Raw genomic sequence first — 139,694 nt, forward strand, 5'->3', positions numbered from 1 at the left:
ATAACATGACCTCTCCCCCCCCCCCTCGCTGACACCGAGGCAAGGGTTTTAAATTATGTAAGTTGAAATTTTTAGGGGGTGTTGAACTAAACGAGAATACACTATGCGCAGTGTAGTCGTTCTATGCATCAGAATCTGGGGGGGGGCAGGATTTACCTTTTATATAACATAATAGAAATTTATTGTCATATTTTGGAAAACTGGGGGAGGGGGGCAGCTATTCCCCTACACAGGCCTAAAACAGCCACAGCTTGTGCATCCAAGTTGCCATAAAGGCGTACATACAATTTCTCAAGATGGGCTGTAGGTATTAATTTGAAACTCAGAGAAATTTGAGGGGAATATTTAATGAAATCGAAAGACTTCATATGGATCCAAATAGGCATAGTATTTCAGAAATGGTTAAAGGTATCAAGTTTGAACTTCCGGAGGAAAGCTGAGGAGGATTTTAAATTAAATCAAACGACACTGAGTATTCAGGTTGTCAAAAGGTCACATCTGCAATATCTCGGGAACGGTTAAGGTTATTAAGTTGAAACTTTAAGAGAATGTTGACTGTGATGGTGAAGCATATCAAGAGACGTTAAACGTATCCAGGTTGTCAAAAAAGCATATCTGCAAACTACCAGGAACGGCTAAGGGTATTAACTTGAAACGTTCAGGAAATGCTGAGGAGTATGTTAAACTAAATCAACAGATACTATATGTATTTAGGTTGTCAAAATTACGTATTTGCAATATCTCAGGAACACCTAAGTGTATCGAGTTGGAGCTTTCAGAGAATGTTGAGGAGTCTGACAAAATAAAGCAATAGACGATATGTACATCCAAGTAATCAAAATAGTGAATCTGAAATATCTAAGGAATATTTAAGGATATTAAGCATAAACTTAAATGTTGGTGCAAAAGACACTATACGGTGATATCTGCAATATCATTTAAATTATAAATTAAAAGTTTTAGTGTCTTTTTTAAGAGTTTTAAGCTCTTAGAGGGTAACCAGCGTCCCTCCTTTCATATTTTTTCCTACCCACCCCTCACGACCTCAGAGACATCCAAAAATTTGAGAAAGTTATCTTACAAAAATACTGGAAAGTTTAAATAAATGAGTTTTCAGGGGTGGCCTGATCCCCCACAATCAAGGACAAGGGTCACAGATAATGCAAGTTGCTTCATGTTTACACATAGGCTTTATATTGGTGGGGATGGCTGGTATTGGGCGCCTGATTATTTTGAACCATTCCGAGATCTTTCTTTGGGCTGAGAATATTATATCATTTTTTGGGAGTGGGGTGAGGTGTCTTAAAGTGGGGGAAAAACTCTCTGTTCCTAAGTAGTTTTATTTCGAGCGAGCTCTTACGGATACTTTTGCTAGGCCAACATTACAAGAGCCTCCCAAAAGTGTACTCTATAAATGATATGTTTATTTAATCAAATCACATGGACTCAATTTTTCAAATAATTTAAAATATTTTGGGAATAGTATAGTTTCGACTCAATTTTAGGTTGGAGTGTCAGGTGCGGGGAGTTAGGGTAAATTGAAAGACACACACAATGTGTATTTATTTCTTCCAAATTACTATATACAGTACCTTGGGAATAACTTGGGGGACGGAGTTTGTTCGCCACTCACGAAAATATTAATTCTTTTCCACTAATTTTGTGTTATTCATAGCCAGCATTGTTCGCTATCTTTAAATAAAATACATTTCATAATCCTTATATCTATTCAGATAGGAACTATCTGGATGTTTAAGTGGTAGTAGTAGCCTAGACAATATACTGAGGAAAGTTATGAATGCTGTGCCCTGTTTTTGACTATCTCTTGCAAGATTATCGTAGGAATGTGTAAGCTTATCCATTCCATGTGGAGTAGGCAGATTTCAGCTCGAATTCTAGTCTTTTGGGTAAATAAAATCCATATAGTAGGCTAGGGAAAATAATTTGTTGAAAGCACAGTAAAGATGCAGGCTAGTATAGGGCAGAAATCAGATAAGGAAAAGTATGTAGATAGCTAAAGTATGTCCCGGGAAGGTATTTTGAAGTACCTACCTCCACTCCTTCTCCCTCTAGAGGGTCCTGACCTTTGATGACCTTTAAAAATCTGTGTGTTATAAAAGTGAAACCTTGTAATATAAATCTTCAGCTTAAAAGGAAGTTTAACAAAATTGTTTTTAGCTTCACAACTTTGCTCAATCCTGATATATAGATTTTTAAAGATATGCAAATACATTTCCTAAATTTTGAAAATTAAAATTGATATGGCTTAAAATACTACTCAAATAACAGAATTGCATTTTCAGAACTAAAGCCAGAGAAAAAGAATCTTATAACTGAAAATTAAGGTAAAATGTTGTTTAGTCAAAATTTCAGTAGGTATAGACCTGTCATGTAGGCAAATTTCAGGATCCTCTAGAGAGAGAAGGAAAGGAGATAAGTACTTCGTACTTCAAAATACCTTCCCAGGACATATTTTGGTAAAGTTCTATGAAATCATATTATTGGGTTAGGACTAAAGTGAATACATGATTCAATGCCTTTTTTTATGCTGATTATGAATATAATAAGCATTTCTTTCGGAAATGAATTTTAGCCCCCCCCCCTATATAGGCCAATACAGGGTTAGGTTAGGTTATGTTAGGGATAGCCTATATCGGGGGGGGGGGCTGAAATTCATTTCCGACAAAAATGCTTATTATATTTGTAATCAGCTTAAAAAAATGCATTGAATTGTGTATTCACATTAGTCCTAACTCAATAATATGATTTCATAGAACTTTACCCATATTTTAGCCTGTAGACCCATCCCTGAAAGTTTCATTTTCCTAACCTCACCCCTTTCCAAGATAGGTAAAAGTAACTCAAGGAGAATTTTACCAAGAAAAAAAGAAACAACATTTATATTTTTTATTCATTGGTCTCTCCAATCCAAATATAGTAGTTGCTGTTGTCACAATTGTGTCATAGCCTAGTGCCATTTTATTGGTGTGTCATCATGTTTTGTGCTTATTTCTCATCAACAGTTTATAGCCTACACAATGTCAAATAAAGCTAATCTGTGAAAAATGAATTTTTTAATTTCTGTATAGGTTTATTGCCTAAGACTATATCCAGTGGTTTAATTTGTCAAAATCCTAGGGGGGGGGGGCAAAGGTAGAGCCAATTTTCCCAAATCAAGTGAAAACAACAGTGAGGCATATAGTACCATAAAGGTAAAAATATACTAAAGAAAATTGGGTAATTTTTCATTATTCATAGTAGCCTTTTTATACTCTTTCCAAATATAATAATCATTTTGTCAGAAATGAATTTTACCCCCACCCCTATATATACCAATTCAGGGTATACATTTGCACATTAGGGGGATAGGGGTAAATTTTACTTCTTATGTAAATGAGAGATAAGTTTAAACTTTCCCCCCACACCCATGCCCTATTGTGCAAATATATGCCCTGAATTGGTATATATAGGGGTGGGGGGTAAAATTCATTTCTTACAAAAATGTTTATTATATTTGGAAAGAGCATACAAAAAGGCATTGAGTGGTATGTTTACTTTATTCAGCCCACTACTGCCAAAAATTGCAGAGGTTCCCATGGAAGTCATTTTTCCCTTCCCTTAGCACTTATCAATGAAACTAAAGAAAAAATCCTCAAATTTGGAAAATCTTATTTTCTAGGGGGGGGGGGGGGTAAGAACCATGTCATAAAAATATAAAAAGTGACCCCCAACAAAAAAAAAATCCTAACTTATGTTTTGGATGAAGCTAAGAATCTGCATATGAAAATAAAATCCACTAAATCAAATTTAATGACAATAAACTTCTTAATTTTTTGAAATTCACTCATTTTCCTAGACCCTATCCCTTCCAAAATGCTAGTGAAACATGTTAAACTCCTTAGTGTCACAATTTTTAATAATCTTAAATAGGAAATACAGTTCTAGGCATTTACCTCCCCCTCCCCCTGTGGAACCCCCCCCCCACTCCTGTGGACAATCCCCCCCCCCCCAGAAAATACCCCCTTCCCCATGGAAAATAATGCTTTTCAAATTTGAGAATTTTATTGGATTTTTTTTTGTTGTAGGGGGAAGGAACTTTGGTACTTGTGTATTATATGCCACTAACTCAAGTTTATGCTGTGTAAAACTCAAGAACAAACTGGCTTCTTTGTTAGTTTCTTTCAGCTTAGCAGGAGACAAGACAAAGACAAGTTTGTAATGAGGCAATAGTTGAAGATAACAAATCACAATGATTTTCTGGATCTGACTTCAAAATTCTGCCACCTGTTGGGTTGAAAGTTGTACCACAGCTTGACAAATACTATACCGTTTTCTTTAGGGACAAAAAAATCAAGGTGCCATATTTTTTGTTGTGTCAAATTTGTAGGTGAAAATGCTTTAATTTTGGAAAGTTGGAGTTTTATACCTGTCTTAGATAAAACTTCAAACTTATCATCAAACAATTAGATTCCTAGATGTTTTCCCTACATATAGCAACTTTTTTTAAAATCAAAAGTCATTAAATCAGGACTTCCAGAGTAGAAAAACTGGTTGTTTTTTTTACAAAAACTGTCAAATAATTGGTACCTTTACCCAATATATTGGCTACCAATTCAGGGTATATATTTGCACATTAGGGGAGGTGGTGATGGTAAAGTTTGAACTTGCCTCTATAGTCAGAATGGCATCCTGAATCCAAATCTTGCATTCATTTGCATTGAAATGAACTTTACTCCCCTCCCTAATGTGCAAATAAATACCCTGAATTAGAATAGGCCTACACCCTGAATTGGTATATATAAAAGTTAGGATAAAGTTCATTTCTGACAAAAATGCATGTTAAATTTGGATTCAGGATGCAACTCTGACTGTAAAGGTAAGTTTATTTCTTAACTATTTGAATAGTCTGTTAATATAAAGCTTACCCAGCTTATATTAGTTTTGACAGGTTTTTGAAGAACCTGATTTCAGATGGGAGGGGGGGGTATACAAACTATGGTCTGGGGGCGAACCAAATTGCAGGATGTATAGTTGTTCCCCCTTCCCCATATAAAGATTATTATTTCTTATTAATACCAAATGTGGTGTTTTATGCATCTGAAATTTTGAGAGACTATTGAATAGCAAATCTAATGATGTATTTCTTTTTTAGTACTTGTATAGTATACACTGTACCTAATATTCTTTGTCTAAGTAGAACCTGTTTCTCTGATGCTCAATCCTAATGAAATTAAATAAAAAAAAACAAGTTTTTTAAACTGAAAGTAAGGAGCAACATTAAAACTGAAAACGAACAGAAATTATTCCGTATATGAAAGGGGCTGTCCCCTCCTCAACGCCTCACTCTTTATGCTAAAGTTTTTTATTCTTTTAAAAAATAAAGTTTTGAGACAGACTCAAACTTTAGCGTAAAGAGCGGGGTGTTGATGAGGGGACAGCCCCCTTCATATACAGAATAATCTGTTCGGTTTAAGTTTTAATGTTGCTCCTCACTTTCACTTAAAAAAACATGTTTTTTTTTATTTAATTTCTGATCGGTTTTTAGTTAATGCTGCTTTTATATGCATAAAAATTTTACTTTTCTTTTGCTAAATGGATGTCTTTACAAATTAACTTACGTAACTAACTTCTATATTCGTATATTTTTCTTCTGGCAAAAAATACAAAGTTGCAGATTTTTGCATATATGAGCTTGAAACCTATGTAATAGGGTTTTCTGATACGCTGAATCTGACGGTGTGATTTTCATTAAAATTCTTTAACTTGTAGGGGATATTTCCCCCCTCTTTAAAAAGCCGAGTAAATTTTCTCAGGTTCGTAGCTTTTGATGAGTAATACTAAAATTAATAAAATTTATATATTTAGAATCAGCATTATAAACCAATTCTTTTGATACATTTATTGACATCAAATTCCGTTTTTAAAAGTTTCGATTACTATTGAGCCGTATCGCTTGTTTTTTTATTGTTTTTTTTTATTACGTATATGTTATTACGTATATGAGGGGGTTCTCCTCTTAGTCAATACCACGCTCTTTACGTTAAAAGTTAAAAAAAAAGTTTTGATTCACAAACCCCTGAATCACAAAGGCCGTTTAATTAGAATAGATAGCTCTTTTGAAAGCACTAAAAAAAAACTGTAGCGTAAAGAGCGAGGTATTGACTTGGGGGAGAACCCCCTCACTTATGTTATAATTTCTATTCGTTTTAAGTTCTAATATTCCTTCTTACATTTCAGTTGAAAAAACTTGATTTTTTTTATTTAATTTGTGATCGTTTTTTAAATAATGCTTGGAAATCCGGCGCCCCCTTCATAGAAATGTCCCTTACCCCAAAGAAACATCCTCCACGGAAATATTCTTCAGAGTAACCCCCTCCTATAGCCCCCCCCCTCCAGAAAAAATCCTTCCTGAAAATGGTCGTATACTTCCCAATAACCAATAAATAATGCTGGCAAGTCTGGTGCCCCCTTCATGGCAATTTTCCTTCCCCCGTGAAAACTTCCTTCATGAACAGATCCTCCAACATAACCCCCGACCCACCCTTCTCTCCCCCGACCATAAAAAAAAACTCCTGAAAACTTCTGTATACTTCCCAATAACCAATACTATATGTTAACATTGGGTAAAGTTCATAACTTTTAGCACTCCCTTTGAGAACTTCAGGGGCTTAAGTCATCCTAAAAGACATATTTATCATATTTTCGACCATGCTGAACAAAATGGTTATCTCAAAATTTTGATCAGGTGACTTTGCAAAAAAAATAAGCGGGGAAGGAGGCCTAGTTGCCCTACATTTTTTTTGGTCACTTAAAAAGGGCACTAGAACTTTTAATTTCCGTTCCAATGAGCCCTCCCACTATATTCTAGTACCACTGGGTCGATACGATAACCCCTGGTAAAAAAAAACCAAAAAAACAAACAACCAAATAAACACGCATCCGTGATCTTTCTTCTGGCAAAAAATGTAAAATTCCACATTTTTGCAGATAGGATATTGAAACCTCTCCCGTAGGGTTCTCTGATACGTTGAATCTGATGGTTTGATTTTCATGTAGGTTCTATAACTTTTAGAGGGTTTTTCCACCTTTTTTCGAAAATCAGCCAAATTTTCTCAGGCACGTAACTTTTGAGGTGTAGGACTAAACTTGATGAAAATTATATGTTTGAATTCAGCATTAAAATCTGATTCTTTTGATATATCTATTGGTATCAAAAACCCGTTTTCTAGAGTTTCGGTTCCCATTGAGCCGGGTCGCTCCTTACTTACATTTAGATACACGAACTCATTGATATACCCAAGTATGATAAAAATATAATATATTAGAAACAAATTTGGGTTATATTTGGCCTATTTGCACAATCGGGTGGGGGGGGGCGGGGGTAAAGTGTAGCAAGTTTGTTTCTCTGATGCTCTATTGTAATGAAATATAAAAAAATATGATGAAAATTTAATATTTTATTAACAAAATTATAGTAAGTACAGAAGAAACTTAAGTACTTTACCCCTCCCACCCTAATGTGCAAATATATAGCCCAAATTTGTTTCTAAAGTATGATATTTTTATCATACATAGGTATATTTCATTAGGATTGAGCATCAGAGAAACAGGTTCTACTTAGATGAAGAATATTAGGTAGGGTGCATATCACAGAAATACCTCTTTTTTCATATCTGGTTTCTTTCTTGTTCTATAGTGTCGCATTGTTAGGAATATTGATAATATCACCCCAACTCACTTTTTCACTTTTACAGAATACAGTAGTACCCGTCAACACCAACACAAAATTTACCCACCATGTTCACAGAAAAGATTAGGCCAAAACTCTTTGTCTAGTCGAGTGTGGAAGACTTAGAATTCTCTTCCATCAGAAATACTTGCAAGGACCACGGTCCAGTTTTTCAAAAGTAGTTTAGCCTCTATAGATTTCTATACTGGGTCCTATCACAATCCATTTTGAGATTATTTTTACTTTTGTATTAGCTGATTTGTGACAGTTATTTTATAGGCTTACTTTTTGGTAGGTTTCAATTATTAACAGATATATTTCAGTTAAGTTGGTATGCTATTGTATGTTTCAGTAATATTGTTTCCATTGTTTTCAGTTACTGTATGTTTTTGTTATGTCATTGACATTGTTATAGACTTTTTTATAATTGTTTTGTGCGACAAGCTTGTTAAAGCTTACCGTATCTTGGTATTAATAAATGAATAAATTCTAGATGAAGGACTTTTAGCAATAATGGTAAAGAAGAGTAGCATGTTTAAAGAAAAGGCCTATGTTTACAGTTACATCTCCTTAGAATGAAACACTGTAAAAGCTTGAAGGCTACTATAAAAGCACAAAGGCTAAACAACTTTGAAAAGTTCTAAAATAATTGCTTGTATCATTCCTTAACAGGGACAAATCTTCAGCATTTTTGTTGGGGGTCAAGAGGGATCAATATCCAGATAGTCAAGGGGCTTGGGAAACATAATAATTTTTTCCTCCATGCTACTGGAGGGGGGGGGGTGTAACTACCCCCCCCCCCAAACGACATCTCTGTTCCTTAATGCACTTCAGTTTTACCCCTCCCCCCTAATGTGCAAATTATATATTTTCCATGTATTTTGCCATATGCCATTCTTATAGCAAAGATGTCAACAGTAAAAATGCAACATTGAAGAAATCAAGAACTGGAAAATATATAGCTTGGGCTTTATATTTGCACATTAGGGAGAGGTTAAAGTAAACTAAAACACTTTTAGAAATAATATAGGTCTAAGTAAGTATTTTAGAATTTTCTAGAGTGGTTTTCAGAATTTTATAATGTTTCCTTCTGAGGAAGAGTTACTGTGACCTAGGACAAAGGAAGCCCTGAATAAATCTAAAAACTGTTTTGAAACAAATATAAGTATTTACTTACCTCATACCTAAAATGTAAATTTGTAGTTTTTTACATAGTTTAGCTAGGACAAAAGTGAATACATCACTTGATGCTTTTTTTATGCTCTTTCATGATTCAATAATTGCTTTTAGGGGAGAACACATTGTGACCTGTTAAAGGGCTCATATCAGCCAATAGTAACCAAAAGTTTAAAAATGTGTTTTGAAAATGTTTAAAAGTTTAAAATGTCTTTAAAAGTAAAAAAAAAGTTTAAAAATCTGTATCTAAAAAAACTGTTTAGTGAGGAAAAATTGCCATTTATAGCTTATTCAGGAATGGTAATTATGTTTTTCCTCAGTCTTAATTGTAAAATGTTATTATAAAAACAAGTTTCCAGAAATTTAAAAAGAGCCAGAAACCCCTCAAAAATGGTATCAGTTTTGCTGTGATGTCATTTCTATGGGTTGGATATAATAATGAAGTATTTCTAAGAGTATATATATAATGGACCTTGAAAAGATTCTTACTGTTTCTCTTTAATAAACAAAGAGAAAAATACAAGGACACAATGTCCTTGCTTCTGGCCCTATTGCTAAATTACCTTAAATTGTAGCTTGAGGTAATCTAAGGATTTTCCCTTGTTAAGTTCCAGAGTTGATGATGATTGAGTTGTTTCATTGCTATGTAGCTTTAGTCATTGTTGTCTAAAGACTAGATATGTTTAGAAACTGGTTTCATCTACCTCTAATGTTTTTCTGAGCTCTGCTAGTGTCTGACATGATTCTTGATCTATTAATTCTTCCAAATCTCAGTCTTCTATTCGTTTTCCTTTATCAAACAGTTTGTGGTAACAACCTGTAAGTAAGGAGCAACCCGGCTCAATAGTAGCCGAAACTCTAAAAAACGAAATTTTGATGCCAATAGATGCATCAGAAGAATCAGGTTTTTATGCTGATTTCTAATATATAAGTTTCATCAAGTTTAGTCTTACCCATCAAAAGTTAAGTGCCTGAGAAAATTTGCCTTATTTTCGGAAAAAGGGGAAACAACCCCTAAAAGGCATAGAACTCTAATGAAAATCACACCATCAGATTCAGCATATTAGAGAACCCTATTATAGAGTTTCAAGCTCCTATCTGCCAAAATGCGGAATTTTGTATTTTTTGCCCAAAGAAAGATCATGGATGTGTGTTTATTTGTTGTTTTTTTTTTCAGGGGTGATGGTATCAATCCAGTAGTCATAAAATATTGTGAGACGGCTCATTCGAACGGAAAGTAAAAGTTCTAGTGTCCTTTTTAAGTGACCAAAAAGATTGGAGGGCAACTAGGCCCCCTCCCACGTTAATTCTTTTCCCGAAGTCACCCAATCAAACTTTTGAGACAGCCATTTTGTTCAGCATAGTCGAAAATCTAATTAATATGTCTTTGAGGATGACTTAATCCCCCACAGTTCCTGGGGGAAGGGCTGCAAGTTATAACTTTGCCCATTGTTTACATATAGTTTTGGTTATTGGGAAGTATACAGGTGTTTTCAGGAGGAATTTTTCACTGACGGGGGGTCGGGGTCAGAGTAGGAGTTACGGGGGAGGATATCCCTTGGGGGAAGGAACATTTCCATGAAGGGGGCGCCAGATTTTTCAGCATTATTTAAAAAACCCTCAGAAATTAAATAAAAAAACAAGTTTTTTTTCAACTGAAAATAAGGAGCAACATTAAAACTTAAAACGAAGAGAAATGATTACATATATGTGGGGGTTCGCCCTCTAGCCAATACCTTGCTCTTTTTACTAAAGTTTTTTAGTACTTTCAAAAGAGCTATCTATTCTAATTAACAGACATGTGTAATTCAGGGGTTTGTGGTTCGAACAAAATTCGAACTTTAGCGTAAAGAGCGAATTATTGAATTGGGAGCGAACTCCCTAATATACATAATAAAAACATACGAATATAGAAATTCGTTACGTAAGTTAATTCGTAAGTTACGTCAGAACAAAATTCCGAGAAAGCCAATTAGACAAAAAAAGCAAAATTAATATGCGAATTTTGTTTTAATTATTCATGTAGGGTTAGCCAAAATCAAAGCTGCATTAATCCAACAATGTTCAGGAATTATCTAAAAAAACAATAACTTAAAGTAAGGAGCGACATTAAAACTTAAAATAAACAAAAATTATTTCGTGTATGAAAGGGGCTGTCCCCTTCTCCACGCCTCGCTCTTTACGCTAAAGTTTAACTCTTTGTCACATCTCTATTTTTTAAAATAATAAAAAACTTTAGCGTAAAGAGCGAGGCGTTGAGGAGGGGACAGCTCCTTTCATATACGGAATAATCTTTGTTCGTTTAAGTTTTAATGTCGCTCCTGACTTTCAGTTAAAAAAAACTTGTTTTTTTTAGTTATCATTTTGAAAGCCTTATTGTTGAAGCCTTGAAACCAGTATCTGCATTTTTTATCCAATAGAGCGTTATCACTGCAAGTCTCATTCAAGAATTTTGGTGTTTTGGTTGAAGATTTAAAATAAAATAAAATTGTGCAGTAAAAATGCTACAAATACAGTTTATTTAACACAAATTCAGCATCTGAAGAACCAATAAAAAATTCTTGTTTACATTGTAGTGAACAACAATACAAATTATAATAATATGCAAAATTTATTTCTTTCTGTAGTAATTTTGAAAAAAACAAACAAAAGAGATGTTTTTCAACATCTCATTCAATGAGTCTCATTCAAGAATTTTGGTGTTTTGCTTGAAGATTTAAAATATAATAACATTGTGCAAAAAATTCTCACACATACAGTTTATTTAATAAAAATTCAGCATCTGAAGAACCAATAATAAATGCTTTTTTACATTATAGTGAACAACAGTACTAATTATAATAGTATGCATAATCTATTTCTTTCTGTAGCAATTTTGAAAAAAAACATCCTCCAAAAGAGATGTTTTTCAAACAAAATTAAAGAGCCAAATATTAAAACTTGAAATAAGCAGAAATGTAGTTTTATGATTTCCTAATTTATCTTCCTGTTTAAGAGGGTGCGTTAAATTTTATGATGAATATGGTAAAAAATAAAAATACATGGTAACAGCAGACAATACTTGGGAACAAATTAGTGTTTGCTTGCTTTTCAACAAAATTCTTACCATTATAATTTTCAGCAGTACAAGTGTGATGTTCAAGGAAAACTGCTTAATTTTATAAATCTTGACTTTTTTTCAACGGGTGTAGCTGCAAGTCTTTGAGTTGTAATGTGAATTTTCTTGAATGAAAAAAAAAACTTTTTTTATTGTTTGATGAAGCAAATTTGCATGGTGAAGCAATTTGTTCTTCCTATGAACCCCTACACCAAGGCTAAAATTTGTTTGCAGTTTATTTCTTCTTTTTTTTACTGGTAGTGCAGGTTTTTTTTTTTGAAAAACATCTCTTTTGGAAGATGTTTTTTTTCAAAATTGCTACAGAAATAAATAAATTATGCATACTATTTTAATTTGTATTGTTGTTCACTATAATGTAAAAAAAGCATTTTTTTTTTAGGTAACAATGATTCTTTCAATTAGTCTGCCATCAAGAATTTATCAGATAGAAAAAGTACAATGTTCAAGAGAAAGCTCCTTTCTAGTCAGGAAGTTCCTCAGAAATGTAAGTGATTTGTTTTGTTTTTAAAAGTATCGTTGCATTTTTAAATATAAATTTTATTTAACTAATTGCAAGAAAAATCTTTTTAAAACATAAATCAATCAAGAAAAGGAACAGAAAGAAAATATAAGTAGTACCATGAAATCTACCACTAATATTTAGCAAGATAAATAGCACATGAGGTGGCTCTATAATCTGGACTGCTCCATTCACTGTCAATATTTGGGTCTTACATTTAGTCTATATGTGGGAGATACATCCAGAAGTTACTTCTTTAAAATAGTAAATAGTCATAGTATTGATGCAAAATAGATATTGCATATGCTTTTCTTTTGAGATTTGAGCCTTAACCCATAGTTAGCCATGTGAGATGGGGGGGCATTGGAGGGGTCACAGAACCACTGACATGTATTTTCATTGTAAATGAGTGCAAATGCAGAAATGATTACAAGATTTAATCTTTGTACTTGCTGATTCAGATATATCTCCTAATTAAAGAAATTTTAAAAAATCTATGTATCTATGTGTATGTTAAACTTTTTTTATTATTTGCATGTCTTTTGTTTCTTATTTTGATAATTAAAAGGGAAGGGGTATAGATATTGAATTGTGAGATACCTTGTACTTAGATAATTTCGGAGACCACACTGCCTTTCCATGACGATAAAATAAAAGTTCAAAAATGGGGATAAAATCCTTTTTAATAGACAGTGTATAGAAATTCACAAAAAATATCAGATATTTCGGTCACATATACAGTGACCGTCATCAGTAGTAAAACTGAACTTATACTACTGATGTATCAGTTATTGACTGATACATCAGTAGTGACCTGATGTATCAGTAAATCAGAGGTCATCAGACCTCTCATATCATATCATCATATCACAAATCAGAGGTCATCAGTAAAGAGGTACTGATGACCTCTATAAAGAGGTCATCAGTAGTGACCGTCATGATGTAAAACTTTTTAGTTTTACATCAGTAGTAAAACTAAAAAGTTAAGTTTTACTACTGATGATGGTCACTGTATATGTGACTGAAATATCTGGTATTTTTTGTAAATTTCTATACACTGTCTATTAAAAAGGATTTTATCCATATTTTGAACTTTTATTTTACCTTATACTTAAAATTTGTGTAGTTTTGTTTTTCTAAGCAAGGGTCAAGCAAGATTATTTCTTTAAAGAGGTCTTTTTAAGAAATTCTTTAAAAACAATTAATAAATTTAAGAAATTAAAAAATTCGAATTTTAAGAAACTGAAAATTTTTAGAAACTTTACGATTTTTAGGAAAAGAAAATAATTCATTTAAAATTTAAATCAATCAGAAATTAACAGAACAAATGGACATTGCTAGGAAACTTATCAACGAGAAGTACTAAGATGTTAGGAACTACTCTCTACTGCAATGTCTAATGGCAATGTTTTGTGTTTGATACTTATGCAAAACACACGTCCAGAAGTTCCTTTTAACATCAGGGACACAACATATGTAAAATGTTTATTCTTTCTATGACTTCATATTACCAAGAACATCAATATCAAAATATATTTCCCAACTTGACCCATCATAGATGTACTTATAGCTTAAAAACTCCACTTAAAAAAAAAAAAAAAAAAAAAAAAAATTTGGGTGTTTCAAAACTATAAATTTTAGGGGCAGTACCACATTATCTTCTGTGTTACTCCCTTGAGCTATAAAAATTTATATAGAGGATAGACATATAACTAATTTTATGTATAGAATTAATTCTACATGTAGAACTAGGCTACTTCTATGTATAGAAGTCATACTGCTGAATTCACTGCTGGGTGTACTGATAACTTAAAACCTTTTTTGCTGTTTCAAAACTATGTAAGGGCAATACCACATTATCTTCTGTGTTACTCCTTTGAGCCATAAAGATTTATATGGAAAATAGACATATAACTAATTTTATGTATAGAATTAATTCTACATGTAGAACTAATTCTATATATAGAAGCCATATTGCTGAATTCACTGCTGTGTGTACTGATAGCTTAAAACCTCCATTTTTTAGATTTTTTTTTTTTTTTTTTTTTTTTTTTTAATACATATAGAACTAAATCTATATATAGAAGCCATACTGCTGAATTCACTGCTGGGTGTACTGATCGCTTAAAACCTCCATTATATATATATATATATATATATATATATATATATATATATATATATATATATATATATATATATATATATATATATATATATATATATATATATATATATATATATATATATATATATATATATATATTTGGGGGGGGGGGCTGTTTCAAAACTATGAATTTTAAGGGCAGCACCACACTATCTTCTGTTTTACTCCTTTGAGCCATTAAATAAAAAAAACAAGTTTTTTTAACTGAAAGTAAGGAACGACGTTAAAACTTAAAACGAACAGAAATTATTCCGTATATGAAGGGGGTTGTCCCCTCCTCAACGCCTCGCTCTTTACGCTAAAGTTTTTTTATTGTTTAAAAAAAATAGAGTTGTGAGAAAGTCAAACATCAGCGTAAAGAGCGAGGCATTTAGAAGGGGACAGCCCCTTTCCATACATGGAATAATTTCTGTTCGTTTTAAGTTTTAATGTCGTTCCTTACTTTCAGTTAAAAAAACTTGTTTTTTTATTTAATTTTTGAACGTTTTTGAATTAATGCAGGTTTTGATTTTGGCTCATCGTACATGAATAATTAAAAAAAAATTGCATATTATATTTGGTTAAATGGCTTTCTCGAAACTTGTTTAATTTTATTTACGAACGTTTTTATTAGTAATAAATATACGTAACTTAGAATTAACTTACGTAACGAACTTCTATATTCATAAATTTTTAACACGTATATTAGGGGGTTCACTCCCTAGTCAATACCGTGCTCTTTAAACTATAGGTCGAATTTTTTTTCCAGTTCTTTAAAAATGACCTCTTAATCACAATCAGTTGATCAGTTGAAAAACTTGTTTTTTTTTATTTAATTCCTGATCTTTTTCTTTAATAATGCTGGGAAATCCGGTGCCCCCTTCATAGCAATGTCCCTTCCCCCATGAAAACTTCCTTCATGGAAAGATCCTTCCATATAGCCCCCGACCCTCTCCTTCCCCCACCTACCAGAAAAAATCTCCTCTGAAAAAGTCTGTATACTTCCCAATAACCAATACTATATGTTAACATTGAGTAAAGTTCATAACTTTCAGCCCTCCCCTGGGGACTTTGGGGGATCAAGTCATCCTAAAAGACATTTTTATCATATTTTCGACAATGTTGAACAAAATGGCTATCTCAAAATTTTGATCGGGTGACTTTGGGAAAAAAATGAGCGTGGGAGGGGGCCTAGTTGCCCTCCATTTTTTTTGTCACTTAAAAAGGGCACTAGAACTTTTAAGTTCCGTTCCAATGAGCCCTCCCACGATATTCTAGGACCACTGGGTCGATACGATCACCTCTGGGGAAAAAAAAACAAAAAAAACAAATAAACACACATCCGTGATCTTTCTTCTGGCAAAAAATGGAAAATTCCACATTTTTGTAGATAGGAGCTTGAAACCTGTACAGTAGGGTTCTCTGATACGCTTAATATGATGGTGTGAATTTCATTAAGGTTCTATGATTTTTAGGGGGTCTTTCCCTCTTTTTTCGGAATTAAGGCAAATTTTATCAGGCACTTAACTTTTGATGGGTAATACTAAACTTGATGAAACTTATATTTTTGAAATCAGCATAAAAATCTGATTCTATTGATGTATCTGTTGGTACCAAAATCCCATTTTTTAGAGTTTCGGTTACCATTGAGCCGGTTTTTTAGAGTTTCGGTTACCATTGAACTGTTTGATAAAAATTTATTTAGAAGATAAACAAAGAAAAACGAGCAAAAATGGGGTTTTTATAGGCCAAATGAAGATACTGAAAAAACAAAGCGAATATTAAGTTATTCCTCCAATCATTCTCCTGCTGTGAAAAGAGGAGTTGTCACTTCTCTAGTTGATAGAGCATTGAAAGTCTGTTCAACACGTTTCTTGGATTTAGAACTCAACCACCTTAGAGATATTTTATTTGGGAATGGTTATCCAATTAGTTTAATAAATTCTTTAATTACAAAACGCATTAAAAGATTATCAGATAGTTCCACAGAAAACACAAATCAAAGGGAAAATTCAGTTTATCTTGGTCTCCCATACATTAAAGGGATTTCAGATCACATTTCAAAAAATCTAAGGAAAAATAACATTTACACTTATTATAGACCCAGAAAAACTATCAGGTCCCAAATTTATCAAGGTAAAGACCCCATACCGATAGGTGAAAACTCCGGTGTCTACAGAATTCCTTGTTCGTGTGGTCTTTGGTATATCGGAAGAACTAATCAGCGACTAACAGATAGATTAACCCAGCACTCTATTTCAATTAATAATACACTTAAAAAGCGAAAAAACCAGAAAATTTTGACTCGGCCTTTGCAGAGCATATTTTTGAAAAACAAGACCATACCATTTTGTTTAATCAAGCTAGTTTTATTTCGCATGATAAAGGTATTTTCCAGCACTAAAGAGAAGCTGTTGAAATTTATAAATACTAACATTTAGGTCTAGCTTACAACAGAGATTCCGGTGATTTAAGAATAAACGAGTCATATTTCGGTTTTCTCAAAAGAGAAGCCGATACGTTAGTAATCCCTGAAATAAACCTTGAACCACTTTCCCAGTCATCTAATCAAACACGTGAACAACCCCTTAGGTCTCAAAGGGTGTCTGCAAGAAATGCCTTAATTAAAATCCGAACTCAAATGACATAGTTTTCCAACTTATTTAATTGCAGGTTCGTTTTGTTTTTTCGAGTGAATGAATTGATTCCTTTCCTTTGTCAGTTGCTCGCTAGTATCCGTCGATGGCAGTTCATGCTTTTTTGGATTTTGTGCAAATCGCGGATATTGGCGAATAACTCGCTTTTATGGTTGTTAGGTAGTTGGTTTTAATTCTTTTAATTTTTGGCTTTTATTGATACATCGTTTCGTTTCGCGCTGAAGAAGAGAGGCGTTTTTACTCTCGAAATATTCGCTTATTTTTTTAATTATATTAATTTTGACTATAAAAACCCCATTTTTGCTCGTTTTTCTTTCTTTATGTGATGTCAGGCCAATGTGGTTTAAGAAATTATCTTAGAAGATAAACATATAACTAATTTTTTGTATAGAAATAATTCTACATGTAGAACTAATACTATATATAGAAGCCATACTGCTGAATTCACTGCTGAATCAGACAGTGATATTGCTTCTAAAGAATTCGAATATTTTCAAAATCTAGAGTGTGAGCACTTTACAATGGTGTAAAGCTCTTAAATTTTAGTGGATTTTTAAGTTAAAATATATATATTTTGAGTCAGAACCATGTTTTCTGGTGTTGATAGCTGGTATAATACCACCATTTCATAGTTGAACTGCATAAATTTGAAGTACATAAGGAGAAAAATGTAATGAGGCTTAATTGCAAAATTAACATATGTTCCATGTACAAGAAATGACAGGCTAATATACAGTAGCCAGTGAAAAAAAGAGGCAAAAATGACCTTGAACTGTCAGGAGCCTGGTGACATTAACTGTCACCAGGGTCAAAACGATGCTAGTGAAAGTCATAAATGCCATCCTTCCGGGAACAATAAATATCTAAGTTTCGTATTTTGTTCTATGATAGATGAGAAGAAACAATTTTGTTGTTTGAGTATTGTATGGTTTTTAACACAAGTTTCATAATTTGAAACATAGAACAATTGTAGGTGAGGGAAAGAAAAAGCTATAGAAAATTTTCATACCATACAAAACCTTATACAACACTCGCAGCTAAAAAAAAAAAACTCTGCCCATTAGCCTCAATATAAATTCATAAAACCTATTCTACTCTTATTCAATTATTTCCCTTTCAATGATTTCCCAAAAAGGAAAAATTCATAACAAACTAAATGAAAAAAGAATAGCATAATTTATAGAATCACATAGAAGTCCCTCACCGCCTATATTACCGCCTCCAAAAAATACAATTTAACAAAATCATCTGATGTTCAAATGGAAAAAAAAATATAAATTTCATAGTTGCCCCATCACCTCCCTCTTAAATCAAAATATCAAGTTCATTCATTGTAAGCGATATTAATAAGGCCTGAACTTAATAATATTTTTTGTGTAGCTTACCAAGCTCAATAAATAAAAAGAACATCATGATTTTGCCAAAGACCAGCTGTGTCTTGCATTCTAGCCAGTAACTTTTTTTTAGTCTCCCCTGGAGTTGATGTCTCTGGATTGGTTTTGGATGTTTTCTTGAAGATTATTTCCGTCTTTTCAGTTTTATGGCCATTTCAGTTTTTTTTAATTGTTTGGTTTGAAATCATGCGCTACTCCCCTGCCTAGCTTGTGATTTTGAGGTGGGAGATTGGATTTTTTTTTAAAGTGTATTTTTTTTATTGTTGTTTCTCCCCTGTTTCTTCCTGGCCATGGGGGCTGGGATGTTACAGGGGAGATTATGTTGAAGTGTTTTTGTTCTAAAATTATGGTTGAATAGACTCTGAAAATAAAGTGAAATGTCAGTGAACAACAGGGTTTTATTGAAACATGTTTCTTATGTAGCTATCGACAGATGCCAGTTCCAGAATTTGAGTTTGGGCCTAATCGAAAGCTGTATAAAGAGTAGTTTAGAGAAGTAAGTTCAGTTTTGAGATGTAAAACGGTCGCAAAGATACTGCAGCCACAAGTCATCTCACACTCATCGCAAGTTGCCTATTATGCAGTCTTAAGCAGTCGCAGTTGCAAGTAGCAAAAGTCGCAAGTAGCTGCAGTAGCAGTCAAGTTCATTCGCATTCTTAGTCGCAAGTAGCCTAGTCGCAGTCGTAGTTTGTCGAGATCACTAATAATCATAGACGCAAGTATTCGTAGGCTTAAATACTCACATTTGCAAGTAGTCATAGTCGGAATTAATTACGATCGCAATTTATGAGAGTTATCAATAGTCTCAGGCGCAAGCAGTTGGAGTCACAAGTAGTCTTAGTCACAGTCAAAAGAAATCGCATTTGCTAGTAGGCCAATTTGCAGTCACAAGTAGTTACAGTCACAAATAGTCAAAGCTACAAGTAGCCGAATAAGCATATGAAAATAGTAACAGCCGCAGTCATAAGTAAGTGCACCACCGTTATAAGTTGCAGCCACAGTAATAGGGTCCTGAAACTCTAAAGTTATTACCTTTAGCCGGTCCTAGAGATACCATTTTGATAACCCAGATGCACATAGTGGACATAGTACCAGTCTCAAGCAGAGGTAGTCGAAATCGCAATTGGTCACACTTGCAAGTAGTCGCAGTCACAGTTGCAGCCACAGTAGTAGTAGCAATATTAGTCCTGAAAGTGTAAACTTCATACCCTTAGCCACTCGTAAGATACTGCAGATATATCTTTTTGATAGCCTTGATGCACATAGTGTCTTTTGACTTAGTGTAACACCCCCCTCAGTATTCCATAAAGTTTTACCTTAATACCCTTAGCCTTTTCTGGCACACTAAAGATCAAATATTCCATACTTTGTCACTTTTGGATACAATGGTTGCCCTCCGGTCACTTTTGACTCTTACAAAGGGCACTATAACTCTCGATTTCCAATCGAATTAGCCCCCTCCGAAGTTTATACGACCACCTCTTGCATATGAATTGCCTCTAGTAAAAACAGATAATGTTAACAAATTGAAGGCTTATTGCCCTTTGCTATGGGCAGCGCTAGTGCTTTGGCTCTGAAAAAAACGGCTGCATCAATTCTTACACTTATCTTTAGTGTTTTCCACATAGCAAAGCCATAAAGTCCCAACGGATTGCCTGTGGTGGAAAAAAAATATTGGTGCTAATTCAACCACAGTGGAAAAAATAAACGGGTTGGAAAACATCGTCATATGAGAAAAATGGCCTCACAGTCTGTAAAAATCGTTGCTTGGCCTAAAAAATTATCACTTGCAACCACTTTTTCAATTTGGAAAAAAGTTCAGCTGGCAGTATTTCTGCTCTGGTTTTAAATTCCTGTAGAACATTCTTTTACTGTTCATCATCACATTTATGTTGAATGACACTCTGCTTTAACATTTTCCATCACTATGATTAAACAGTACACCATTTTTCGATATATGTTTTTTTTTTTCGACTGAGGTACAATTTTGCCACTGTGTCTAAACTTACCACGAGACATAGGGCATTTTTACTTTCTTATTACAATTAATATTCACTCTAAAGACCAGGTCAAGGCTACACCTTAGAATTGAACATGAGCCAAAAATTATCGTGAAAAAAATAATAAGGCTTGGAAAAAAGATGTCAAGATATTAAATAATAGCGGTAATATTTAATGTATAGGCTTAACGATCCTCTTGGGGGTAATTTTTAATGCTTATATGTTCCCCTCTCTCGGATAGAATCACAAGGAGTAACAGCCATGCGCCTGGCCATAGAAAACAAGTGTTGCTTTCTAGGCCTTTTTTTCAGAAATGGTATCCTATTCTTGAACGGTATGGCGCAAAATTGCCACTCGAATGCCCTTTACATCCACAAAGAGAAATATTCTGGAAGCAAGAAGCTGGAAAAGGCAGACATAGAAGCAATCAATGGACTTGTCTTTTTTGTGGAAAGTCTTTTCAATCTGAGAAGTTTATAGATACGCATATGGAGAGGAAACATGAAGACTGCTTGTATCTGGTATTTGCTTTTTTTTTTGCTTCTACTATAATCCTTTAAAGGCGCCTATAAATGAGGGGGGGGGTGTAAACTTCTGAAAAATTTAGTCCTTTAAAATGTTCCATACAATGTTCTATTTGTTTCGAATAAATTACCCATTTTATTTGGAGTCGCCCTACCCTGAAATATTGCCCCACTCAACTGAAATTAACAGCTCTGTACGTGTATAATCCCTTACTTCACAAGTTTTCATTACTGTAGTTTTCGTCAGTATATGCCTCCCCTAGCAAATGATTGTAACTGTTATTTTTTAGAAGGATATATCATCTATATCGAATTATTTGTCTTTGGTATTGGTTTCTCCTTAGATTCTTCGAACGTTGTGGCTTTAAAACTGTATTTTTCCTAAGTACTTGACTTGACTTAGGTCTCCTGCCGGGCGCTGCTTGGCGTAGAGAGTGACGACTGCTTCCTCCATGCGCTTCGGTCCAGTGCGAGCGTTTGCGCATAGCTCGGTCTAACGTTTGCCATCACCAGGAACTCGGACAGGCTGTCAGCCATAGTTTCTTTGGCCGGCCACGAGGTCGCTTCCAACCGGCTTTTATGGGGTCAAAGTCAAAGATTTTCTTTGCTGGTAACTGTAGGGGTGTCTGAACTAGGAAGTAACCAGGTAGACAATATAAAATTATTAATTGGCTTAGAGCTTAGTAGTATCTATATAGGGAATATCAAACTTACATAAAAACTTACATTGAATTTCATAAAAAAAGTAGTCTAACCTGTGCATTGACTTACCAAGGACAGTGATATTATAAGCACTTTCAAACTTACATGAAAATATACATTGGATTTCACAAAAAAAGTAGTCTAACCGGTACATTAAGTTACCAAGGACAGTCAGCTATTACTATGAACGATACATGAGTTACCAGACGGGTTTCTAAGGCAGCACCCACGTTTTGGAACTAGGAGCGAGATTGTGTGATGTAATCAGACTGGTTTCGTTTCACAGGTTCATTAATAGAACAACTAATGTTTTTGAAAAGGGTAATTACTTCTAAGTTCAATAACCAAATTAAACTTCCGATGGTTAAGAAAGCGTGAAGGGCAATTAAAGAATGAGGTCTGGGATGCTATAGTTAGAGTGGTTTTAAGTTGAAAATTGTGACGTAAAAATAACTCTATTTGCGAATTTTTTGCGAAAAGGTATTTGCGTAAAGGTATGCGTTGGTTAAGAATGCCTCACGGGTAATTAAAGAATGAGGAATGGGATGCTTGCATCAACAATACAAAGAATATGCTCATATACTTAATAGATTTGACGCCTACAAGAGACATTGGTAAAAGGTAGTCAATAGCTTAATTGGTGTTAAATCATTTTGCATTAAAATAGAGTCTAACGAGGGTTTGTTAACTCAGGCAATTTGTTTATAACATTGCGAGTTGACCTAGCTCTACCTCTCCGGATTTTTTATTCCTGGATACGGCCTTGCTATCTAATTTAGTTTTTAAGTATTGTAATGTTTTTAAATGGTGGCTATTTAAAAACACAAATTGGGGGGGGGGGACAGACCCACCTCATGGATACGGCCTTGCTATCTAATTTAGTTTTTAAATATTGTAATGGTTTTAAATGTTGGCTATTTAAAAACAAAAATTTCGGGGGGTTGGGGTCAGACCCCCCTCCTGGATACGGCCTTGCTATCTAATTTAGTTTTTTAATCTTTCACGAACAAAGAAACTCGCTTAGAAAACAATAGGGAAAATTTTCTCAAGACAGTGGTATTCAATTCATTGAATATTTTGGCCCTATGTCCAAGGATCGTCCTTTCACAAAAAAGTAGTCTAACCAGTGCATTGATTTACCAAGGACATTCACACATTAAGTGGACAAGCATGTTTTGAAACTAGTCAAGGCTTTATAAGATAATTAGAGTGGTTTTTGTTATTTATATTAAATGCACAAGAAAGTGGCGTTTGACGTAGACATTGATAATTTCGGAGACCACACTGCCTTTCCATGACGATAAATAAAAGTTCAAATAGGGATAAAATCCTTTTAATAGACAGTGATAGAAATTCACAAAAATACCAGATATTTCATTCGCATAGGCAGTAATTGTCATCAGTTGTAAAATTAAACTAAAAAAATTTAAAACAATAATTTATATACTAAATAAAATAACACTACGTATTGTTTGAATCCCTAATTCTTTTCAAAGCAAAGGCGGAAGCTATTCTCTTTGACCTTCTTGGATTCGGTTCATTAGCGTTCAATGATACAACATTTGGACAAAGGTCAACTACATTGGGTGAATTGAACTTTACTCTCTCAGATTTTAATAAATTATCATAGATAGAGTCCAGCCCATATTCACCTGTATCACGATTCAAAGCAATATTCTTGAATAAGATTTTCTTTATTTCAAGAATTTCACGAAAATTTTGCTTTAAACCCCGATCCCTAGAAATCAAAGAGACATTCTCGAACAAAATAAAATGTTCAGACCATTTTATTTTGTTTGAGAATGTCTCTTTGATTTCTAGGGATCGGGGTTTAAAGCAAAATTTTCGTGAAATTCTTGAAATAAAGAAAATCTTATTCAAGAATATTGCTTTGAATCGTGATACAGGTGAATATGGGCTGGACTCTATCTATGATAATTTATTAAAATCTGAGAGAGTAAAGTTCAATTCACCCAATGTAGTTGACCTTTGTCCAAATGTTGTATCATTGAACGCTAATGAACCGAATCCAAGAAGGTCAAAGAGAATAGCTTCCGCCTTTGCTTTGAAAAGAATTAGGATTTAAACGATATGTAATTTTATTTGATTTTGTATATAAACTTTTGTTTTAAATTGTTTTAGTTTAGTTTTACTACTGATGACGGTCACTGCATATGTGACCGAAATATCTGGTATTTTTGGGTAATTTCTATCACTGTCTATTAAAAGGATTTTATCCCTATTTGAACTTTTATTTATCGACGTAGACATTTTAAAAAGCGATCTTCAGCTATAAAGTGGGCAAGCATGTTTCTCTACACCTTTTCAAAGAGAGTGAGTATATTCACACATGGCCTTCCAATTTTATTCTATGGGACCTCTATACGTGGTTAATTGCCTTAACTCGAGAGTAGTTTGTTATTAAAAAGAATTGGATGTTACAATCAGAATTGTTTGATGGACATTTGCAACAAGCGGTAAGGGATTCGCCAAATGGACTATACGAACGATCATATTTGAATAATGGGGAAAAAGAGCTAGATAACATTTGCGAATTGAAGATGGAGAAAAAAAAGAAAGAAAAAAAAGGGTTAAAGTGATTAGCAGTTAAGGTAACCCTGAAGAGCATGTTAATTCATACCTTATTTATTATAAATTTGGAACAATATCAATCTTTGGAAACAGTTAACGCTGATAAAATGGTCTTATGAGTTGACCTAGCTTCAGCAGAAGCTTAGGATAGTAGCGGTGAAAATTGAGAGATAAGGAGCAATTGCCCCTTATTGTTGAAAAAATACCTTTTTTTGTGGTATTTTACTTTTAAAAAGTTCAGTATTCGAAGCTATCTTCAGCAGGAGCTTAGGACAAAAGCGGCGACAATTGAGAGATAGAGATTACTTGCCATCCTAGTTTTTTTTTGAAAAAGACCTTTTTGTGGCATTTTACTTTTAAAAAGTTCAATATTCCAAGCTAGCTTCAGCAGGAGCTTAGGACAAAAGCGGTTACAATTGAGAGATAGAGATTATTTGCACCCTAGTTTTTGAAAAACACCTCTTTGTGGTATTTTACTTTTAAAAAGTACCATATTTGAAGCTAGCTTCAGCAGGAGCTTAGGATAGTAGCGGTGACAATTGAGATATAAGGAGCAATTGCCCCCCTATTTTTGAAAAAATACCTTTTTGTGGCATTTATACTTTTTAAAAATACAAAGTTCAATATTCGAAGCTATCTTCAGCAGGAGCTTAGGACAAAAGCGGCGACAATTGAGAGATAGAGATTACTTGCCATCCTAGTTTTTTTTTGAAAAAGACCTTTTTGTGATATTTTACTTTTAAAAAGTTCAATATTCCAAGCTAGCTTCAGCAGGAGCTTAGGATGGCAGCGGTAACAATTGAGAGATTGAGATTAATTGCCCCCTAGTTTTTGAAAAACACATTTTTTGTGATATTTTACTTTTAAAAAGTTCAATATTCGAAGCTAGCTTCAGCAGGAGCTTAGGACGGCAGCGGTGAAAATTGAGAGATAGAGATTAATTGCCCCCTAGTTTTTGAAAAATATCTTTTTGTGATATTTTACTTTTAAAAAGTTCAATATTCGAAGCTATCTTCAGCAGGAGCTTAGGACGGCAGCGGTGACAATTGAGAGATAGAGATTAATTGCCCCCTAGTTTTTGAAAAATACCTTTTTGTGATATTTTACTTTTAAAAAGTTCAATATTCGAAGCTAGCTTCAGCAGGAGCTTAGAATAGTAGCGGTGAAAATTGAGATATAAGGAGCAATTGCCCCCTAGTTTTTGAAAAATACCTTTTTGTGATATTTGATGATAGAGTGGATGTCTTAGACTAGTTATAATGCTGTACTCTGGCATGAATTGCTAGCAAAAACCCGGATGAATTACTTGAAAATAAAGTTTTGACAAGAAATGTCTGAAAAGTGTTTCTGGGGAGATAGGGCGATAACAGAAGCGTGTCTTAGAGTAGTTATAGTTCTGTACTGTCGCACGAATTGCTTGTAAAAAACCTAAATGAATGACTAGAAAATAAAGTTTTCACAAGAAATGTCTGAAAAGTGTTTTTTGGGGAGATGGGGCGAGGACAGCAGCGTGTCTTAGAGTAGTTATAGTTCTTTACTGTGGCACGAATTCCTTTTGAAAAACCCAAATGAATGACTTGAAATAAAATTTTTAACGAGAAATGTCTAAAATTGTTTTTGGGGGGATGGGCGATGACAGATTGGATGTCTCAGACTAGTGATAGTGCTGTACTGTGGCACGAATTGCTTGTGAAAAACCCAAATGAATGACCTGAAATAAAATTTTTAACAAGAAATGTCTGAAAAGTATTTTTTGGGAGATGGGGGCGATGACAGAGTGGATTTCTTAGACTAGTTATAGTGCTGTACTCTGGCATGAATTGCCTTTCGAAAACCCGGGCGAATTAGTTGAAAATAAAGTTTTAACAAGAAATGTCTGAAAAGTGTTTTTGGGGAGATGGGGTGATGACAGAAGAGTGTCTGAGACTAGTTATAGTTTAGTATTGTGGCACGAATTGCTTTCGAAAACCCAAATGAATGACTTGAAATTGAATTTTTAACGAGAAATGTCTGAAAATTGTTTTGGGGAGATGGGGCGATGACAGAAGTGTGTCTTAGAGTAGTTATAGTTCTGTACTGTGGCACGAATTGATTGTGAAAAACCTAAATGAATGACTTGAAATAAAATTTATAACAAGAAATGTCTGAAAATTGTTTTTTTTTGGGTGGGGGTTGGGCGAAGAGAGAGTGGATGTCTTAGACTAGTGATAGTGCTGTACTGTGACATGAATTTCTTGCGAAAACCCAAATGAATGACCTGAAATAAAAATTTTAACGAGAAAGGTCTGAAAATTGTTTTTGGGGAGATGGGGCGATGACAGAAGCGTGTCTTAGAGTAGTTATAGTTCTGTACTGTGGCATGAATTCCTTGTGAAAAACCAAAATGAATGACTTGAAATAAAATTTTTAAAGAGAAATGTCTGAAAAGTGTTTTTGGGGAGATGGGGCGATGACAGCAGCGTGTCTTAGAGTAGTTATAGTTCTCTACTGTGGCACGAATTTCTTTTGAAAAACACAAATGAATGACTTGAAATAAAATTTATAACGAGAAATGTCTGAAAATTGTTTTTGGGGGGATGGGGCGATGCCAGATTGGATTTGTCAGACTCGTAATATTGCTGTACTGTAGCACGAATTGCTTGAGAAAAACCCACATGAATGACTTGAAATAAAAATTTTAGCAAGAAATGTCTGAAAAGTATTTTTTGGGAGATGGGGCGATGACAGAGTGGATGTCTTAGACTAGTTATAGTGCTGTACTCAACCATGAATTGCTTTTCGGAAAACCCGGGTGAATTAGTTGAAAATAAAGTATTTCCTTAAAATCTGAGCTAATAAGGGTTTTTGACCGTAAACTCTAGTTTCTTGTAAGAAAATTATGGAAAAATACAATTCTCTAGTTCAAACGTGAAACTTAAGTCCAGTTTTGCATACTCATAATGATGAGGACTGATGGTTCTAATTCAATATTTTTTTCATAAAAACAAACTATTTTTTTAAAACTTCGTAATTATTCAACTTTATTTATTTTTAATTTTTTTTGTACGTATCTTAAAATGACGAAATATGTTTACGGCTCTACCTACTGTACTCTATGATTGGTCAGAGACGCGATAAGGCTTACCCACTGGTATTCTATGTCCGGTTATTGACACTACCTAGTCTATTGCATGTATTAAATCAGTATTTCTTATGCAGTGGAACGATAAACACATAAGTCATATCTTTAAAAAAAAGTGAAGATGGAGCATTTTAATAAAGTGTGTTCACATAACAAGGTTATTGTAGCATTGAATGCCGACAAGGAGAAGTATTTAAACTATGAAACAAGTACAAGTGGTAGCACTATTGGAAATGTATGCATGCATTGTCATGACAGTAAGGAATTAGATTTCTTTGGAATACCGAAAAAATTCAACTCTTATCTTGGTGGTTATGCGAGATAAAACTAGGGTGCAAATAATCTCTATCCCTCAATTGTCACCACTTTTGTCCTAAGCTCCTGCTGAAGATAGCTTCGAATATTGAACTTTTTAAAAGTAAAATACCACAAAAAAGGTATTTTTTCAACAATAGGGGGCAATGGCTCCTTATCTCTCAATTGTCGCCGCTACTGTCCTAAGCTTCTGCTGAAGCTAGGTCAACTCATAAGACCATTTTATCATCGTTAACCGTTTCCAAAGATTGATATTGTTCCAAATTTATAATAAATAAGGTATGAATTTACATGCTCTTCAGGGTTACCTTAACTGCTAATCATTTTAGCCCTTTTTTTCTTTTTTTTTCTCCATCTTCAATTCGCAATTGTTATCTAGCTCTTTTTCCTCATTATTTAAATATGATCGCTCGTATTTGGCGAATCCCTTACCGCTTGTTGCAAATGTCAATCAAACAATTCTGATTGTAACATCCAATTCTTTTTAATAACAAACTACTCTCGAGTTAAGGCAATTAACCACGTGTAGAGGTCCCATAGAATAACATTGGAAGGCCATGTGTGAAGATACTCACTCTTTTTGAAAAGGTGTAGAGAAACATGCTTGCCCACTTTATAGCTAAAGATCGCTTTTTAAAATGTCTACGTCAAACGACACATTCTTGTGCAATTCATATCAATAACAAAAACCACTCTAATTATCTTTTAAAGACTTGACTAGTTTCAAAACATGCTTGTCCACTTAAGGTGTGAGTGTCCTTGGTAAGTCAATGCACTGGTTAGACTACTTTTTTGTGAAAGGACGATCCTTGGACATAGGGCCAAAATATTCACTGAATTGAATACCACTGTCTTGAGAAAATTTTCCCTATTGTTTTCTAAGCGAGTTTCTTTGTTTGTGAAAGATTAAAAACTAAATTAGATAGCAAGGCCGTATCCAGGAGGGGGGTCTGACCCCAACCCCCCGAAATTTTTGTTTTTAAATACCCAACATTTAAAAACATGACAATACTTATAAACTAAATTAGATAGCAAGGCCGTATCCATGAGGTGGGTCTGACCCCCCCCGAAATTTTTGTTTTTAAATAGCCAACATTTAAAAAAATTACAATACTTAAAAACTAAATAAGATAGCAAGCCCGTATCCAGGGATATAAAAACCGGAGAGGTAGAGCTAGGTCGACTCGCAATGTCATTCTATCATCATTAACCTTTTTCATAGGTTTATGTTGCCCCAAATTTATAACAAATTGCCTGAGTTAACAAGCCCTCGTTAGACTCTAGGTTAAGAGGCATTCTTAACCAACGCATACCTTTACGCAAATACCTTTTCGCAAAAAATTCGCAAATAGAGTTATTTTTACGTCACAATTTTCAACTTAAAACCATTCTAACTATAGCATCCCATTCCTCATACTTTAATTACCCGTTACGCTTTCTTAACCATCGGAAGTTTAATTTGGTTATTGAACTTAGAAGTAATTACCCTTTTCAAAAACATTAGTTGTTCTATTAATGAACCCGTGAAACGAAACCAGTCTGATTGCATCACACAATCTCGCTCCTAGTTCCAAAACGTGGGTACTGCCTTAGAAACCCGTCTGGTAACTCATGTATCGTTCATAGTAATAGCTGACTGTCCTTGGTAACTTAATGTACCGGTTAGACTACTTTTTTTGTGAAATCCAATGTATATTTTCATGTAAGTTTGAAAGTGCTTATAATATCACTGTCCTTGGTAAGTCAATGCACAGGTTAGACTACTTTTTTTATGAAATTCAATGTAAGTTTTCATGTAAGTTTGATATTCCTTATATAGATACTACTGAGCTTATCTTAGACCTTAAGTGTTCTTGTGCATCCAGATGTGGTTATGGCATTTGAGAAAAGCCAGTCTTTCCTCAAGTATGCTGCAGCCCTCACGTCTTCCCATTCGGGTTGTAGGGATGCTTGTTGGTTTCGCAGGTCGTTGGTACAGCAGCTGCTTGTCAGGGAATTCTTTGGCCTGGCTATTTGTAGGGAGGATGGAATTGAAGAGTCAATTTTCAGACATTCGAATGGCTTGTCCTAGGTATCTGCATTTGTAGTTTTGTATGAAGTCCTTTGACTTCATAATAGACACCTCGTATCATATTCCAGAATTTGATTTAGAAGCGAAAATTTCTGAAAATGAAATTGTAAAATGTAGTCCTAACGTAAACGTTGTATATGCTATAATTGATGTGTTTTTATAGTTTCGACTAGAAAATATAGTTTAGTTATAAATATTATTTGTATATAATAAATCTTAAGGTTACAATAGTACGCATTGAACTAACAAACATTTGGCTTTTATCTGATATTATTTGAAAAAAACTACTTTTTCTAAAGAGTTAAAGAGGCTGAGTTACAAGGTCGAACCTTAAAACGTACAGGGATTAGGAGGCACAGTTGGGGGGCTGCCGCCCCCAAACCCCCGCTTTCGCAGCCTTTAAATAAAAAAATTCTTTAAACTGAAAGTAAGGAGCGACATTAAATCTTAAAACGAACAGAAATTATTCCGTACATGAAAGGGGCTGTGCCCTCCTCAACGCCTCGCTCTTTACGCTAAAGTTTGACTTTCTCACAACTCTTTTTTTAAACAATAAAAACTTTAGCGTAAAGAGCGAGGCGTTGAGGAGGGCACAGCCCCTTTCATATACGGAATAATTTCTGTTCGTTATAAGATTTAATGTCGCTCCTTACTTTCAGTTTAAAGAATTTTTTTATTTAAAGGCTGCGAAAGCGGGGGTTTGGGGGCGGCAGCCCTCCAACTGTGCCTCCTAATCCCTGTACGTTTTAAGGTTCGACCTTGTAACTCAGCCTCTTTAACTCTTTAGAAAACGTAGTTTTTTCAAACAATTTCTGCACGTTTTTGTACATTTTATTACTTATTATTGCTTGACTAACTGTTAGATGATTGTGTATTATTCTTTTATTTCTCGACAGGTTGTTTTAAAGATTGATATTTTAACTCAGCCTATTTAACTCTATAGAAAACGTAATTTTTTTCAAATAATTTAAAAAAGAAACTGAGTTTCTTTTTTAAACTTCAAATTAAGCATATAAAAAATCTGCTCTAACTGTGAATCGAACCCGAATTTTCCGCCTGACAGTCAGGAGTCTCAACCGCGGCACTAAAGAGACATAATTGTAATTGTTTTTTAGTAAGGGGAATCTTTTTTTGACGCAAGCAAAACTTGATATTCGGTTTTTGGAAAACAGGGAAGGAGTGATCAGATTGAGCTGAAATTTCGAGGATGAGCTCCCAGGCCCCAGGAAAGCTTATCCTCTAAATTTCAGCCCGATCAGACAACTTTAAAGGGGGGTTGTGGGGGGGAAAAATTAACATGGGCTATTATAGGAAAACGAGGTTTTTCGTAAATGTAAATTCGGGGGATAATTTTTTCAGTCTGAAAATATCAAAAGGCCCTAACAGGTCGAATTCTGCTTCGAATGAGTCCTCATTCACCCGGATCCGTTGCCAACTGTGGCCTGTAGGCGTGGCTAAGAAAAAAAAAGAAATGATGAATTTTAAGTGGCTATATTTGGTTTTTTGAAAACAGGGAAGGAGTGATCGGATTGAGCTGAAATTTCGAGAATAAGCTCCCGGGCCCTAGGAAAGATTAACCTATAAATTTATGCCCAATCGGACAACGTTACCGGGGGGCTGTGGTGGGAGGGTCCAAACTTCCGGCCCAGTTTACCCCATGAAGATAAAGTCGGAGGAGAATGAAATTTTGCAAGTTTCTTAGTTTGAGCTTGGGCTACAAAATGCAATTATCGCCGTCTCTCTGCGACCTCTAGGACCTGAAATCGCTTAACATTGTGGTGGGTCGCCTATTTATAGAGGCACAAGTGTGCCTCCTTGACTTCTTAGCTACTATGGCAAAAGTTATAATATTAATTGTTTGTTTAATACGTCGTACCTTCTTACCATTTCCACGTTTGTTGATAATGTTATTTAAAAAATGTGGTAAATGCCAGTTAAGTATGATGTATTTATTAGTTGAAAATAAAAGTCATCTCATCTCAATTTGTTTTTGTTGGACTGAGCTGCAATATAGTTTTTGTTAAAACGAAATAAAAACTTGGCCTTTTATTACAAAAGATGTCGCAAAAAGAATTGTTGGTATTATACAATAGTTGTTAATGGCAACAGCTGCGTGATTCTTTTTTTATTAGTAACTGCAAAGATACAAGAAAAACCAACAATTGTTTATAGCAAATTAGCAAAACATGTGCATCACGATAGTCACATGACAACACCGAATATATTCAAAAAGGAATTTTATGGATTGATGCTTTCATTTTGCGCTACATTCAACATGAATAAGTTTATATAGATAAATGTCACACTGCTGCGGTTAAGGTAGGAAATGAGGTTAGCAGCTGGTTTTATATTAAATCAGGAGTTAAGCAGAGTTGTGTTCTATCCCCCTTTATATGGATTATTTTGAAGGACTTTGTCTTAAGGAGCACCGAAAAGGCAATGGGAGACCACGGAATCAAATGGGGAGGAAAAACTCCTGGGTTTAGATTTTGCTGATGATTTAAGCATCCTAGATGAAAGTGTGAGCAAAATGAATGAACTTTTAGAGGTTTTGCGAGCTCAGGGTGCTAGAATAGGTTTAAAAATTAATGTTAAGAAGACTAAATCACCAAGGCTAGGAATAAGTGAAAATGAAAAGGTGACATTGGGTAACGAAAAGATTGATCAGGTGGGCAGCTTCACTTATCTTGGTAGCTTTAATAGTAAAGAGGATGGGAGCAGTGAAGATGTTAAAAGTAGAATAGCCAAAGCTCAGGGTGTCTTTTCACAGTTAAAAAAAAGTTTGGAAGAATAGGAAGATTAGTCTGCAAACCAAGATTTGAACATTAGAAGCTACAAATGTGACAATGGTCTACAGTGGTCAAATATGGCTCTGAAGCATGGGGGTTCCTAAAAGTGAATAAAGATTTGCTAGATGTTTTCCAGAGAAATTCCCTGCGGATTGTTCTGGGTACCTGGCTGACTAACCGTATCTCAAACAGTAGGTTGTACGAAAAATGTGGTTCAATCCCGCTTTCTAGGGCTATACTGAAAGAAAGGTTGAGACGTATAGGGCACCTTGTGCTGATGTAGGATGACAGAAGCCGAAGATTGTCCTTTTCGGCCAACCGTCTAGGGCCAAACGAAAAGCAGGTCATCCTCCTCTGGGATGGGAAGACGTCATAAAGAAAGATTTAAAGAAAATGGGAACTTTCTGGGAGGGGGTAGAAAGGGAGGCTTTGAATAGATTGGGATGGAGGAGGAGTGTGCGTAGCTGTGTTGGCCTCAGGCGGTATGGTGCTGGGGTGAGTTGTTAGCAGTAGTATTAGTATATAGATAAATGTACTAACGCATATGCATTGCTGCTACTGCTGCTGACAACCCATCGCAGCACCAAGCCACATTAAGCCAAAACGCTCCATCACTCTAATATAATCAAAGCTTCACTTTGTACTTTACCGCCTCCTGTGAAGCTCCTATTCCCTTTAAATCTTTGCAATTGACCTCTTTCCACCTCATTTGAGGATGACCTGCTTTTTTGTCGCCAAGTGGATGAAAATAAAAAAAAACGGTTTTTCACCCCCTGTCATATTCAAGCCGTAAACATGACCTAATCCTCATCGCATTTTTCTTAACAGTCCTAGAGAGGGGGATAGGTTTTCATACAGCTTATTGTTTTATGTATTACCAATCAAACGAGAACCAAAATCTGTACTTAGACAATTTCTCTGGAGAAAATATAATAAATTAACTTTTATTGGGCCGGACGATATCTGGGCATGAATGTTTGGAAGTGCCCACGTTTGCACGTTTGACCACTGCAACCGTGTTCCGATCATAGCGCGAAGACTTATACTCTAATTTTCCAAACTTTTTTCCACTGCAAAAAAAGCCTTGAGCTTTGTCTATTCTGCATCTTACATCCTTACTGCATCCAATAGTCTTACTACGTTGCTATTTTTTCCAAGACCACACTGCCTTTTCTATGACGATACAAATAAGAGTTCCAAATAGAAGAAAAGAAGATTGTACCTCCTTTATTGAAAATTCAACGCAATATTAAAAAAGTCAATATAGTTATTAACCCTCCAAGTCAATGAACCGGCAACTTGCTGTTACCCGGAAGTTATTATTTTTTTCAGTAAAAATAGAGTTTGATTTTATTTTAATGCTTTTGTTACTGTAATGATAATGATGACTGACTGTCATAGAAATATCTTGAGCTTTTGTATTTATTTGTATCACTGTTTAATAAAAGACCTGTCCCTATTGCAACTTTTGTTTGTTTCGTAAGAGTCTTAGCAGTAATGCTATCTAGGTAGTAAGCCTGTTCACTCAGTAGATCTTCTTGCTATCTAACATCACCTTTTCATCCTCATATGTTCTTACTTAAGGCTACTAAGAGTTTTCAACATTAGTTCTTAAACCCATTTTCACATTCTAAACTTCATTCATTTCAAAGTCAGCATTCATTTCAACATTTCAAATCATCTATATTTTTTTCTAATTCTTAAATTCGTGGTACAATTAGATATACAATTACAATTAAATATATAATTACAAATAAAAATACAATTAAATATCTGATCTGCAGCTGGTCTTTTATCGAGGTTTTATATTACTATTGAATCTTCTTTTGAAAGAGTCAACGGAGAAGCTTTTGGGGATAACTTATCTAAGGAAGATCATTCCAAATGGAAATGCAACGTCGGATGAAGGTTTTCTGTAAGTACTCTATTCTCGTCTTGCCAGCCTCAAAATATTTGGATCGAGCTGTGTGCCTTCGGGTCTGTCTTGTTGGTTTGGCAGTTGGAGGCACAATGCGAGAAATAACCTTAATCTTAGTGAGTTTTACATTCCAATTTGATACTATGTTCATTTAGCCTCTGTTGTGTTCCTTTGGACAAAGTCAATCCAACTGATTCATGTAAAAGGAGATAAGACACAACTCTGCTTAACTCCTGATAATCCGTGTAATCACAGCAATTGTTTTTTCTCGTACATAGCACTGGCCACTTTAGTGGACTTATGTGGTATGCGATAGAGGGTTAGCATCTTCACTCAAGCTTTTCTGTCACTTGGATCTGATTCTTAATTTATGAAACTCAGGCCTAAAATGAGAGAGGCTTACAAAGAGGCTTAATCAAAGTTCTTTTTCGTATAAAACTTGGTCTTATAATGCAGCTCTCACTATGCAATTGCTTCAATTAATTTCTAAAATGTCATTTTAAAGTTAATCAGCTTAATCAGCAGAAATGTGTATTCTCAGAGGAGTTTGTTTTGTATGTATTCCTATTTAACAATTTTGTATATTCCTTTTCTTCCTGAACAGCATTTACCAACATTGTAGATAAAAAAATTTTCTCATTTCTCTACTTTTCACCCTTTCTTCTTCTTCTTTTTTCAATTGAAAAAAGGCTTCGTGTCTCTATCCCATGAGAGACTGTTTAATTTGTGTGCATGCCTTTTCAATAAACACTAGCGTTTTTGATTTTAGTTCTGCTGGTTTTTTATTTTCTTCCTATTGTAATTGTTTGATTATTTGTAATTGTTTGATATTGTTATTGCTATATTTTTCTGACTTTACTATTCACATTTTTTCCTTGTAATGCTTTAATACTTTATACTTTTACTTACTTCACTTTTAATACTTTTGTTATACTTTTCTCGCTATATTTGGATTATTTAAGGCCTCGAAATTTCAATTTATTGTTTTTATTTAATTCAATGAGCTATAATTTTTTTGTTATTTGTGCTATAATTTTTATATAATGTGCTATAATTTCTAATTTTACTTTCTATATTTTTACTTTTAATACTTTTATTTACTTTAATTTTAATATATTTTCTTAATTACTTTCTTACTTTTGCAATACTCTTTATTGTTTTTAGTTCATTCAATGTGATATAAAATCTTTATTATTTGTGCTATAATTTTTATATAATGTGCTATAATTTCTAATCTTACCTTTTATATTTTTTACTTTTAATACTTTTATTTACTTTACTTTTAATATATTTTCTTAATTACTTTCTTGCTTTTGCAATACTTTACTCTCTATATTTTGATTATTTAAGGCCTTGCAATTTCACTTTATTGTTTTTTTTTATTCAAGAGTGAAGACGCTGTGTGTCTTGCCGATTTTTGTGACGTATTCCGGTGTGAAGTACTTGAAGCTTTGCAAAAACGTGATCTAAGGAGCCCAACGCCAGAGTTTACAACAGATATTGACATCTGGAAGGACCAAGACATACTGAACAGTGCTTTACAAAAAACAGCATCGAGGGATTTAATCTTGTATCAAAAGCCGAAAAAAGATGATCAAAAAGGACGTAGGTGCTATTTTTTAGTGTTCTAGACCAGTATCAAAAACTCAGCTTGGCCGCGGTAATTCAGGGGGCGTTATGTCTCGGAATATAAATTTGAAAAATGGGAAAAAATATGTGGGGGTTGTTTTTGGCCTTTGATTGGCTATAAAGGAAAGATGGGTGAATATCAACGAATGACTTTCTAGCCGAAGATATTCTGTCATACGTCTGTGCACTAAGTGTGTCCAAACCGAACAACATGCGTATAAACGAGCTTTAGGTCATTTGTACGAGTTTTCACTAACTCATTTATCTTTTATATAGTTCGTCTTATCAAGTGATAATTTGTATTTATTAGAAGTGTGCTTAGTTTCCTTATCTTTGTTTGTTTGGTTATTAGTGTTTTTTTTCTTTATTAGGCTCTTTTATTCTTTTTTTTTATTACTCCGCTTGTGATTTTGTATCTTTAAAGTGGGCAATAAAACGCATTCATTCATTCATTCATTACCAAAAGTATTGTGCAATCAGGGTTAATTCTGTACGTAATCACCTTGATGATTGAGGAATTTGTCAAAGCTAAGAACAAGGGTGAATCCAGGATTTCTGTTCAGGTTGGGGGGGGGGGGGCTATTTTTTCTAGCGGGATTGGTACAAAAGGAACTTTACATAACACATAAAAAATTATATGCATTTTTGTTACTTTTTACGAGTCGTATTTTTATTGGGGGGGGGGGGGGTTCAAACCTTGTAGCCTTCCTCACTGGAGGCGGCCAATTCTGTGAACAAGCTTTATAATACTCTCCTTAATGAATTATCGCCGCGTTTTGTATTGTGTTATGACAGTTTCCTTGAGCTTCTTGTCAGTTTAGAGTCGTATCTTTCTAAACGACTTCTTCAATTCGAGGGGAAAATAAAAGTACGGTATTTGGTCTTGAATATGGGGTGGGTGCTCGACAGTGCCCTAGTTACACGAATATTACGAGGACGATATGTTCATGGATCAAAACAATCCCAGAAGTCAGCATGCATCTTCTTCGGTTTTGAATGGCTCTCTGTAGATGTTGTAAAGTTTCACAACAATAATTTTCTGTATTCTTGTAATTGTTATTTTTTCTGCAATCTGTTATATTTTTGATTTAAAAAAAAGAATTATTAATTTTTGTCTCTGGCTACATAAACTCCTCGAGCAAAACACCTTTTTGTCTGAAAACCGTTGCAACCAACTTCAAATCGTTGGCAGCGAACGTTTACGCAGAGCGTATTACAAGTGCAGATTGGGATGGAGGAGAAGCACGCTTAGCTGTGTTGACCTCAGGTGGCTTGGAACTGAAGTGAATTGTTTGTAGTATTACTAAGCTTGTTCACAGATTTGAAAAATCTGTCAATCATTATGGTATTTGAAATACCATGGGATAACGAAATATAAAATCCAATTTTAAGAATTTTTATTTGAAAATTTAATCAACAATTTTAAGGATAAAGTTAATGAGTATGTTTTAAAAATTAGGAAAAATGAGAACAGTTCTTAAAGAAAAAGTTTTTGCTTCCAGCAGGCGTCAAATTTAAAAAGAAAACGTGAGCGAAAAACCAACAAAAACAGCCAAAAACATTTTGCGCCAAATAGCTTTAGAAGCTGTAACTTCCTTTTGAAACTGTTCTTTTATTTAAAAATTATCAGATTGTCAGTGTTGGAATTCTTACGGACGAAAAGGTGGCAACACTGATGAAAAGTTGATTCTGCCCCGAAAAATTTCATAAAAAAAGTGTAAAAAAGTGTTTTGTTTTGATGTTAACTTTTCAACTTTACTTTTCACTTTCTTTACTACTTTTACTACTTCACCTTCTTTAATTTACTTTTCAACCTTTCTACTTAAAAAAAAATTAGCCATTGTGTATGGTTTAAAGGGGTCTTTTCTCCGTTGTATGTGAAAAGGTTTCTTCTCATATATTTTGCGGTTTTAATATCTCTCTTTTTATATTCTTCCATGGACTGTTTTTCTGTTTTTTTTGGACAGAGATAGGATTAGTGGAGGTCAGAGTCAACATTTTTGCATTTCTCTTTTCTTTCACTGGCTGCGAAGAGTCTCGTTTTTTTTTTAGTTTTCCTAATTTTTAATATTTTGTGTTTCTATTTCCTCCTCGAAAAAAACCTAATGCGTACTTATGCATTTTCCTTCCCTTACAAAACAAACAAATAAATGTTGGAAGCGAAAAACGGGTCAATGGCCAGTATGAAGGAAAAGAAGATAAATAATCAAACGAATGTTTCGCCCTTTTATGACAAAGTGTCTTTAGCATTAGAAAAAAAATTAAAGCGAAAAAAAAAATAGAAACAACTAGAATCGAAAACTAAAAGAATATAAATAAAAATATATATACATATAATTAAAACAGCCAATGCTATTAATACTCACGTATACAATTACCAGCTACGTTTATGAAACCACAAAAGTAAGTGTATTTTATGTTCAAAATTTAAATTGGACATAATCATTTTGTTGCGAAATAATCCTTCGGTTACCATTTAATGCTGTCAATCTCTTTGTTTTTTTATTTATTTTATTTCCTTGGAGATTTTGCAAGACTTTGTTTTTGAATACATGCTCATTTTTCAAAATAATATCGTAAATAGAATCAGTGTTTCAATTACCAGTATCCCTAGCAATTGCTAAATCTGCAAAAATATATTTTTTAATTTTTAATACTTCCATAGCCTATTGTGTGAAACCTTTATCGTTGGAAATAGCCTCTACTTCCTCGAACTTTACTAAATGATCCGGAAGATAAAAAATACGTTCTTCTAAAGCTGAAGCAGAAAGTTATGGATGCTCTATAAATTTGAGGGCATTATTTATTGAATTCCGGCACTCAATAAATTGTTTTGGCGTTCGACCGATGTAAAATTTACCGCAAGAAATTCAAAAATTACTTCGAGCCGAGATTGTGAAACCTTTAAATAAATTTGATAATTAGTAACTTAAGAATAAAAGCTCCAAAAATGACATAAACACACTTACATAGTTAAAACAAGATAAAGAGTTTATCATCACCAAAGCTGATAAAGGCAAACCATTGTTATAATGGACAATAGGGATTATGAACAAAATACTTTATAAAAAAAAAACTTTTAAAAAACCATGTTTTACAAATGGACTAAAAAATGGAAAATAAATTTACCGGAAATTTTCTGAATTTTTTTAATGTTGTGAACTCTTTTACTCAAACTTGTAAAAAATTTAAATAAATTTAAACGAGGTGTGCATTTTCAGTCAACTATCTATTGATATCCAACTATTTAAAATACGTTTAGTTAGTAAATAACGACATATATCTGAATTTTCATTCATGTCACCCAGTTCCGGTAAAAAAAAGGAATAGTTATATCATTGGTGGATAGGGTATACAGAATTTGTTCCCCAGAGTAGATTGATAGTAAATTATTGTATTTGAGAGACATTTTATTTTTCAACGGGTATCCTATTAAATCTATAAATGAAATAATAAAGAAAAAGACAAGTAAGCATGAGAAAAAAACAATAAAACGAAGAGTCCCAACTTCCAGACCCTGCAATTTCAAATAAGATGATTTTGCTGTCTTTTGTCTGTCTGTCACACACAGACACACACAAGCAGACACACAACAGATACAACGACACACACACAGACAGGCACACACACTAAAACAAGAAAAACTAAAAAACTCATGAAAAATTTGTTCATATGTATTTTAGTAACGTTTTTACGGGTCGGGCAAACATTTCAGGGGGGAGGGATTCTGGAATTTTGACACGAGTAGCAGGCTTCACAAAAAAAATCCGTCCATTCAAGTCCAAAAATGGACATGAAATAGACACATGCCTTGATTTCATAAGGTCAAAAAAGTGCCCTTTTACTGGGGAAACTTTTTTATTTGCAAAATTAACTTAAAGACGCTGTTTTGGGAAAACAAAATCATTTTCTTATTCTCTTTGGTTTTAATCCTAACCAAAAAATTGGCATTATACGGTGAATCCTTAAATATGCCAGTTTTTGGTGAGAAACTTAAATGTACTTTATTGAAACAGAATATTGTAACTTGCTTCAAATCAATCAGGTCATTGGGTAACTTTCTAAATTCTGGGAAATATAAAACTGGTAGCATTTGGACAAGTGGAGTGTATAGTATTTCTTGCTCGTTCGGCAAATTTTACATCGGTCGAACGCAACAACAATTTGTGGAACGTTTTGTTGAGAACCAAAATACAATAGACAATGCTCTCAAATTTATAAAAGATCCATAAATTTCTGCTTCAGCTTTAGAAGAACATATTTTTTATCATCCCGATCATTTTGTACAGTTCGAGGAAGTAAAGGCCATCCAACGATAAAGGTTTCACACAATAACCTATGGAAGCATTAAAAATCAAAAACATATTTTTGCAGATTTAGCAATTGATAGTATACTGATAATTTAAACATTGATTCTATTTACGATATTATTTTTTTTAAAAATGAGCCTGTATTCAAAAACAAAGTCTTGCGAAATCTCATAGAGAATAAAACAAATGAAAAACCTAAAAGATTGACAGCATTAAATGGTAATCTTAAAATTATTTCGCAACAAAATAATTAAGTCCAGTTTAAATTTTGAATTTAAAATACAGTTACTTTTGTGGTTTCCTAGACGTAGCTGATAATTGTATTTGTGAATATTGATTGTATATAATAGTTAGTCTGTTTTATTTTTATATATATTTATTTATCTTATTTTAGTTCTAGATTTTAGTTGTTGTTTTTTTCTCTCTCGTTTTTTTACGCTGAAGACGCCTTATTTTGTGGGGGCAAAATATTCGTTTAGTTGTTTCTCTTGTTTTCCTTCATACTGGCCATAGACCAGTTTGTTGTTTCCAGATTTATTTCTTTGTTCTGGTTGTCCAGTTCGGCTTAGATCTTTTATCTCTTTGCAAGTTCGTTTACCACTGAAAGGGTTTCTGAAATTGAGCTATAGCTTACCGCTTAACTCTTTTCTACATAGGAAAAAGTTCGTTTTAAATACCTGGTAAATATTGAAAAAACTAAAATTGATCATATTGAAACTTCGATTATAAAAATTGATCGTATTGAACTATTCATATTGATTGGTTAATTGGTTAAAAATATTGCTCAATGGAAAAAAATTGGGAAAAATTATTGAATTTTCTAATTACGCATGTTGAACTTCAATTACGCTATTGAAGTTTTATTACCAGCAGAAACAATTTTTGTATTCCTTTAGTAAGATTTGGATTGTGGCCTGTTCCCTGTCTGAACTCACAAATCTGTGTGTACTTGGATAAAAGAGAATCCTACTCTGTCAAAGAAAAACAGCTACATATAATACAAATAAATGAATGTATTTATATATTGCATCAGATAACATGTAAGAGCTATAAGAAATAGTAAATATGCATAGCCTAGAAAGCCAGTCCCTCCTGTGTTTCAATACATGGGGCTCGGTTTTTGCAGCAATTGGTCTCGGTGTGATAAAACCAGCAGGCTATTTATATTACCTAAATTCTTTGGCCTCAGAAAACACGAAATCTTGCTCGAGAAGTTCCTGCTCTATCAACTTTCTATCTAAGTTTACCTTTTGCATGACAGTATTTCTTTGTGGCGGTGACGCAGCATCCTGGGATGCCACAACCGTGTGTCAGGGGTGCAAAAACAATTAAGTCAAACAGTTTGTGATAACGGACTGTAAGTAAGGAGCGACTCTGATCAATGGTAACCGAAACAAGAAAACAAAGTTTTGGTAACAATAGATGTATACAATGAATTAGCTTTCTATGCTGATTCCAAATATGGGATCATTGAGTTTAGTGTTATTAATCGAAAGCTACGAGCCTGAGAAAATTTTCCTAGTTTTGAAAAAAGGGGAGAAACGCACCCATAAGGGGAGCAGAGCCTATCAGACAACCCAGCGACAGAGGTTTCAAGCTTGTAATTACAAAAACTTGGAATTTTGTATTTTTTTTGTCAGAGCGAAGATCACAGATGCGGGTTTATTTCTTTCTATTTGTTTGTTTCCCCGAGGGATTGTATTGAATCAAAGGTCTTAGAATATCGGGATAGGAGTCATTTGAACGGAAATTAAAACTTCTAGTGCCTTTTTTTAAGTGGCTAAAAAGATTGGAGGGAAACCAGTCCACCCTCCCACGCCCCTTTTTCCTCAATGTCGGCCGATAAAAATTTGTTTTTTTTAGCATAGTTGAAAGGTCTATTAAATATTAAATATTTAGGGATAGGAGCTTTTCGTGGAGAGATAAGTTCCTGGGGAAGAATTTCGGAGGGTAAATTCTACACTGTAGGAATTTCTTACATATGAAGTTCATTCTATTTGTCCTACTTTCTCTTTTTCGACTCAATTTTACATGAGGAGATGTTCCAAGAGAACTGCCTCGAGGATATTTTCTGTAGGATTGAGATTGTCTGGATGATTTTTTGAGGCGGGGGGATTTTCTGCGGGAAAATTTCCATGGAAGATATTTCCAGGGTTCAATTTCGTGCATTCCAAGGACTTTACAACTTGAATATTTATAATCATAATTTTCTTTTAGCGAAATATCAAAATTTTGTGGTAAACTGAAAGAAGGTAATATTTGCGTTTAGGCATATAGGCTACAAGTAGTTCTATGATCCTGCTTGGTTATCATGGGCAGTTTTATATATTTTTTTAATATCCAAGACAGCTTAGTGGATACAGTCACGCCCGTGAACAATTGGGACCGAAGGCGTATCCAAGATTTTTGTGGGGGTGGGACAAAACGTATCAAAAATTTCTTATACGGATTTTTGTTACTTTTTGCAGGTCGGAGATTTTTTTTTTTTTTTTGGGGGGGGGGGAGGTGGGGAGAGTTCAATCTCAACAACCCCCCTCCCCCTCTCATGCAAGGAATTCTCTTGTATAAATAAACAGGGTTTACTAGTTTTTGCGAGACAGATAGTATGAGGGTAAGAGGAAAATAAGGGAAGTTATGAATTAAGTATTTGTGTTAGAGCTGCAAAGGATCTGGATTGACACATATAATCAAAATTTTAAGATAGCCATTTCGTTCGGAATAGTTGAAGAATCCAGTCACTATGCCTCCGAGCAAGTCCCCCCCCCCCCAACAAACTTCTTAGATTCAAGCAAACATGGACACCACTAGGGCAGTGGTGTTGATCCTATGAGACGCGTGTGAAAAGATATACTAGAGTTCATTTTGGATTCAATCTATTGAGCAATTAAATGAAAAAAATAAACAAGTTTTTTCAACTGAAAGTAAGGAGCAACATTAAAACTCAAATTAAAGTTTTTTAGTACTTTTAAAGAAGTTTCTTATTTTTGTAATTAAATGACCCTTTTGTTTCAGGAGTTGTTCTAAAGGAATTGAAACACAATTTAAACTTTACAAAACGTAGATCCGGAATGTCTATTGCTTCTTCTTTCTCTGTTATTTGGGTCTGAAAAGTGTAGTGTCTGAAAAGGGGTGGGGCTAGTGGGCTACCAGAACATATATATGCACATGTATGTTTTTATAAATGTGCGTAGCTGTTTTGGCCCCAGTCGGCTTAGAGTTTTCAGTAGTAGTAGTAGTATTTAATTCAACATAGTCAGTTTTATGCAACTTGAAAATAGGAATAAACGAAAATTTTCGAAAAATAACAAAATTTATAAAATTATAATTTTAAATCTTGCAAATTTGTTTTGAGACTTAATAATACTATTTGTACTTTTGACATAAATATTTAGTAAAAAAAAAGGATAAAGATCCTCCTGAGCCATTGCTGGCGTATAGGGCGTCGAGTCGACGTTTCAGTTGTTGTGTGTCTTTACAGGGACAAGTAGCAAGCCTTTTGCCCAACCTTGCTGCAGTGGGGATCGAACCCTGGTGCTCCGTATTAGCAAGCAGAGCATCATTCACTGTCTTACATCACTCCTTGTCTCACTCACAGCAATTGACTGTCTTACATCACTGATATACAATATTGCAGAAATGGGACTTGGTGAATTGACAATTAAATTAGCAATTACATTTTATAATGGGTACTATTAAGTAAAAACGTGATCCGGAATGATAAGATAAAGGTAGATAAATGTTAAAATGAGTACATTTTAACACCTTTCTTATGATCTCTTTATCTCTTTCCAATGTTCAAGGAGGACCAGATGTGTTATACCTAACGATAATAATCGAGGATCTATGAAGAAATATTTATTATCCCATCATCGTGGAGGATACAGCCCCACTCTAATAGAAAAAAGGTGTCTAGAACAATTCTATGATTCAAATTTTCGTAAAAATTGTAATTCATTTTTGCCAACTTAGAAAGTTGTTGTGCTGGGTGAATGAAAAATATGAATGAATGTTATCGTTTAACAAATTTGAAATTTGTTTTTTGCTGAAATTCGTCAATTTGAAATTCGTTTTTTGCTGACTTGAAAGTTGTTGGGCTGGGTGAATGAAAAATGTGAATGAATGTGCTAGGTGAATGAAAAATGTGAAAAATGGTGAATGTCATCATTCAACAAATTTGAAATTTGTTTTTTGCTGAAATTCGTCAATGTGAAATTCGTCAATTTGAAATTCGTTTTTTGCTGACTTAGAAAGTTGTTGTGCTGGGTGAATGAAAAATGTGAATGAATGTGCTAGGTGAATGAAAAATGTGAAAAATGGTGAATGTCATCATTCAACAAATTTGAAATTGTTTTTTGCTGAAATTAGTCAATGTGAAATTCGTCAATTTGAAATTCGTTTTTTGCTGACTTAGAAAGTTGTTGTGCTAGGTGAATGAAAAATGTGAAAAATGGTGAATGTCATCATTCAACAAATTTGAAATTTTTTTTTTTGCTGAATTTCGTTTTTCGCGTTTTTTCCAAAAAAAACTGAAATTTGTTTTTTGCTGACTTAGAAAGTTGCTGTGCTACATTAATGTAAACTACTTATTATAGGATACAACAGCTGCAGTAAGATGAAGCAAGATGAGCAAAGTGTCTTCATGGTTACGCGGGAGAAGTACCCAAAAAAGCAGAATTGTTTGCACTCGTCATTATTCGCTGATTGCAATAGCTGCAGTGAACATACTAATCAAAATAGAACAGAATTACCTGTGGAAGATGAAATCTGGATAGCATATAGAAAGCAGAAAGCTCTGTGTAATGAAGAGAAAATGCTGAAAGTTAAACAAAAATGTGAAGTAAAGTATACAGTTTTCTCACTGATTATTCAGTGTTATTATCAGTGTATATAGAGTATAGAGCCAAAGTCTAAATGAACTATTGACACGTCATGCAAAAATTGCCAAACAAGGTCCAATACTTGAATTTTCGGGAATTATACATAAAATTTATTCCAGTCATTTTTTTTACCCAAAATTTATTTACGAGGCCCAAAATAGAAGTTTACACCAAAGCTGAAATAAATGTAAAAGTTTTTGTGTTAGAAAAAAAATATCAACGAATAAAGTAATAGCAGCAAGAAATAACTGTACAGGCGCAAATATGATCAATAACGTATGTGAAAAAAGGGGAGACCAAGAAAATTAGTTATAATTATAATTAATGAATAGTTATTTATATGTGGATTTGGAAGCCTGTACTATCTATATTAATCCATTTTGATTAATATAGTGTTGGATGGAACCGCGTTTATATGTCTCTTTTTAAAAAAAAATAGACTTTAGTTCTGGGATGGGAGATTTTACTTCCCTCGGAAGGGGGAGGGATCTTTCAGGAACATGGTGGGTGGAAAATATATTTTCCTTTCATTGGTTTAACCTCGTCAGACGATGCCAAAATGGAGACTCTAATCCTTTGGCGGGTATATTTAAGAGTAGAATCAATAAAAGATAAAGAAAAATTCTAAAACATGGGAAACTAAGTAGTGGTATTTAGCAAATTGCTTTAGAAGAGGAGAAGATGAATTAGAGAAAAAAATGGAATTCTGTCACCGTAAGGCCTGATAGCGTAAAGACAACTGGCCTACTTAACCTACCAAGATAATCCCAAGCTGACATAGGCCTATTTTACGCAGATTGTATCTTCACTTTAAATGGTTGACAGAAATTGGACGGACTGAATTTTGACTTGAATGGTTGAAATGGTTTATATTATGTTCGAAATGCGAAAATCCTACCTGATGTCATGTGTTTGTGTTCTTCCCTGTATTTCAATTTTTTAGATATAAATTTTATTTTAGATGTTAAGGTGGGAACAAAGCTTTAAAATTCACCTTTATATAATTAGGTTTCCAAGAGTTGGCGAACATTGTTTGCAGAAAAATTTAAAAAACAGTCAGAAGCCGCTCAAAAGGACGTTAGTTTTGCTGTGACGTCATTTTCGATGGGTTTCAGGCCTTTAAAAACCCCTGTAAATTTGTTTTCAGAGTAACATTTAACTATTAAAATAAATCTAAATCATAATTACTATTCCTGAATTAGCTACAAATGTTGATTTTTTCTCACTAGACAGTTGTTTTAGAGACTGGTTTTAAACTCTTGTTTAATATGGACTTTTTTACCTTTTGGACCCCATTGAGGGCTTAAAATGGGAATTTCCCCTAGGTGCAATTGTTGAATTATGAAAGAGCATAAAAAGGCATCAAATGAAGTATTCACTTTCATCCTAGCTAAATTATGTTGTCAACTACAAATTAAACCACTTTCATTTGGTCAATCCTATGAAATCTAGGAATGTGGTTCAGTCCCGCTTATAGGAATGTGGTTCAGTCCCGCTTATAGGGCTATAATAAGAGGATGGATGAGATGGCTAGAACACGTTCTATGGATGAAGGATGATAGATTGCCAAAGACTGTTCCTGTCGGCCAACCGTCTAGGACCAAACGAAAAGAGAGTCGTCCCCGAATGGGGTTAGAGAATGTTCTAAGGAAAGATTTAAGGGAAATGGCAAACTTCTCTGGAGGGTTTAAAGAGGGCTTTGAATAGATCGGAATGGAGGAGGAGCGTGCGTAGCTCTGTTGATCTCAGGTGGCTTAGTGCTGCAGTGAGTTGTTATTAGTAGCTGTTGTAGTAGATAGGATGTTTATATGGTCGTTAGAAGTAGTCCCCTTCCCCCTTAAACAATTAACCTGCAATGCAGAATTTTAACCTTTCTCTTTATTTAGGTTTGGACTGTCCAAAACAATAGCTTAAGGTCATTTCAACCATTAAATGATTGGCAAACAGGTATATCTATCCGCATTACGCTTCTTTTGAGATTATGCGACAAAATATTTTTCTTTTTCGGTTTTGGGAATAATCTAACATTATTCCCAATTGACAAACGAGTCGAAAATTCACGAGACAAAATCCAATCCTCACCTCATCCAATTTTATTCTTATTCTTTTTTTGTCATAGACAGAGAGAAACATTAATGCTGCACATGGAGATTTTGTGTATCTAACAAAGTAGGAGATTTTTTTTACAAAAATACTTGTAATTTTTAGATTTAAATGAATTTTAATAAGATTTTTTCTTTTCTTTGAAAAAAGTATGTGTTTTAAAAGTCTAAATCTTTGTGCTTTTTTCCCAATAGCCAAACTGATATTCTTCGTTAAATAGTACAATGTTTTTCGTTGACATTTCATTTGTACAATGTTTTTTTAGATTTCCACAAATTTAGTAAAGTTTATTTTTGAAGATTTATTGAATTTTTTTCATCCTGATCCATTTAATAGGGAGAAAGGGATCAGGTTTACTCTTGGCCCTGCCACTCTAATATTTTTAATTCTTGCTATTTGATTTTTAGTCATGCCAAGTTTCGTCATCCCCGGGGATTGTACGAGCAAATTTTTATTTTTTTATTTATTTTTATTGATTTTTATTTTTTTAGGGTCAAATGTAACATTTTAATATGGACTAAGACACGCGACTATTCGGAAAACTGCATGAGCTATAGATAATATTTGACCAAAATAATAAAAATGGTTTGAAAGGCCTACAGATTATATACATAGGTAGATTAATGATTGTAGGAGTGGCAAAACAGTAATGTAAAGTGAGCAATTATGTTTAGCGTCGATTCGTCAGGAGAGGAGTTTTATCTATTTTGCTATTTATTTATGTATATTATATATTTATTTGCACTATATACATAATCATTATTGATGCATTAATGGTTAATAGACTGAATACAATGACCATAAGCAAAAGAAAAAAAACTAAATAAAATTTCCCATTTTGGTCAGGGAGCTGCATTTGAGAATACATTTGGATGTCAGGGAGCTGCATTTGGAGCTGCGTTCGAGAATACATTTGAGGTTGTAAATAAATGAAAGAGTTACATAAATGGAATAATATTCGATAATACCGGTCAATGACTAATGGATTTACCCTACTATTCTTCCACCAAAGGTTTCAAGTGATTGCGCTAATTTAAAAGAGGCTCAAGAATTGATTTTTTCCTATATTTCAGGATGTGGTTGGCTTATGTACTGCAAATCTTTTAGCAAGCATGTCAACTAAGGACTTTAAAGATTTGTATGGTAAGTGTAGCGCCTAAGCCTTAGATTCTACAATCATCTTGGTTAGTCTCTCCTCTCAGGAGTGTTAATTAAGGAGGGATATTGCCCCCCCCTAGATTTTGACAAATACCTTTTTTAAGGTTGTTTTCATTGAGCAATTTCTTTTTTGGGGGTATTATCATTGAAAAAATTGAAAAGAAGCAATAATGCCCCTCTGAATTTGAAAAAAAACATTCTGCCTCACTTGTACATTTCCATGACTTGACGCTGCTCTGGTCCCTAGCTCAGGGTCTCGGCCAATCCTCTTATTGAAGAATATGTAGTTGTTGATGTCTCTTAAGAACTATCCCTTGCTCTATTTCAATTTATTGCAGGTTAGCTCTCTGTATTTTTCTCTTTTAAAAAGTATTTATATTTTGTTCGGTATAATACTTGTTCAACCAAACAAGTATTATATTTTGTTCGGGGATCATAAAAAACATTGTGTCTCACATTCATCTATTTATGTTGATGATTGATGTAAAAAGTTCTGCTTCATGATTGCACTCTAGATTTGTCTTGCTAAACTGAACTGTCGCCTGAAGGCCCCTTAACTAGTGTCTGTTTAGTGTTCATAATTTGAAGTGGCCAGAAATATACTATCCACGGTGACAGTTGTAAAAGAAAGGGCCGTTAGTACCGGTGGTTGTCAGTAGAATCAGCGGTGACCGTGTTTTAATAATCTTTATTTATTTTTGTCTTGAGAACCTTTGCTAACTGCATTAAATAAAAGAGAATCACACGTTAAAACAATGAACCAGTGTGAAACGTTTATTATTGAAGCTAGTTCATTTTGAGTTGTTTTATTCAAAAAGTAATCGTTGGCGTAACGTGTGTAAGTTTAACAGCTTCAAAAAGATGAAGGCCAAGATAATGATAGTGTGGTATCCTAGATGAAATACCAATTCTTTTAAGCCCTAATTGAATTATATCGATAACCAGTAACTAGGAAGCAATTCTGCTTTCTATTATATTTATATATAATATAATATATATATATATATATATATATATATATATATATATATATATATATATATATATATATATATATATATATATATATATATATATATATATATATATATATATATTATATATATATATATATATAATAATATATATAATAATAATATATTGCGAAAACAGGCTTGCGCCTCTATCTACAAAAATTTAAATAATCAAATGCTTTATTACTATAATGTTTGTCAATTTTGTTCTTAAATGCATTGACTGAATCTGAGTTAACAGTGTCTGATGGTAGTGCATTCCACTCGGAGACAATACGGTTGCTGAATGCCCATCTCCCAACATCTCGTCTGAAACGTTCTTCAGTTAGCTTAAACTCGTGACCTCTCAGGTTATTATTCATGAATGTTATTATCTCTTCTGGAGGGATGTTGTCGTAGTATCTGTTGCATATTTTGTACACTTCAATAAGATCTCCTCTCAAAAATCGGTCTGAGAGGCTTGGGAGCGACATTTTTTTCAAACGGTCTTGGTATGATAAGTCTCTAAGTGATGGAACAAATTTAGTAGCCCTCCTTAGGATTTTTTCTATTGCATTGCTGTCTTTTTGAAAACATGGTCTGGTTGTTGTATGACCGTATTCGATCATTGGTCTCACTAACGATTTGAAGAGTATAGAAAACAGTGTTGAGTCAGTAAGAGAGAAATTTATTCGAATAATTCCCAAGACTTGTAATGACTTAGACATGATTGGCTCGTAGTGCTTGGTGAAAGTCATATCACTGTCTATTGTCACTCCCAGGTCTCGAACTTCTTCTTGTATAGGTATCTGTTGTCCTTCAAAGCAGTAGTGCCGAGAAATGTGTTTTGGGCCTAGCCAAATATGACTACTTTTTTCTGTATTCACTTCCATGCTCCTTTTTTTTATCCATTCTGCTGTTTTGTTTAAGTGTTGATGTAGTATTTCTGTATCTTCAAAGCTTATTATTGCGCAAAAGATTTTTGTGTCATCTACATAAAGCAGTATCTCTGAATCTATGTTATTTGGGAGATCATTTATGTAAATATTGAAAAGTAAAGGCCCCAGAACACTACCTTGAACCACTCCCCTTGTGACTTTTGTCTCATTGCTGCTAAGATATCCCTCCAGTTTCACTCGCTGAGATCTTCCTTTCAGAAAGTTGAGAACCCACTTTAGAATAGCATCGCCAACACCGATAGACTGTAGTTTTCGAAGAAGTTGACTTTGTGAGACTTTATCAAAGGCTTTTCTGAGATCTAAATATAAAATGTCTATCTGCATCCCACTATCCATATATTTTCTCCAGGTGTTTGTAGCGACAAGTAGCTGGCTTTCTGCTGATCTTTTCTTGAGGAATCCAAACTGTGCGAGTGAAATGAGGCTCCTTTCGAGTAGGTACTGTAATATATTATCGTGAAGTAAAGATTCTAGTATTTTGCATGTGATACAGGTTAAACTGATAGGTCTGTAATTACTTGGATCTGATTTGCTTCCTTTTTTGAAGAGGGGTATCACTGTTGCTTACTTCCATGTATCAGGCAGGTTCCCTGTTTGTAGCGACTTGACAAAAATGTAGTGCAATGGCGCTGCAATTTCTTGTGTCAGCTCTTTGAGCACTCTAGGATGTAGGCCATCTGGACCTTCTGATTTGTAAGGGTTTAGATTTTTTAGTTTTTTGTGGACCATTTGTATTGTCAGTTCTATTTCTTCAAATTTGCCTGCGTCTAGTGGCTGACATTCTACTTGACTTTCATCTTTGTCCCTCTCTGTTGTGAAAACAGTGGAAAACTGCTGATTTAGTAGGTTGGCTTTAGCTATTGGGTCACTGATTGTTAAATTTGATGCTGAGTTTCTAAGATCGGGAATAACCGGCTGTTCTTTTCTTTTTGAGTTCACGAAGTTCCAAAACGCCTTGGGGTTGATCTTTGAGTTTTCGGCTACTTTCTTCTCCTTTTCACTTGATTCTTGTCTAGTGGCTTTCCTCAATTTGTTGGCGATTCTGCGATAATTTCTACAATAACTTTCGGTGTCGGTCTGCTTGAGTGTCTCCCAGGCTTGCCGCTTGGTTTTTATTAGGTCAAGGATGTTTCGTTTTAGAGGCAGTCGTTTAAATATTTTTACTATTTGTACATACTTCTTTTTGAGGTCTATTATTAAGGATACAAACTTTCTGTACATGCCATCTACTAGATATGTGTTATTTAGTATTTCAGTCCAGTTGAAAACTTCTAGCTCCGTTCGCATGGTATTGTAATCACCTTTTGAATACATCCACCTCTCTTTTTTTCTCATAGTTTTGCGACTTATAATCACCTCTAAGTCAATTGTATCCTGGTCCGATTTTCCAACGGGAGGACCTATAGTAAGTTCTTTTATTAGTTCCGTATTACTGCATAGGACTAGGTCCAGTAGCGTTGGCTTGTCGCTTCCTCGGATTCTTGTTGGTTTTTTAATAAGCTGTTCTAGGTAATTATCGTTCACTGTCTTCAGAAATTCGCTCTGTGAGGGTGACCCGCTATGCTCTAGGACGTGTGGCAGGTCCCAATCTATTTTAGGGTAATTGAAATCTCCAATTATGAGAGTTGGTTCTGTTAATCTTTGACATATAACGTGAATATCTTTAAAGAGTACTTTGTCATTCACGGCTGTGCTGTTTGGACTTCTATATATTAAAACCAAATTTAGAGGTACGTTGGTTGTTTTTGATATCTGAAGCAAAATGATTTACTGTCCATTTGTTTTTGATGACACTTTCTGTATTGATGAATTGTATAAGACGTAGCAAATAATTCCCCGACCTTCTTCTTGATCTATGTTCAAGGTGTAGCTTTTGTAGCCATTGATGGCCAACTCTGGTACAGTTGGGAGATATCGACAGTGTTTAGGCTTAGCTTCGACCACTGCTACTATGTCTGGGTTCTTTGCTGCCATTTCTACTTTTAATTCTGATAATTTGTTTGGTAGTGAATCAGCATTTAAATATAATTTCTTTAGTGTTTTTACTTTAGTAGCTTTTTTGTTAAGCTTGAAGGATGGTGGCATTTGTTTGGCTTTGGTTATTCTACTTCATATTTGTCGTTGTTCTTCGTTGGAGTCTTTACCTCGCTTCCAATGGCTCTGCATCTCCATTTGACGATTGCACTTGTTGCGGGTATTCCTCTTCTGTTGTCTCTTCATGGCGAGCATTTGTCTCTGCATGGGCATGAGATCTGGGTTTATATATACCTTGGTACGAGTTTCTTCATTTGATGATTTTCTTAAGATTTGGAGCTGTCCTCAGGATTGGTTGCCTTTTCATCTCAAGCTCTTGTGATTTTTTTAGCTTAACTAACAAAGTGCGTGGACTACCATCTTCTTTTCGTCTTCCAATCCGGGCAGTTTCTAGTATCTCCCCTTCAGTGATATTTGCCCCGAGCTCGTTTTCTTGAGTCGTTTTATATATAATAATAATATATATAATATTCCGTAAAAATGTTGGGTGTATGTCTGGGATGTTGTTTCAGATGGTACCAAATGTTAACGTTATGATGTGGATGTTTGTTCAAATGACCGCCTAAGTAAGACTGGGGTATAGAAACAGAAGAATAGTAGTAGTAGTATTACTTTTTAAAGGTAAGGGAACAGGTTAGGTAAGACTGGTGGAAGGAGACTGATACTAATTGCCTTGAAGCTAAGGGAGAGACTAATTAGAGCTGGTGTTAGAAAAAAGGAGAATTGTAGTTGTGGTAGTTTTTGTTGAAGGTAAGGGGGGAAAATTTTTATTCAAGTTAAGGGTAAGGCTGATGTAAGGAATAGAGATGATTGTAGTGATGATAGTCTATTGAAAATATGGGGACAGACTACGGATGACTGGGGTAAGGACACATAGTTTTTATTGTAGGTAAGAGACTAGGTCAAGAAGACATAACAGTTGTAGTAATAGGGGTACTTTTTAGGTTAAAGTTCTAGAAGGTTAAACTGGGGTATGGAAGCAGAAGGGTTGTAGCAGAGGGAGTTTTTATTGTAACCTTTTTCGAAGGAATAATACGATAGGACATACTTTAAAGCGCCTTAATGATGAGCTACATGCTCCAATAGCAAAAGTGAGACTTTAGAAAATTAAAAGGTAAGATGGTTTATACCAAAAGAGGAGAATTAATGTAAGTAGAATACCTCTAAATAAAGAAAGATAATTGTACATCAGGAAAAGTAAAATGTCACATTCCTCAAGGACACTGTGCCTTTGATCAATTTGCTGGAACTATTACTATTACCTGGAAATTAAAGTTTTACCTAAATTGAAGGGCCCTGATTATAAAGAAGATTGTGTTTTTATTTATTTATTTCACTACGTAAAGGATAGCACCTTATTCTAAATTCCAGACTTATAATATTAAGTATGAGTTCGGTTGAAAAATTCTTTTCGTTTAGATACGTACTTGCTTATTGGGACCACAAACCTTGCGTATATACGATTAAAATCGTGTTTAGAGAGTTCATCCCTATTTACATACCAACGCCATCTAGTGTTATCACAGTGTTAGCGATAAGAACTAAATAGAAACATTACATTATACCGACTTTGGTCTGTTAATAGTGGACCAAAGACACAAGAATTACTTTTGCTAAAAGAGCACAACTGGTATAATTTTCGATATTTCTTTTGAATAGCCCAGGCACTGAACATTCAGCTAGCCACAAAAGAGAAGTTTAGAAGAGAACGAACCTGTCTACGCTTAGGAAGTCTTAGGCTGTATTCAAATTTATCTAGACCGCTAATCGAAATCCAATTAAATGAGTTAAAATTTGGATAAACTCTAGTTCTGCTGTGGAACGCAACACTGTCCAAAGTACTGGTAGTTTTTAGTTTTTAGCCTCAAAGAAAAACGGAGTAGGGACATATATGTGACAAACTTTTGTTTTACCGAAATTTAAATGAGAATATATCTCTTTTTCCTACTAATATGCACATTTCTGATGTCTTCTTGTTTCCCAGGATCACTGCCGCTCTTGCCCGCCTTTTCAGCGCCCATGTGTGTCATCCTTATAACAAAAGTATTATTTTTCTAAAATGTTTTAATGACCATAAAATAGGTATAGCCTACAATAGCTGATTGTAGGCGAGATTGTAGGCTATTTACATTGTTAAAAAAGTTTTTTCTTTGAAATCTCGAGCCTTTTTCTTCTTTGTGAAATTTCTCGAGAGGGAATGGGGGTAGATATTAGACGAGAGTTTTTTTGCAGAAATTTTAATGGGGACATTTTTCCTTTTCCTACTTGTATACTAATTTCTAATGGCTTCTTGTTTCCCAAGGATGATTGCCATCCTTGGCCGCGTTTTCAGCGTCCATGTGTGTCATTCTTATGATAAAAGATTTGTTCGCAGAATCCACCTTGAAAACATCTAACATTCTATTCAAAACTATTTTATTGATCATCAAATAGTTATGGCTAGCTCAATCTGCAGAGTCTAGGCCATTTATATTGGTTATAACATTATTTCGTGAAAATTACGTGCCTTTTTCTTCTTCTTATTTTTCATCTCCCCTGTATCATCATGCACCCCTGCATCACCTGCATCACCTGCTGGTGCACCCCTGCATCAGCCTAAATTGTTAAACCTGAATAAATTGGGCACTGATAAGAAAGGATCCCTCGGTGTTTTGATATGGGTTTAATAGAAGCCAAAAACTACTAGTGCCACTGACAATGCAGCGTTACATGGCAGAACTAGAATTATGCAAGACAAGTATAAATCTAGTTGAAAAATAAATTTTGATTAACTGTTTTTATTAAACCTATATTCAATCTATATTTCAATATTAATAAATACAACAGTGTATGCTCAAGAGAACATAAAAATCTTAGAAGAAGAAAAATTCTCGTGATTTTGACGAAACAATGCTTTTAATAACATTGCTAACAATACTATAGTTAAACCCATAACCATTCATACAATCCCATACCAGTTGAACCCCAATACTATAGTTTATACTGCAGTTAAACCCATATTCAAGCGCCAAAAAATACTGTCTTATCAGTTTGCAATGCACTTATGTCAAATAGTTTCTGCTGAAGAGGGGGCACAAGAAAGAAAGGGGGCGCGTTGTTGACAAACCGATGTTTTTAATAGAATAAATACGTTCTACATAGTCAGCTAGTCCTGATTACCTTATGGTCAGCACTATAGTTAATAAACGATTTATTGAAATCCCAGTTGAAATTAGACTTAAGCTTGTTTTGAACAACTGTGGTTCTGTCGTTTAACACTATCTGTGTTGGTTGTGGTTTAATTTTTAATTAAAACCTACGTTCAAGTGCCAAGAATCCTCTATTACTAGTTTTCGATATATTACACTTTATTAAGCTTTATTAAGATATGAATAAATGTAGTTCATTGGAGATATTTTCAACGCGTACAATTTTTATTTCAACTAGAACTAAAACATAGGAAAAATGGTAATATTCAGAATGGGTGTTCAGAGTGGGTAGTCAGTCGTACCTTAAGTTTTTCCGATATATATTTGGATTCAAGTCTCATCAAGGATTCTACTGAAGTTATATACGGTGATCTTCAAAACATTACTCTCCTGTATCACTCAACTACTTCCAGCTTGTTTTCCGGTTTTCATACGTACCACGGAAGTCGACTCTTCCACGGTTTGGGAGGCTACCCACACGATTTCGAAAAAAGCCCATTTCGAAACCATTTAGTACAGGGAAGTTAGAAATGCAACGGCAAAACATCGCATGGAACACATTATCCAGAAAGATCCTCCCCACCTAGATTCCACCCTTCTCGAGCCGTTTCCCAGCATAACAGCTAAATTAACAGGTAAATTAAATTAAGGTCTAACCACTAAATTAAATGCCTTAAAGTAATTAAGGTCTAACAGCTTATGCTTAAGAGGGGCCATTAAAAGAAGAAGAAAGTGTTAAATTAAGGTAAACTAACCACTAAATTAAATGCCTTAAAGTAATTAAGGTCTAACAGCTTATGCTTAAGAGGGGCCATTAAAAGAAGAAGAAAGTGGTTCGGAACCTTTGACTAAAAACTATTTTTGAATGAAGATTGTTGAAAACTTTATGATTGTAATAATTCGCATGCTACATATTAGACAATAGCTTTCTAGTTCAAAAATGTTCTAGTTCAAAATGTTATAGTAAAAGTTCACAGTTTTGTATAACGGTGAAATATTTTAACTTTGCCACTTTCTTGCATGCTAGCCGAACTACGTCGAAGCCTATGTGATTTCCTTTCATGTTCTCGCTACTGGGAGGATATCATGGGCGGAGACAGGAAATTTTCTTGGATTGCTGCTGGATTACTTGTTATACTCCTTTCTTTTGGAGTCTGTATTGCTTATTATATTGTGTGGGGTATGACTGAGTAAGTAACGGGTATCTGTTAGCATGATGGCTTCCTTATTTGTTTCTTTCCTCGGTTCTATGTTCTGGCACACAAGTCAAACGGCTTCATAGCCTAGAAAAAGGCCTATAGAAATTTTTATGTCTTTCACACTAGGCTGGCGGGAATATTTAAAATCAGAATAGTATCATCTATAGAATTAGGTCCAATTTATATTTCAGAAATTATTTCTAATACCTTTGAATGGCGTATAGTCGTCCCCTTGTATGTCTTATTTTTTTACTTATTCTACTGGGTGATTTTTTTTTTTTTTTTTTTTTTTTTAAGTTGTAAAAACTGGATGGGTTGCCTTTAATTTTTTGTGCTGAAAAAGAAAGAAAGAAACAACAGCCAACAGTCCTGTTTTTCAAGTAATACAACTAAGCTTGCATGATTTTAATCCCCCCCCCCCTCCCGGAAAAATAGAACTCAATTCCAAAACAAAGCAATTCCATAGGTAACAACAGCAAAACTTTCTATAAATAGTTAAAACAAATTCTCCTGATTATCCTAGCAGTAAAATCAAACAGTTCGGGGTAACGAACTGTAGGTAAGGAGCAATGCGGCTAAATAGTAACCGAAATTCTAAGAAAAATAGTCTTGGTAACAACGGAGATACCAAAAGAATTTAGTTTCGATGCTTATTAGAAATATATGAAATTCATCAAGTTTTATGAAATTCATCAAATATTTAATTTCTGTTTGTTTTAAGTTTTAATGTTGCTCCTTACTTTCAATTGAAAAAAACTTAATTTTTTTTTCACAAAAGAGGAATCCAGAACGAACACCCCTAGACATGTTTAAATTGAAGAAAATGTCTAAGTGAAGGTTGTAACAGTACGCGAAAATAGTAGGTTAGATTTTTTTTCTACTTAAAAGAAAGTAAATACTCATGTTTTTTCAACTCATACAGCCGTTTTTATAGGCTGACTAACCGTTTCTCTATTTTGTCTAAATTTTCAATGTAAGCATATTGCGCACGTTCGGCAAAAACAAGGCAAAACAAACGTTTTGGTTTGTACAACGTTTTGGTTTGTACAACGTTCATGTTAAAAAACAAACAGTCATGTTAAACAAACGAGCGTTCATGTTAAAAAAACATGAAAGTGGAGTTGATAATCTATTTATTCATTAGTGGAAAATTGTCGAGCACAATGCTTGTCGCTTAATCGATGTATGCTTTATCAATAAATCACAGTTTAGAAAATATAGCTTAAACAGGGACAGCCTTGCGGTACTGCGTAAGTAAAAAACCATGCGCCTTCCTGCATTTATTTATTGTTTTTTTCTTTCTTCGCTTTTTTCATTTTTTTTCTTTCATTAGAAGGCATCATTATAGCTGTATTTGTTTTTATTGTATTACGGCACTTCTAGTTACTAGCGGCACCATTACTGCGGTGCTTCTATGCTTTCATTGTTAAAACCTATTCCAGCAATAGATAAAGTGTTAATATAATTTTGTCAAAGGCTAATTGTGTAAATAACGATAACTAGGGTAATGATACTTTGCGTTCATACCTGAATGATGTCTGTTTAAAAGGGATGTGTGCAGAGGTTTCTCAGATTTCAGTAATCCGATACCAGAGCTGATAGCAATTTAGAATCCACCTAGCTCAGGTCGTATTACTCGAATCATATCGCCAGGGAGAAGAGTCTTAAGGGCCAAACTCAAGAAGCCGTTCGCTATCGTTAAGTATGAAAAAGCGCTTTTTAATCAGAACAATTTAACTTTGTAGAAGTACTAATTATAAGGATTGAGCTCTTACCACCTTTTTGCGTTGGGTTGTTTATCTAGTCAGTTATGTTTCTAGTCAGTCAGTTTGCTAGTCAATTATGTCTCACTAGTAAAGGCTGTAGTCTTGCGAGCCTTCATTTAGCTCCATTTTTTTTTCTTCGATTCGTTGTAAATTGTTATTGAAAAATTTGCTCAGTTCAAAAAAAAAAAAAAAAAAACTCGAAAGAAAATCCAGGAACAAGTAAAGCAAATAAAAAAGTTAATCTATATTTGTCCCCCTTATTTGCAACCAGTTAATAGAGATGAGGGCTTGCAATCTAAAAGCCTTTATTTTAGATAAAATGGCCCAATTTGGTGTTATTTTACATGTTCACCTCAATATTTGATAAAATCTGTTCAAATTAAGGGACCTTATTAGCTTAATTGCCTTGTATTATCTTAATCTAACCCAGCACCTTGCCCAAAAACCTTCAACTCTATACATGGTGTGGTTTGTTTTGTATGGGCGTACTGTACAATGAATGTCAAATTTCCAACTTTTAGATGAGGATCAATTATGAATGAAAGAGTTTAATTAGTGGTGTCATTTCATTTTGAGCTAAGAGGGGCTGGATATTCTCTCTGGGAATCAAGTGTCTCAAGCATTTAATAAACACATATAGAACTGATTTCTTCAAAGTAAATTATGGTTTCTATTACTACTACTACTAACAACTCACTGCAGCACCAAGCCGCCTGAGACCAACACAGCTACGCACGCTCCTTCTCCATCCCAATCTCCCTTATTACACCCACCCTAGACGGTTGGCCGAAAAGAACAACCTTCGGCAACCTGTCATCCTTCATCCGCACAACGTACCCTAGCCACCTCAACCTTTCTTTCTTTATAGCCTTAGAGAGCGGTATTGAACTACATTTTTCGTATAGCCTATTGTTTTAAGTACGGTCAGTCAGCCGGGTACCCATAACAATCCTTAAGCAATATCTCTGGAAAACATCTAGCAAATCTTCATCCATTCTTCTGAGCGCCCATGCTTTAGAGCCATATTTGACCACTGTCATCTCTGTAGCTTCTAATATTCTAATCTTGGTTTGCAGACTTATCTTCCTATTCTTCCAGAGTTTGACTGGGCGAGTGGTTGGCATGCTAGACTTGAAATCCTTTCTCCGTGAGGACGGTGGTTTGAGGCCTGGTGTAGCTGGTGATTTGGTCTGGAACGGGGGTCAGTGGCGTGAAGGGCCTTGAAACGGAGATCAGTACCGCCGGTAGGGACTGTGAAGTCCAATACCGTGTTCTTTATCTTTACTGGGAATCGACAAGGTTTCATTTTCCCAAAAGTATTAACCATAGCATCTATTTCACAAGAGTCTTTTGACGAAACGTAGACACCAAGTCATCGAACCTTCCAGTCTTACCGTAGCCTGAATCTCTTTTTACTAGCAGTCATTATTGGCAGAGTAATGCAATTTGTATATTTTTAAAATTTTGGGATCCGCTACTGACATTTGTCAGTAGCTGGCAATCATCGGGAAAACATGAAGTTCAAAAGCATCTTTTGGCTTATTGGCCAAAGGGTGAATAAATTTGTCATAAGATCTGTTTCTGAGGTAAAGCGGATTATTTAAATACAAGCTTCCTTGTAGTGCCCTGCCACACTTGCTCATCGTCAACAAAGTCAATTTGCACGTAAGCTGGAAGCCTTTAGTTGTTTAGATGAAGAATTAGAATTCTGAAAATTTTGCGAAAAAGCTCTTCAGTGAGGCTGAACTCAAAAGAAAATTCTTTTTCTGTCTGCAAGGTTTTATTAAACGCTTCGTTGAGACTGGTGTGGGCTGAGTAATATCACTTTTCATCTCTTAAGAGATGTTATGGATCTCTGCGACGACTCATAGATGATGCCTCCGTCCCTAGTGCCTTGCCATGGCAGAAGGGTGGCAACAGTTCTGTCAACCTATCCTTTGACAAATGCCTGCTAACACGCAGCAGGTGTGCCGTATGTGATTAGGAATTAGATGTTTAAATCTATTCTCGTGAATCGTACTGAAACGACTGATCGTAGTAATTAACATATTACATCTACGGCATCCTCGGCAAGTGATTTGCCGGAGACTCTGGCGACCCCGAAAAAATTTCAGCGAGCCAGCCCCTTATTTAAACGACGACAACTCAAGTGTGTAAAACTAACTTTTTTTTACGCCAAAATTCGATTCTTTTGTTGTTTGCCTCTTTCTATGTAACAATTTTGGCTAAGATTTTAAACATTTAGAGAGGAATTGTATCCATTTTCTTCTCTTTTTTTTCTTACAGGGAAGAGGCTCCAGACAGAATAGTTCCTGGAATCAAAAAAGAGATAATTCCTGAGAATTCACAAACAGAAAGAAATGGTAGATCGCATTCTCAAGGCCGTTCAAAGAGGTGAATTTAGCTAAATTTTGATTGAAATTTGGTACAGTTAAACCCTTTCAATTTCGTTTTTACTCTATCTATCTTTCCTTTCTCTTCCTCTATCCCTCTGTCCTTATCCCCGCTCTTCTTCTTTCTTGAATTCAACTTTCTTTGCTTAAAAAAAAGCAAAAACAAAAAAACTTCAGTATTTAAAAAGAGTCTGCCTCTTTCGCACTTTCCCGCTCTTTTTCTGTTTTTTTTTCTTCCTCTCTCTTTCTTTCTATAATTGTTTGTTTGTTACTATTCAAGAACATTTCAGTTGCTAAACTCCATCACTTTTCATTCCTTTTTAAACAAATATTGAAAGTTCAATTCTTCAGCAGCTGAAGCAACTTGCCCAGATTAAATGAGTTTTTCAGCAAAATGACATTACTAAGCCAACCTCACGTAAATGAATTCGCTATATCAGGAACTTATGCCGAGTCATCGTGCCCTTTCAAGGGTCACCGTCATAGTCACTCTCGCTTCCTCTCTCTCTCTGCTCTTCCCTCTCTCTCTGCATCTCCCTCTCTCTCCTCCTATTCAGTTGCTGTATTCCTCGTATTTAGTTGCTGTATTTGCGGCGCCAGGTACTTTTAAGTATCTGATTTACCTGCTAATCTTTTGCATAGCCCCATCACGAGGTTTTAAATGACTGCTGAATCTTCTTTTGTAGAATTTGACAGGTACAATTTTAGGAAAAATGTCTCCAGGGAGACCGTTCGAAATCGACGTGCAACGTCAAAAGAAGCTGTTTTCCAAGTACTCTGTTTTCTGCGTGACAACCTTAAGATAATTGGACCGGGCTCTGCCTACAGAAATCCGTCTATAGGGAGGTCTGGGTTGGGTCTTTTGTTTTTGGATGGCTAAGTGTGTCGTCGGCAAAGTGATGCAAAAGTCTTGCAAAGTTGTCTCCCATGTCATTTTTGTAAATAAAGAAAAGCGTAGATCCCAGGATACCCTGGGGTATATCTGCCTTTATTAGATGTTCCTAGGAAGTGAAAGCGTGAACGATCAGAAAGAAAGCTTTCGATCACTTTTAACAGACATCAATGGACACCGTACCTGTAGAGTTTCTTTAGTAGACCAAGGTCCCATACTCTGTCAAAAGGTTTTGTGATCTGTCAAAAGCTTTATCGAATGGCAATAGCCTGATGTCGTATTCTTCTGCTAAAAGTTCGATATGACTGGAAACGCTTTCGTAAAATTATTCTAAGGCAGAACAGGAAGCTGATAGGCCTACATGAGCCCACGCTCGTTGGATCACAATCTAGTTCAGGTATAGCGATGACAAAGGCCCAGCTAATTTGGCGCTCTGGAACTTCGAGATAACCTGTCAGGATCCCTGGATTTGGTCACATCAAGACGTTGCAGAATCCGAACGACTTTAGGAGCATAATGTTTCACAAGATCAAGGACAATACCGGTTCGTTCAGGAAAATCGGGAACTTCTTTACTGTCGTCGTCCAGATTCTAAAATTTGGCAAACGCTTTAGCAGGAGTTTCGTTGAGGATTTCCTGATAATTATGTTATATTAAAATTATTTCTTTTTATCAGTTTTGTATTATATTTTAGAATTTGTAACGAGGAACATCCAAAAGAAGGTAACTCTACTCTTCCCAGAAAGGTTCGGCATCACAGGGAGGATGTAAGTGGAGATCGAGAAGACGAATTACCCACTGCTGATGATTACAGAAGACGTTCTATGACTGATAAGTAAGAGGCTTGTGTAATTTTCTTTTTTTCAATATTTCTGTGCACTAATTACCCGAATATTTTGTCTGTATCGGATAAGGCATCCTTAGAATGAATAAGAATGAATTTAAAACAAAACTAGATAAAAAAGGGAGGGAAATATAAAATCAAAGAAAAATAAAAATTAAACAATCGAACCGAAAGTATACAATTGCTACTTCATCACACAAACAATGGAAGTAGAAAATAAAATCAGTATTAGTGATATTTCTTAGTGATATCATTTATATCACTGAAATATTAGCGCCTATGCTTCAGAGCCATATTTGACCACTGTCATTACTGTAGCTTCTAAGATTCTAATCTTCGTTTGCAGACTTATCTTCCTATTCTTCCAAATTTTTTTAACTGTGAAAAAACACCCTGAGCCTTGGCTATTCTACTTTTAACATCTTCACTACTCCCACCATCTTTACTGATAATACTACCGAGGTAAGTGAAGCTGCCCACCTGATCAATCTTTTCATTACCCAACGTCACCTTTTCATCTGCACTTATTCCTAGTCTTAGTGACTTAGTCTTCTTCACATTAATTTTATAACCCATTCTAGCACCCTGAACTCGCAAAACCTCTAAAACTTCATTCATTTTGCTCACACTTTCATCTAGGATGCTTAAATCATCAGCATAATCTAAGTCCAGGAGACTTTTCCTCCCCATTTGATTTCGTGGTCTAGTTAGTGATATCACTTATGTCAATGAAATAAGTGATATTATTTAATGTAATGTTTAGTCTTCCACTCTCAGAGGCCAAAGAGTCTTTGTGGGGGTATAAAGCTTTCTAATTTTTCTACGATTTGTTAAATAAATTGATTGATTGAATAGCTTCTCCTGTGAACAACAACAACAAAACTTGATGGGTGAAAAATGGTTCTTGAAGCCCTCTCTATTTCCTTAACAGCAAAGCTGTAAGGAAGACCAGGGGCGTAGGGAATGTCTTGGGTATAGTAAAGGTCTTAGGTATAGGGAATGCCTTGGGTATAAGGAACGTCTTGGATATAGGAAATGCCTTAGTTATAGGGAATGCAATATTTGCTTCAGTGTTAGTTATTCGGAGAATTGGCTCTTTTATTGTATATTCTATTTCCGTGGTTGTTCATGTAGAAGCGATTTAAATGGTCCTCTTTGTTGTTTATATGTATTTTGCAACTGCTGATCATGGGTGAAGGGCCTATTTTTAATGGTGCTACACACACAAAAAAAATAGACCTAAATTCACTATTCTCTATTCTAGATTAATTTTTATGGAAAAGCTACTATTACTGGCAACAGTGGCTAACTTTTGTCTTAAAATTCCAAAACAAATCAGTAATGTCGTAATACAGTAAGTCTTAAATGTGCTAAATTAACACCGAAATGTGTATTTAATCGTCAGAAAATACAAACAAACACTGGACAAAATACTGAAAAATTGGGTTTAAAAGTGAAACAAAACAATTTAAAAAAAATAAAAAAAGAATTAAAATTATCCTAAATCTTAAAATCCAAAATCTTAGTCAATTACAGAAAAAGAGAGACAGAAGAAACAAAAAAGGAAAATAAAAAATACGAAATACATAAAAAAAACATAATAAACTTAAAATATGGTCAATTGAAAACAATTGCCAATTTTGGTTTTGTTAAATCAAATAAATAACAAACCTAAAAAAAAAATATTTCTGTTGATTCTATGTAATTTGGGTCTAACTGGGAAAATGTTGCTTTCTGACAGAGGGGCAGAGACCTCACATAAGTAAAGGCATTTCTTTTTCAGGGACCTGCGTAGGGCCTTCGCTCTCTGTCAAGTCTCGCCCTTGTAATCACTTAATATCATTTTCTCTAAGCATTGCTCTCTCTCTCTCTCTCTCTCTCTCTCTCTCTCTCTCTCTCTCTCTCTCTCTCTCTCTCTCTCTCTCTCTCTCTCTCTCTCTCTCTCTCTCTCTCTCTCTCTCTTTCTCTCTCTCTCTCTCTCTCTCTCTCTCTCTCTCTCTCTCTCTCTCTCTCTCTCTCTCTCTCTCTCTCTCTCTCTCTCTCTCTCTCTCTCTCTCTCTCTCTCTCTCTCTCTCTCTCTCTCTCTCTCTCTCTCTCTCTCTCTCTCTCTCTCTCTCTCTCTCTCTCTCTCTCTCTCTCTCTCTCTCTCTCTCTCTCTCTCTCTCTCTCTCTCTCTCTCTCTCTCTCTCTCTCTCTCTCTCTCTCTCTCTCTATCTCTCTCTCTCTCTCTCTCTCTCTCTCTCTGTCTCTCTCTATCTCTTTCTCTCTCTCTATCTCTCTCTCTCTCTTTCTCTATTTTTCTCTCTTTCTTTCTCTTTCTCTCTCTTTCTCTCTCTCTCTCTCTCTCTCTCTCTCTCTCTCTCTCTCTCTCTCTCTCTCTCTCTCTCTCTCTCTATCTCTCTCTCTCTCTATATCTATCTATCTATCTATCTCCCCCTCTCTTTTTTCCTTTCTCTTATTCTACTTTATGACGGAGAAGCACCCTGCAAAACAGTTAGACAAATTTGCTATTCAGATGATGGGTTCTAGATTACCCCCCCCTCCCCCCCCCAAAAGAAAGAATATCTGTGAAGGGTTCACCTCTTAAATTTTAAATTTTTATATGTATGGTAACGTTTTTAAATTTTATTCAATATATTTAGGTGGTCTAAAAGAGTTTCAAAAGGACGTAATACCACTGGGAGAAGAATGCCACTTAATATTAAAGACTTAAAAAGAGTCCTTTTTTAAGTCATATTAAAGACTTAAGTCCTAAAAGACTTAAAACGACTTAAAAGAAGAATGCCACCTAATTTTTTTTTTTAAATGAATAAAAGTAAATAAAGAAAATACATCCAACTAAATAGGGCTTCACTGATTTACATAAATCCCACCAGAACTGTTAGCTTAGGTTAGGAAATAAGGGAAGCTGAAAATACAAAAGAAAAAGTAGCACCAATGTCGGCCACTTGTTAGGGGCAACGGGCCACAATTTGGGGGCTATTCTTTTGTTACTTTTATAGGTAAAATCTAACGCATCTAAAGCCTTCAAAAACATTTGAGGTAGGGACACAGAGCGTCTAAATCTAACCATTTGTTATGTCTTTTGATACGCTGTTCTATATTACAGATTTTGATGTTTATCTTTCATGACCTTTACGCTTTCAAATTTAGAATTATGCACTATCGAATTATTGCACTACCTTATAAAATAGTATATTGCCGAAAAATTTATTTAGCTTATAGTGAAACTGTTAGTTGAAGCATTTTCATATAATACAAATAAAGATAGAATATAATTGGAAATAATAAATAATAGAATATGATTAGAAATAAAGAAATGCCATTTTACCCTGACTTCCATATATAGGTGAAATCTTCAAGAATTCTTCAGGGTAGAGATTCGCAATGTCTGAATTGGACCATGTATTTTGTCCTTTGTTACCAGAGGCGATTTTTTTTTTGGGGGGGGGACATAGGGGTTACTTGCCCTGGGTGCAGAAATTTTAGGGGCACAAAATTTCTGAAAAAAATCTAACTGTTTTAATTACTTTGTAATTTTTGCAATTTTATTTTTTATTAAAATAAAGTGGAGCGCGCAGTTAATAAACAAAAATAATTAACAAATTATTAATTAATGAATGAAATGAATAAAAAAAGTAAATAATAATAATAATTAAATGAAGATAATTAATAATAATTAGCTAATTAAATAATTTTAATAATAAATACAAAAAGTAAAAAAAAATATGGATTGATTAAAAATTGAAAATAATTTTGTTAATAAATGATTTTTTTATAATTTTATGTCCTTAAATGTATTTACTTCTCATTTAAGTTATTATTTACAAAAATTGAAGTGATTCCACATAAATAAATGTTTAATTTGTAGGTATTTGTTAAACCGCTACTTAGCAATGCAATTATGGAGGAGTCCTCTGGCTAGAGGAATGTCGATGCCATGTCTAAGGTGCCAAATCTGTGTTAGCTAATAGATAGATTTTCTTAGTTGGTAGATAGTGAATCCTTTGTCTCTTTTTTTTGTAGTAGTAGAATATGACTGTTAAGAACTGGTAGAAACAAAGACAAATAAGTAATGTGTGAATTACCAAAAAAAGAGAAATACCAAAAACTAAGATTTTAAAATTTCCATTGCTAGGAAATAAAAAAAAAAAAAAAACTGCTTCCAAAATTGAAACCACAACAAAAATTGACTTTGTAGGTGAGTGCAATGACTGCCAGATATTTACAAAGAGAAAATAAAAATGTCAACAAAGAGAAAATATAAAATGTCAATAAAAATGTCAACAAATATAAAGTTAAAAAATGTCAATAAAAATGTCAACAAAGAGAAAGTAAAAAATGTCAATAAATGAAAAAACGTGTAATTACACGAAAAAGTTAAAAGTGTCTATATTACAAAAGAAAAAAACACGACAAAGGATAGCCTACAATAAAAACAAACTTCGAATATACTAGAACAAACCAGTACCTTAGAAGAGGCCTATATGATCTCAAGGATAGGGTAAATATTGAACAACAAAAAAAAACATGAAGATTGTGTAGCTTGAAGAGAATATTATAAACGTTTGGTAAATTTAGACTATGAATAAGAGAGAAAAAAAGAAAAAACGCAGCAAATGAAGCAAAAAAGATACCACAAAAAAAAATGTATTTAAAGGAATCGTACGTAATCGAGGAAGGACAGGGGCCTAAATAATAAGCATAAATATTGGCCGAAAATAATAACATTTTTAATTTACATGGGCCAGAAATAACGATAAAGCCAAATATAAAAAGAAGTGTCCACAGTAAGTGAAAAAAATGACCATAAAAATGAAGGAAAAATATTTTTATCATACCCTGTTAACTGGTTTGGCTAATTTCCTGAAATTTTGCAAATGAAATTCTACCGTCGCTCCAACATTGAAAAAAGCGATGATTGGCCGAAATGTCACTTCACACTGTGCAGTTTTGATGTAAATGCATAATATACACATGTAGACCCGTGATTTTTAAAATAACCGAGCACTTTATACTAGAACTTTAAGGAATATAGATTTTATTTATTTTCTAACCTGAAAAGAGAAGGAAAAAAGATATCCGCCCCAACCCCAGCTCACTGGTTTGGCTAATTTCTCGAAATTTTGCCTTCAACCTTCACTGCTACATTTTAGACAGGTATGCTGGGTTGATATATTCATTAATACTGGTTAGTTTTGGCTGGTAGAACTTTAAAAAATGTCAGAGACAAATTGAATGTGAAAATACGAAAGAAATTATGTGACATATCAGTCAAGAATGACTTATATGTTACCTTAATTACCTTAATTCGCATTTCGGAGCGAAATAAGGTCCACGCTGGATCTGTGCTGTTCCACGTCAATGATGGTAATTTGGAACGTCACTGTGATACGGGCCCAGTGATGTTGCATTAGTTGGCAGCTGAGGGATTGACTGTCCCACTTATATTTCCATGGTTTGTTGTTCCATACTTTGTCAAGTCTTGACTTGAAGGGGGCACTAGTGGGTGCAGTCACGGTTTTGTCTTGAAGGTTGTTCCAGTTGTTAGAAATACGCTCGGTAAAAAAGTTTCGGCGCATTCTGGTCTTCACTCTTCGCTTTGCTAGCTTCTGCGAATGTCCTCTTGTGCTGTGTTGACCTGTATGTTTCGTGAGGAGTGTGTTGTTTGGTTGAGTATTATATTTGTAGGTCAGCATCGTATCACATCTGCGACGTCTGAAGACCAGCGTTGGTAGTTTTAGACACTCCAGTCTCTTATCATACGGAATATTTTGCAGACCCGCGATACATTTGGTGGCACATCTTTGAACTCCTTCAGTTATTCTGGTGTCATGCTTGTAGGAGGGTTGATATTGATTCTATTACACTCAGGTTTGCCCCGCTACCGACTGGTTTAACCAGAATGTACGCATCCTCTTTCAATCTCGACATATTCTCAATTCTGTAATCCACTAAAAACGTGAATGACAAAATTTTGACCATTTTTGCAGACCAAAAACTGGTAAGTGCACGGCTCTTTCACAGCCACAAAGATTGTCACATAAGGCCCACTATTAGATGGCCAGAAAGGCACTGTTTGAACTCGAGAGAGATATGGAGCCATGTTTTCCAAAATAGTTTTTTGCTTCTCCTGAACATTTGGTGAAATGTCAATCAACACCTTTCGTATTTTCACAGCCGCAATATTGTGGAATAAGACGGGAACTGCTAAATACTAGCAATTCTGCTAAAAAGCTATTAAACTAGTTTGAACTACTAAAACCTAACGACAAAAATTTTCAGGAAAAAAATAATTAGAAAATGAGTTGATGCTACTTGAAATCTCGATAAAAAAAAACTGTTCATAAAAAACCGAGTTTCAAAAAAAAGAAAAGAAAAAACTTCAATTTCGGCAAGAATTATGAGCCTAACTGAGTAAAACCCTAGTTGAACTTCATGTAGTATTGTACTATTAGCAGTATTTACTTTACGGGGCTTAGCTTAGTACTACATTCGAAGATGTTGAGAAAGAATTTAACCACGCTATGACCAAGGTCCGAGTGTAAAATGCAAGCGTGTATTTGTATAAATCAAGCCAAAAATATATACCTATATATCAAATCTTTTCTGGTACCCATATTAGAATATCTTCTGTCCAACTGACAGAATTTGTCCCAATGTGGTATCAGTGTCCTCAACTTGAATGTAGTGTAGTACAATTATAAAAACAAGGACTATGATCATAAAAACAAGATCATATGATCACGTGATCAAAAATACTGTGATCATATGATGGACTATGATCATATGATCAAAAATACAATTGTAAAACAAGGACTATGGGGAAAATCTCGCAAAATAACAAAAAGAAGAAAGAAAAACTAATCTACTTAAAAACAAGTCTCTAGTGTGTTTAAAAATAAAACCTAAAAATCTGGAACTCTAGCATTAAAATGATGAATAAATTCCAACTTGGTCATCAATTGTCATTGTCATCATATTGAATTGGATTCATCTTCATATTGGTCACCATCATGGTCATCAGACTGTAGGTCTCTATTTTTAATTAAATAATCATCATGATACTGCATGGTTCCAAAGTATATAGGGGAAGAGAATGGTATATCATAGCGATTATGAAAAGTGAAATAAAAGATATATTAGCCATGCCTTGGTCAATTTTGACTGACTAATTAGTCACCCTTGGCTAGGCATGTACGCAAGATAATTTTCGCAGATAAAGGGGGAACAACTAAAAAAACATAAACAAGAATGCCAACAGTAGGTGAACTACTTGGATAATGGCCCTGGCTTACTCTGTTTTTGATTAGGATAGATAATATAATATACTAAAGTTAAGAGAAAAATCATAAACTTTCAAGATATCGGAAGATAATACGGGACAGACTCCTCCTTACATGTGTGTTTGTCCATTGCGATAAAACAATTCCTTGTAAGGAAACAAAAAAGTCATTGACGTTGTCCTTTTAACAGAATTTTGCAATTTGGCACATTTTAACTTTCGAACTCTTTAATCTCTATGCCTCTTCTTAAATTTATGTATGGATTTTTTGTCGAATTTTTTCGGTGTATTCTTCAATTTTATAGAATCACAAATTCAGAGAAATGGCAGAGTGTTATACCACAAATTTTGAAATAAATACTCTTTTTAGTTTTTATTATAATATTATTTTTTTATTATTATATTATTATTTATTATTTATTATATTATTATTATATTATTTTTTTCTTTTAACAAACGAAAATTATCAATGCCACTACTAACCATTCAATGCAGCACCAAGCTGCCTGAGCCCAAAAGAGATGTGCACGCTCCTCCTCCTATCCAGTTTATTCATAGCTACACTCTTTATCCTCCCCTAAAGTTCTAGTTTTCTCTAAATCCTTTCTTACGACCTTTTCCAAATCCATTCAGGGACAACCTGCTAAATTGCAATGCGGAGGTAACCCATAATAAATAGCATGCCAGAAGAGATTATTCGGCAAAAAATAACCTACCAGAATAAATAAAACTCTGAAGAATTATCGATTAATCAAGAATCAGTGCAATGTTATTTAATGGAAAAAAAAATACAGAAGAAATTGAAGAAACTAAATATAAAGATAATAAATGGGCATAACGTAATAATAGGTAAATAAATAATTGTATAGCATAACAAAAAAGACGACACTCAAAGATTTTCGAAATGCTAGTCTTGGAGATGTTGTTGGAGGTTGTGAAGCTTTTTTATTTTTAATTTGCTATCATTAAAAAAATTGAAAAGGGGCAAATTTTTCCATATCTTAAGAAAAAAATTGAGTTTCTTTTCTGTAGTTTCTTCAATGGTTTTCACACTTTATTTTTTAGGATACTTCTTCCCTCTGTTTTTTATTTTGTTTAAGACTTAAACATGTCTTAAAGACACATACATATTTTAAAGACACAAACATACACAAAAGACACAAACATGCACAAGGTAGATACTTTAAGCAAAGCTATCTATTCTACTTTTGCAAAAACTACGCAAAAATAATTATGCATATTTTCTAAACGAAAGTTGGGGGATTGTTGCTGGAAAATGTAAAAGTATAATGTTTCGAAGTTGCTATCATTTGCGAAATAAAAAAAGCAACAGAAAAATATATAGTGTATTGATCATATTTTGTTTAGTATAATCAAATGCCAACATCTTATTTATGCTACTTCTACTTCTTGTAGCTCATTGAGAATTTTTGTTATGCCAACGTTCAGTTTTAGTTTTAGATATAGTTTAAAAGGTTACATGAAGTTACTATATAACCTTTATATATATTATATAACCTTTATATAAGGTTAATATAAAGGCTTAGATTCAGTTTTAGATATAGTTGAACTAAATGTAAGAAAGTATTGAGTCTGTAGCGTCTGTGTTCCAATAAAATCTGTAGTATATAGACTGTAGAATTCTTTATTTTTCTTTGTATTCTTCAACTTCATCGGAAGGTCATTAAAATGGTACCAACTTCCCACAATTCTTGGTCAACTTCATTAGAACTATATATGGAAGTTACTAGAATAGAAAGACATCTACAGTGCCTCAAATCTAGAATTCAAAATACGACACAAGATAGCAAAAAGAGATAGAGAGTTGATTTTCTTTTCTGTTTTTTCTTTTCTTGTTCACCTTCATTAAAACTTTGTTAAAGCCGTATCAACTTCATACAAAACTTCATTGATTTCATTAGGACTGTAGAATGGAACTAGGTAGAATAGAAAGGCTTATTTTGTGCAGTCGCACAAGCTAATATACTGGATCATACAAATAAAACATCACCAATCTGAGTCTCACTCAAATTTAATCAAAGTATTTTAATTTTATTTATTTCTTTTATATTCGGTATTTTATTTTTCTGCAGTTCTACAGTTTTAACACTTCTACGTAAGACGATAGTTTCATATCATTCGATGGGTGATATTCAGTTTTATCTATCTATCGAATGAAATTTGCTTTACATGTTTGTTACGTTGCAAAATATGTTAGAGACTGCAAAACCGGGATTTTTTTTTACTTTTAAGCAATTTTTATCAGTATCTAAAAAAATTCTCTGCAAATCTGGCTATAATTTTTGGGAATTTTCTTATGAAGATGCAAAGTCAAGATCCACGATGGACCCTAGACCTGAAAATTTTTGACCTGCGAAGTCTAAAATAAAATTTGAAGTGTATTTTACTGATTTGGTTTCTCAGCCTCTTATTTGGCAAATAAAAAAGATCCTTCTAAAAAAAGCTTTTAGGGTCTTGCCACATTCACTTGGCCTGTGATTCACAAAAAAAAATTATTTTTTAGTTCCCAACTTGGTCGTCATAAGTCTGTTTCTTAAACTCCGTCCATTTGTAAGTTGACTTTAAAAGCTAATCGCTTCTTTTCCCTTTGCGAATTCTGTAGTTAGACTTTAGACACTATGCCCAGGTCCCACTGTAGCAGCACTTGTGGATAAATCCGAAGAAAAGAAAAAAAAAGTTCTATTGCCACAGTAGTCGCAAATTATAAGAGCGGAAACTGGCACTATTGTCGAAAAAAAAAATTTCAAAAAAAATTTGAAAAATTAATAAAAGAATAATTTCAAAAAATTATCTTTATGGTTGACTAATTAGTGGATATGTTGACTGGGTGGTTGGGTATGGTTGAGTGATCAGATGGTATGTTCCAGAGCTGAATTATTATTAATAATGATTATTAAAAGACCTCTAAAAAAACAATAAAAAGATAATATATTAAAAGATCATAATAAAAAAAGTAAAATAATGTATATAAAATAATCATTAAAAGATAATAATTCGACAGAACTCATTAGAAATATTTTTTTTTTATTTTCAATGGATAACAAAAAATTACAAGCAATTTACATTACTGTAAGTGGAGCATAAACTACAACTTTAGCTCTCTTGCGTATTATAAGCATTTTAGAAGCTAAATCTGTTTTTATATTTATTTTTTGCCTGAGATAGCAAAAATAATAAAATAAAAATTGTATTAGCTAATAAAACATTAAAGATAATGTGAGATATTAAAATGGAGGAAAATAAAAATAGATAATATTAAAAAGATAAAAAAAAAAATGATTGATCGTAATTGAATTGTGGTGCATACCCTGAGGGAGAAGTAAAATAAAAAGACTGAGTTGATTGGGTATGGCTGACTGATCAGAGGGTATGTTCCAGAACCCAATTATCATTAATTATGTTTATTAAAAGAACTAAAAAATAAATAAAAAGATAATACATGAAAATATCATGTAATAAAAGAAGTAATATAATAGATAAAAAACGCTAACCGAACTCATTAGAACTATTTGTTATTGTTTTCTTTCCAAGACCACGGATGACAAAAAGTTATGAGCTATTCGCATTAGTGTTAATGCAGTATGAATTGCAACGTTGGCTCTTTTGTGCATTATAAGTATTTTAGGGGCTAAATCTGTTTATATATATTTTTTTCTGAGGATAATAATAAAGCCAAAATAGAAGATAATAAAAGACGATAGAAATAATTGATCATAATTGGTTGCCATGCACACCCAGAGGCAAGATTTAAGGCATAATTTTTGAATTTTTGTTTTTTAATTTTTTTGAAATGATAATTTTTATCACTTTTAACCAATTGTATCGTAATTTTGGAAATGATGGAGCTTGGAGCAGCAAGTTTCCGATCCGTATGATGAATGTGGATAAAGGTACAAAGACGTGGTCTTATTAGACAATGCTTTGGAAGAAATTTAGTATTGATGCACGCTTTTCAGACAAATTTCTTTATATGTTGAATATTCAGATCTATAGTACAAGTGCGACGTTAATGTTAAAGAAAAAAAAGTAGCATTCGTGGATCTTGGCAATTCTATCTATTTGTGTGACTACAGTGTGACTTTGGCATTAAAAGCATGGTATCTATAATCCCCCTTTATTTTCTGGCTTCATTTTCTCTAAGATTTATATCCAAATTTTATATCGCAAATAGTTAGAAACAAAATTGTTTCCGCGAAAATGTTTTTAAACTAAGAAATTGGTAAGGATTAGTGATGAAGGGAAATTTTATAAAAATCAAATCGTCAACTGTAAAAGATTTCAAACGGCATTTTAAAGTTCAACACGAGTAAAAATGAAGTTTCTCCGAGAAGAAAAAAATGGAAGTCTTGGTAAAGCTTATTTGCATGGCCGTGCAATTTTTCTTTGCTTTTTTAAAGGTCTGTTTCTTGTCGTCTAAATTATTTCTAAAAAACAATCGTTTCTAGAAAAATATTGGCTCGCAGAAATACAGTTGTTAAGTAACAAATGTGTTTCTATAATTCATAGGAGCGTATTAATTGAGCGAGAAGTTTTAAGATAGTATATTTAAAACAAAATTTTAAACTTCAACACAAGTTTTAAAAAAAAGTTTAACGGTGAAGAAAAAAGTGATACTAAATAAAAAATTTGGTACAGCGATATCAATGTGTCAGTTACTTGGAGTTATTCCTTTATTCTCGATAATTAAATAATAACAAGCAAAGAAGAGTCTGTAGGTTTATGGGACATATTCTCCGCACTCTCCCTCTAAGACAACCGTCGTGTTACCAAGAAGTTCGCAAATATTGCAAAAAACTTAATGTCTTTTGCATTTTAATGGCCTATTTTATTCTTCGACAAGAGAACTGAGCAAAAGTGAAACCCCACCCCTTGCCATAACAAAGCTTTTGGTTTTCAGGGTATGCTCATATCTGTATGCATGGGCGATTGGCTCATACAATAGCTATTAAATGTATAAAAAGGATATTGTGGCTAAGCTAAGGAGCTATAGTCCTTTTTCTTCTACATGGAAGAGTTAGAGACTACCTTGCGGCAGTTGACTGAAGGTATATTATCTGAGGGAAAAAGGGGGGTATATCCGACTGATAAAATAAAGATAGGGAAGTAAATAAAATGTGCGAGATGATCAATGGAAACCTAAAAAGCAGAGGGTTATAAGCAGACTTGTTATTGTGTTTAAAAATAAATGAAAAAAAATATCGAAACGTACAAAGCGTTTAACACACAACAAATATTCAAGTTCAGTCTGAGTATTTCGATTCAAAGGCTGGAAGTCTATTTAAACTGAAAAGAGAAAAAAACTTTGTAAGAATAATAAAATATACTAGAAAATAAAAATAAGAACAGGGTAAATGTTGTCCCAAATTTTTGGTCGTGAAACTACAATTTTGAAAACTCGATAGATCTACCGGATCTACCTAATCCATTTTCTAAATATAGAAACAAATTAACAGGCAATTGCATAACAGTCCAGGGTAAAAAATTGGTTTTCGGGCCGACTTTCTATAACATTTCAAATAGAATTGTTGGGCTGTGTAGAAACTTTTTTTGGAATCGACTCAAATATCAACTCCTAAAAGTTCTATACACCTAGATGTAGTGAATATTTTTGTTTGATACAAGTCTAAGGGGGGACAAAAAAAGGGGACATTTTTTTCAGTGGATCTGATTTGACAGATATCAAAAATGAGAAAGACAACCCTTTTTTTCTCCGGTAACTCTCATTTTTGATTGTCAATTAAAGGCCAAGATCATTGATTGTCATCGGCCTTTAATTCAAACTTGTCAGCCATGTACATAAGGGCGTGCGCCAGATTTTCCCGAACTCGAATTTTTGCGAATTTCTGGGTGCTTCTTATTCAAATTATCAGTTTTTTCATTATTGGTTTTATCACCGCTTTCCACACAAAGTGGTTGTCTACGCTGCTTAGGTTTGTACGGAAATGGTTTTTACTCAATTATTTGATTATCCACTAAAATTGTCGAATTGCCAACTTACTCTATAATGGTAAAAGAAATTGGGACGTGTGGAACATTTTCTTGCAAAATTTAAGGAATATTATTTTTTTTTTGCTGCTATCTAAGCTAATTCAAAATCTCGTTGTTTTAATTTCATTAAGCTTGACAGTATATTCATTTTCTGGGGGGTGTTGCTTGTTCAAAACCCCAAAAAGCTTGGTTTGTTCTAAATTGATCACATAAACAGAAAGTATATTTGTAAAAGATTTTTTAACCAACAACATTTTGGTCTATTTCGTGCCTTAAAATCAGGGACGTAATTTGCTATTGGGTAGGGGGGCAGCTTCCCCCTTCAGTCCCCAGATTACCCCCCAAAACCTCAGTTGCCTCCCACCACTGAAAATTAGTTTGTGCAAAGAAATCTTTTCAAAATTAAGATAAGCCTGTATAATTCAAGTATCCAGAGAAACAGGTCAGTTTTCTTTAGTATATCTTTGTCTTTATGGTAATATATGACTAATTTTTTCAGTTTTCACTGTCAATTTCACTTGATTTTGGAAAATTGGCTCCAACTTTGCCCTCGCCCTCCAGTATTTTGACGAAATCACGCCATTGCTTAAAATTTCATACAAAAAAATCAATCAGATCCTGTGTTCTCTTTACTGACACAAAATTTGACATGGCAACAACATGGTAATACAACACCAGGGAAAAGGGTCAATTTATTTGGATGGCTTTTCTAACAAGAGCTTAAGGAATAACGTAAGTGGCTTAAAAAACATGTATCGGTGATAACTTTTCACAAAAAAAATACCGCAATTAAAGTGCGCAATTAAAGCTCACTAAAAAAAAAGTGCGCAATTAAAGCGCACTTTAAGAAAAAATGAATTAAAGGAATAGAGTAATTGAATTCTCTCTTCTGTGTAATAAGGTTTTTTGCCTTTTAACATTTTTAATTCTGTTAATTTTTATTTTATCTGTTGTTCGATTTTCCGCGGTTTTGTTTTTTAGGTTTTTAATTCTCCGAATTGGGGTGTTTATTTGTGTTTCTTTCCATTTTCTCCCCAAGCTGTTTGTTTTTATCTGGTTTATTTTGCTCATATTTTCGTTCAGAAAATGTGAATGCGTTTCCTTGTAACTTTCCCCTATAGCGCTGAAGAAGGCAAGTGGATGTCCTCCCGAAATATCGTTGGTGTTAAAAAAATCATTCTTTGTATCATTTTTTAATTTGTGTTTTGTTATGGAAAGTCAATTTGGTTTACGAAACTATCTTTACAGTGCCCTTTCTAATGCGGAATATAAGAAAGCGATGTGTATTTTAATAAGCGATCTAAAAAGAAAGCGATCTATATTTTTCTCTTCGATAGCACTTGTGTCAGAAAAGATTAATGCACTCAATGCCTTGATTGTTAAGAGCCTCCTTGTTGGTCCATAGATTTGCAAGACTTTAGTTTTCTTTTAAGACACAAAAATCCTCACGGTTTGTTTCTCCCCTCGGGCTTTTGCTCTCAGACATTAATTCACAGCAAAAAAATTAGCCTAAAATCGTAATAGCTAATCAGATGCCTAAGAATTTGCTTACCATATATTTCCACCAATAACAGCGGAGAACGGCGAAGGCTTCAATGATAGTCTTGCTACATTCCTTGTTTCTCACCAGAGTCGTCTTCAGCAGGGGGGAGTACCCGGTCGGACCCCTGTCCACAACAAACACACACTGTACGACTCGTACAAAAGTAACAAAAATATCTATAAACTCTTTTTTGTTGCGCTTTATAAAGTTTTTAAATACCTCCCCTCAACAATAATCCTAGATAAGGGCTTGCTTCTCACACTTAAAAGAAACAACTTTAATCAAGGCAAAAAACTATATTTTTTTTGCCACTCAAAAAGTAACGCATTAGTAGTTTGATGATGATGAAACGCGCTCCCTGCAAACATCCGTCTATTTAGAAATTTTCGCTTTATTTATCGCTTTGTATATTTCTTTTTGAAGGCTTCGAAGTTTTGTTTACTTCATATGATAGAACTGAATGAAGATGAGACAAAATTCGTAAAGCGCTATGAATGAATGAGGAGGAGGATTTCTTAAGAAGGAGGGAAATCAGAGCTTCATTTAAGGCACACAAGGATGAAGTTATTTTGGGGGAAGGGGTGCACAGCTTAGAAAAAACGCAATGAAAATAGTTAAATTGGGGAAGGAACAGGCCTGACCTATCTAGGAGCGTGTCTGTTCTACGTCCTTACGTATGAAATCATTGTGCTATGAATGATTTATCTCTGTTTTCAAGGTTGTCAGGTCACATCAGCTCTCTACGCACTTTAGAGCATAACGACGTATGTGATGAATCCCTATGGCCTGTCGTTGAAGAAGGATCTGACGTTGAAGACCTTAATTGCCATCAATAGTTGATTTTATAGAAATTTTCAGAGTAAACATACTGTCAATTCAACTTTGCGAATATAAAATAAGTTTGAGCTTCTATTTTGAATAATGAAGTAAGTCTAAGTTCTAATAGGAGTCGAATTTTGCGTCGGTAGCTGGATACCACGCCACCTGATTGTCAATTATTTCGTCGAATTTCTTTTCTTCTACCTTATCTAGGTCTCTAGTGCCTTAAAGTTTTTTAACTTTTTTACAGTAAGACCTTATATGCCCTTTTTCTCATTCAGTAATAGTTGGGCTATGGAGCTCTCGAATTTTTAGATCATATCGTGTGTCCCTAAAAACTTCCCTCGTATTAATAATTTTTTCTTAATAAAAGTAAAAAACTCGTGTGTATCTTAAAAATAGGCAAATCGAGAATTGCATTTTTGACGAAGAAGACCTTCATATCCAGCTAAGTAGCTTTTGAAATAGCGGGCTCCAAATTTAGAAATAAGAAATGTGGGTTAAAAATCAGTAACAAGAAAATTAAGAATATGGGGCACCAAATAGCCTAAGTTGGAGATTTCTTTGACAGCATATTCGTCTTTCTGAATATTAAAAAAAAAAACACTTTTCAACTGCAAGTAAGAAGCATCGTTAAAACTTAAAACGAAAGAAATTATTCAGTATATGAAAGGGGTCGTCCCTTCCTCGATACCCCGCTCTTTACGCTAAAGTTTTTTAGTACCTTTAAAATCTTCTGATTCAAATTAAACGGCCCTTGTGTTTCAAGAGTCGTTCTTAATGGGCTGGGATAAAAGCTAAAACTTTAGAGTAAAGAGCGGAGTATCGAAGAGGGGGCAACACCTTTCATATATATTTTAATAAATGTTATATATTTAAATCATAGGCAGCGAAGTAGTACTACCTAAGTAAAGCGAAGTGGGCACAAAGTATTTTTTCCTGACCAAGGCACTTCGCATAGAAGTTTTCGCGGAGAATTCTGAACGAGCCCATTCGATTGGAAATTGAAAGTTCGAGTGCCCTCTTTAAGAATCTAAAGTGATTGGAGGGAAACAAGCCCCCTCACATGATCATCCCCACAGCCCTTAGGGCAAGGGCTTTAAGTTATGCTAGTTACCCATTGTTAACATATAAGGTTTTTTTTTTATCGAAAAGGTGGTCGTATAAACTTCGGAGGGAGCTCATTTGATTGGAAATCAGAAGCTGTATTGTTCTTTTAAAAGAGCCGAAAGTGATTGGAGGGCAACTAGCCCCAATCAGCCCCCCCACCCCATACCTTCTTTTCACCAAATGCATCTGATCAAAATTTTTAGAGAAGGGTTTCGTTCAAAATAGTCTAAATATCATATAACAATGCTTTCAGGGTCGACACGAGTTTTAGTAGATTGCGCCTTCTGGATTCCGAAGTGGCAATGGACATCCTTTTCCAAGGTCACTTGTTGGGGTCAATTTACTCCTTCATGGTCTATATATAGGTCAAACGTGTTTATTCTAGACTGTTATCTGAAGGAGGAAGTCCCCTGGCAACTTTCCAAGAGAGAAGCAATACAATTTTACATGACCCATCTATGGGTCAACAGGGTGAGCTAAGAGGGTGAAGATCCTGTTTATTTTGAACTGTGAGATAACAGGATTCATGATTGCTTTACAAGAGGAGATTCCCCGTCCACACGTGCTTATCCAGTTTTATTTTGGACTGTGACAAAGCAGGTATTACGAGTACTTTACAAGTAAGGAATCCCCGTCCACACATACTTGAGCATTTTTTATTTTGAACTGTGAGATAAGAGGTTTCATTAGCATTGACTATACAAGCGGAGATTCCCTGTCCACATGTGTTCAACCGGTTTTTTATTTTGAACTGTGAGATAACAGGTTTCATGTCAATGAACCCCCTGGTTAATGTTGTAAATATATCCAGAAGTCTGTATAAAAGTTTCATGAAGAATTAGTATCATAGTTCTGAATTGGACATTACTTGATACTTTTGTTATTGTTTTTGGAATATTGTAAAAATGAGTAATTTCACAAAGAATATTAAGAGACAGGAGGATAGTGATAAGAGTGAAGTAATAACCAGAGCTACAAATGTTGGAGTAGAAATAGCAGTGGGAAGTAGAGTAACTATCGAATGGGATTAGAATTTTAGCAGATAAATAACATGTTTGCATCGATTCAAGATGAATGAATAATTATGTTTTGCAGCCAAAGTAAAGATAACGAATATGTCCACCCTACAAGCTGGACTGAATGTAATTGCGAACCACATAGAGAAAAATGAACTGAGTCATTGAAAAAGCCAAGACACTTTTAATATATGAATATAATTTAAAAAAAAAAACGTTTCTATATCTTGGAAGTTTTTTTTTTCTGGATAGATATTTAGCTGGTTATCACTCGTTTACTCCTCTCCCACCTCTCTAGGGAGCCAATAAATGATTGTCTTAAGCGCGTATTCAGTGTGAAAGAGTAACTTTTCTTCAGGTGTACTACTGCTAGTTAGTTTGTGAACAGCATTGTGAGAGTTGACAGAGCAAAAATATGTTCCATACGTGGCCTCGTTGTTTATACCCTCTCGTGAGCTGGTCATGTAAAAATTGTACTATTACAGTAGGATACGGTGACAAATGTAGATTGAGCAATCCGGGTAAATTACATGAAGAGTATGCATTTCAGGTAAAGGACTGTTCGACCTGTGGTGGATATATTTGTGATTTGTATCTTCGAGGATATCGATGCTCTAATTGTCATTATGATAAATGTGAACAGTGCGAGACTGTCTATCCAGCCGATCTAACTATAGCTTATTGACATTTCCTATAATTAAGTTTTAATATAAATCCATTTTCATTTGAATAACAACTGTTTCTTTTTTAAATAAAATGTTTTCGCCTTTTCAATGAATTCGCTACGGTTTCACTTAGTCAATTCGAAACATCTGGTATAATTTTCCCTGTCCTTGGTACAAGTTTTTTTTTTACATATATATAATGAATATTCCAGCCAATTTGGTCGAAATCATTAAAAAAATTTATTTTGGATATGCTCCAAGACTGAATATTGATTTTAGAAAAAATACTCAATAGCTTTTAACTTATTTCGCACAAAGAGATGTTACCTACATGTAAGAAAATTCAAACATTTGAGAAAATTCTGGATTAATACTTTCAGAGCCATTGTTAATCACAGCTGTGTGTAATTTTTACTTAATATAATATTTTTTGTCAGTGTCGTTTTGGATCTTTACTTCAAATTTAATTTTTGCATTCGAACGTAGATTGGATGATTAATAGACATGAAATGTGGATTTTCCGTTCATTCTTCTTCTTCCTTCTACGTCTAGTTTCGTATATCGAGATGTTTTATTGAATACGAGGAAAAAATGAATGAACCATTGTTTTTTCTAAGTTTATGTTATTTTCTTTTACTTTTTTTTTTCGCCAGTGGCCTTTTTATATCTTTCTCTCTATTTTTTGTTTCATTATATAATAAACTTATATAATTAATAAACTTTCATAAAAATCGTTTAACAAAAAAGTTATCGGCTGAATACCGTTCTTTGCCAAATTGCCGCTACTGGTGTACCCCCAACTACTTTAAAGTCTGTTTTGACTATGCACTGAGGTTTATAATCAAACAGTTCGTGGTAACGAACTGTTATTGAGGAGCCACCCGGCTCAATAGTAACCGAAACTCTAAAAAACGAAATTTTTGATACCAATAGATACATAAAAAAATTGAATTTTTATGGTGATTTCAAATATATATGTTTCATCAATTTCAGGCTTTTCCATCAAAAGTTACGAGCCTGAGAATGTTTGCCTTATATTCGAAAACAGGGGAAACACCCCGTAAAAGTCATAAAATCTTAATGAAAATCACACCATCAGATTCAGCGTATCAGAGAACCCCTACTGTAGAGGTTTCAAGCTGCAAAAATGTGGGATTTTGTATTTTTTGCCAATAGAAAGATCACGGATGAGTTTTTAGTTTTTTTTTCTTCCCAGGGGTGATCTTATCGACCCAGTGGTCCTAGAATATTGTGAAAGAGCTCATTCGAACGGAAATTAAAAGTTCTAGTGACCTTTATAAGTGACCAAAAAAATTGGAGGGCAACTAGGCTCCCTCTCACGCTCTTTTTTTCACAAAGTCCCCCGGTCGAAATTTCCAGATAGCCATTTTGTTCAGCATAGTCCAAAAATCTAATAACTATGTCTTTAGGTGTAAAATGACTCCCCACAGTCCCAGGGGAAGGGCTGCAAGTTATGAACTTCGTCCATTGTCTACATGTAGTATTGGTTATTGGGAAGTATACAGCCATTTTTTTGGGGGGGGGGGGGGTTGTGTTTGGGAATGGATTTCTATGGGGAGAATCTTCCTTGGAAAGGGACATTTCTGGGGAGTGAAAATTATAAGGGAAATGTTACACTGGGAGGTTTTGACAGAATTACTATACGAAATTCTTTTTAATTGTCTTACATTCTCTTTGCCAAATTTTGTATGTGGAGATGTTCCGGGGGAATTATCCAGAGGATTTTTTCCGCGTTTTGTTTTCTGGGAATAATTTCCACGTAAGGGGGCATTTCTGGAGTGATCGAGAAACCGATTAGAGATTAAAGTCTTATTCAAATGAAAGAATGCTATGAATGTCTTTCCAGACTAAATCATCCGCGAATAATTTTACAGGGAGGGGGAATTTTCTGCAAGGAAGCACTTATATGGAGGGAATTTGACGAGGGGATGCACTTTACGTTGGATTCAATTCCACGGAGGAGTTTTCCGTTGGGGGGGGGGGTATATTTCATAGAGGGTCAGCCAGATTTAGCGGTATTATTTAAAAAACGAACAGAATTTATGGCATGTATGAATGGTTGCCCCTTCCTCAATACCTTACTCTTTACGCTAAAGTTTGACTGTTTACTAAAATTGAAACATGGGAGCCGTTAATTAGAATAGGAAGCTTTTTTAAAAGTGCTAACAGGTTTAGCATAAAGATATTTCATAGAGGGTCAGCCAGATTTAGCGGTATTATTTAAAAAACGAACAGAATTTATGGCATGTATGAAGGGTTGCCACCTCCTCAATACCTTACTCTTTACGCTAAAGTTTGACTGTTTACTAAAATTGAAACATGGGGCCGTTCATTAGAATAGGAAGCTTTTTTAAAAGTGCTAACAGGTGTAGCGTAAAGAGCAAGGTATTGAGGATTCCTCAGTTTCAACTCATATCTGTGCGTATTTACTAGTGTGTTCTTAAGAGGGATGCACCTAATCTCCTTTTATATGTACTTTTGATGATTTGATTAATGTGCGTGTATTTCACAAACTTCTCCCATCACATGGATACCATGAAGATATTATGGCAGGTGCGCCACTATGCCTAGGTTAGGAATTTAAGTCGTCGAAATGCCATAACAGTCAGTCTGTATTTCTCCGAGGTGGACGGGGTCACAGCCTCGGTCAAATGCTTATCTATTCGAATTAATAAAGACAGAAAGTTTCTTTTTTTGCCGAAAAGTTTATAAAAATGTATTAACTTTCCAAGATGACTACATCCCTAAAGGAAAGCTACAACTTTCTTGAAATACTTTTTGTAGACGCTGGACTAGAACTGAAAACTCCTGAACTGCACATGGAGGTTTTATAATATGGAGAAAATATTAATCCATTTTCTTAATTTTGACGTCATATGTGGTTATGGTTCTCAGGAAATATCAAGTTTTACTATTACTGTCTTTTGTACTTTTTTTTGGAAAATATCAAACTTTTAGATGCTTCTGTCGGCTGTTAAAATGACCTCTTCGTTTAAAGTTTTATTGTTGCTCCTTACCTTCAGTTGAAAAAGGCTTTTGATTTTCTTTCGTTTATTTGTATCTCTGATTACAGCTCTACAACGAATAGTTTCTAAATAGTTTGGCGGCACAAACAAAAACGTTCAAAATCCATCAGCTAATATGCTGCAGTGATTTAAAAGGCATTGTGTGACACTTGCTATTAGTCAAACCTCATAAAGTTCACTTCAAACTCTCCCGATTTTTGCATGAATTTGCAAGAAGTTCCAACTGGAGAAAGAGGGAATTTTTCCGCCAGTCCCATTCTTTGTAAAGGAAGTATTTTGACTTAGCATTAAGAATAGGTGCAGAGGGAGCAGCACCTCTTTTTACACTTACCTTAAATCACATCTTGAAGTGATGAAGGAATTTGCCATTCTCAAGACTCACTATTCTATAATTTAATCGGGTAATGTGTAGCGGCAATATAAAAGGCATTATCAGAGCTGCCTACCGGTGAAAAAAATCACTAGATTTCAGTTATTTTTCGGTTGATTTAGTGATTTTTTCAATAATCTGGTGATTTATGTGCTGATTTAGTGATTTTTCCTTTAGGCAATATAAAAATAACTAGAAACAGGGATTTCAGTTGATTTTTTAGGTTATTATGATAAGTCTCTCAAGGAGAAGGATAAAGAGGCTCTTGGTCAAAGGTTTCAAAACCAGATCCTTGATTTGCATGATTATGTTACTGCACCTCCTGATCTATGCCACCCAGTTAGACACCTGGCTATCAGTATATTAAGGCTCAGAACAGGCCATGCTCAAATTAGGAGTGTTTTATCTAAATGGAAGTGAGTAGATTCTCCATTATGGAGAAACTACATTACGGAGAGTGAGGTTTGCAATGTTAGATTCTCTATTATGTGAGGTCTGCAACGTGAAAGAGGATGTTAGGCATATTTTAATGTATTGCGAAATGTATGAGACAGAGATTGCCACTGAAAAAAGCTTGCCTAAATAATTTTGGTGCATTCACACTCAGAAGTATCCTGGGTCATGCACAGGTCCCACCATGGGCTAGGAAAAAATCTGTGGAGGTATTTTGCCATTTTATCTCAATATTAGCTGGAACAACACAAAAATTATGGTCATGAATTCACAATTATCTGACAACCCCCTCTTACAGTTGAAGTATTCCAAAATCAAGTAGCAGTTGTGAATGATTTCACGTACCTCGGTTCCATTCCGTCAAGTGATGGATCAGTCGAGAGCGAAGTCAACGCAAGAACCACTAAGACAATTTCCGGCCTAGGGAGACTCAATAACATTTGGCGCAACCCTTTTGTCAGCCATCTTACAAAAATGCGGATATTCAATGCATCTGTCGGCTCAGTCCTACTATATAGCACAGAAACTCAGCTAGCAACCGGTATGACTTCAAGGAAGCTGGTTGTAATCCAAAGCAAAGGACTCCGAGAGATAGAGGGACTTTGCTGGTGCGACTTTATCAGCAACACGAACCAACTGTCCCATTCGATGCAGATTCCATTGTCCCTGCAAGTTGCGAAACGTACACTGAGATGGTACGGCCATCTCCTCCGGATGTTAGAAAAAAACTTGGTATCACGTATGATTTCAACCACGCGGTCGCTAATTGGAAACGACCACGCGGTCGCCCAAGAACGAGATGTTCCGATCATTTCCTAAGCAAGGCAAGAATAAGAACTGAAGATGAGCCTGCGGCGGCTCACCACCGGGTTTGCTGGAGAAGGATAGTGTCTGCTCTCTAGACGTTGACGAATTAAGTAAAAAAGTAAGTCTCAAGATAACTAGAATTTCCTGTATTTCAAAAATGTGTAATATTACCTTCTCTTGAATGCAGATATTGTTATAATTTGGACCTTTTAATTTCAGAATTGTGTTGGTCGTATCTTCAAGCCAGAATAAAAAGTATATTTCTGTAAAATTTACCTTTTTGTAGCATATCGCCTTACATGGGCGTAGGCAGCATATTGTCTAGGGGGGGGGGCAGTCGTGTGTGTGATGGCGGGCCTTTTATCGACTGCTTTTCCAACCATCTTCTTTTTCAGCCATGTCTAATGTAAATTTTAAGGTCTAGGGGGGGCCGCTGCCCCCCTGTCCCCCCCCCTCCCTACGCCCATGCCGCCTTAGTGTAATTCTTTAATTACTCTTAGATTCTTTAATTACTGCTTTAATGGTCATTTTTCTTTAGACAGCTTCAGCTGGTAAACTAATCATTTTTCTCAGATTGCTTATTCCTTCAAGGTAAATTTCCGTTTAATTTCTTAAATTTCTTTTGTTGAAATGCAAGAGTTTGAATATTTCAGTAGTGTTTGGTTGTGGTTTACCGTATCACAGTTACATTTTCTTGATTTTTCAAAGTTCATTTTGAATTTCTTTCGTTGAAATGCAAGAGTTGGAATATTTCAGTAGTGTTTGCTTGTGGTTTACCTTGTCACAGTTACATTTTCTTGATTTTTCAAAGTTCATTTTGAATTTCTTTCGTTGAAATGCAAGAGTTGGAATATTTCAGTAGTGTTTGCTTGTGGTTTACCTTGTCACTGTTACATTTTCTTGATTTTTCAAAGTTCATTATGAATATCTGTCGATTAAATGCAAGAGTTGGAAAATTTCAGTAGTGTTTGATTGTGGTTTACCTTTTAACAGTTACATTTTCTTGATTTATCACAGTTCATTTTGAATTTCTGTCGTTGAAATGCAAGAGTCGGAAAATTTCAGTAGTGTTTGGTTGTGGTTTACCTTGTCACAGTTACATTTTCTTGATTTTTCAAAGTTCATTTAGAATTTCTTTCCTTGAAATGCAAGAGTTGTAATATTTCAGTAGTGTTTGCTTGTGGGTTACCTTGTCACGGTTACATTTTCTTGATTTTTCAAAGTTCATTTTGAATTTCTTTCGTTGAAATGCAAGAGTTGGAATATTTCAGTAGTGTCTGGTTATGGTTATGTGTCACACTTTTGTTGTCACAAAAGTGTGACAACAAAAGAACTTAATGAAGTGTACTTTTCAGCACTTTTCGTTTCTTTTTCAGGAAAAACAGATAACTAACTTTAAGAGAAATACCCCGTTTCGTATAGTTTTTCAGGTTAACAAAAACATAATGTTACGCATTATATAAAGAATAAGCTCCCCTATTTCCAATACAGTAACGTTTGACCGTATTCTACTAATAAGTTTGACCATGTTCTATTTATGTTTCACCACGCGAATTATTTCTCTTTTTCCATATCATGATTCACTGCTCACTGACGCCTCGTTGTTTTGGAAAGAAAAATAATCACAAATAATTAATTACCAGTAGTGAGTGCTGATGCACACCCATCAAAAAAATTTTTTTTTTTTATTATTTGCCGTGAGGTGTAAAATTTTTGTTTCAAAAGTATGTAATTTTGATGATGACTAATGGGTGGTGGGACCCGTCCTAAGTTTACACTGATTTTGTCGATTATTTGGGCCGGGATGTTCATATGGACGTTGTCGACAAATTTAGTTCTCCCCTTACTCCCTTTACTTACATTTAAAAATAGTCTTTGAAGTACCAAGAACAATGAAAATGAAATATGACTTCTTGAAACGAATAACTAGAAACTTACAACTCTTAATGTCTTTAAAAATCAGAAAGTTGATGCAAAAGACCTCTGAATTTACTCTATATATGCAGGTAGCGTTTTTAGGTAGTAGATGGCGCCAAATTAAAAAAAAAATCATGTGTCCAAAATCAGTCAAAATAAACTAAAAATATATGGGACCGAACAGCTTATAAAAGTATTGCTTCTCTTTGAAGGAATATTTGTCTTACACGATCAACACAATCAAAAGGGTCTAAATAACCAAAAGATTGGAGGAAAACTAACCCCCTCCCACGCTCTCCAAGGACTTCCTCCCCAAAGACATCCGATCAAATTTTAAGATAGCAAATTTTAAGATTTGTTTCAGCATAGTTGAAAGGTCCAACCCTGTGTGAAAAATAAGCTAAAAACATATGGCACCAAATAGCTTAAGAAGGTGTAGCTTCTCTTTGAAGGGGTAGTTGTCGCCCACGATCAACAAAATGATATCTCAATTTTTATTGAAGAAATTTAACGAATTACTTTTGCTTCTCTATTTTTCACGGTTCAACGTGGCAATACTGACACAAATGAGAGACTACCCAGAAACTTCGTAATTTTGAAACAAAGACAAATCTTTCGAAATTGCAGTTTTCAGGTATGAATAAATCTAAAATGGACCAAGGGCGGCAAAAAATATCTGAATTTGATGCCCTTATTAATTTACGTTTATTCCCTTTTTTTGTGCTTCGTAATTTGTTTGTTTATTTTAGTTTTTGCGTCTATTCAGTGATTAATTTCTTGTTACTCGAATATTATTTATTTTTATCTTTGTCAGGTTTTCCGAGCTTGTCAAAGTGGTAACGAGCTGAAAGTAAGGAGTGAATCGGCCCAAAAAACGGAATTTTCATAAATAAAGAATTTAAGCTGATTACAATTTTTATTTTTTAAGAATTCAGTTTTTATGCTGATTACAAATATGTAAAATTCATTTAGTTTAATGTGACCTATCAAAAGCTAAGAGCCTGAGAAAATTCACCTGATTTTTCAAAAAAAGGGGGGGGGGAAACACCGCTAAAAAGTCAAGCAATCTTAATGAAAATCACATCGTCAGGATCGGCACAGCAAAGAACCCCGCTGTTGAGGTTTCACGCTCCTATCTACAGAAGTGTGGAATTTTGTATTTTTTTTTTTTGCAGAAGAAAGATCACGGATGCATGTTTATTTGTTTGTTTTCGAAGGAGTGATCGTGCTGAACCAATGGTCCTAGAAGATTGAGTGTTCAATCAAACGGATATCAAAAGTTCTAGTGCCCTTTTTAGTGACTGAAAGATTGGAGGGCGACCCCCCCCCACGCTCATTTCTCCCAAGATATCCGATCAAGATTTTAAGATGGCCACTGATTCAGCATAGTTGAAAGGTCCAACAATTATACCTTTGGTAATAACATGACCCTTCATAATCCCTGGGCAAACGGCTGAAAGTTACGCAGTTTGCCCATTGCTGACGTATAATATTAGTTGTTTGGGAATATACACATTTTTTTCGGGGGGGGGGGGTCTGCAAGGGGGGAGGGGGAGATTATCCCAAGGAAAATTTTCGGTAGGAAAGTTTCCAGGGAGAATTTTTCAGAGAAACTTTTACACGGGGGAGGGGAGAGGAGTGGATTTCCTGATTATAAAAACGGTTGTAAATTTAAAAAAAACAGTTTTTCACCTAAGAAAAAGTAAGGAGCAACACCAAGCCTTAAACGAGCAGAAATTATTCTGTATTCGAGCCCCCTTCGTATACAGAAGAATTACTGATTGTTATAAGTTTTAATGTTGCTCCTTATTTTCAATTGAAAACACTTGTTGTTTATCTAATCTCTCCAAAGTTTTAGTTAGATATATTCACGTGTGTGCGGGAATTGTACGAGAACTATTTTGTGAATAAAACTCCTCTAAGTAATCCGCAATTTGAGCTGATCTCACCTAGCGTCAATAACTTCGAACTTTAATTTGCAAAAACAGAGTTTTGTTTTATTTGTTTAAATTTTTTACTGACAGACAGCATATAAATGTTTAGAAAAATATTTGAAAAGTCGTTACAGTTGCAACTGCTTGAGTATTTTTTAATTCAAGCTTTATAAAAGAACATTTTACGGTGTTCCCGACATGACATAAACAAAAGATAACAATACTTCTCGTTAAATAAAAACATCAAGACCCTCAACACAGAAAAACTAAAAAAATCAAGATGGATAATTAACTCAAAATTCACACGTCCAGTTACTCATGAGGGACTTGGGTGACTCATGAGATTCACTCATCCAGACACACTGTACGTACTAAAACCTCTGTAACTTGATATGGGTCAGCATTGGAGGCAGGACGTCTGTCTTCAAAGTAGCCTTTTCGTTCTTCGGCAACGCTACGAGGAATTCTAACGCTGCAACCCCTGTTCGCAACTCCTGTAAAACAGATAACAATTATGGTACTTGTATGATATACGACCTATCAAAAGTTATTCTAATAGGTTTCTGTAACAATCAGTCCTAAAGAGATATACCAAAGTAAGATAAAAATAATTAGAAACAAATTTGGGCTATATATTTGCACGTTAGGGGATGGGGGGTAAAGTACAGTGGGTCTGCATGCCTAATGTGTTTGGTAGAATCATTCTGCATGTTATGAAGTAAGAATCTTTTTATAACTTCACAATTTCCAAATAATTAACCCCCCCCCCCCCCTAATGTGAAAATATATAGCCCAAATTATATATTTCCCATCTATTCTGTCACTTCTATTTGTCTCATCTCACGCTAAGTTGAAAGAAACTACCGATAAAAACGGTTCTATAATGCGTCAATGAACAATGAACAATTTGAGATGTAGGGCGTATATCATACAAGTACCGCAATTATCTCTTAAAATAACCGAAAAGAAGTATTTAGGCCACTGGTGTACAAAGAATATTATTCCAGGGTTTAGGAGATAAATAAGAAAAAAATACACAAAAACGTGTGAATGTTTTGAAACAATTGTAAAAATTTTGATGTGTAGTTGGGAAAGGCCGGATCGATTCCCCTCCTCCTGCATAGGTATTTGACAGAAGTTACATCAGAGGTGTTTCTATTTTTAAAATGGCGGTACTATTTAAAAATGAATTCTTAAAGATGAGAAGTCTAGGGACACGATAGCAAACAAAGAAAAATTTTCTAATTTTAGCTAGAATTATCCAGTTTTCTAATAAATTTTTCAGTGATTCCGCTAAGAAAGTATTCCTAGATTCATATAATGATTCCATACATTCCTGATTCATACAACGATTTCTTAGCAATTTCATTAATTTTGAAAAATATCAGAGTATCTCCAGCATTCCCAGCAATTAGAATATCCCCAACAGGAAAAAAATCGCTTATTGTAGGTTCACATAAACGCGATTTCATGCAAAAACGCATGTTTTTAAAAGTGCGTCCGAGCATGTCTTATCGACTTAGCCCTAATTTCACCGAATGTAATTTGCAAAGAAATACAACATCTGACAACTTGTTAACTGTAACACTATGGACAACTAGGCGAATAAAAGCATTAATCACATGCCTTCCACTGTAAACAAATCTTATTTATAAATCCCTTAAGGAGTACCGCGTTTAATGCTTCTTGGCTCTTCTTATTCTATGCACATTATTTCAAAACCTTTTTTTCCATTTTAACTTATTGAATTTTTTGTTTGCATATGACGTAGTTGCTCGCTTATTCTGCATTTTCTGGGGTTAACAGGTCTAATTTACCCGATAACTACCCCGATAAATTACCCGATAACCGTTTCAAGAAGTAATCCTCCTATGCTCTGACGTCATTGACGCCGGGCTTGTCGGATAAAGTGGCGTTCACATGTGTGTCTAGCTAGAATCCTGTGTCTAGACACGTGTCTAGCAGACTTCAATGTCTAGGCAGCGACCATTTACAAGTAAAATTCAGTGCTTAGCTAAAACTACAAATTTAGTTTCAAATAGATTACAGTAATCATTTCTAGCCAATCAAGAGAGCTTATGTGGGCAAAACTTTCAAAATTGTAATCCATATTTTTACTGTCACAAGATAATGGATGCGATGAGCCAAACAATTGCCTTAGTGTGCTTCACTGTTATGTCTGCTGTTGCATATTTGACTAAAATAACAAAAAAAAAGTCATGAGCAAATTAAATTTCAGTTCAAAAATGTCACAAGACATTTAATGGATGAGATGAGCCAAACAATTGCCTTAGTGTGCTTCACTGTTATGTCTGGTGTTGCATATTTGCTTAAAATAAAAAAAAAAAGTCATGAGCAAATTAAATTTCAGTTCAAAAATGTCACAAGACATTTTTTACTGTCACAAGATAATGGATGAGATGAGCCAAACAATTGCCTTAGTGTGCTACACTGTTTTGTCTGCTGTTGCATATTTGCTTAAAATAACAAAAAAAAAGTCATGAGCAAATTAAATTTCAGTTCAAAAATGTCACAAGACATTTTTTACTGTCACAAGATAATGGATTAGATGAGCCAAAAAATTGCCTTAGTGTGCTTCACTGTTATGTCTGGTGTTGAATATTTGCTTAAAATAAAAAAAAAAAGTCATGAGCAAATTAAATTTCAGTTCAAAAATTTCACAATACATTTTTTACTTTCACAAGATAATGGATGAGATGAGCCAAACAATTGCCTTAGTGTGCTTCACTGTTATGTCTGCTGTTTCATATTTGCTTAAAATAACAAAAAAAAAGTCATGATCAAATTAAATTTCAGTTCAAAAATGTCACAAGACATTTTTTACTGTCACAAGATAATGGATGAGATGAGCCAAACAATTGCCTTAGTGTGCTTCACTGTTATGTCTGCTGTTGCATATTTGCTTAAAATAAAAAAAAAAAGTCATGAGCAAATTAAATTTCAGTTCAAAAATGTCACAAGACATTTTTTACTGTCACAAGATAATGGATGAGATGAGCCAAACAATTGCCTTAGTGTGCTTCACTTTTATGTCTGCTGTTGCATATTTGCTTAAAATAACAAAAAAAAAGTCATGAGCAAATTAAATTTCAGTTCAAAAATGTCACAAGACATTTTTTACTGTCACAACATAATGGATGAGATGAGCCAAACAATTGCCTTAGTGTGCTTCACTGTTATGTCTGCTGTTGCATATTTGCTTAAAATAACAAAAAAAAAGTCATGAGCAAATTAAATTTCAGTTCAAAAATGTCACAAGACATTTTTTACTGTCACAAAATAATGGAGGAGATGAGCCAAACAATTGCCTTAGTGTGCTTCACTGTTATGTCTGCTGGTGCATATTTTCTTAAAATAACAAAAACAAAGTCATGAGCAAATTAAATTTCAGTTCAAAAATGTCACAAGACATTTTTTACTGTCACAAGATAATGGATTAGATGAGCCAAACACATGCCTTAGTTTGCTTCACTGTTATGTCTGCTGTTGCATAGTTGCTTAAAATAACAAAAAAATAGTCATGAGCAAATTAAATTTCAGTTCAAAAATGTCACAAGACATTTTTTACTGTCACAACATAATGGATGAGATGAGCCAAACAATTGACTTAGTGTGCTTCACTGTTATGTCTGCTGTTGCATATTTGCTTAAAATAACAAAAAAAAAGTCATGAGCAAATTAAATTTCAGTTCAAAAATGTCACAAGAAATTTTTTACTGTCACAAGATAATGGATGAGATGAGCCAAACAATTGCCTTAGTGTGCTTCACTGTTATGTCTGCTGTTGCATATTTGCTTAAAATAACAAAAAAAAAGTCATGATCAAATTAAATTTCAGTTCAAAAATGTCACAAGACATTTTTTACTGTCACAAGATAATGGATGAGATGAGCCAAACAATTGCCTTAGTGTGCTTCACTGTTATGTCTGGTGTTGCATATTTGCTTAAAATAAAATAAAAAAAGTCATGAGCAAATTAAATTTCAGTTCAAAAATGTCACAAGACATTTTTTACTGTCACAAGATAATGGATGAGATGAGCCAAACAATTGCCTTAGTGTGCTTCACTGTTATGTCTGGTGTTGCATATTTGCTTAAAATAAAATAAAAAAAGTCATGAGCAAATTAAATTTCAGTTCAAAAATGTAAACATAGATGATGAAAATAGGGCAACTTTCTGATTTGCTGCAACACATTCTGATTTGCTGTAATCGAAAATACTAGACATTGAGTTCTAGAGTCTAGAACTCAAAGTCTAGCCAAGCACCTAGTCTAGCGTGTCTAGCTAAGCACCAAATTTTACTTGTGAACGGTCGTTGCCTAGACATTGAAGTCTGGCTAGACACGTGTTTAGACATGGTATTCTAGCTAGCGCATGTGAACGCCGCTTAAGTAATCTTGGGATGCTCAAACGCATTATAAGTGATCTGGTTCCCGTTACTGTGTTATGATGGGTCGACGCATGCGCGTAAATATTTCAACTTACTAAATAAAACACATGCAGCCAAGAGCATAATTTCAGCATCTAAAAGATGGTTCTTTTTAGAAAATTAATTTTAGTTGGAAGTCAATCATATATGATAAAACATGGCATCCTGGTCACTATAAATGCCATTTGGTTGCAAAAGCAGCAAACAAAAGGCTAAGCTTCCAAATGGTTTGTCTCAATCTTCATTTCTGTTTTTGGCGTTTTAACAGATGTGCAGGACAAGGGGGGGGGGGGTACAGAAAACTTTCAAAGGTATCCATATTTGTTTATGTGCATTTTCGTTAAATTTTTTTACGAGGTCTGACAAAAAATTTTCGGGGGGGGGGGGGGAATGAACCCCTGACCCCCCCCCTGGACACGCCCCTGTGGCCAGTAATACGTTTTTGCTGTATGTGAGAAAAGAAACGGACCTTTGTGAACTAAGAGTTTTTAGCGTTTAATTGTATCGGGTATTGCTGACATGGATCATGAATATTTAAAGCCCTATGAACAGAAAAAGTAAACTTATATTAGTTATTGCCTGTTTTTATATCTTTGTCGCCTTTTTTTTCGCTTCTTAAATCCCAGCCAGTGGCGTAACTAGGGGAAAGGGGGGGGGGGTGCACTAGTATTCGAGCGCAACATCCGTTGGGGCGTGTTAGATGTTCTTCGTGAAATTTAGGCCCAATTACCTTTTTTGGGGTGAAATGGGGCGCAAAACTGAAATTTACTTCGGATGCCAAATATATGCCAACGCGTCTGGGCCCACGCCCATCCAACTCACTTGTTGGAGCTTTTTTTTCTTTTATTTATTGATCTTGATTTTCCAGACCCAAATTTGAGCTTCATGCCATTGATTTAGAACGATTAATTTTCTCAGCAAAACATAGCAATTCTTTGCCCATAATTTAATTGCCAAACAAAATACAAATCTCACTCCCAAGAACCCTTGCATTTGGATTCGAATTTAAAAAGCCAAATATTTGCTCAAATTCGACTTTAGGGACAAAATATCTAGAACTTTGATAAAAGGAAAATTCGTTGACCGCTCTCCTTCACTTCACTTCGTGTGAAGTAAAGTGCGTCACTTCACTTCGTGTTTGACTTCACTTCGTGCGGTCAAACATTTATCCCTTCGTTGTAGGAACGTTTAGGTCATTTGGAAATTCAAAGTTACCAATCCTGATATCCCTACAACTAATTGATAGCTACCCTAACAAAAAAAGGGAGCAAAATGGGCATGATAGATCCCTGGATAGTTGGAAACGACGGAAACTTAGAGCTACATTTTTTCTCGGGCACTTGAATTAAGGGGATGGGCAATTGCGTCCCCCCCCCCGGAATGTTTTTATCTTACTCTACAATTTGGACACGCTATTTTTTGTATTAAACTGAAAAAATATTCTTTTTGGTATTTCCATTGAAAAGATCCAATAAACGACAATGTTGTTTTCTACCTAGATTTTCAGAAAAAGATTTCCTCCTATAAAGTTAGAAAAAAAAAAGTTAGAGGTACCCTCTAACTTCACTAACTTTTTTTGTCTTTCTTTTTATTTTATTTTTATCACTGATCCATTTACAGTTGAGGGGATAATACAATAAATATTTTTATTTACGTTCCATGTATAGTATTGCCATACAAAAACAGAGTGATTAATAATAAAAGATCTTCTGAATCATACATTCACTTATAATTTCATACGGGAGAACCAATCAGGAGGGATTTAACTAACGTTCTTTTTATTGGCTTAAAATTTCACAAAGTAGCCAATCAGGTCTAAAAAGGCAGGATTATCGGCTTTCCTGTCTCGCACATGCTTAGGGTTCATACTTAATGATATACGTCATAGATTTTAAACCTATGAAACTAAGGCATGTTTTTAATACACATCTATATGAATATCATCTTGCTTTTTTCTTTAGTATTCTATAGTGCTTTATATTATCTTTTGTTCTTTTTTCTTCCTCTTTTTTGCTCTATCTGCTCATTGTTGTGTTTGATCAGTTCTCAGAAAAGGATTTACATAGAATGTTTTTCTCACCTTACCTGTTCAGAAGGTAAGTCCATAAATTTGGTGCTATACTGCACTAATTTTTGTTTTCTCTTTTTTATTACTAGTCTATTTACACTTAGAAGATGATACTATCAAGATCGTACCCCGGGGGGACGGCTTAGGGGTTTAAACCTTAGGCGTATTTATAAATTCTACCCCCCCCCCCCCAAAAAAAAAACATCCTGGATATGGTCTGGGATATTATGTATAATCTTTTTTGTTACTATTATTTGTCGCGTGTATCATAAGCCTATTATATAGTCTACAGGTTGTTCTACAGATTTTCATTTGTTCTTTTGTACACTACAAAGGAAAAGTTTGCTTGTTTGTTGAGAACTCAAAAATCAGATTAGTAGCGGACGCCAAATTTAAAAAAGAAACGTGGGTGAAAATCAGTAAGAAATTATTTTAAAGTGCGCGATAACACCAGCTTGAAAAGGTGTAGCTTTCCTTTGAAGGTATGTCTTAATTGATCCTTCCTATAAAATAGAGTAGCCTACAATCTCACCTGCAGAAAAATCATGTATATTCGAAGTTTCCAGACTTCCAACAAGCCTCCTTTCGTTATCTTTTCCTTCATGGAGGTCATAGGCTCGAATGTGTCTTAAATGATGTCTTGATAGTTTGTCTATAGCTTTTTCGATCTCTCTATAAAAGAAGAAGATTTTAAAGTCAATTCAACAGCATTCGTGGACGAGGTAGCCCCCCCCCCCCCCAAGTCACTAGCCAATAGTATTTCTTCTCAAAGCTACAGAATTACCGAAGAAGAAATTTGGGGGCATCACGAAGGATTGAGTCTTTCAAGTGTCATATAGATAAAGAATATCATAGGCAGCGCAATCGCGCTGCCTAAGTAAAGAACGATGTTGGCACAATGTATTTTTTTTTTTTTTTCGTGGTCTTAGACCAGGGCACTTCGTATCGAAGGATTTGTCGTAGAAACTTCGAAAAGGGCTCATTCGATTGGAAATTGGAGTGGCTTGTGCCCTTTTTAATTGTCGAAAGTGATTGAAGGGCAACTGCCCCCCCACGCCCATCATACCCCCAAACACATCCAATCAAAATTTTGAGATAGCCATTTTGTTCAGCGTAGTTGATTTCCAGATAGAAATTATGTTTTAGAGGAGAACACTCCTCCACAGCCTTCAGGGCAAGGGTTGTAAGCTATGCTCTGGGTACTTATAAAGTTAGGCTCATTCGATTGGAGACTCAAAGGGCTAGTGCCCTTTTTAATAGTCGAAAGTGATTAGAGGGCAACTAACCCCCTCTCACGCCCACCTTTTCCCCAAACACATCCAATCAATATTTTGAGATAGCCATTTTATTCAACGTAGTTTTACATTCTGGAAAATTGGTCTTTGTGGTCGACAACCCCCCCCCCCCCCCCACAGCCCTCAGTGCATCGGGTATTCAATATGCCCTGGGGGCATCTAAGGTTTTTATAGAACGCGTTATCGTAGAAACTTCAAAAAGGGCTCATTCGATTGGAAATTGAAATTGCTAGCGCCCTTTTTAATAGTCGAAAGTGGCAACTAGGCAACTAACACCCCTTCCACGCCCACCATTTCCTCAAACACATCCAATCAAATTTTGAGATAGCCATTTTGTTCAACGCAGTTTAAATTTCAGGAAATTATACCTTTGAGCAGGACACTCCCCCCCCCCCCACACAGTCTTAAGGGTAATGGTTATAAGTTATGCCCTGGGGGCATATAAATTTTTATTGAAATTTTTGTCGTAGAAACTTGAAAAAGACCTCATTCGATTGGAAATTCAAAGGTGTAGTGCCCTTTTTAATAGTCGAAAGTGATTTGACGGCAACTAACCCCCCTCTCACGCCCACCTTTTCCCCAAACACATCCAATCAAAATTCTTAGATAGCCATTTTGTTCAGCGTAGTTGATTTCCAGCTAGAAATTATAAATTTTGAGGAGGACACTCCTCCACAGCTCTCAGAGCAAGGGTTGTAAGTTATGCCCTGGGGGCATATAAGGTGTTTATAGAGCGCGTTGTCGTAGAAACTTCAAAAATGGATCAACAAATTTGCACTTTACCGAAAAAAATACAAATGAATGTGCGTTATCAGTTTAATATACATATACTGATATTTAGTAATCAAAATGTTAATATTATTTGATTTATTAAAGTTACAAAAGTAAAAGCTTTTTTGCTCGTTTTGAGTTTGACTCGGTTATTTATTGTAATATCTGTTCGTTTTGGGTTTCATTTATTTATCGATGCTGATTTGCGGTAGTTTCACGCTTGGTAGATTATTTTATTTTATTTTTGCTCATTTTTTGTTTAATGGAGTTCTTTACTTTTCTTTGAAAAACTTATTTTGTGGAAAAAGTTTTTTTTCTTTAATTACATCTTAAAACCCTTAAATGCTTTTGGCTATATATATATATATATGTATATATATATATATATATATGTATATATATATATATATATATATATATATATATATATAACAGGGCAATTTCCCAAGAGAGAGGTCTGCTTTTAAATCATCCCCCCCCTTCAATATAAGACGGAGAAAAAATTACACGAATGTCACTTTATAATCCATTTATTTACATACTATTTATTTTTATGTCTATATCGCAGGTTTGTGAATCTTTTATTGAATAGATATTATGGATAGCTGATACTTCCTCGCGAATCAACAGCCTGTGTGGCAAGGTCCAAAGTAAAATATTTTTTTTTACAGCATATTATTGATACATTAAAATCTATACCAGCATTATATTTTCTTCTTCTTGTTTCTATTTTAAGTCACTTGCTGTTATTTATTTCTTCAACTTTCTCAATTCAGCCTCTAAGTACATCAAATTTTTACCTTAAGAGCACAGCCGAAATATACAGTCATGTGCGTTTGTTTCAGAAATGGGACACATCACAGCGCCACAGGCGGACGGTAATCAGCGGACTAAACTATTGATATTGCCTAATAGCGTATCAAAGCGCAGCAAAGGTATATAAATCTGTCATTACGGCACGCGCGAAGGAGGAGCCAGAAAAAAATCCGCTACACATGTTGTGTCCCAGAACTCTTCAATGGAGAACATAGAAATGTGCATCACTGCATATAAATTAATGTATACCTAGGCTGTGCTTATGAGCCATGAACATGGCGAGGAATTTCTTGGGAGAGGGCAGCTGTTCCAAAGAACCAAAAATGGCCAGATTGCCGAAATTTTGTGCGAAATACAATTTTCAAGGATTTACAGGGAAAATCCGGCAAATCTTGAAAATTTCAGCAGGGGTGCAAGGATCAGAACCCCTTTGCACCCCTGGAGAGGATCAACTCCTCTCCCTTCTATACGTACATACAACTAATGATAACTTGATCATATCGGTTATAAATTCCGGTTATTATAACTGACAAATGTCCCTTTTCAAAAATCGCACCTCATTAAAGCTAAATATTAATTAGTTTATAGTTGTTGTATTGTTTTTTTTTGTTGGCGTTGGATCCTCGATGATGTAGAGAATTTTTCATTTTTGATTTATTTATTTATTGTCGGGTGATAGGAGGGTCGCTGTTTCGTGTGGACTGTCGGTGAGTTGACTTCTTTTCCTTATAGATTTATAAGTTTAACACTGTTTAGTATTGTTTATGCCAAGTTTTAATATTAGTCATTTATTCTGTGTCGTTTCCCAAATAACGGGCCATTGAGCCCTTTGGGATATTGTTTTTGTTATTGTTATTTATGGAAATAAATGGAACTTGAACTTGATCTCCTCTCAGCGATACAAGTATTTTTACTTTCCAAGCTAATAATGTACCACCTACAATTGCAAACAGAAAAATTAACTATCATATCAAGAAATCTTCAAATTGGAGTAGCGAATTGAATACAAACATATTCAATTTGAGGACTTCCTATAACTAACTAGCAAAATAAAACATATACGTTGCCGTTTTACAGGGTGTCCTTCCGTCATAGACCACCTCTTTCATAATGACACAAAAATGGCAAATATTCAGCCAAAAAAAATCACTTTTATCCAAATTCCCTCTGCTTACCATATTTTCTCCTCTCCCATTATACTGAATAGTACCCACATTTCACCTAAATGAAAAACCTTGTCGTTACACCATCTTACATAGTAATACATTAAAGATTAGCCAAAGTTATTCATTTTAATTTTTTTTAGTCTTGGCATGACCAGAAAAAAATGTACCAAAATACATCTATATCCGAATTAAGCGTAAATGAGGTTAAGATTCTTAACTGAGGTTGCGGTTGAAAAATCAACATGCTTAAATTAGACATTAATACTAACTTTAAACTACTTAAAAAAAGGGTACTACCCCATTATGCGGGCTCTCTAAAAAGTCAAGTTTGGTTAATGCTAATGAAATAAAATAAAATAGGATGAATATATAATAGTTAAGGAACAAATTTGGGCTATATATTTGCACATTAGGGGGGGGGGGGTGGAGGTGTTGTGGGGGGTAAAGCATACCATATATTAAATACGTAACCTAACCTAGCCTAGATACCCCCCCCCAAACCCCAAAAAACCACAGTTTAATATCGTATATGCAATGAAAACCTTGCTATCATTGCCTGCTCTATAACAGTTAAGACGTCAAAAACGGGTTTTATCATTGCCTAGTCTATAGTGATTAACCCGAGAGGCCCGCGTAATGGGATAGTACCTAAAAAAGCTTGAAAACAAAACTTACAAAATGCCATTATCTTCTCTCATAGCTTTGGTGGAAAAATTTGTATGAAGCCCTGATCCATTCCAGTGACCTACCATTGGTTTGGGGTCAAGAGATACGTTTATCCCGAAATCTTCAGCAACACGATGTAGAATATACCTAGACACCCAGAGGTCATCAGCCATAGTGATCCCTTCACATGGACCAACCTTCAAAGAGAAAAAATATTTACTGAATTGTACTGTTGCAATATAAATTTTTTCACTTCAGTAGGGCTCGAGTTTGATTATACCCTCTGCTGCTCAAGACGTCGTCCCATATGCAGTGGCAGTTTTGGCTTCTCTTGCACCCTGGGCGCAACCTTGATTAGCGACCCCCCCCTCCGTCTCCCAGATAATTTTCAGGCTAAAGTTTAACAAAATTTGCGTTTATAAAAAATTATTTTCAAGTTATTAATAAACAACTTATGTTTAAATTTTTTTAGTTTATTATTTAAATTAGTCAATTATTTAATTATTATCAATGGTTATTATTTAATAATTTTTAACTTATTTTATTTGTTTAATTAATCAATAACTATGAATTATTTTCATTGATTAACTGCGCTCACAAGTTTATTTCAATAAAAATAAATTTAAAAAATACAAAATAATTATAGCCGATAGATTATTTATTTTAAATTTCGAATCCATAAAATTCCGCGCAAGAATATCATGTTCCCTCTCTGTCTTTCCCCTAAAACCGCATTTTCCCATGTGTCTCCTCTGTTAAAAATCGAATTGCAATAAAAAATATGCAGATATTGAATTATTCTAAAAACATTAAAATTTTATCACAGGTCCTGGACACCTATTCTGCACGGCTACAAGTATGTTGGCCTAAATTTGACTGCCGCTAATATATATATATATATATATATATATATATATATATATATATATATATATATATATATATATATATATATATATATATATATATATATATATATATATATATATATATATATATATATATATATATATATATATATATATATATATATATATATATATATATATATATATATATAGCAGGCAGTCAAATCAATTAGGCCAACATGCTTGTAGCCGTGCAGAATAGGTGTCCAAGGACCTGTGATAAAATTTTAATGTTTTTAGAATGTTATAATGTTTATATATAATATATATATATATATATATATATATATATATATATATATATATATATATATATATATATATATATATATATATATATATATATATATATATATATATATATATAGCGGCAGTCAAATTTAGGCCAACATGCTTGTAGCCGTGCAGAATAGGTGTCCAAGGACCTGTGATAAAATTTTAATGTTTTTAGAATGTTATAATGTTTATATATATATATATATATATATATATATATATATATATATATATATATATATATATATATATATATATATATATATATATAAATATTTATATATTATATATATATATATAAATATTTATATTATATATATAAGTATTTGTCTTTTATATAAAACACTCATATATAATATTGAAATTATTCTTGCAGTTCCTATTCCCCTTTATATTTCAATATAAGTCACCTACTTTCTGTGTTTCTTCGAGTTCCTGTCCCCCCCCCCCCAAAAAAATACTGCATAATTATCTACTTCGGATCCGTCTCCTCTTCCCTCTCCTATTTGTGGGGTCTACGGTACATAGTTTGTTAATTGGTACGGGGCCTTATGTTTAACATTTAGCATTTACATGGGCGCACGGAAGGGGGGAAGCTGCCCCCCCCCCTCCTAGAACTTGAAATTTACATTAGATATGGCTGAAAAAGCAGATGGTTGAAAAAGCAATTAAAAAAGGTAGATGGCTAAAAAAGCAGTTGATAAATGGTAGATGATTGAAAAAGCTGGGAATAAACAGCTGGAATGACAGAATAAAAGTCAAACAAGAAGCATCCATAATGCCTTGGAAAGATTTAGCTATAATCCAAGAAGATTGATTAATACTGAAGCTTATTGTGATGATTTATGATTCTTGGTGATTACTTATTAATAAATATTTCATAGGTATGATAGAACTAACTGGCAATGTAAAGTTTTGCGAACGACCAATATAACTTCAGCCCCCCGCCCTTCACCACAGAATCCGCTGCCCCTCCCTAGATAAGAAGCTACGTACGCCCAAGAGCATTTAAAAACTTGAAGAAAAAGGAAAACTGGTTTCGTTTTAATTGTTTTCATATTTATACAGTAGAAACAACCGGAACCAGTTTTGTTTGTGTTTGTCAATAGTTGCGCAATTTTATCAATTGCGCAAAAGGTTTGTGGCCAATCTTTTCTCATGCTAAACAGTGTCAAATTATCATAGGCGTCTATAAACGTCTTAACTGACACTTCTGGATTAGTAAGTACGTAATAAAATGAACCATGTCTACGTAATTTCGTTTTACTCAGAATGGCAAAATTGCGCCATATTTTTTAGTTGTTTTTTTTTACATCACCGCCCTGAACTTCCCAGCCCATTAGTTTCGAAAAATTTGATTAAATACTTCGCGATTTTGTTGCTGCACAATTAACGTTCTTCTTTTCACTCTGACATAACTTGGCGTAAATTTTTAGTTTTCCACTTTTCAAAGTTCAAAAATACTCAAATCTATGCCAAATTAATCTCATTCTAATTTGGAACGAACTGGTTGGGCAATGACCAGAGCAAAGGGCATTTACACTGTGGTTGAAGCAACTCAAAAGACGCTATGTTTACAAGACATGTATTTTAAAGAAGAGCAGGAAAACTCAAAAGATAAACTAAAATTTAATTTAGGCATTAAAGGAAGGACAAACATTTTTTTCCGATTTCCCTTTTCTAACTACTTCTTCGAATGAGAAAAAGGGATATTTGGGAAGATCCCTCTGAGGTAAGATTTAAAACGTAAATTTTGAAATTAAAAAGGATTGGAGTTTGGAAGAGAAGTTTTCCTATCTGTATGGGGAATCTGGCGAAAGATACCAAAACAGAGAATCAGCAAAAAGTACTTGAAATCAAAGTTGTTTTGATGAAACCTTTTCAAACAAGGTTCTTAGCATTTAAACTTTCGACTTAGATGGTCCTAATAGGACGATACAATCAACATAAATGCACATCATCCATAAATCTTAATTTTTATCAATAAACATGATTATAATGTGGCTTGTCATTACATAGTGTCATAATAGGAATGGCAGATAGTATACGGCAACTATGTAGATATATATAGATAGTATAGTGAACAGATAGTGTAATATATTGACAGTATAGTAAGTCTATGTAGAAATATGTAAGATGTGAACATCATTTCATTTCTTTATTTTCTCTATTTCGTATATCCTACTGCATTTTGTTAAAGTACCAATGACATTGGAATAAAAATATTTGTTGGCCCCTGGAACCATCTTAGGTCTGTTCGTAAAAGAAAACTGCAATTTTCTAACATTTTACCTTGGTTTGTTTAAAAAATGTAAAGTTATTATGGCAGCAATCAAAATTTTCAGTGTTGCCGGGTTAAATCGTAAAAAAAAAAAACTAACAAAACTAGTTACTTAAACATGGCAACGTTTTTCGTATGTAAAATTCAAAAATCAACAATGTGTTGATTCTCAAAGACAACTAGGCCTTTAAAGGAAAGCTACACCTTCTTATACTGTTTTGTGCCACATGTTTCTAGTTTATTTTTAACCCCCTCCCCTGTTTTTTCTTTTAAATTTGTCACCTGATACTACCAAAACTGCCTAATTTTCCGATTTCAATAAAATTAAATTTCCAATTTTTCTTAATTTTGGAATAATGTATATGGTTATTCAAGTTATCCAAACAATCAGATTTCATTTTCACCGTTCTTGTCTCTTTTAAGTCAATTACCAGGAAACTACCAGGAAGATATCGACAAAGTCGCCTACTTTCACAGCAATAAAACAAATTGACACATGATCCGTAATAAAATTATACATCTTGGTTACATAATTCTAGAGCATACAAATTCTCTAATTATAAAAAAATCTTTTCAACTGAAAGTAAGGAGCAACATCAAAACTTAAAACAATCAGAAATTATTCCATCAGTAAGGGGGCTGCCCCTTCCACGATCCTCGGTCTTTACAATAAAATCTCATAAGTTATTTAAAAATACTTCTCAATTATATTCGATGGCCCTTGTGTTTGAGCAGTATCTCATAAAGAATTATAGGTACTTGTGTATTATATGATGCACACTCGAGAAGTGAAGTTTGGTAAATGCTAATGAAAAAAAAATATGATGAAAATACAACACTTTAGTAACAAAGTTATGAAAACTACCACAAAGAATTATGGAAGGGGGCCAACCAGAGCAAATTATATTAAATACGTAACCTAAAATAACCTGCCCAAAATATCCACTAAATGTTTAATTAAAATTTAGTTATAACGTAGTTTCCCAAAGTGCCGAAGGTATTTATCTGGTATATGTTGTATGCTTACCTTTGTTATGATATGCTTGTGCCGCCTGTAATGCTCTCATTGTATTGCTTGCTATGTGCTTACGCTTGTTGTTTTGTGTTGCAGGTCGGTTAGCTTCAATAAACTGATTTAAACAAATGTCTCTCATTGAACACAACATGGTGTCAGAAAAATTGTCAAGATGGACAACTCTACGCCTTCACCTCGTTTTGACTGGGAAGCAGCCAGTCATGAATCATGGAAAAAATTTGAACAACATGTGCGGCTAATGTTCACAGGCCCTTTAAGTGGAAAAACTGAAAAGCAACAGTGTGCATATCTACTTCTGTGGCTTGGTGAAAAAGGTCGAGACGTATACAGTACTTGGACATTGCAGGCAGAAGAGACAGATAAAATTGCTTGCTACCTAGAAAAGTTCAAGGAACATATTTCACCATCTGTCAACCCAGTCTTTACCCGGTACAAGTTTCACAAGCGAGACCAAAGTGTGCATGAATCAGTGGAACAGTATATAACAGCCCTACACGTGTTTGTTAAGGATTGTGATTACCCAGTAACAACCATTAATGATATCGTGAGAGACAGAATTGTTTGTGGAATCTTATCACCAAAAATTCGAGAGAAACTTTTGTCAGAAGGTGGTACATTAGTACTTTCAAAAGCCATAGAAATTGCTAGAGCCCATGAGACAACCCAGGCACAGCTCTCAACAATGGCAGATGTTTCAAAAAATGTGAATATCAAACAGGAGATCGATAGTCTACATAAAAGGAAGCAACACCAGTCAGCATATGCTTCACAGCCTAAGCAGTGCTACTTCTGTGGAGGGCAATATGATCCAAATCACAGGTGCCCAGCAAAATGAAAAATTTGTTCAAGTTGTGGACACTCAAATCACTTTGCCAGAGTCTGCAGAAGCAAATCAGTGCATGCTGTTCAAAGTGGAAATGCAGCTCAGATCGACCGAGTATTCATCAATACACTCTTTGTGGGATCTGTCGGAAATATAAAAGGAAGCCAGCCGACTGCAGAAATCATTGTGAACAAACAGGAATCGAAGATTAAGTTCAAAATCGATACTGGAGCAGAAGCCAATGTCATGCCAGTTGATCTGTTTCAGAAAATTGTCCCTAGACCTGAATTGAAAGAGACCAAGCAGATTCTTGTTGCATACGGAGGTACGAGAATCCATACAGTACTCGGGATATGTATGCTGTCATGCACATACAACAAGGCTACCACAGGTAGATATGAATTCTTTGTTGTAAAAACCAAAGCCATGCCAATACTTGGCTATGAAGCATGCGTCGACATGGGTCTTGTGAAAGTGGCAGGAACTGTTGAGCAAAATCATGAAACGCTGTTCATCCAGAAGGTAAAAAAGACTTTGCTGACGTCTTCACTGGCATAGGCGAACTGCAAGGTGAGTGCACCATACATCTGAAGCCAGATGCTGTGCCAACTGTACATCCAGTGAGACGTATACCATTTGCCCTTCATGACAAGCTAAAAAGCGAGTTAGACCAGCTGGAAAAACAGGGTATTATACAGAAAGTTACAACTCCTACTGAGTGGGTAAACTCAATTGTCACCGTTGAAAAACAAGATGGGTCTCTGCGTTTGTGTTTAGATCCAAGGGATCTAAATAATGCTATACAACGACCTTATTACCCCATGCCAACTTTTGAAGACATAGCTGCACGACTTCATGGTCACAACAGGTTTACTAAGCTAGATGCCAAGTCTGGGTATTGGATGCTCAAACTGTCAGAACCATCGTCATTGATGACAACTTTCAATACATCGTTTGGAAGATATCGATACATGAGAATGCCTTTTGGGATTGTGTGTGCTCAGGACATATTCCAACAGAAAATGGAGGAAACGTTCAACAATCTAGAAGGTCTAGGTGTGATTGTGGATGACATAATAGTATCTGGTAAAGATGACGAGCATGATAGAAACCTTTTGAGCGTGCTAGAGAGGGCCAGAAAGGAAGGAGTGAAATTCAACCCGGAGAAATGTATATTTGATGCTCACAGTATCCCTTATTTTGGCCATGTCATCACAGCTGAAGGCATAAAGCCGGATCCAAGGAAGGTTCAGGCTATAAAGGAAATGCCATGTGCTACAAGCAAGGAGGAGCTCATGACGTTTTTAGGAATGGTCAATTTCCTATCTCGTTACATTCCAAATCTTTCGACTTTGAACCACTCATTAAGAGAGTTAGGAAAGCAGGATACATTCCAGTGGACAGATGTTCACAAATCAGAGATGGAGAAGATCAAGGTTTCTATTTGTCAGAACCTAGCTGCATTTGATGCTCAAAGTAAGGAAGTAGAGTTGAAAACAGATGCGTCAAAACATGGCCTTGGGGCAGAGCTTTTAACTCACGGACAGATTGTAGCATTTGCCTCAAAAGCATTGAATGAGACAGAACAGCACTACTCACAGATTGAGAAGGAGCTGTATGCAATCATGTTTGGCTGTCGGAAATTTCACCAATACATTTATGGTCGAAAAGTCAAGCTGTACACAGATCACAAGCCTTTGGAAACCATTCTGTCAAAGCCTTTGTCTCAGGCACCACCAAGGCTGCAAAGGATGATGCTTCAGATACAGCCGTACGATTTGGAGGTTCACTACATTAGAGGCAAAGATATCCCAGTAGCTGATGCCCTGTCAAGACTGCACACATCTGAAGAAAGCGACGATTTTCAAAATGAGATTGAATTTCATGTAAACTTGTTTGTTAAGCACATACCTGTTAGTGATACAAAAATGGAGCAAATCCGAAAAGAAAATCAGCGAGATCCAGTCATGCAAACCCTCATCAAAGTGATCCAGGAAGGGTGGCCTGTCGTCAGGAAGTCTTGTCCAAGAACTGTTATCCCATACTGGAATTTCAGAGAAGAGCTAGCGGTTGTCGATGGCTTCATCTTGAAGGCTGACCGAATTGTCATTCCTTTAGCCATCCAGCCAAACATTCTCCAGCAACTGCATGCATCCCACATGGGCATGGAAAAAACCAAACAGAGAGCGCGAACTGTGGTTTTCTGGCCTGGAATTAACCATGAAATAGAAGAGTTTGTAAAGAGCTGCGAATCGTGTGGGAAATATTCACCAAACAACCCCAGAGAGTCTTTGCTTTCTACTCCACTACCCCAAGGCCCATGGGAAGCTATCGGTGTAGACCTTTGTCAATTGGAGGGCAGAAACTACCTCATTACCAGTGACTACTATAGCCGGTTCATCGAGATTGACAAGTTGAACTGCACAACTTCGTCGGAAATCATCACCAAACTCAAGTCACATTTTGCTAGATATGGCATACCGTTGAAGATTCGGTCAGACAATGGGCCACAGTTCTCATCCAGTGAGTTCCTTAGTTTTCTGCAACTGTACGACATCCAGCTCTGTACATCAAGCCCGAACTTCCCACAATCGAATGGACATATAAAAAAGGCAGTAGACATTGCAAAAAGAATCATGCAGAAAGCAGTTGACTCCAATTCGGATCCTCATCTTGGTCTTCTTGAGTACAGGAGTACTCCAATCAGTGGATCTGCATCACCAGATCAACTGCTCATGAGCAGGACTCTAAGGTCGATTCTACCAACTATCCAGCTGCGTCCCAAGGTAATACCTAGAAAAGAGATCATCAGGGTTCATGAAAGAAACCAGTGTAGGCAGAAAACCTACTATGACCGGCATGCGAAAGACTTAGCTATGCTGAGTCCAAACCAAACAGTTTGGATGAAACTGTCAAAAGAAGATAAGCATTGGAAGAAAGGGATAGTTCTGTCAATGCCAGAGCCAAGATCTTATCTAGTACAAACGGAAAACGGAAATACTTACAGACGAAATCGCGTGCATTTGAAGCCTAGATTGACTGCGCCGGGGGAAACGGAAATTAACATTCCAAACGAACTTGTAGACTCAGATGAGAGCCAGTCCATTGCGCCGGGTCCATTACTTGAGGGTACTGAGTCCCCTGAAAAACTAGACGCTACCAGTCCGACTATTGCTACTCCATCAAGGTTTAGAGTTGATGAAAATGCTGATGTTCCAGACACACCGTTTGCAACTCCGAATCCGGTTCCAGTGAACAGTAATAGGAATTCTAATACGAACGGGACTCTATTTGGGCCACGCGTGTCAAGATATGGAAGGCCCATAAAACCAAGACAAATTTTTGATCTGTGAATAACTAAATGGAACTGTGGTTCTTTACGATAGTGATTATGATGCTTCAGAAGAGTTTTGTTTTTTTTGTTTTGTTATTTGTTTTTTTATTTTGTATGTGAAGGAAGATGTTGTATGCTTACCTTTGTTATGATATGCTTGTGCCGCCTGTAATGCTCTCATTGTATTGCTTGCTATGTGCTTACGCTTGTTGTTTTGTGTTGCAGGTCGGTTGGCTTCAATAAACTGATTTAAACAAATGTCTCCCATTGAACACAACAGTATAGACCGCGTGAAAACTTGGTATTGTCTCATCTTCGCGATACAAGTTCTCGGGTGTGTATTATATAATACACAAGTACCGAATTATGACATAAAGTCAAACTTTGGAGAAAAAAGTAAGAATAAGAAGACAATATATACTTCCAATAAAAAAAAAAAAAAAAAATCATCCAACAAATATAATGTACTGATCCCCACAAAGGTTCCATAGCCTGTAAAAGAGGGGGAAAATACAAATACTATTCACACACTAGCTCATGGGGAGTACATAAGAAAAAAATAATAAAAGAGAGAGTGGCAGAGGGAGAGATAAGAAGGGAGAGAGAGAGAGAGGGAGAGAGAGACATCTACTGTTTCATGGAAAATCTAAAATTGTACTGTGATCATTTTATTGTAGTGAAAATAGGTGACAGTGTCCAAGCCGTAGTCACCATGGTTATTGTCTGTAGTAAAATTTGTGATTTAAGAAATAGTGATGCTAAAGGAATCCGATTGAGAATGAAGTTCACAAAGGTTCACTCCCTATAGGATCAACAATCAAACACACTCGGAACCTTCTCGTAGACTACCTTCAAAGAAAAATATCGGCTGCATATGGACACGTTATCTCCTGTTAGATGCACTTTAATCGCAAAGTCTTGTAAGCCTTTTGAAATGCTGTTACCCCTCCTCAAAAATACTTTACGCTACCCCCTTCTAGAAATTTCTTTCTAACCCAGAAAAAAATTAATCCGTTCCTACTATTTCAGATTTGCTAAATACCATCTCTGTTTTCCAATTTGGACAAGCAACCCTTTCTCGTTAGAAATTATGGGGTTGCCGATCCAACCATTACACTTTAATGTGTATCGGGTAATAATAAATTACGAGTGGAAAGCCATTTTATATATGTAGTATAACTGAAATTTATTTAATAACCGTAATTCGTATTCTGTTTGTCGCTGTTTGTTTTTGTATTCTTTTTGTTGTTTGTTTTTTTTCTTTCTTTTTTTCGTGTCCGTCTTTTTATGTATGACGGTTTATCAATAAATAAATAAATACAGAACTGCATAAATGCCAAATGTTCAGTAATTAATCCATGTGAAATCCAATCTCAAGGACCCGTAGAATTTATTCCTATTGAAAAGCCAAATCCAGGCCATTTTCAAGGAATGGGAGTGTCAGTATCCCCTCAATTTTTATCCTAATATCCTATATTTCATTTCCAATATCATACATCCTAATATCCATTTTTTTTTTAAATTTGATTCTAAAGTTATCGCAATCCCATCTAGACGATTTGAGAGTAAGCTAGAACTTTTTAAACCTGGCCGACTTTCAAGTTTGTTTGTGTAACGTGTTCTACTAGAAAGCACAAATAAATTTCATGTCAGCTAACTTATAAAGAGGCAGAGGATAGGTAAATAAACCTTCCATCAAAGGATAGGGGCAGCTTACAAGAGTGGGAACTGGCACTAGTGTCGGCAAACAATCCTCAATGACATCTAGCATTTGGCAACACTTCTTTTTTTTTCAGTAGAATAATAACAATAATTAACTTAATTTGTTTGGTTGGTAAGGTTAGTGTAGTATTAAGTGTTTCATCTTAGTTCCAGATAGAAGAACGATTACTAAGCTTGAAAAATGTAAAATGTGCTAGGTAGCGTTGATGTTTTTTGTAAGTTACCCATACTCTTTGTCTTCCATAGTAAAGTATAACATACATAGTTTTACTCAAAGATAGTGTGGCTCATAGAGAGCGTAGTAGGACTACACATAACTATAGAAATAGTATATCAGAATTATAGTGTACCTGGTATTCCCATTGGCTGGGCATAACTTCAGCATTTGTACCACAAATTTGAATACCAGCAAACAGGCAAGCACGATAATGGGCCTCCACGATGTCTCTGCCAAAGACCTTATTTGCACCAACACCACAATAGTATGGACCCTTAGAATAAAATATAATATCAATTTGCCTATATGTAATCAAGCACCGCCTCGAAATTGGCTTCGAGGGAGATGGGTTAAGTCGAAACAACCCAAAAAGTAGATTAAATACCCGCTTATCAGAAAACACTCTCTTTAACTCTCTTCCGACACACTGCGTTTCCCAGAAAACCTCAGCAATGTTGCGGATTGCAGACGAATTTTTCCAGGTTTTTGTGGAAAAAGTAAACCCGCTTGCGTTATTCTCCATTGCATGCAAGAAGACGTCCTCACGTGAATAGCTAACAGTTTATAATTGAATGCATTAAAAAACTTGATTATTTCTGTTAGATTTTGTAGAAATTTGCGGGATTTTCACCTGTTTCAGCTGATATTAGAAGTTGCACAGCAACAAATAGATTGAAACTCATATTCTGTAAGATAAGGTAAGGACAACTGCGACTTTTCCACGTTGTGGCAACGATTTTCAAAGTCTTTTTTGCAAATTAAATGCGTATAAGTGTCTGATTTTTTTCTGAAATTAAATGCGTAATTGGAATTGCGTTTTTTTGCATGTCGCTTCATGTGGAATGTGAGGGTAGCATTTAAACAAGATCAAGTAGCAAATCAAAGAAAAAGAACGGAGAAAATACCGAGATGCCCAGAAGTACTATAGCCTCTAATATCCACTAAAATGACAAAATTATTCCAACGTTTTATTTCTCCAACGTTTTTGACAAATCAGACTACATCGTTAGCTAACTAATACTCACAGTTTATATAATTAGGCAGTAAGTTTACCGCAGATGATTTCTGGCTCTTCCTTCTCGGTGCGAAAAAAAGCTCCTCCCACTTATTTCTGCACTCATGGGTTAGTGTGTATTCGTCAATCAATGAGAAATGGTTACAAAGTGCATTATTCGTAATTGCGAGAGCAGAAAAAAATTTGCTGAGTCAGTCAAGTGGTTTGCAAGTGTCCCATCTCACAGGTATGACTTAATTTATACGCAAATTATGACAATCTATTATTTATATACAGTGGAATCAACTGATTGGCCTATGTAGGATTTTACAAAAAAGGGGGCGGGGGGTTGATGAAATTTGTGATAATAGGGAAATTTTTATTTCTTCTAATAACTGGTGGACTAGGTGTGATGGTTTCAGGGGCGGATCCAGGATTTTTTAGGGGGGGCGCAAAATAGGTTGATCCGATAAACTTACGTTAGGAGCAAGTTTAATTGATGCAAACGTGCGTTAATTAGGTAAAGTACACTACTTTAGACTACTTTAGGGGGGGGCACCCCTTGGCCCCCCCCCCTCTGGATCCGCCACTAGATGGTTTATAATTTTTTTTTTCACGTCGTGATGTTTATTTTCTACGATATTTATTTTCTAGATAAGACTAGTTTCGTTTTCAATCAATATTTTCGTTTGAAATGGGCAAACCATTCCTGAACTTTAAACAATAAACTCCTCTGTTTGAAAATCTTTGCCCTTTGTGAATTTAGATAGCGGTAAGCGTTCCTGATTGAGACCAATTTCAGGACTTGGGTTCTAATTATTGGTTGCTGTGGTAAAAGTTGCCACAATAGCCAAATCCAAGAAAATACCAAACGTCTGTTAAGAAGTGTTTTTCGTAAAAGCCTTAGGGAGTTTTCAGAAAATTGAGGGAGTTTCAGAAAATTAAGAAATTTTTTAAAACTTCCTTAATCTCCTTAATGAGCTCCTCAGTACTACAGACAATAAAAGTCAAACCAAAATCAATAAACATATGTGAAAAGTGGAAGTGACTATATTTAATTTAGCTGCAAGTCTACATTAATGCCCACCACGTAATTTCCCTTTGACAAAAAATTGATAAAACTTTTAAGACTAAAATATCAATGCAAAGCACCAAATGTCATAATCAAATGTCATCGCTTTATGGCATTGTTCAAGTAAAACTTTTTTTTAACTGGATTATCATTGTAATTTCATTCATTGTCTTTCTTTCCATTCTTAAACCAATGTTATATTTACTTTTTGCATTATTACAGCCCACTATATATACATTTATATAAATTTATATCAGTGTTACAGCCATACCAATTATTCTCTTTTCCTTTTTTATTCTTTAATAATAATTTCTGGTCGTTTTGAGTTTGAGTTATTGTAGGCTACTATTTCTACTGATCTTAAGTTTAATATGGCCTTTACTTTTCTTTAAAAAAAACTTTCTTTTTGTAAAGTTTTCGTAGTATATATATATATATATATATATATATATATATATATATATATATATATATATATATATATATATATATATATATATATATATATATATATATATATATATATATATATATATATATATATATATATATATATATATATATATATATATATATATATATATATATATATATATATATATATATATATATATATATATATATATATATATATATATATATATATATATATATATATATATATATATATATATATATATATATTTATTTCGGCGCGTACAAACAGCTCCTCTCATTTGATCTGCCATCAGCGGTCCAATTACCCTGGAACACGTATTTTGGTAGAAACTTTCTCAAAATGCCTTTGAAACCAACTTGAGACTTCCAAACCTATTTTTAATTCCTAAAAACATCTAATAATAACATTGCACTACTAATTACCAATTTTCATGTATGTATTGGAATAAATTAATTTAAAATTAGTGTCTTCAAAATTAGTGTTCCAACCTTGAAGCCAAGTTTCGCGTTCAAGAGAGATCTGAGTTGTCAGCCCGTGAAAAGATCTAATGTCACTTATGTTTATACCGGTTTATACATTCTCTGGAGCAATCGCACCTCCGTCCAGGTTCTTATAATGGCTGAAATAGGGAAAGATCCTACTGCTATTATATATGCTGTGCTAATACTAGACAAATAATGTAGCACTCTTCTCTCACCGAATTGCAGCCTCATCCGAATTGCGTCTGGGTCAGTTTTTTACCTATGCTGCCATAAAACGTCGCTAATTGCCGCAGATGGCAATGCTGCCAATAATGTGTCAGATATAATACTCGTACCCGCAACCCAGAGTGGTCGCGCTTGCGCCAAAGTGCTGCTCCAAAAAGAAGCTGTTTACCTACAGTGAATATACAACAATCAAACAGTTCGCGATAACGAACTGTAAGTAAGGAGCGACCCGGCTCAAAAGTAAACAAAGCTCTAAAAAACGGAATTTTGATACCAATAGATACATCAAAAGAATCAGATTTTTATTCTGATTTCAAATATATAAGTTTTACCAAATAGTTTTATCAAATATATAATATATAGTTTTACTTATCAAAAGTTACACCTGAGAAAATTTGCCTATTTTCGAAAAAAGGGGAAAACACCCCCTAAAAGTAATAGAACCTTAATGAAAAGCGCACCATCAGATTCAGCGTATCAGAGAACCCTACACTAGAGGTTTCAAGCTCCAACCTGAAAAAATGTGAATTTTTGTTTTTTTTTTGCCAGAAGAAAGATCACGGATGCGTGTTTGTTTGTTCGTTTTTTTCCCAGGGGTGATCGTATCGACCCATTGGTCCCAGAATATCGCGGTAAGGCTCATTTGAACGGAAATTAAAATTTCTAGTGCCCTACTTAAGTGACAAAAATGGAGAGCAGCTAGGCCCCCTCCCACGCTCAATTTTTTTCCCAAAGTCACCCGATCAAAATTTTGAGATAGCCATTTTGTTCAGCATGGTCGAAAAATATAATATGAACTTTGCCCAATGTTTACATGTAGTATTGTTTATTGGGAAGCATACAGATGTTTTCAGGGAAATTTTTCTCTGGTAGGGGGGGGGGGGGTCAGGGGTTACGTGGGGGATCTTTTCATGGAGGAAGTTTTCATGGGGGAAGAGAATTGCTATGAAGACGCCAGATTTATCAGCATTATTAAAAAAAACGACCAGAAATTAAATTAAAAAAAAACATGTTTTCGACTGAAAACTTTTCAATATCAAAACTTAAAACGAATAGAAATTATTACGTATATGATTGGGTTCGCCTCCTAGTCCATACCTCGCTCTTTGCGCTAAAGTCTTTTTTAGTACTTTCATAAGAGCTATTTATTCTAATTAAAGGCCTTTGTGATTAAGGGATCATTCTTAAAGAATTGAAAAAAAAATCGAGCTTTAGCGTAAAGAGCGAGGTATTGACTAGAGGGCGAACCCCTAATACACGTAATAAAAACATACGAATATAGAAGTTCGATATGTAAGTTAATTCGTAAATTACGAATATTTATTACTAATAAAAACGTCCGTAAATAAAGAGAAAGCCATTTAGCCAAAAAAAGGTAAAATTAATATGCAAATTTCGTTTTAATTATTCATGTACGGTTAGCCAAAATCAAAACCTGCATTAATTTAAAAACGTTCAGAGATTAAATTAAAAAAAAAATTAACTGAAAGTAAGGAGCGACATTAAAACTTAAAACGAACAGAAATTATTCCGTATATGAAAGGGGCTGTCCCCTCCTCAACGCCTCACTTTTTACGCTAAAGTTCAACTCTTTCTCACAACTCAATTTTTTAAAACAATAAAAAACTTAAGCGTAGAGAGCGAGGCGTTGAGGAGAAGATAGCCCCTTTCATATACGGAATAACTTCTGTTCTTTTTAAGTTTTAATGTCGCTCCTTACTTTCAATTAAAAAAACTTGTTTTTCTATATAATATATGACAAAAAAAAACTATAGACCTTTCATGTCATTTACAAAATATTAACCCCGAAAATTTGGTATTGTTATCAGGTTACACTAGTTTTTAGTCCTTTTCTTGATTTGCTAAGAAACTATAGAACTTCCAATTGTGCATGAATCAATGGATGGATAAACAAATTAGCTTTCATCCTCTACATAAACGTATCCTATGTCGTCCTTGGCGTTCGTTAAAAACTCAAGAAGTCGTTAGAAAGCGTTATTTTCGACATAATACCTTAATTTAGGTATTTTTTCCGAGACCACACTGCCTTTCTATAATGATAAATAAATGTTCCAATGGGGATAAGTCCATTTACTAGACAGTGAAGATAGATACAAAACTCTGGATGTTTCGATCACATGTACAGCAATCGTCACCAGCAGAAATACTATAGAATACGTCATCAGCAATATTTCTGCTGATGATGATCGTTGTACATGTGATCAAAACATACAGACTTCTGTATCTATTTTTACGGTCTAATAAACGGACTTATCCCCATTTTAACGTTTATTTGTTAGAAAACGTTAGCTTGTTAGAAACCACTTATGCTTTTCTAACAGACCCTAAGAGAGACTCAATGCTTGACTATACATTGTTATAGAAAATGAAAGCTGACTTTTCTTTTCTCAATTTATTGATGAGTGCATAATTACTGAAAACTCTATAGCTGTTTGGAGAATCAGGAAAAACCCTCGCAACGGCCGGAGCATTTTGTGGAGTGATACTCACTTCTCACTCAAGTGGCGATTGTGTTGAGAATATCGTGGTATAGCATTAAAAAAAAAAAAAAATTAAAATGTAACATTCTTTTTGTAAAATTAAATAGCTTGACTCATTTAATTAGTTTTACCATTACTCTGTCGGATTTATTTTTGTATTTACTTATGTTGTTTGGTTTTGACGCTAACACAAAGGTGATTAATTAATTTGTATTCCAAATGGATCAATTATCCAACCCATTTGTTCAGTAGCTAACGAGTATCTCCCTAAATTTGCTTTCATTTTTTATAACTTTGCATAACAATTAAAATGCTCACATTTTCTAGGGCAGAACAATCACTAGGTTAATACCTACGAGGGGCTTCTAGACCAGGCCCGCTACGAAATTTGGTTATCTTTGCAATACCGTTTCTGTATAAGCCACCTTTTTCTGCTCCCTCCCTCAATGAATCATTTTTGTCAATTGTTAAAATGTTGGCCAAAAAGAAGTCCAGTGTGAGTTCAGTGGGAAATCCCAGGAAGATTTGTTACAACATTAAAGAATTGCCCATTTGTGTGAACACTACGGCTAGATCAGTACAAAATGGAAGTCCCAAGGACATCAAAATGAAATAAAAACAGCCATAAATAATAAAAAAAGGGTCTGTTCTACTTGGAAACGGCAATTTTCTGAGACTTTTCTCCGGTTGTTTCAAGATTATAAATTTTTTTAGGGCAGTATCCCATTTTTGTCAGTGTTGCCAACTAACTAGCTAAATTTGGCAACGCTTCCCGTCCATAAAAATTCGAACATCAACACTATGTTGATTCACTATGTTGACACACCAGTGACGAAGACAAATACACATCAAAGGAAAGCTGCATCTTCTTAAGCTGTTTGATGCCTCATATTTTTAATTTTTTTTTAGCGGATTTTTTTTTCCCCACATTTCTTGTTGATTATTTTTGTTTCTTTTTATTGTCATCCACTGCTACCAAAATCTACATAGCTGCATATGATGGTCTTCTTTAGTAAAATCAATGTCAATTCTCTTTATTTGTTTAGGTTACCTATGGTAGTGTAAGTTTCTCCTTAACCAATTAAAACAATAAGATTGCATTTTCACTGTCCTTGGTACTTCAAGATTTAGCAGGAAGTCGAGCCTCAAATACACAATCACCTGGCATTTCGGGCATGGCTCCCTGCCAAATATTAAACTGATATAATCTATTCATAATTTCATGCGTTTCTCCTTTCTGTTCTGACGAATTTTTCCTGTCCCTCACGTCCTAGAGTCAAAACCATCGTCAGCGTCAACTAGTATACTACCCTACCTACCTTCACTAACCAACTTCATTCAATGCACTAGCCTACCTAACGTCACTACCCTTTGATACCAGCTAGTGCACTGCCCTTCCTAACTTCATTACCCAACTTCAGTTAATGCACTAACCTACCTAACTTCACTACCTTTTAATACCAGCTAGTGAACTACCCTACCTAACTTTACTATCCAACTTCAGTTAGTGCACTAGTTTATTTCAATTGAGCAAAAGTTTATATTTACTTGAGGGCCAGGGAAGCCATTTTTGGGCCAGCCAAAAGGATGGTTGTCCATATCTAAGAGTGTATATTCCTGTTCAATACCAAACCATGGATGTTGATCTGCAGCTTTCTGCATTGCTTCAAGGCATGTCTTTCTATGGTTCGTCTCTGAAATAAATTGGTTTTAGAGAGCAAACGAAAAAAAATTATCTCCCTCGCCAAAGAATGGACACTTAAAATAGCTGGATCATCGACGATTCAAAAAGAGAACACAGGGATAAGAAAGGGCTGGTATCACTGACGGTTATCGTGTGAGGACTTCATTAAACAAAAAGAAAGTTTAAAACAAATACGATAATTGATACTGTTATTATGTTATGTAGCAGAATTAAAGCTAAAATTTGTCAGTAATCGATAATTCTGAAGTCTGCACAAAGCGCTAGTTTACCACTGCTAGCAACTCCCTGAAGCCCCAAGCCCCCTGAGGCCAACACAGGTCCGTACGCTCCTTCTCCATCCCAATCTATTCAAAACCTTCCTTTTTACACCCTTAAAGAAGTTTCTATTTCCCTTAAATCTTTCCTTACGACACTCTCCCACCCCATTCGGGGACAACTTCAAGGCCGTATCCAAGGGGGGGGATGGGGTTTGAAGCCCCCCCCCCAATTTTTGTCTGACTCGTAAAAACGTTACAAAAATGGACATAAATAAATTTTGTATGCGTTTTTTGAGGTTTTTCTGGTGCCCCCTCCCCCCCCCCCCCCCAAAAAAAAAAAATTGAGCAAAACCCCCTCCGAAAAAAATCCTGGGTACGGCCTTGGACAACCTGCTTATGGTTTTGCCCTGACAAGGGCGAATCTTGGAAGATTAAATAGTTTAGCTGACTTCAAGCCGGTAGAAAGAATTTTACTTTCTTTGCTCTCCCCTACTTTTTAAAGTACCTTAAAACAAGTTTGCACCAGTTTAAATTATGCGCCAGTTTAAAAGTTGATTGCAACAGTTTAGAAGAGAAAAAGCTGCAAAATGTTATAGACACAAAGGATTTTCTTTCGACAAAGGTGCTTGTTCCACTCTTTGTTCTTCCCTTTAATAAGGGCAAGATTCCAAAGTCCCAATGTTTTCCAACTAATGTTAGCATCCATTTTTCTAGATGCACAGAAGCATAAATGTTGACTAGCAAAAAAAAGATCGCCAACAATTCGTGGGAATAAATTATTTGTCGCTAAAACTGAAAATGGGATCCTAGAATTAAAACAGCATTTAAAACACAAGCCTGATTGTAGATCTTAAAAAAAAACGCAATAGTTGAAAATTTACAGGGAAGCGTTTTAAGTAACATGTAGAATGAATCGTAAAATCTCGAGACCTCATGGGTATTGATCTGTAGCCAAGGCCATACCCAGGATTTTTTTCGGAGGGAGTTTTGCTCAAAATTTTTTTCGGGGGGGAGAGGGTACACGAAAAAACCTCGAAAAACCATCAATTAATAGGAGTAAATAGTTCGCGAAAAATCTAAAAATAAAGCTATCGAATGTTAAAAAAATAGTATTTAATATTTCATAAACAAGCAAAATAAACGAATCCAAAACTGTAAAACACAGAAGACGTTTACAATTATTGATTAAATAATAAAATTTCTTTCTTATTCTTTTTTTATTCTTTTTTATTTCTTTTTTATTCTTTTTATGTTTTTTATCTCGCGCTGAAAGTCCATCAACAAACGTGAATCATTCAAATCATTAACACGTGTTTTTGCAGTAGGAGTGTCAGAAGCAGACAAAGCCAAGAAATTAAAAAAAAAAATCTATGTGAGTAAACACATAAAAACCCAGTGGCATGCCCAGAGTAAAAAATTATGAATTAAGCTTAACAAACTAAAGTGAATTCTAAGGACTAGGAATGACGTTTTTCCAAACGAATTACCTTTGATTTTTGTAGGCCTTGTTCAAGGAGGCACACTTGTGCCTCTATAAAGAGGCGACCCATCACAATGTTAAGCGATTTCAGGTCCTAGAGGTCGCAGAGAGACGGCGGTAATCGCATTTTGTAGCCCAAGCTCAAACTAAGAAACTTGCAAAATTTCATCCTCCTCCGACTTTATCTTCATGGGGTAAACTAGGCCGGAAGTTTCAACCCTGGCACCACAGCCCCCCTTTAACGTTGTCCGATTGGGCTGAAATTTAGAGGTTAAGCTTTCCTAGGGCCCGGGAGTTTATCCTCGAAATTTCAGCTCAATCCAATCACTCCGTCCCTGTTTTCAAAAAAACAAATATAGCCACTTAAAATTCATTTCTTTTTTTTTCTTAGCCACGCCTACAGGCCACAGTTGGCAACAGATCCGGGTGAATGAGGACTCATTCGAAGAAGAATTTGACCTGTTAGGGCCTTTTGATATTTTCATACCGAAAACATTATCCCCCAAATTTACATTTACGAAAAACCTCGTTTTCCTATACGAGCCCATGTTAAATTTTCCCACCACAGCCCCCCTTTAACGTTGTCTGATCGGGCTGAAAATTTAGAGGATAAGCTTTCCTGGGGCTTGGGAGCTTATCCTCGAAATTTCATTGGCCTGGGAGCTCGATCCGATCATTTCTTCCACTGTTTCCAAAAAACAAATATCAAGTTATGATTGCTTCAAAAATAGATTCCCCTCACTAAAAAACAATTAAAACTGTGCCTGTCTAGTCCAGCGGTCGAGACTCCAAACTGGCAGGTGCAAAACCTGGGTTCGGTTCACAGCTAGAGAAAATTTTTTGTGTGCTTAATTTAAATTTTAAAAAAAAAACTCAGCTTCTTTTTTGTATTATTTGAAAAAAATTACGTTTTCTAAAGTGATAAATAGGCTGAGTTACAAGATCCACCCTTAAAACACCCTGTCGAGAAAGAAAAGAATAGTACACAATCATCTAACAGTTAATCAAGCAATAATAAGTAATAAACTGTACAAAAACGTGCAGAAATTATTTGAAAAAAAACTACGTTTTCTAAAGAGTTAAAGAGGCTGAGTTACAAGGTCGAACCTTAAAACGTACAGGGATTAGGAGGCACAGTTGGGGGGCTGCCGCCCCCAAACTCCCGCTTTCGCAGCCTTTAAATAAAAAAAGTTTTTTAAACTGAAACTAAGGAGCGACATTAAATCTTAAAACGAACAGAAATTATTCCGTATATGAAAGGGGCTGTGCCCTCCTCAACGCCTCACTCCTTACGCTAAAGTTTGACTTTCTCACAACTCTTTTTTTTAGACAATAAAAACATTAGCGTAAAGAGCGAGGCGTTGAAGAGGGCACAGCCCCTTTCATATACGGAATAATTTCTGATCGTTTTAAGATTTAATGTCGCTCCTTACTTTCAGTTTAAAAAACTTTTTTTATTTAAAGGCTGTGAAAGCGGGGGTTGGGGGGGCGGCAGCCCCCAACTGTGCCTCCTAATCCCTGTACGTTTTAAGGTTCGACCTTGTAACTCAGCCTCTTTAACTCTTTAGAAAACGTAGTTTTTTTCAAATAATTTCTGCACGTTTTTGTACAGTTTATTACTTAAATTATTTGAAAAAACTACGTTTTCTAAAGAGTTAAAGAGGCTGAGTTACAAGGTCGAACCTTAAAACGTACAGGGATTAGGAGGCACAGTTGGGGGGCTGCCGCCCCGCAAACCCCCCGCTTTGGCAGCCTTTAAATAAAAAAAAATTCTTTAAACTGAAAGTAAGGAGCGACATTAAATCTTAAAACGAACAGAAATTATTCCGTATATGAAAGGGGCTGTGCCCTCCTCAACGCCTCGCTCTTTACGCTAAAGTTTGACTTTCTCACAGCTCTTTTTATTAAACAATAAAAACTTTAGCGTAAAGAGCGAGGCGTTGAGGAGGGCACAGCCCCTTTCATATACGGAATAATTTCTGTTCGTTTTAAGATTTAATGTCGCTCCTTACTTTCAGTTTAAAAAACTTGTTTTTATTTAAAGGCTGTGAAAGCGGGGGTTGGGGGGCGGCAGCCCCCCAACTGTGCCTCCTAATCCCTGTACGTTTTAAGGTTCGACCTTGTAACTCAGCCTCTTTAACTCTTTAGAAAACGTAGATTTTTTCAAATAATTTCTGCACGTTTTTGTACAGTTTATTACTTAAATTATTTGAAAAAAACTACGTTTTCTAAAGAGTTAAAGAGGCTGAGTTACAAGGTCGAACCTTAAAACGTACAGGGATTAGAGGCACAGTTGGGGGCTTCCGCCCCCAAACCCCCCACTTTCACAACTCTTTTTTTTAACAATAAAAACTTTAGCGTAAAGACCCCAACTGTGCCTCCTAATCCCTGTACGTTTTAAGGTTCGACCTTGTAACTCAGCCTCTTTAACTCTTTAGAAAAGTAGTTTTTTTCAAATAATTTCTTAAAAGAACCAATATGACTTATTTAGGAGAAGACCCAATAAATGAACATCGGATATTGTGGTAGCTATAGAAATTCAAGTTTTTCACAGCCTAGTTTTGCATTTGATCACTAGATGGCATAAACATCATTGGAGTGCCTCAAACCTGGGTATGTAATCCGCGTGGATTATAAAGCATCGCAAAGAAACATCTAAAATACATAGCTCTTTTCGGGAAAAAAAGCAATCCGGTTTCACCGTCCCTCAGCATTACAATATACGTTTTTTATATATTACTTTTACTGTGCCCAGTATGGGTGCCCATAAGCTGAGTTTTATGAGTGGGGCTTACCTGGTCCAATTGGCACTTCCAATGCTGTATAATTGAAATCTCAAAACAAAAATATACAAATATAAGGTAGCGTCATTCAGCCAGGAGGGGTTGGCGCTACCTGCCCCCTCCCCATATGGGCGCCCATGTCCCCTAACCGTTTTCCTTTCCACTCTTCTCCTCAAACACAAACATCAATTACTACCGTATTTGACTTTTTTAGCGTTTTGCGGAAAATCTCCAGTCTTTTGTCTTAATTTTCTTCTTAAAAATACTTTTTAAATTCCACAAAATTTACCGGGGGGTTACTCATTCTCCGCTACCTCGTATACCTATCGGATTGCATCTTCTTCTGCCAGGCATGGCAGTATGCTACACTTGCTTCACAACATGCCCAGTGATGAAGTTGAATAGTTTGAATAAAGAATAGAAATCAATTCGTTCATTAGTTACAGCGTTACTTTTGAGCCAAGTCGTAGCCTGATTTGTCACCTCAAAAGTTTGGCCAGTTACTGGAAGTCCCATGGGGCACAACCCATGTTAAAAGACAAGTACATATATTTGCACTACTGTATTAGATTTTCTCTTTGATTGATATTTTGATAAAAATTATGATGGATTACAAAGTTGGTGACCTAACGTTGGGAAAGTTTCCTGGTTACCCTCTGAGGCCGGTCGAAATAGTTGACATAAAAAGCAGAAACGGAGGGCAATCAGTAGGCTACCTGTAAAATATGTCAAGTTTTTTTTTACTAAGGCTGATAAGTCTACCCAAGGCCGTATCCAAGGGGTAGTTAGGGGGCTTGACCCCCCCCCCCAAAAAAAAATGTTTCCCCGGCTCGTAAAAACGCAACAAAAATGAATATAAACAAATTTCTGAAGCGTTTTTAAAAGTTTTTGTACCCTTCCCCCCCCCCCACGAAAACAAAACCTTGGATACGACCCCGAGTATATCGTCTGATTTAGCAGTCTCGTAAATATATGAAAATCATGGGGAAAGGAGAAGTATTTTGTTTTTGATCTAGAAAGGGGACACTTGTTTTGTTTTTGTATTCCTTCATTTTTTCAATGAAAATACCAAAAAAAAGTATTTTCAATGAAAATCCCAAAATAAGGGTATTTTTCAAAATATAGGGGGTAAAAAAAATATGAGGGAGAAGGGGAGCAAATGCACCCTTCACAATTAGAAACATGTAAACAAGTCCGGTTAGGGGGTTTGACCCCCCCCCCTCCGAGATGTTAGTCTAGATAAACATTTTGACAACAAAGGGACGTACACAGGTAGGGGTCGTCCTTAGCCCCCTGAAAAAATCAAAATATCCTGATTTTCTGGGCATTTCCCGTTTCAAATCATCGGTAATTGTATGATATACCCACTGCAGCTCAAGTTGTTGATGCATTGACGCACTGTAATCCGGTTTCTTTCGCTAGTTTCTTTCAACTTAGCGTGAGAAAAAGACAAAGACAATTGACAGAATAGATGGGAAATATATAATTTGCGCTATATATTTGCACGTTAGGGGAGAGGGTGGATAAAGTATTTGGACAGTGCGAAGTCAGAAAACAATTCTACTTCATCAAATCAGAATAATTGTAACTTACACATTTTGCATGCAGACCCGCTGTACATTACCCCCTCCCCCCATAATGTGCAAATATATAGCCCAAATTTGTTTCCAAAGTATTATATTTTATCATACTTAAGTATATTTTATTAGGATTAACCTAACTTCACTTTTTGAGCTGCAGGGGGTATCAATCAATCAATTCAATCAATTTATTCAATCAATAAACTCAACAAAATACACTGCAATATAAACCCCCCTTCGTAAGGCTCTATGGCCAGGAAAAAAACAGGGGAGAAACAAAAATGAAACAAATACAGAAAAAACAAAAACATTTTCAACATCAAACATTCACACCTTTAAGAGACAACACAAGAAAGAAAAAAAAAATCAATAAATAAAAAAAAAATCAAGGAGGCACACTTGTGCCTCTATAAAGAGGCGACCCACCACAATGTTAAGCGATTTCAGGTCCTAGAGGTCGCAGAGAGACGGCGGTAATCGCATTTTGTAGCCCAAGCTCAAACTAAGAAGCTTGCAAAATTTCATCCTCCTCCGACTTTATCTTCATGGGGTAAACTGGGCCGGAAGTTTCAATCCTCCCACCACAGCCCCCCCTTTAACATGGTCAGATTGGGCAGAAATTTATAGGTTAAGCCTGGGAGCTTATCCTCGAAATTTCAGCTCAATCCGATCACCCTTTCCGTTTTCAAAAAAACCAAATATAGCCACTTAAAATTCATTTCTTTTTTTTCTTATCCACGCCTATCGGCCACAGTTGGCAACTGATCCGGGTGATTGAGGACTCATTAGAAGCAGAATTACCTGTTAGGGCTTTTTGATATTTTCAGACCGAAAGAAGTATCCCCCGAATTTACATTTACGAAAAACCTCGTTTTCTCACAATAGATGTTAATTTTTCCTACCACAACCCCCCTTTAATGTTGTCTGATCGGGCTGAAATTTAGAGGATAAGTTTTCGTGGGGTCTGGGAGCTTATCCTCGGAATTTCAGCTCAATCTGATCACTTCTTCCTTGTTTTCCAAAAACCAAATATCAAGTTTTGTGGGAATTTGCTTGCGTCGAAAATAGATTCCATTTACTAAAAAACAATTACAATTGTGTCTCTTTAGTCCAGCGGTTGATACTCCAGACTGTCAGGCGGAAAACCCGGGTTCGATTCACCGTCAGAGCAAATTTCTTATATACTGAATTTAAACTTTAAAAAAGAAACTCAGTTTCTTTTTTAAATTATTTGAAAAAATTACGTTTTCTAAAGAGTTAAAGAGGCTGAGTTACAAGGTCGACGCTTAAAACGTACAGGGATTAGGAGGCACAGTTGGGGGGCTTTTAAAGAGGCTGAGTTACAAGTTCGAACCTTAAAACGTACAGGGATTAGGAGGCACCCTGTACGACGTGATTTGAGTATTCAGGAATTGAAAGCCTCAACACAAGAATGTTCAAGAGCGGGGGTTTGGGGGGCGTCAGCCCCCAACTTTAACTCCTGACACGATCAGCTAACATTTAGTCAATCAATAATAAGTAATAAACTGTACAAAAACGTTCAGAAATTATTTGAAAAAAACTACGTTTTCTAAAGAGTTAAAGAGGCTGAGTTACAAGGTCGAACCTTAAAACGTACAGGGATTATGAGGCACACTTGGGGGGCTGGCGCCCCCAAACCCCAGCTTTCGCAGCCTTTAAATCTAAAAAAAAAATTCTTTAAACTGAAAGTAAGGAGCGACATTAAAACTTAAAACGAACAGAAATTATTCCGTATATGAAAGGGGCTGTGCCCTCCTCAACGCCTCGCTCTTTACGCTAAAGTTTTTATTGTTTAAAAAAGAGTTGTGAGAAAGTCAAACTTTAGCGTAAAGAGCGAGGCGTTGAGGAGGGCACAGCCCCTTAGTAGTAAGCGCCCAATTCGTCCAGAACCTAAATGCAAACTTACGCCTGAAGGCATAGATATGTGTTTAGGTTTTCAACGAATTGGACGGTTACCAGGGTCATTTGCAAAGAGGTATCATTTCTATAGAAGCTATAGTAATTTGAAATATCGTATGGAATTTGCTTGAAGCTATATAATTTGCGTACGTGCCCGTACCAAACAGGTTGGTTATAATCTGTTCTGCTTCAAGTTTTTTCTGGCACAATTAACTGAATTTCTATTTCATGATAAACAAGTTTTTTTTTTAGGTTACATCCGTGTTGGAAAAACCGATGTATCTTTTTAGTTTTCTTTACATTACATATTAGTAAGAGAATTGAATTCAAAGAGAATAGTTTTTATTTGCAAGGATATTAGTAGAGGAAAAAAATGAGGGGGTGCATTTACATTATTGGAGATTAATGATGGAACTAACAACAGTGATGTAATTACTTCTTTAGTTTACGAGATTTGCGAATTTTTTTTTTTGCGAAAAGATATTTGCGAAAAGATATTTGCGTAGACGCTTACAAGGGACATTGCTAGAAATTATTCAATAGCTTAATTGAAAAGTAACGATAGAATGACATTGTGACTTGACCTAGCTTTACCTCGCCGATGTGGTCTGTATAATACGTAAGTAACGTTTGAAAAATATTGTCAATTTAAAAAGAAATGGCTGAAAAGTGTGCTGAGGGGGGTGGGGGGGCCGAGCGGGGTGAGGGGCACGCGGGTGCAGTTACTGCGGAGACCGGGGCCTGGAGGGGGGTCGGTTAGACCCGGGGCCAGTGACACGGGGGGTGCAGTGGCACGGGGCGTACCCCTTTTTTTTGAATAAATCGGGCTCCCTGTTTTCAAAATCCCTTTTTCTTCTGAGGCTTGGAGAAGTTGGTGTCTAGATATTAAAAGTAATGAAATTTATCACGGAGGTTCAGTTGTACAGGGGTTTCAGTTATACAGGGGTTCAGTTACATGGGGGTTCTGTGTGTTAAATAAGTAGTTTTTATATCTTTTAAAATAACTTTACGGGGATTTAGAGACTCAGTTGCCTAAGTCCGTGTGATTTTTATTTACTGGATTCTAATTAAAACCGATATTTTTGTGTTAAATAAGTAGTTTTTTTATCTTTTAAAATAGAGTTACTGGGATTGAGAGACTCAGTTGCCTAATTCCGTGTGATTTTTTTTTACTTGATGGTCATTAAAAACGAAATTTTTGATACAGTTGCACGGAGGGTTTCGGTTATACACGGGTTCAGTTACAAGGAGGGTTCAGTTGCACGGGGGGTACCCTTTTTTTTTTTCGTAAATCGGGCTCCCTGTTTTCAAAATCCCTTTTTCTTCTGAGGCTTGGAGCATTTGGTGACTAGATATACGGGGTTTCAGTTATACAGGGGTTCGGTTACATGGGATTGGTGGTTGTTATAATACACAAGTTCTATTTGAACAGTGTTGTGAGATCCCCTACCACACCCCCCAAAGGACTCCGATTCCCCCATCCCGTGTATTAGCGAAGTTACTCTGTGGTCGTGATAATACACAAGCTGTAGTTTACGAGATTTGGGAACTTGAGTTGCACGAGTGCTCAGTTACATACGGATTCACTTACACGGAGGTTTAGTTAAAGCTTCGTCTGAAAAATATGAGTTCACACTCAAAAAAGTTCCATTAAGAGCTATTTTTATGGAAATGGTTCATTTTTGAACCAAAACTATGCTTTTCTGACTGAAGATACACATTTGAAACAGAAAAGGTGAAAATGTACACATCTAAAACAGAAAAGTGTGTTTTGATTATATTTTCTATAATTTAGTCTGAAAAATAGGACTTCAAACTTAAAAATTTATATTAAGAGCTTTTTTTATTGAAATGGTTCATTTTTGAACATAAACTATGCTTTTATGACTGAAGATATACATTATAATCAGAGAAATTTTTTAAAAATATGCTAAAATATGAGTCCCGTGAAGCTATTGTAGTTTTCTATAAAAAATAAATTATTTTCAAAATCAAATAAAATGGCCCCCCCCCCCAACTTTAGCAAATATAGCCTTAGCTAGTTAAAAATGCGCATAAATTCTTGATTTTCAATCTAACTTAACTTGTTGGAATATGACTTCATTCAAACAAGTAAATCGGCTTTATTTAAAATATATTAATTGCACAAAAAAGACTATTATTTGTCATTGTTTTTCCTTCCTGGTGCTTAGGACTTCATCTCAATGTAATTTATTTTTTTTCTAATTATAATAAATTAAATATTAATAACTATCAATAAGTCAGTTGATCCAAAATTATTTATATAATAAAAAAACGAAACTATATGACCCCGATCTAAAAAAAAAAACAAAAACAAAAAAAAAAATAAATATATATTAAAAAAAACTTGTGATTGGTAGGGTTACAATTTTTAAAATTTATGAATACATAATGATTTAAAACTGTATTAAAAGTTAAGAAACACATCTATACTATTTGCTAACAAACAGGGGTTCAGTTACATGGGGTTGGTGGTCTTTATAATACAAAAGTTATATTTGAATAGTGTTTTGAGAGCCCCTACCACAACCCCACCCGACTCCGACTTTTTTTTTCCGCTTTTATTTAAGCCCATTGTGTTTAACAAAAAAAAAATAATGGACTTATTTACTGATCTTCAGTTGTTGTGATTTTAAAATTTCTGCTTTTGTTTCAGTCAATCGTGTATATTCCCCAAAAAATAATGAGCCGTGTCGATCATTACTTACAGCTCGTTACCACGAACAAAATAAATTGTTTAAGCCAATCGTGTATCTCCCCCGAAAAAATACTTTTCGGACAATCAACTTCAGACTAACTTTTTTTTTTAAAATACTTTTCAGACAATCAACTTCAGACTAACTTTTTTTTTTTTTGATGGGGGAGGGCGGGATTTTTCCGTGGAGATGGAGGTCAGATTTACTGGCATTATTTAGAAAACGATAATACAATAAATTAAAAAAATTTTTTTCAACTGAAAGTAAGGAGCAAAATTAAAACTTAGAACGAAGAGAATTCTTACGGATACGAAGGGGATCCCCCCCTCCAGGGACCACAGGGACCAGTTCTATAATTTAGTCTTAAAAATAGGACTTCACACTTAAAAAGTTATATTAAGTGCTTCTTTTTTTTTCAGATTTTATTTCAGCCCATTGTTTTTTTGATATTATTTGGGAAAATAGACTTGATAAATAACTTACTTCATTTTCATTAAGAAAATTCAGAATCAAAGTTGAACTTTTCTTCTTCCAGGAAAATATTTGGAACAGAACTTTAAATTTTTTTCATCTCTTTGAGAAAAATCTGAACTATTGAGCCGTGTCGATCCTTACTTACAGTTCGTTACCACGAACACAATAAATTGTTTCATCCAATCGTGTATCTCCCCCGAAAAAATACTTTTCAGACAATCAACTTCAGACTAATTCGGTTACTATTGAGCCGTGTCGATCCTTACTTACAGTTCGTTACCACGAACACAATAAATTGTTTCAGCCACTCGTGTATCTCCCCCCAAAAAAATACTTTTCGGACAATCAACTTCAGACTAACCAGAATTTTTTTTTAACTGAAGTGGAAAATTTTGATATTATTTTGGGAAAAATAGAATTGATCAATAACTTATTTCATTTCATTCAGAAAATTCAGAATCGAAGTTGAACTTTTTCTTCTTCCGGGAAAATATTTGGAACAGAACTTTAAATTTTTTTCATCTCTTTGAGAAAAATTTTAGTTTAAACTATTGAAGTTTCTATAAATTTAAGTTAAAAAAGCTGCTCACCAAGTTTAGCGAAATAAAAACGTCTATTTTCAGCATTCCCCTTCATATTCCAAATTGTAAGAAGGAACTGAACGTATATCATCCCATTCTTAAGGTATTTTATACCTTATATCTTGGAAATTAAGTCTCTCTTATCAGATTCAAACTATTAATAACAACCATAATATGCGAGTAAAAGTTTAACTTAAAGTGAAAAAGTATCTGATATAATAATTGGAGTATTATGGTCAATTTCATAAAAACGATAATTTTCACCTATTTCTCAAATCAGCATCAATTACTTAAAGAAATTAATTCCACATTGTTGAAGATAGGAGCTTGAAACTGTGTTCGTGGTAACGAACTGTAAGTAAGGATCGACACGGCTCAATAGTAAACTAATTAGTCTGAAGGTGATTGTCTGAAAAGTAATTTTTCGGGGGAGATACACGATTGGTTGAAACAATTTATTATGTTCGTGGTAACGAACTGTAAGTAAGGATCGACACGGCTCAATAGTTCAGATTTTTCTCAAAGAGATGAAAAAATTTAAAGTTCTGTTCCAAATATTTTCCTGGAAGAAGAAAAGTTCAACTTTGATTCTGAATTTTCTTAATGAAAATGAAATAAGTTATTGATCAATTCTATTTTCCCAAAATAATATCAAAAACACAATTGGCTGAAATAAAAGCGGAAAAAAAAGCTCTTAATAGAACTTTTTAAGTGTGAAGTCCTATTTTTCAGACTAAATTATAGAAATGGTCCCTGTGGTCCCTGGAGGGGGGATCCCCTTCGTCTACGTAATAATTCTCTTCGTTATTAGTTTTAATTTTACTCCTTACTTTCAGTTGAAAAATAATTTTTTAATTTATTTTTTTATCTTTTTATAAATAATGCCATTAACTATTGCCTTTCTCTCCACATAAAAAAACCTCACTACTCCAAAAAAAAAAAAAGAATGTATACGGACTGGTATGTACTTAAAATTATTTTTTAGTGTTGTATCAAGTAGTGGCTTAACAGCTGTATGTTTTTCTGGTTCCATACAGTGCCTGCAGTATCGAAACGGATAAATTTTCGGGGGGGATACACGATTGGCTGAAACAATTTATTGTGTTCGTGGTTACGAGCTTTAATTAAGGATCGACACGGCTCAATAGTAAACTAATTAGTCTGAAGTTGATTGTCTGAAAAGTATTTTTTCGGGGGGAGATACACGATTGGCTGAAACAATTTATTGTGTTCGTGGTAACGAACTGTAAGTAAGGATCGACACGGCTCATTAGTTCAGATTTTTCTCAAAGAGATGAAAAAATTTAAAGTTCTGTTCCAAATATTTTCCTGGAAGAAGAAAAGTTCAACTTTGATTCTTAATTTTCTTAATGAAAATTAAATAAGTTTTTGATAAATTCTATTTTCCAAAAATAATATCAAAAACACAATTGGCTGAAATAAAAGCTGAAAAAAAGGCTCTTAATAGCACTTTTTAAGTGTGTAGTCCTCTTTTTCAGACTAAATTATAGAAATGGTCCCTGTGGTCCCGGGAGGGGGGATCCCCTTCGTCTACGTAATAATTCTCTTCGTTCTAAGTTTTAATTTTACTCCTTACTTTCAGTTGAAAAAACTTTTTTAATTTATTGTATTATCGTTTTCTAAATAATGCCAGTAAATCTTACCGCCATCTCCACGGAAAAATCCATCCCTCCCCCTTCAAAAAAAAAAAAAGTTAGTATGAATTTGATTGTCTGAAAAGTATTTTTTCGGGGGAGATACACGATTGGCTGAAACAATTTATTGTGTTCGTGGTAACGAACTGTAAGTAAGGATCGACACGGCTCAATAGTAACCGAATTAGTCTGAAGTTGATTGTCTGAAAAGTATTTTTTCGGGGGGGATAAACGATTGGTTGAAACAATTTATTGTGTTCTTGGTAACGAACTGTAAGTAAGGATCGACACGGCTCAATAGTTCAGATTTTTCTCAAAGAGATGAAAAAATTTAAAGTTCTGTTCCAAATATTTTTCTGGAAGAAGAAAAGTTCAACTTTGATTCTGAATTTTCTTAATGAAAATGAAATAAGTTATTGATCAATTCTATTTTCCCAAAATAATATCAAAAACACAATTGACTGAAATAAAAGCGGAAAAAAAGCTCTTAATAGAACTTTTTAAGTGTGAAGTCCTATTTTTCAGACTAAATTATAGAAATGGTCCCTGTGGTCCCTGGAGGGGGATCCTCCCACCATCTTTACTAATAATACTACCAAGGTAAGTGAAGCTGCCCACCTGCTCAATCTTTTCATTACCCAACGTCACCTTTTCATCTTTACTTATTCCTAGCCTTAGTGACTTAGTTTACCTAACATTAATTTTTAAACCAATTCTAGCACCCTGAACTTGCAAAACCTCTAAAACTTCATTCATTTTGCTCACACTTTCATCTAGAATGCTTAAATCATCAGCATAATCCAAGTCCAGGAGACATTTTCCTCCCCATTTGATTCCGTGGTCTCCCATTGCCTTTCCTGCGCTCCTTAAAACAAAGTCCATCAAAATAATCCATACAAAGGGGGATAGAACACAACCCTGCCTAACTCCTGAACACAAAACCAGCTGCGACCCTCATTTCCTACCTTAACCTCAGCAGAGTTATTCTCGTACATAGCACTAATCACTTTAATGTATTTGTCTGGTATACCATACAAGGATAAAACCTTTGCTAAAGCTCTTCTATCAACATAGTTAAACACTTGCTCATAGTCTATAAAACTGCGGACCAAAGGTGTTTGAAAACTCAGGCACTTCTCAATTATTAGTGAAAATTTGGTCGACACATCCTCTACCTTTTCTAAAACCACACTGCTCTTCTCTTAAAACTTTGTCTACGGCATCTCTCAGTCTAAAAAGTATCATATTACTAAGTAATTTACTACCTACAAAGACCAGACTAATGCCTCGATAATTACCACACTTACTTTTATCACCTTTCTTATAAAGTGGCTGAATTAAGATTTTCCTAAAATCGTTAGGTACTCCTTTTCAAAATCATATTCATAATCTTCAGTAACTTATTTTTAAGCTCCGAGCCACCATATTTAAGAAACGCATTTACGACCCTATCAGCACCTGGAGCCTTATTATTTTTAATCCTTTTAGTACAGTCGCTATTTCTTCCTCACAAAACAAATCTTCCTTCACATCCAAGGTATCACAAACTTTTTCATTTTCCTCTGTAATTTTTTCCTGCAACACTATCTCGGTTAAGCAAATTCTCAAAATGTTCGGCCCATCTCTCTTTAGTTTTTTCCTTATCGCTAATTGCGACCCCATTCCTATCTTTAACTGGGCCAAGTCCGGATTGAATACTCCCTCTCAATTTGTTAACGTGCCAGTACAATATTTTACTATTAAGCCGTCTAGCTGCATCTCCCAGATCCTTGGCAATTTTATCCATGGCCTCCACTTCACACCTCCTTAGTTCATATTTTAATGCTTTTCCCACTTTCTCTTACATTTCTTTTGTTTTCATACGATCTATCACTCAGATAATTCTTGTACAAGTCCTTTCTCCTTTCTATTAAACATAAAGCTTTTTCACTAAAATTCTTAGCTGCAGTTCTAGATTTCTTCCCTAATACACCTTCAGCAACTTCACAAAAAAATTTTCTAAAATTATTCCAACCATCTTCCGCATTATCAAATTTTAAACTCTCAAGTTTAGTATTCAACTGTTCCTGGAAAGTTTCTCTCAGATTCTCATCCTGGAGTCTACCAACATCTCAAGTTCTCGGGAGGTAGTTACCCTTCCGATATTTCAGCTTTAAATTAACCCTTGACACTACTAGATGGTGATCTTTACTTTTAACATCAATAACAGCACTCCTATATACCCTAGTATATTGTATTGATCCTGCCAGTCTTCGATTTACTATAACATAATCGATAAGGTTTGCTGTCTTACCATCACGTGAATACCATGTTAACTTATGAGCCATTTTATGACCAAACACCGTATTGATTATAACTAGATTACTATACCTACAAAATTGCAAAAGTCTGTATCCATTACTGTTTTCTTTTCCTACACCAAATTTACCTAGGCTGGGATACCATCTATCCATATTTCTACCCACCTGGGCGTTAAAATCTCCCAGTAATAACACCATATTTCTACCTGGGACCCTGTCTATTTGCTCCTGTAACTGTAAGTAAAATTCATCTGAGTCACTAGTATCTCCGTCAGTCGGTTCTACAGAACGTATACTACTATAACTGATACCCTGAACTTTCTAGTCATAAAATGAGCAATAAGTATTCTATTATTAATACCTTCTCAACCTAAACAAGACTTATCAGCTTCCTTATTCATCATGAGCCCTACTCCCTGTCTATGTACCCCATCCTTCCTGCCTGAATAAACAAATTCTATATCACCTAATTTAATGCTTCCTAGCCTTGGGATATGAGTTTCTGAAATTCCTAATAAATCCAGTTCGAATCATCTGCATTCGTCAGTCAAAATGTCGATACGATATTCATTTTTTAATGTCGTAACATTCGAAGTTCCAATTTTCATGATCTTTAAATCATTGAAATTATTTTCGCCTCATGAAAAGCAATGATCTCGGATACCAGTACAGGACGGGGATCACATATCTTCTCAAGTCTACACCGAAGTGCTTAAGCCGGCTAAGAACCGGACAGCAAGAAGTCCCTGGGACCTCCATGAATGGAGGCTCTGTGCAATCCTGGGCCAATCTTGGGTCACAACATGGTTTTTAGCACTTGGCGATGCTCTTCTATCAACAATAGTCGAAATCCTGCACAGACAGTCTCAAGCCTATTACCTCCGACTCATTATATATTCATCCCTACAAATATTATGCTACAACGGGGAGGCAACCCATAATAGATAAATTAGCTAGGAAGAGGTTTTTCAGCCCAAAGATGCCCATCAAAACATACCAAGCCCAGAAAAATTGTCCATTAATCAGAAACCCGTGCGAATGCTGTGTCGTTTACTAGGCTATAATGTCCTCGATGGGCGCCACTCCTCAAGTGGCGCCCCTAATGAAAAAAGATATGATGAAAATAGAATACTTCATTAGCAAAATTGTGAGAACTACAATTTTGAAATATGCCCCCAGAACGCAGAAATGTCCTCAAAAATCACGTTAAAATGAACTCGGCCATCCGTCTTTACTACCGCCCGCCACATGTACTCCACTACGTATGAATGTAAATGATGGCAGCAGATGTACCTTCGGTGCCGTTTGTTCCTCCTTTTGCGGAACCCCACATTCTTCTACTTTTTGGGTAGAGGCACCGGTTTCTGGGTCGACAAAATTATTTTTGTGGTTTCAAATGAACGAAACCTGCTTGTTCCAGCTCAGTTGTGTTGTAGCCATTCCAACAATATGAAATAATTCTTGAACATTCATAGTGAGACACTATATTCTATCACTAGTCAAAGAAAACTAACCGGTGTCCTCAAGAATCGCGTTAATAATGAACTTTTCCTTGTCTTTGAGACGGCCAGCCGACGCCTAAGCTCCCAATTTAATAATTCACGAATGACCTTCACAATTTTGCTAATAAAGTATTCTATTTTCATCATATTTTATTGTCACCAAACTTCACTTCTCGAGTGTGTTTTATATAATAGACAAGTACCGGAAATAATAAGCTAGAGTATTATTCTCTAGCTTATTATTCTCTTACTATTCTCTATATTCTTACGTGTTTTTTATTACAAAGGGTAACAGTTTAGTGTTGCCTTTAGCAAAGAGCAATACTCCTACACTATATATATATATATATTTATATATTTTATATATATATATATATATATATATATATATATATATTTTTATATATATATATATATATATATATTATATATATATATATATATATATATATATATATATATATATTTATATATATATATATATATATATATATATATATATATATATATTTTATATATTTTATATATATATATATATATATATATATATATATATATATATATATATATATATATATATATATATATATATATATATATATATATATATATATATATATATATATATATATATATATAAATATATATATATTTTTGTCCCCGCCCCATAGGGTGGATCTGAAGGTGTGCACAGATCGACCATTCGTTCTTGTTACTGTTGGGTTTGAAATATAGATACGTTCCCATTATATGGGCCTTTTTAAAAGTCAAGTTTGGTTAATGTTAATCTTCAATGGTTAATATTAATGCAGTCTTTAACTTGCATTCAACTTGTGTCAACATCAAATTAACTTGTGTCAACATCAAAATTGGACATTATATGAACATTAATAATTCAGTAGGTTGTGGTGAACAAAATAAAATTTCGCTATAGGGATTCGTGACGTATAATCCTGACATATTTGTAACCTTGACTTGTGTCTATTGATCTAGTGACCCAATTTCTGAACATTTATATATATATATATATATATAATATATATATTATACACATATATATATATATATATATATATATATATATATATATATATATATATATATATATATATATATATATATATATATATATATATATATATATATATATATATATATATATATGTGTGCCAGGCTGTTTTTTATGTCACCCTAATTGACAAGCAGAAGAGGGCAGTAAAACCGTGGCAAGTGCCGTTGTACCTGCCAAGAGAATCTCCCTTAAATGGCGGGGATCAGGTTGAACGGGGGCTGACACTTCCCTTGTTTATTGGGGTTAAACCGGTTTCAAACATGGAAGAGAGTATTATGCTAAATGCCGTGTTGAACTATATATCTCAATCAATGGCTGTCGGAATAAAGAAGGAAGTGTTATTAAAACGAGCTGTGGAATTTTTTGATAGAGACTAGCTTTTAGAGACAAAAGAAATGTTAACCAAGAAGGCCAAAAATTGTTATGGATTTACGAAATGCGTGCAAGATGAGGATAATGTAGCGAATATTGCTAAGCTGCTTGCACGATGCGCTAAAGAAAGAATAATACTCCCCAAGTTCGTTATATTTGATCGCCAAGAAGTACCGGCCAGTGGAGCAGAAGTAGGTGCATGTGTTATATGGTCGGTGAATGAACTGCGACGGCAGTTCTCGGGTTTTCTCGAGCGTTACAACCAAGTTCCTTTCCCATGGCTGCCCAGTAATTCTGTAAGTAACGGAAGCCAACCTAATCCCACCCCAGATAGACATTCTCCACCTTATTCCGTAGTTCTGTAGAACCCGCCCCCACTCCCACTAACACGCAAGAAGAACGAAAACAATTTCTTACGAGCATGTGCGGAGAAGATTTATCGGTCGATGATGTTGAATTGAAAAGAAACCGATCTGAACCGAGCTTGTTGTTAAAACGAAGGACAAAGCAGGCAGGATTGCTTTTTCTATCAACCAGAAATCACAAAGTGTAGAAGCTAAAGTGAAATCCCCAGTTTTTATTGGCGTGATCAAAAATATCCCAACCCCATATGATGCTGACACGGTCAAAGCCTTCGTTTCAGGTTGCGAAAGGGCAGAGCGGTGTGGTGCTAGTCGAACCTTTAAGTTGTACTTTTCCTCCCGTTATCAGCTAGATCTGGCTATGAAAAGCCCACCAAAACTAGATTTTGAACGTTTTCCGATTGAAGAATTTGTGTACCTCCCAAAACGGTGCTATAATTGCCAAAAATTTGGTTACGTTTCAATGGCGTGCTCTGCTCCCCATATTTGTCCACGTTGCGGTGTCCAAGGCCATACGTCGAATGCTGGTAACCCATGCACGGAACCAATTGGATGCGCAACATGTAAGTCGACAAAACATACATGTCAGTTATTCCAATTCCCTGAGATGGAAAAGCAAATTGGAAAACAAAAACGCTACGATGATTGAAGAGAATACTAGGATTGTCAGTATAAGGTGCTTAACTCTAAACATTAGCGGTGGGTTCGTTCAAAAGTCTTCAGTTGTTGATGTGCTCGTGTCAAAACATGACGTGATGTGCCTACAAGAGCATCTTTTAAGTGAGTTAAGCATTAGTCTTTTGGATACTAAAAAAGGTTTCACCTGCTATGCAACTCCAGCTAAGCAAGTTGGTGCTGCCGGTAGACCGTCGGGAGGTCTTGCGACTTACGTGAATTCCGCTATACGTTTAGTGCTTATAGAATCCAGTGATTACTTTCCTGCTGTTAAAGTCGATAATGTGTTTATTTAAAATATTTATTTGCCCACTGACTACCATAATGATACGTCCAAGCGCCTTTTTCTCTTGCCTCTGAAAAGTTATGTAGAAGTATTTCGAGTATTAATTCTAGTAATTCTGCATGTCTAATGGTTGGAGATTTTAACTGTAACCTAACTGCTCCTTCTGCCCGTTCTTCTCTGGTTGGTGAAATATTTGATAATAATTTGAATGTTGTTAAAAAAGTTAAAAATTTCACGTACATTCACAATTCCTCGTCAACATCCAACATAGACCACTTCTCCATTTTTAGATGTCTCACAACCGAAAGTTCTTTGTGATTATTTAATATCTGATCACCTGCCCGTATCGCTTTCTTTTT

At 34.9% G+C, this 139,694-nt stretch overlaps 2 protein-coding genes across 8 annotated transcripts; one reads left to right on the forward strand and one right to left on the reverse strand.

Moving 5' to 3' along the window:
- Window positions 1–1,763: 1,763 nt before the first annotated feature.
- Window positions 1,764–78,839, forward strand: LOC148944794 (uncharacterized). Of its 7 annotated transcripts, XM_089099751.1 has the most exons (12): window positions 1,764–1,907; window positions 12,403–12,507; window positions 21,032–21,241; window positions 36,141–36,357; window positions 45,284–45,528; window positions 48,745–48,814; window positions 57,030–57,192; window positions 61,254–61,361; window positions 62,947–63,087; window positions 66,968–67,045; window positions 72,906–72,952; window positions 78,652–78,784. In XM_089099751.1, the coding sequence occupies exons 1-11, from the start codon at window positions 1,845–1,847 to the stop codon at window positions 72,937–72,939; spliced, it is 1,434 nt and encodes a 477-aa protein (XP_088955877.1). In that variant the 5' UTR covers window positions 1,764–1,844; the 3' UTR covers window positions 72,940–72,952; window positions 78,652–78,784. The 7 variants fall into 7 exon arrangements, 6 of the variants coding, with proteins under 6 accessions (XP_088955877.1, XP_088955874.1, XP_088955880.1 ...); XR_016142810.1 differs by lacking the exons at window positions 66,968–67,045; window positions 72,906–72,952 and adding an exon at window positions 68,788–68,970 and having other exon boundaries at window positions 78,652–78,762; XM_089099748.1 differs by lacking the exon at window positions 72,906–72,952 and having other exon boundaries at window positions 78,652–78,839.
- An 11,371-nt stretch (window positions 78,840–90,210) lies between these two features.
- On the reverse strand, window positions 90,211–119,329 carry LOC148944795 (glutamine synthetase-like). The gene is made up of 5 exons (XM_089100620.1): window positions 119,163–119,329; window positions 112,035–112,175; window positions 101,314–101,501; window positions 97,123–97,262; window positions 90,211–90,565 (listed from the first exon to the last, which is right to left on the reverse strand). The coding sequence occupies exons 1-5, from the start codon at window positions 119,274–119,276 to the stop codon at window positions 90,417–90,419; spliced, it is 732 nt and encodes a 243-aa protein (XP_088956746.1). The 5' UTR covers window positions 119,277–119,329; the 3' UTR covers window positions 90,211–90,416.
- Window positions 119,330–139,694: the final 20,365 nt, after the last annotated feature.

Source organism: Artemia sp. Qi Xiang Cuo, chromosome 14, assembly GCF_049724085.1.
Source record: "Artemia sp. Qi Xiang Cuo chromosome 14, ASM4972408v1, whole genome shotgun sequence".
In the NCBI taxonomy this organism is placed as follows: Eukaryota; Metazoa; Arthropoda; class Branchiopoda; order Anostraca; family Artemiidae; genus Artemia; species Artemia sp. Qi Xiang Cuo.

What these genes read in the sequence shown, in the direction of transcription:
- LOC148944794 (XM_089099748.1), top strand. Translation starts at nt 1,845, where the DNA reads ATGTGTAAGCTTATCCATTCCATGTGGAGTAGGCAGATTTCAGCTCGA. An exon ending in AAAAGATGATCAAAAAGGAC is followed by an intron (nt 36,358 to 45,283) that starts GTAGGTGCTATT and finishes TACTTATTATAG; the next exon opens with GATACAACAGCTGCAGTAAG. An exon ending in AGACGTTCTATGACTGATAA is followed by an intron (nt 63,088 to 66,967) that starts GTAAGAGGCTTG and finishes TTTAATTTGTAG; the next exon opens with GTATTTGTTAAACCGCTACT.
- LOC148944795 (XM_089100620.1), bottom strand. Translation starts at nt 119,276, where the DNA reads ATGCAGAAAGCTGCAGATCAACATCCATGGTTTGGTATTGAACAGGAA. An exon ending in AGAGAAGATAATGGCATTTT is followed by an intron (nt 97,263 to 101,313) that starts GTAAGTTTTGTT and finishes CTTCTTTTATAG; the next exon opens with AGAGATCGAAAAAGCTATAG. An exon ending in TATACATGATTTTTCTGCAG is followed by an intron (nt 90,566 to 97,122) that starts GTGAGATTGTAG and finishes TCTGTTTTACAG; the next exon opens with GAGTTGCGAACAGGGGTTGC.